Source organism: Gorilla gorilla, chromosome 3 (assembly GCF_029281585.2).
Source record: "Gorilla gorilla gorilla isolate KB3781 chromosome 3, NHGRI_mGorGor1-v2.1_pri, whole genome shotgun sequence".
NCBI lineage: Eukaryota > Metazoa > Chordata > Mammalia > Primates > Hominidae > Gorilla > Gorilla gorilla.
In genome coordinates this window covers 144,338,784-144,482,962 of record NC_073227.2, presented here as the reverse complement: position 1 = coordinate 144,482,962, position 144,179 = coordinate 144,338,784, and positions in this window count along the sequence as shown.

Here is a 144,179-nt window from a genome sequence, read left to right as displayed (position 1 = left end):
TCCCAAGTACAGCTACTTTCTAGTTATTTAGAATTGTTCTAACATTTTGTACATATCTCTATTAATTATTTTCAGAATGCACAAGCCACGAACCCCATTGCCAGACTGCTTGTTACATGGCAGGTACACAATTATATTTATAATATAAAAAATGGATGATTGAGCAAATAAAAATAAAAACAACTAAGAGTGGAGAATGATTAAGTCGCAATTTAGAGTTTTATTACAAATGAGTTGCAAAGTAAGTCTATGTATTATTTGGTGTCTAAGCTGAAAATTGAAGAGTTAGTAGGAGTTGTCCAGAAAAAAGAAGAGAGGGGAAGAGGGAAAAATTTGGGCAGAAGCCTGGGGTAAAATTGCCATGATCGAAGAATGTAAACTGGTTCAATGTGGCTGAAGATAGAGTAATTGGTGGTGATAGTGGTAAGGAATACAGGTATACAGCCCTTTGCAAGAAGCTGGCAAATGAACACATAGTGACAGCAGAGTACAGAGATAAACGGAATCTGAATGTGGAAAAAAACACCCGAGATCTAGAAGGTCCAGAGAGACAAATTTCAAACAGATAAATAAGTATTTCAACATGGAGAAATTATTTAATTAGAAATATGGTGAAATGAGTGAAAATCCCATATATGCCTGTCCTGCTTGAATATATTTTATTGAGATTTTCCAGATATAATGCTCATAAATTCTTAGAATATCAGGATTTGATGGGACTAGAATGAGCATTTAATACAACTGCAGCCTTAGTCTAGGATATGATGGTACATTTTCAAGCAAATTATGTGTCCTTCAGGTGAATTACTTATGTAAAAAAGTGGAAGTATTTTTTGTCCTTAGTCATTTATTTGAACTACTTAAAACATTAGTAATATTTTTTCAAAATTACGTGTAAATTTATGAATTTCTAGTCCTTCATAATACGTTTACTGAGAAGAGAAATACACATGTATCAATGCATTGACTCAAATAAACCTTCTAATCCTTCAAAGAAGTAGAATATAAATAAATTTCTCAGTGCAACTAGTAACATAATTTATTTTCTTATAAAAAAACAAAGAAAAATGTTGGAAGTTTTCATGAACATGCATAACTTTTGTTAACATCTTATGAAGCAGTAATTCAAAATATACAATGTCATCCACAGAACTTCAACTGTTTATTGAATATATACATTACTATATATTCCAACCAGGTTAGTGGATTATGTAGAAAACAAAAAAAATCAAACACCAAACATTTGACAAGAAAAATGCATATTGTTAAATGTATGCAAACAAAGATCTCATAAATTCCCAAAAGCTAATAATTGCTTCAGTTACATAGAAACAAATAAACATTATCACATAATGAGCAACAGTCCATTATTTTAAAACTTGAGCCAAAGTCAATTGAAGTTATAATCTATCTTACATTGATATAGGCCACTGATAGTTTGAATTGAACATGAAAATTTTGATGGTGTGATTTTAATTTGATATAAATTTAAAAGCTCTGGAATCTTGGCCAGGCACGGCGGCTCATGCCTGTAATCCCAGCACTTTGGGAGGCCGAGGTGGGTGGGTCACAAGGTTAGGAGATTGAGACTTATCCTGGCTAACACGGTGAAACTCCGTCTCTACTAAAAATACAAAAAATTAGCGGGGCGTGGTGGTGGGCGCCTGTAGTCCCAGCTACTCGGGAGGCTGAGGCAGGAGAATGGTGTGAACCCAGGAGGCAGAGCTTGCACTGAAGGCCACGATTGCGCCACTGCACTCCAGCCTGGGTGACAGAGCAAGACTCTGTCTCAAAAAAACAAAAACTGAAGTAATTGATGGTAGAATTTAACATCTAAGTACTTGCTTTCTCATTTTACCCCAACTCTGAGAATAATGATTAGTTGTTTGGGTTAAAGAAACCAAAAGAAGGAAGTGTGAGCAAACTTAGAGTTTGGAGTAAAACTACATTGGGATAATTTTGAATATATTTTTTTCATTTCATTTAGTTTGTTGTCTGAAATGAATGCTAGTATAGCATTTGGCTGTTTAATTTCTTCTTCACAAAGACATACCTTCGGAGATCAATTGGGTTACTAAATCAGGCATGCATTTATTTAATTTGTCTATTCACTTACTTAATAATTGAAAGGAGTACCTACTATGTGCCAAGCAGCAAGAAAACAGCAAGAGTCATAGACAAATAATAAAAATAGAAAGTAATGTGTCCGGAATTGGTGGGTTCTTGGTCTCACTGACTTCAAGAATGAAGCTGCGGAACCTCGCGGTGAGTGTTACAGTTCTTAAAGGCGGCATGTCTGGAGTTTGTTCCTTCTGATGTTCGGATGTGTTTGGAGTTTCTTCCTTCTGGTGGGTTCGTGGTCTCACTGGCTCATGAGTGAAGCTGCAGACCTTTGCGGTGAGTGTTACAGTTCATAAAGGCAGCGTGGACCCAAAGAGCGAGCAGCAGCAAGATTTATTGCAAAGAGCGAAAGAACAAAGCTTCCACAGTGTGGAAGGGGACCCTAGCGGGTTGCCACTGCTGGTTCAGGCAGCCTGCTTTTATTCTCTTATCTGGCCCCACCCACATCCTGCTGATTGGTAGAGCCCAGTGGTCTGTTTTGACAGGGCGCTGATTGGTGCATTTACAATCCCTGAGCTAGACACAAAGGTTCTCCACCTCCCCACCAGATTAGCTACATACAGAGTGTCAACACAAAGGTTCTCCAAGTCTCCACCAGATTAGCTAGATACAGAGTGTCAACACAAAGGTTCTCCAAGTCTCCACCAGATTAGCTAGATACAGAGTGTCCATTGGTGCATTCACAAACCCTGAGCTAGACACAGGGTGCTGATTGGTGTGTTTACAAACCTTGAGCTAGATACAGAGTGCCGATTGGTGTATTTACAATCCCTTAGCTAGACATAAAGGTTCTCCAAGTCCCCACCAGACTCAGGAGCCCAGGTGGCTTCACCCAGTGGATCCCGCACCAGGGCTGCAGGTAGAGCTGCCTGCCAGTCCCGTGCCGTGTGCCCGCACTCCTCAGCCCTTGGGTGGTCAATGGGACTGGGTGCCGTGGAGCAGGGGGCGGTGCTCCTTGGGGAGGCTCCGGCCGCATAGGAGCCCACCAAGGGGGTGGGGAGGCTCAGGCATGGCGGGCTGCAGGTCCCGAGCCCTGCCCCGCCGGAGGGCAGCTAAGGCCCGGCGACAAATTGAGCACAGCAGCTGCTGGCCCAGGTGCTAAGCCCCTCACTGCCCGGGCCACTGGGGCCGGCCGGCCGCTCCGAGTGCGGGGTCCACCGAGCCCATGCCCACCCAGAACTCGCGCTGGCTCGCAATCACCTTGCGCAGCCCCAGTTCCCGCCCGTGCCTCTCCCTCCACACCTACCCGGAAGCTGAGGGAGCCGGCTCCGGCCTTGGCCAGCCCAGCAAGGCGCTCCCACAGTGCAACGGCGGGCTGAAGGGCTCCTCAAGTGCCGCCAAAGCGGGAGCCCAGGCAGAGGAGACGCCCAGAGCGAGCGAGGGCTGTGAGGACTGCCAGCACACTGTCACCTCTCAGTAACATGGTAAGTTAACGCTGTCTTGTAGATAGGAGAATGAAGTGCCTATAGTCCCAGCTACTCAGGAGGCTGAGGCGGGAGAATGGCGTTGAACCCGGGAGGCGGAGCTTGCAGTGAGCCGAGATCGCGCCAAAACACTCCAGCCTGGGCGACAGGGTGAGACATAGTCAAAAAAAAAAAAAAAAACCAGAAGAATGAAGCAAGTAGGAAGCAATTCTAGAACTTCTTACTTCAAGTTAATATGAAATGACAAAACATGCTTAATTATAGGCTTTTTACATTGCCTTGCTCTGTGACACACAGAATCAAATTTTTCCGGTGCCCTATATAAACCTTTATAAATCCCTTTCCCTTCTCCTTAGCTTGAAGTTATACCATCCTACTTTACAGTTAATAACACAAGGAAAAGGCCTACAGGGTGAAGAGAGGGAGAAGACTGATTTTCATTAGTTTGTAAAATGATGTAACTAAATGGTTACGGAACCAGGGAGTTCTGCCTAATACTGTCTGGATCTCCTGATGGAGTAAATACTGGTGGAAAAAGGAACACAGTCACAGACTGTTTCAGCACTTATGAATGATTGGACCTTTTCATTATTCTCCACTCCCCACAACACACACTCTCCACTCCCCACAACACACACACACACACACACACTGTTTATCATGCTATTAACACTATTTTTTCATTTAAAATATAGAAATAGTGTTAACATACAAATTCTTTATATATTTTGAACTCTTGTCTATGTCTATTAAAGGGCTTTACTGATGTACTAATTATGCATTGGGTTTTATGGTTAAACATCAAAGCTTGATCCAAGTCTAGCATATATATTCTAATAATTCAGTCTAATATTAGAAAAATGATTAAGAATGGTTTTGTCTGGAAGCGATTTCACCAGAAAAAAATTATTCATGAGAGTAAAATACACGTGCCTGCATACTCTAAAGGCCTAGAGGAATAGCACCTAATATTGCCTCAGAGCATAGGGGAGGCTTTTTTTATAGGAATCACTGCCTGAAATTAACCTTACAAGATCCTAGTAAGCAGCTCGTCATTGTGGTGTTTGGGTGACCATAGTTGGGGTGTGAGGGAGAGGCAAAGGCCTTCCAGGTTGCAGAAAAGGCACATGCGCGAGAAAAGCCAGAGTGTGGGTAACTTTCATTTCCTGTAGATGTAAGAGCAGCACATGTGAGGTTAGAAAAGGAGGCCGGATGCTACAGTAGATATGAAACTTTATCCTATAGCGGCAATGCAGAGCCACTGTCAGGCTTTTGTTTTGGAGGCTTCTTCTAGCAGCTGGAAGGCAGATGGCTGCAAGGTCAGGGCAGCTGGCAGAGAGCCCAGTGAGGTGGCTGGGAGCATTGGCTATCTAAGCAAAGACAAGGAAGTCTACAAGGATAGCGATAATATTAAAAAGAGGGTTCAAAGAAGTAAAATGGGGTAATTGTATACAGGGGAGGGGTGGTGAGGAAGAAGGAAGGCGTAAGGAAAACATCTGGATCTTCAGCATGAAGAACTAGGTGAATAATGATTCCACCTACAAAAGAATACAAGCAAAACAAGTTTTAGAAAGAACAAAGCCCATTTACAGACTTGGACTCTTAATTTCTCACAATTTGATAGAGCTAATGAATTCCACCCAGGAGAAATCTGTTTTCCAAAGGAGTAACAGTTATGCATAAACTTTCTCACCTAACATTAAAAGGTGATACTTTTGTTGAGACTTCAATTCAGGGTCATTATCATACCTAAGTATTCAAAAAAAGAATGGAAGTCTAGGGAGAAAAATAGAGGGAGAATATTTAAAATTAAATATGCAAGTGGCCAAATAGGTATTGCTTGTCATCATTAATTTCCCAAAAGCTTAACCTGTAGAAGATGCTTCACATATAATGGGTGAGCACTTTTTTTTTTACTACTAATAACAAACCTTCCACAGTATTTGCAACGGGTTGAGTTCAAAGTACCCACTCATTTTATCCTCACACAAATCTACATTGTAGGCACTGTTGGCACTGTTGTAATTAATATTTTACAAAGGAGGAAACTGAGGCCAGAAGTCACATACAGAAGTGGGCAGTTCTGGAATTCAATCCTTGACAATCTGACTCTACAGTCTGTGTTATTCACTATACACTAGAATGCCTTTCTCACATTAATATGGAATAGTCTTCATTTGGATGTTCATCTTGTGCTCTGACATCATCTTAAAATGGAATTCAATTGCAGTGGCAAAATTGATGTGGTAATATTAGGTTATTTTATATTTTAAAAATAGTAGGACTTGCAGTATTGATGGCCTGCAGACTTCAGGTCTGGCTGAAGTCCAGCTCTGCCCCCAGACTAGGTGAGGTGGGAGTTCCACCCACAGCTCCTTGTTGAGTCTGCAGTACCAGACACACACTTGCATTCAAAATTAGCTTTGGGTGACCATATGTATTGGGTCTCAGCTACCAACAGGGGCTTTCCATTTGTTCCTGGGCCACAGCTACTTTTTATTTGCTTTGAACATTTTATTTATTTATATAAGTACAGTGTTATTATTCAAATACATATTTTGTCTATTAATCTAATAGGTTTGAAACTGAAAGGAATTATTATGCATGGTTTCACTGTCACTGAAAAAATTGTGTCTGATGAAATAAAGCCTAGTTGGTCATTTAAGCAAATCCTAAACTACATAGAGTTAAATATATTTCATTGAACATGCATAGCGTTCATTTTTCAGGGGATTTGCAAAGCGCAGTACTAAACAAACTTATTACAATAGGTCAGGAAGCACATTTGGATTTCAGAAACTATCAAATAAATCGCAGAAGTTGTTTGACAATCTAAGAAACAGTTCTAGTCATTGGAAACCTAAGGATGTACAAAAGTTTTACTATTTTAAGGGGAGTAGAGGGATGGTCTTCACAGGAATCCACAGATATGAAAACAAGACAAGGTTTCTGAACAAATTTCTGTCTACGTATTTTTGTTCTTCCTAATATAGACTTATCTACCACTATCTTCTATATTTGGAAGGCTTTAGAAATAGTAAAATAATAAAAGTTAATATTTATTGAGTACTTAAGTACTTTTCTAAGTACTTTATAAGTTTTAATTTTCTTATTCTCAAAAAAGGGTATACAGAAGTGTTAGTCCTAATTTACAAATACAGAAATAGACAATTAGGCAGTTTATATGAAATCATACATCTGGTAAGGAAATATTTTCAAAACGTTTAACTGACACCTTCTTCCTGTGGTGTAATTTCATTAAATTAAAAACATGGGCTATGTTTTCCAAAAAGATAATATAGTACAACTTAAACTATGGCCAACTTAATTTATTTGAATAAAGACCAAAACATATAAAAGTATAGCAAGCAGTCTTATTACTGGAAAAGTAATATGCTTGAGAAGTTTTATGAGAAATTGTTCTGCTGGAAATAGTGAGTGCATTTTTTAATGTAAAATAAGAACACATGGCCTGAATTTAGGGTAGAACATTGAAGCAGATACTATTCTAAATTTTGAGCTGTGCATCTATCATAACCTAGAGCAACAAAATTATAAGGTTTACAATTCTAAGTTGTTTCATCCTGTTTGTATGTTGATGAACTAAAAATCTTATTTGTTTCTTTTTCTCATTAACTTACCCAATGATGTTTTAAGTTATTTAATGTATGCAAGTAGTTTAAAGGTAGTGACTATGGTTTTATCTCTGTTCCTCCAGAGCACATAGGAGACAAATTTGACACTGTGGTCCAGGGTAGTGTATTCTTAAGTAGAAGAAAGTCAAAGTTTGTTTTGTTTTATTTTTTCCTAATTTAAGCAACTCAATGATATTCATTACTTTCATTAATATCCATAAAACAGAGATATGTACTTTATTACATACAAAGGAAGAAGTGGTATAACCAATTTTGAAAACAGCATGCTAGTTTCCTAAAAAGTTAAACAGACACTTGTCATATGACAATTCTCCTTTACCAGCCCTTACCCTCTTAGCTTATACGCAAGATAAAAGGGAATACACATCTCTACAGAGATTAGTACACAAATGTTCATAGAGTCTTTATTTGTAATAATCCCAAGCTGGAAAAAAAACCATAAATCCCCATCAATAGAAAAATAGATAAACTATGGCATATCCAAACCTTGGAATATCACTCAGCAATCAAAAGGAATGAACTCATACATAGAACAATGTAGATGAATCTCAAAATGATTATTGAAAGGGAGAAGCGCTAGATGCACCCTCACCAAAAACAGTGTTCATATTGTATGAATCCAGATAGAAAATATGAACTAACTTACAGTGACAGAAAACAGATTAGCGGTCACTTCAGGGAGAGAGAAAGCAGAGAATAATGGGGAGGGGAGGTATTACAAAGGAGCACAAGAAAAGTTTTAAGGGAGCACAAATTTTGTTGCAGTTATACTTATGTGTGTGAAACTTATCAAATTATATGACTTAAATAAGTAGTTTATTAATGTTAATGATACCTAAAAGCTTTACATTTAAAAAAACTAAATTTAATGCAGAAGAAGGACTGTGAAATCAGTAATTTAATATTATTTTTAATAGGCTGAACTGTGTATCATCTGTAAGCAAAGCTATTTCTTTGCCCCCTTAGAATGGCTACTAGAGTACAATTGTCCTATATTCACATTTTTTTCCGGAATGTACTTAACAGATTGTAACTGCCTGATGAATGCGATCTAAATAATTTTTAAAATGGGTTTCTTTTATTTGCCATGTGCTTGACTTACAAATATATCTTAAAATGTATTTTTGTTCTAATTTTCTTTTAAACTTCTCTTAAAGTGGATATTTAATATCCACTAATAAGAGAAAACTGCATTTCAACAGTTCTGCCAAAGAGCTAGCTTTCTTTGCCATAGTATTATTAAATTATTGATTGTTCTTTTTCAGAAAGTCAGTTTAAATTACTGTTAGTTTCCAGAAATGGGCTGATTGTACTTGCATTCTTTTATAAACTTGTACAGAAGGAAAAATGATTACCCCATTCTCGAATTTCCCCATTTCCTAATCGTAACCAAAGGATCGTCCTATATATCAAGCTAATGTCTCTCCCTAACAGTTAACAACACTGTGACTCAACAGCTAGAAAATACTTACCCCAGGACTACTTGAGGAGACTATCAAAAATCTTAGAAACCATGGGCTCCACCTAGTGGCATTTTCCCAGTTGATATTATGGTTTTAAATCTAGCATTTAGCTTTCTGCACAAACCATTGTTTTTATTTAAATTCATTTAATAAAATTATAAAATAACACTATTCTACTTAAGTATTATTATTCAGTAGATTTGTGGTTTTAGTCATTTTTCTTTTTATGCAACCTTACTACTACAGTGCTTAGTATCATGCTTTTGATTTGTTTGATTATTCTAAATGGAAATAAATGGGGATTATGTTTTAATAATAAGGAAGTAGAGAGATGTATTAATATATGATAGCATTTTCTAAAAAGGGAATCCATTAGCAAGTCTATATAATTTCTAGGATTATGTCTGAAGTAACTTATAAAGGAAATGAATCTAATGATTGTATCATATAAATTATACAAAGCAGTGATCTCATGATCATAGTTTTAAGTTCTCTGCAGCTTTTTATTTGGAAACTATTGCTCTTTGAGACATTAAATTTCTTTACCAGAATACCATATTTTTACTTGAAGAGTTGTAATTACACAAGACTAACATTTAGGCTGAAAAGTCATTCGTTAAATGCCAATTAAGATTTCTGAAGTCATACATTTTGCTTACCAGACAAATCAGAAGATACTCAGAGATTTAGATTGAGCAGCATATCGAAAAAGCACATTCCATTTCCACTAGCTCAGACCATTAGGAAAATGTGGGTTACCTGACAAGTCAGGAAGGGCTTTTAAATACTCTACAAACTTCTGAGAAGCATATCTTGAGCCAGGAACCGTGCACTCATCCTCAGTTCCTTTCATCTGTACTTGAAATTGCTTTACTTCCCTCCCTGATATTCCCTCAGGTCATTTGCCAACCCACATACAAGTACGTGGGAGTGTTCATGGACACACACACACAGTTTTCCTAGTGCCTCTGATTATAGCTGAAATACATTCAGCCTTTTACCTCATACTAAGCAGAAGGATTGATGGAAGAAAATTCCAGGGCAACCAAGGGTGGAGGCTAGGGATTGGTAAAGACAACGCTCCTGATGGATGCATTTTTTTTTTTTTTTTTTTGAGATGGAGTCTTGCTCTGTTGCCCAGGCTGGAGTGCAGTGGTGCTATCTCGGCTCACTGCAACCTCTGCCTCCCGGGTTTCAAGTGATTCTCCTGCCTCAGCCTCCCAAGTAGCTGGGAATACAGGCACACGCCACCATGCACAGCTAATTGTTGTATTTTTAGTAGAGATGGGGTTTCACCATGTTGGCCAGGATAGTCTCCATCTCTTGATCTCGGCCTTGATCCACCCACCTTGGCCTCCCAAAGTGCTGGGATTACAGGTGTCAGCCACCGCGCCCGGCCCAATGGGTGCATTCTTTACCGCTTTTCAAAACTGGATTGAGCCCCACAGTCTGCTAAGGTTTTCTGGGGCTAGCAGCCATCCAGCCCTTGCTGCATGGCTCTGGTTGAGTAGAGGATGCAGGCAAATCTACCCTCCCAGGGCCCTGGTGATTGCTGCTGCTCTGAGTTATGTAACTCCTGCTCACAGGCCCAACCAAGCAGAGTGATGATGCTACAATCACATCAGAGATTGTAAATGATGGGGTGATGATGAACAGGGGTTGCATTTTTTTTTTCTGTGTGCCCTGTATAGTTGTAGTCGCTGGCATGTCAGGTGATCAGTAAAGACTGCAATAGAAAAAGAAAAGAAAAGGAACAATTCTTGTCCCCTAGTCCCTGCTCTACTACTGAGTTACTATGTAACATTGTGCCATTTGCGGTTTGAATTAAAACATAAAATTAACGTGTGTAAGTATTTTCCCCCAAAACTAGCGTGTGCATGTAAAAAACAATACCCATAAATGTTAATCATTAATAGCTTAGAAGGTGCTTTTCTGAGAGTTGATTCAGGAGCATGCTGACTGCCTTTATGGATTTGAGGGCCTCCCCCACACTTTTTAGGAAGACCTCCAAGGTTTCACCCTGTGGCCAACCATGAAACTTTTGAATACATTCAAGACCTAGAAAGAGGAGGACAGTGCACGCTTTCTTCCCTTCCTTACTTGTTTGTTCAGGCTGATAACTAGGAAATCAAATGTAAACGATTCATGTATGAACTAAAACCAGTGCTCACAATATTCAACATTTATTTGAGGAAGATGTTAAGAGTCATATATAAAATCTAATCATATGTATATGTTTTGTGGGACACACAGGAGCCATGTGGTTCTTATGGTTAGTAGGGATTTCACATGAGAGTCTAGAAGCTGAAGGCTTTGAATATGGTTGCCATAGAGACAAACAGGCAGTTTATAGAATCCCAAACCAAGAGGATTAATTTTAATAACTTCCATCAAGAAGCAATATAGCTTTATAGTTGATAGCACAGGCTCTGGTGCCAGGCTGCTGTGGTCCAAATCCTTACTGTCTAACAGATTATGTGTGTATACTCAGGACAGTTAATTAATTTTCCTTTACCTTAATGCTATTATCTATAATCTATAAAGCAAGTATAGCGTTAATCCAAACTTGCATGGATTATTATGTGACTTAAGTGAATTGAGGTATTTTACATATAAACTGTACATTTATGTATATACATACAAACACATGTGCACACACATAAAAGAGCAACCTGAACCCAGGGAGTGCATAATACATATTATTTTTTATTAGTCTACATAGTTATTAAGATTTGTAATGTTTTTTCACTTGTTGTGCAGAAGACAAAATGACTGCTTTTGTTCATCTGAGCCCTCTGGACACTGTATCATTATTTTCTCAGTATACAGATGAACACTGCTTCTTTGCTCCTTCTCCATCTTCTTGGCTCAAACAATTACTAACACTTGTTTCTAAGTAGATTCTAAATTGCAGAGAACAAGAAGCTTTAACTATTTTGGTTGTGAGATACCCCATGAAATGGAAGCTTGACATAAGAATATGGAAGTAGTAATGTGGAAGAAACACAATCTCACTCTTTCATCAACAGGAATATTAGGGGCCTGTTATTGGCATGACTCTACTGTACCTTTGTTTTCTACTTCAATCTAAATGTCTTTGTCTTTCTGCCAATGGCTGGTTGATTTCTTCTAGTTTTCTCAACCCAAATTGGGAAGCTGAGAATAGCTTTGCTAAGTAATGATGCATCTGCAGGACAAGTTGGGCAATATACCCTCCTGTGGCCCATCTCCAGACTGGCTAAGCCTTGTCAAAGGCCAGCTGCCAGTGCAGGAGTTGTTAAAATTGATAGTGCATCAGAATCACCTGGAGGGATTGTTAAAAGACAGATTGCTGGCCCCCACCCCTCACAGTTTTCAATTAGGAGGTCTATGAGTGGGGTTTGGGTATTTGCATTTCTCAGAGGCCTCCAGCTGATGCTTATGTCATTATTCCAGTGACTACACTTTAAACCACCAGGCCAAAAGCAGTGACCCACTCTTTCTTAAGAAATGATTTAGGCTGCTTCCCTCTGCAGTGGAGGGGAGAATGTAAAAGAAACACTGTCCTTGGAAGTGGAAGTCAGTATGACAAAGTATCGAGTAAACTATACCTCAATAAAACTGATTAAAAATTAAAAGCTCGGTAAAACAGGCATTCTCTTTCTACCCGTAATCCACTGATAGTTGCCCTCAATCAGAATCATGATCTCCTTCACTGCATTCCCTTGTCTCTGAACCAAGGTTATTTAACTTACATTTTTCTGATCTTTTTTTAGAAAATGACTCCATTCATCTACTCTCCTATTACACTTTATCTATTAGATCTCTCTCAAGCATATCTAGAAAGCACTTCAATATTGCAGAGTTTGGTGTAGTCACCTTAAAAACATAGATAGAAAAGTAACACTCTGTTAGTCATTTGTCAGTAGACACTAAAAAAGATGTATAAGTTGAAACATAATCGTTGTTAAAGTTTATAGGAGGCCATTGGTTTAAACTAGCTAGCGTCCTGCACTCAGCCCCAGTAGACCAGAATGGACCAAGCCAGAATGGAGTCACTTATGCTTAGTTCCACTTAATCAAACTGAACTTTGAAACAGGCCAGTTTTCCAAAAAACAGGAGATCCCAGTGCTACTACCCTTTACGTAGCAAGGTGACTCTTGGCAAATGTCTCTTCTGAGATTCAGTTTCCTTATCTAAAAATGAGATTAGAAATGTCCTGCTCAATGTAGTGCTGTAATAAACTCAAGTAAACAAACGTCCCTGGGATATAGTCAGTTTCATAGTATTAGTTCCCTTCTCTCTTTATTCCCCCTCTGAATTTGAATTGGAAACATTGTAACGTGCAGAAGCATCAAAGTTCACACTTCATTTTTCACAGCTATACAAAGGCCAAGATAAAGCAACGTAAACATGACACCTACAACTAGACTTCTCAGATTTATGTGTTAGTTCAGTAGGCTTTTTTTTTTAACCTCTTATGTATTGAAATATGAAAACTCTTAAGATAATCTGAACATATGTCTTCCAGGGCACTTGAATTACTAAATTAATAAAATGGTTAATATTTGTGGATATCCATTATAGACTTAAAGTGATTTAAATGTTTAACATTTAAATTAAGAAATAGAAAAGAAAAACTCAAAATCGAACAACCTTACTGAATCATATTGATAATGCACAGGTTTTCGGGAAATTCTCCTTTCTGAGCTACCCCCACTCTTCCTCAAGCCAGTGTTTCTCTGAGCATGAATACACCTCCTCAACAAGATTATAAAACAGGTCAAAAATACAGGAAGACATCTGGAAATGGGCAAGTGTTTCAGTAAATTAAAAAATGTATCAATTTTATATTGGCACTTCTGTGTGGTTATTTGCACAGCTAAATGGCTATATTAAAACACATAGATAATAGAGATGAATACCACCACTGTGTAAACATCGAAAGCACACTTCCATGCTTGTAAAGAGCAAGGTCATTTATCTTTCCTGTCAGTTCAAGAGGAACACTCTTGGGTAAAACTTCTCTGCTCATGATGTCTGAAGTTTCTGAATTATGTTTTGAGGCACAGCCTGGGGCAAAGTGAATTTGTAAAGTAAGTGACCTTTGTATTTGGTATGTATCAGTTACTACTGCATTTCTGCTCTTTTGCATTTGGAAGCCATTTTTAAACTGAGAAAGCATGTGTCCAGGTTCAATGTTCTGCTCTCTAGATGGAAAATGGAGACAAACAACATGCTTTTGCCCTTGGGGAAACAGACCAAGTTCATAATGAATCCTCCAGTTACATAACTTCAACTTCCTACTGTCATCTCCCATTCAGAAGCCCCTCAGGCTCCTAATATTCAACCTGCACTCAATTTATCCTGTTCCCAATGAGCCATCCCCTCTCCACCTTCAGCCTCACCTATATAATTGCCCTTCAGGAAATTGTGTTGCTGCGCTTTTAGCAGCTAAGCCTGGGAGCATCCCTGGGAACTCTCTCTTCCTCAGACTCTCTCAACAAACCTACTGCCACTTCCATCTCCTATATACCTCCTAAGAGTCTATTTTTCATTGTCAGTGCCACCACCTTTGAACAGCTTCCTAACTGTTCCCCTGCATTCACTCTGCAACCAGAGAGATCATTTATAACGCACATTGCTAACAGTTTCCAATGTCTTTCTATTGTCCTGAGGTTAGTCCAGTTTCTTTAGATCTGCAATAGGACTATGCCTGTCTCTTGCCTTATGCTTTTTCACTCCTTTCCTATCTTTCTCTTTCTCTCAATATGGAAATCTTCTGTTTATTTGAAAGCATGCTTTTCTCTCTCTTCTCTGGGCTCTTGTACTGGCTGAAACGTTTAACTAGAGGAATCTATATCAATTCATCTGAGTAGCCCCAGAAAAGCTTCCATTTTCAGCAAGATATTATTTCCCTAGGGATGCCTGACCCCTACTTCCTCCACTCAACCATCCCTATTGCCACCCCACTCCTATCCTTACCCACTCACATCTCCCCATATGGTTAGATAATTTGGTTTCATGGCCTCATACTTAGAAACAAACCATATTTGGGGGTATTCATAATTTAAAGCACACTCCTGAAATAATATTGGCTCATTGTGAAATGTGTTCTGATCCTCTAGTCTCATCTCACATCCAGTCACTTTCCTACACTCTCACCACTTCCCATTTTTATATCGTTTGCCTGCCTCTTTTTACTAGCGTTTTAAATACTTTCATTCCCTTTGCAACAGACACTGATGAAGGAGTGATGTTTGTAAAGTATTTCAAAACATCTTAAGATTAAACACAGCATACACAATACTATAGCAGAGACTAAACTTACTGCGCACAACCACTAACACCTATAGGAAGGTCATAGCAGTGATAAGGGTTAGATTCCTTTCTGTCTATTGAGGACCTTTCTATCTAAATAGAAGACCTTCTGTATTAAAATCTTTTGTGCACCTCCACCCAACTACCAACAGTCTACAAATTATTTTCGAGGTTGGTATTCACTGACTATGTTGACAGAATTCAAGATTACCTATAGGGTGTGTGGGGCCCCAGACAAATATATTTGTGTGGTCTCTGTCTATATAAATAATTTATTAAGAACAAAATTCATGGACCCATGTGCAATTTAGTAATTTACTGATTAAGGTTAACAATAGTGGGCAGAGAGACAATGTATTTACATATTTGTTTGTTGTCCAATCAGTGCTCATGAAGATTCTTCATTGTACCCATTTATTTCATTATCTCCTCCTCTTCCACCTCTCCCTTCTCCTTCTCCCTTCTTCTCTTTTAAACAATGCACCATTTCTGGCTAATTTCTTATTTCCTACTGCAAGAAAAAGTATCATGCCATTATTCCAATCCCATGGCTCTTTGGAAGTTGTCTGCATTGGGAACAATATAGCTCCTCATGCCACTACAGTTCCCTAATTCCATTTGGTTATTATTGGTTACATCATTAATCGTGATGATGCACCATCCATAGTGCTATCCATGGATACTGGCTCCTACTGACTAAAAATTTGTTAGTCCACTTTGTTGTCTGTGCCCTCAAATGTAAGTGAATGTTAATTCATTTCTGGTCACATTAAATCTATTTTATAAAGTTTATAGCATAACTTAGAATAATATAATTATATCCATATTTTCTCTTGAATATTTTTGGCTATGATCACTACATTCTTTTAAAAAAATTATTTATGTATTTATTTATTTAATTTTTATTTTACTTTAAGTTTCAGGAGACGTGTAGAATGTGCAGGTTTGTTACAAAGTCATATGTGTGCTGTGGTGGTTTGCTGCACCTATCAACCCATGATCTAGGTGGGGTTTTTTTTTGTTTTATTTGTTTGTTTGTTTGTTTTATTCATTTTTTGAAATGGAAGTTCACCTTGTTGCCCAGGCTGGAGTGCAGTGGTGTGATCTCGGCTCACTGCAACCTCCATCTCCCAGGTTCAAGCAATTCTCGTGCCTCAGCCTCCTGAGTAGGTGGGATTACAGTTACAGACCACCACACCCAGCTAATTTTTGTATTTTTAGTAGAGATGGTTGAGTAGAGTAGAGAGAGTAGAGCCATGTTGGTCAGGCTGGTCACAAACTCCTGACCTCCGGTGATCCACCCACGTCAGCCTCCCAAAGTGCTGGGATTACAGGTGTGAGCCACAGAAGCCGGCCCAGTCATCTAGGTTTTAAGCCCTATTTAAGCCCTATTTAAGCTAATGCCTATTAAGGCATTAGCTATTTGTCCTGATGCTGTCGCTCCCCTTGCCCCCCCATGCTCTGAGAGGTCCCAGTGTGTGTTGTTCCCCTCCCTGTGTCCATGTGTTCTCATTGTTCAACTCCCATTTATGGGTAATCACTATTCTTAGAATGCGATCTGGTTCAATGTTGATTGTACCCCTGCCTCCTGTATCCCACCTTGTCTTTATTTGTGTTGCTATAACAAAACACCTAAGACTGGGAAATTTATAAACAACATATATTTATTTTCTCACAGTTGTAGAGGCTGGGAAGTCCATGGTCATGGTGCCAACAGACTTGGTGTCTGGAGAGGGCTGCTCTCTGCTTCCAACATGGTGTCTTCTTGCAGTGTCACGTCCTCCTGACGGAAGGAATGCTGTGTCTCACATGGTGACAGGAATTGAGGGACAAAAATGGCTGAACACTTTGTGAAGCCTCATTTATAAATGTCTTAATCTCATTCGTGAGGACTCTACCCTCATGAAAACTTAATCACCTCCTAAAGGACTTGCCTCTTAATACTATCACATTATCAATTAAGTTTCAACACATGACTTGAGGGACATTCAGACCATAGTACTTCCCTAGTTAGGAGACTAAACAAAGACAGGAGCAAGAAGAGGAGTCTCATTTGCAGAAGAAATGTCTGTTTCTCACTTGGCATTGCATAAGACTTATCTGAGAGTGCCCAATGTCACACATCTATGGTAAGAAGAGAAGATACTGATCAGAAGGGCCTGGAGGCTTTATGAAGCAACAGTCTGAAAAGTCCTTGCAGGAAATAGGCAAGGCTATCCTGGAAGGACTCCTAGATACATGGCCTGGATACAGCAAGAGGTGAATGTCCTGGGTGTCTACAGCAGAGGCACACTTGGTAGTGTAGGCCTGCTATCAACCCTACACCCTTGAATCCTACAGACCATTGGCATGACAGCAGACAGATCACTGGCAGGCAAGATTTGATGGAAGAACCATGTATCCGCCGCAAACGCAAGACTCATCCGAGGAGCACTGGTAGCCCAGAGCCCTGAATTCATCCTGTGCCTGATGTGAAAGTCACCCAAAATCAACATTTCTATACCATTCTGGTGGCCCAATCTCGTATAATCACTTGAAAGGAATAGCACACTGACTAATCAAAGCCATCAGCTCATCAGCCACTGTTCCAGAATCGAGGTCCACCCATGGACTCCCAGAAGAACCCCTTAAGTATTAGTACTGGAACTCCTCTATGCACTTGATCCACATACAGTATGTGTGTGTGGGCAGGGAGGGCTTGTAGAGGATCAGAAAGTGCCTTACAGGAGAGAAACAGAGACCAAGACTAGGGAACCCTTTCTGCTGGAGGGGCATCGAGACATTTTGAAGAAACACACGAAAGAATAGAGCCCCTGAGGTCACATCCAGATTTCAGTTTCTCTTCTGGAGTCTAAGAGACTGTTGTGAGCCTAGATTTTCACGTTTTCTTCCTCTGGCTGAAATGGTTGGATTTAGACAGTGTGGAGGCAAACTTACTGTATGGATTAATAACTTTTGTGCAAGTAACAGATATTTGTCTAGCCTTCCTTAAGTCAAATAAGAATGTATCATAAGAGTGTAGAGATATCTAATAAAAATCCAAGGGCAGAAATATGGGTGGAGCACAGAAAAGAACTGGAACTAATGATTTACAACTGTTCAGATATAGCTTTCGGTATTTCTCATCTCTACTCCTCTTTTGCATTTGTTTTCCTTTGTCCCTCTGCAGACTCTTTCTCTGCTCCTTTGTCCACATGGAAAAACATGGATCAAGCACAGTTTTCCAGTTTGTATATTGGAGGTCCAGACTTTTGTAGCATGAGGTCCAAGTTGGAAGTGGTTCTAACTCTAAATTTCTGAAAAAGAGAGTCCAATTGGCTAAACATTGGTTAGTTGTCCACCTCTGGTTCAGTCAGCTGTTTTTAAGGGCAAGAGATGGCATGGCAGGTTTATAACACCCAGGGCCACATTATTGTAAGACAATGGGAGGTTGTCACGAGAAGTTTCTGGAGTCCCTCTTCTCACAAACTTTAGGCTTGCTCTACAAGGCCACCTACCTTCCCGGTTCTCAGGTGGCTGGAAGTCTCTAGCCATGCCCAATGTATCTAGGTCATCACAACCATCTAAAGAACCCACTGTACTGTTGCAAGACCACAATTCCTCCAGCTTGTCTGTTCCATGAAATACCTTCTCTTTTCTTCCTTTCAAAAGGCTATAAATAGGAGAAAGTGGGGGGCTGTCTGTTAGCTCTCAAAAAATATTATCTCCATTTCATAAATCAATGTGAATAGTTCCACTTTTATTTTATTTTTTATTCCTATTTATTATCAACCTCCCCTTTTTCCCCTCTAAGACTCTAGCACTAATCACTAATGAGCTGGATCAGAATTCAATCTGCCCTTACCTCTGGCTAGCCCAAGAATATTGTTCCCAAACTAAGGGTCCTTACCTTTTAGATCTCCCTCTTCCTGTAGGGGAACTATTTTCCTATCTGATATTCTGCAAAGTGTCCTAAACATGCTGGGAATGAATAGCACAATGGACTTGGCTATCAAAAGTTTTAAAATATCAAACTGCTATTCTTCCTGTTAATCTCTTCATTCCTTCTGATAGGATAGCTCTAGCAGGCCCATCAAAAACTGCCCAAGAGACAGGCCAGCGGCTCAACTGGCAGAGGTTACTAAGTTTGAACATTCACAGAATAACTCTTTGTATGCTGTAATGAGGGGTGATGTGGCAGTCTTCTTTTCCATGCACTATTTTTTTCTTTTGTAATAGAATCTTTCTCTGCTTCTTTAAATTTGTATATCCACATATAACACTTCGGTAGGTAGGCAAAGTAAAGTTCCCTACTGTGGTCTCATGGTAATAATATTGTAAAACAATACAAACAAGAAATGGTTCTACCGTTTCTTCAGGTGGAGGTCTGAAATTTGCAGTGCTTTACTCCAGAACCATAACTTGATAAAATGCAGAGCTACTAGAGGAGCAGATCATCTTCCTAAAGTGCCTTGAAATTCAAGTCCTTTTTAATTGCCGAGAATTCATGTCACTTGTGTGACAAAGCTATAAACATACATAATCATAAAAACACATTTTGACATCCTGAATAAAATCAATGCCATGTTATTGTTAATTTTTTAACAAACAGATGAGTTTTGTTAATAATTTTAACAGTTCAGGCTATGTCTTAATCAATGTTTTCCTCCTAAAAAATTATTTTGCAAAACACATTGGAACATTTTCAACGGGCGCTAGTAGAAATATGTCTCACATCATTCTGAAAGCTCAAATAGTATTTGTAAATTTCTTTTGTTTATCATCTACATCTTTTATACAATATCACACAAACATTTTAAAGTCAAGGCCTATGGCACGTACATCTTATGCATATACTCAAGCAGAAACACGAGAGACATCAAACTGGCCGGAGATTCACTTTGCTTGGTATTACATTAGTCTTTTGATGGTATTTCATTTTAACAAGGTAATGCAAACTTTTTGCATCCAGTTTATTGAAAGTTTTTCTTTAAACATGCTTTCTTTCCCACCAAAACCCAACAGCTCTGAGGTGAAGTTAAGGAAAACTGCCACTGCCAGACACTGCTCTCAGCAGCTGCAGAGCTGCTGAATTTTTCATAAATGCTGTGCTTTCTTTCATCACATGTTCTTCATCTTCCATTTTCTTTCTCTTTCCAGACACTGAAATTTCCTCCAAAAGATATTTTCCGTCTTTGCCAAGCTTTCCATGTGTTAGAGAATAATTCCTTGAACCCTGGGGACTGGTTTTAAGCTTTAAAAATTTGCTAAGTAGTTTCTTTTTTATTTGTTCCCTCTTTTAAACAACTCGATACAGGCATCAATTTCTCTCCTTCCTCTCTCACTCTAGCTTTGTGATATTCCATATGTGAAAACATTCATTAAGCACTGTAATTTTTTAGCTTCTGTTCTGCAATCCTCAAGTCCCACTTTTTCCAAGATTTCTGAAAATTATCTTATTTCATTCATGCATAAATCTTCACAGAATATGCTGAAAGCAATACAGAGAGCAGATGCTATTTGCTCAAGAAAAATGCAACATTTTGGTGAAATGTAATGCAACTTCCTTTGAAACCTTAAGAACAAATTTTTTATTTCCTAATATATCCACTAGATGGCAGGGTAGACCTCCATTTTTGTGTCTACGAAAATGTGCTCTTTATGGCAAAGGATTACTTTTGTGTAGAGCATATTGTATTGCTCCGTTTGTTTTCATATTCTAGTCTTCTGATGCTCTCTAAAGTTATTACAAACAAGGACAACAAATGTGATCGCCTATTGAGTATATGCTGTAACCAGACACCTTGCTAAGAATTGCCTTCTGGTTATAGGCACATATACATTATTAAATAAATTATATTAGGACAAGTAATATATTTATTATATAAGAATGATGATAAGGCCAAGGAGAAATAAAATAATATTTCATAAAATGTTTCCATTTTATGGAATTGACAAAGCAATTTTAACTTTGACAGAAGATTCAGAAATGGCTACAAGCACTGATTGCTGTTTCTACTTAAAGGTAAAAGAATGTGCCAAACCAATATGTGGAGAGGGTAATGCTATTTCTGGGTCACATTAGCATTCAGCAGAACTTTGTATTCTCTTCATATGCAAAATGGTTACTTGGATTTTTAGAAATATGGCTTTTTAACAAGTTGGGTACTGCAAAATGTAATGCCTTGATTATATCTGTAAGTGATGGGAAGATGAGCAATAGTCTGACTTTTCTGATAAATGGTGCTTAAATATTTTTTGAAGTTTCCAAAGCTGAAAACAGTTCATTATTTTTTAAAATAAAGTCCTGCCAGTGTTTCTTAGCATGTAATTCTAGACACTAAACCATACAAATACATGCCACTCCCCAATAGAGAGTAATTTACTAATTTCATTTAAATCTTAGCTCTAGTAGATTTAAAAGTGTGCCCTACGGAGTTCTGGGGATTCCACAGGCGGCCATGTGGGGTCTCTGCATAGGCAGTGGGAAGAAGGTCCAGGCTAAGCACTCTCTCCTTTCAGCAGGAGCATGAAGATATTCATCTCTTTCATATACTGCGTAACCCCTGTCATTTAAATAAAGAGTTCAGCTGGAGAAAGCACTTCTGCTGTGATTACACATAAGTCAAATGAAAGTTATTCAGTAAAGATTGAGTAAAGATTACTCACTCTAGAGTAAGGATTCTATTTTTGCCAGTGGGAAAGAAAAAAGACAGATTAATTTGGTAAAAATAAAATCAAATTTTTCTGCCAAAAAATTAAAACTCAATAGCAGTCATCATATAAAAAAGCAAACCTTTAACTGGATTTGTTATGTTAACCAGTTGTTTTGTTGTCACAGCATGTGGCTATCAAATATCCTCATGACAACGAAAACTAAGGAAAGCAAGAGATATAAGAAGCAGTCAAAAAATATACACATATGATTGATAATGGGCCTGGTTCTGTAATAGGAGATTCAGAAGATGACTAACTTATACAAATACACCTGCTCATAGAGATGTATCGATATCCACCTATTCCATGTAATGAAAAAGACAACAGGTAAGTACTGGGGGCTGCAGGACATTGTCTTGAAGTTGACAGCTCCTTAATCCACATCTTTTAGGTTTTAAGTGTTTCTACTGTGCTTCTCTTACATAGTTCAACTCAAGGGATGAGACAAATCAAGTCACTGCCATTATATTAAACAGAATGAGGTGGCAAGAAATGTACAAACAACATGCAGTAGAGTATGAATTGGCGTAATTTTTTCAAAAAGGAAGAGATAGTAAATACCTTAACTTTGGGCCACTAATCAACATTGCTGTAATCGTATGAAAACATAATATGTAAACAAATGGGCTTGGCTATGTTCTCATAAAACTTTATTTACAAAAATAGGCAGACACAGAAGTTGGTCCTCAGGCTATAGTTTGCTGACATAGCTCTGGAGAATCAATTAACGAAAACGTCAAGCCTGCTTGCCAGAACAATAATCAGAAAAAAGAAAGAAAACACATCCAAATTGGAAAAGAAGTAGAATTGTCTCTGCCTGCAAGATGACATTATATTACATATAGAAAATCCTAAAATCCTAAATAATCCATCAAAAAATGTTAGAACTCATAAACATTTCAGTAAAGTTGGAGAATATAAAATAAACATAAAACATTTACATTTCTGTATATTAACAGTGACTGATGTGAAAAACAATTTAAGACTGGCAAAAATATAATCTTTATATTTAAGATTAGGATTGTATTTAAGAAAATAATCTCATTTATAGCATCAAGAAAATGAACTACTTGGGAATAAACTTAACTGAGGAGATAAAAGATCTATGCACTGAAAACAATGAAACATTGATGAAAGAGATTGAAGAAGACATAAATAAATGGAAAGATGTCCCATCTTTGTGGATTGGAAGAATTAATATTGTTAAAAAGCCCATAATACCCAAAGCAATCCACAGATTTAATGTAATTCTTATCAAAATTTCGAAAATATTTTTTATAGTTATAGAAAAAACATCTTAAAATTCTTATGGAGCCGTAAACTATCTAGGATAGTCGAAGCAAGCTTGACCAAGAACAAGGGTAGAGGCATCACACTTCCTGATTTGAAAATGTATTAGAAAGCTACAGTAATCAAAACAGTATAGTACTGGCATAAAAACTGACATACAAGTGGATAGAACAGAATAGAAAGCCTACAAATGAATCTACACATTTACAGTCAACTGATCTTTGACAAAGTTGCCAAAAATCTAGCTAATTAAAATAGCCATCACTACACAAAGTTATCTTTTGTGTGTGGTAAGAACACTTAACCTTAGCAAATTTCAAGCATACAATACACTATCAACTATAATCACAGTACTGCACATTAGATCTCCAGAATTTATTCATCCTGCATAACTGAAATTTTCTGCCCTTTGATAAATATGTCTCCATTTTCCCCAACCTCTAACCCTTGACAATTATTATTCTACTTTCTGCTTCTAAATTTGACTGTTTTAGATTACACATATGAAATTAGGTAATGTTTGTCTTTCTGTGTGTGACTTATTTCACTTAATGCCCTGTAGTTTCATCCTTGTTGTCACGAATGACAAGATCACCTTCTTTTTATGGCTCGATAATACATCGTGTGTATATCATATTTTTTTATCTATTTATCTGTTGAGGGAGACAGGTTGTTTTCATATCCTGAGTAATGTAACTAATGTTGTAATGAACATAGAAGTATAAATATCTTTTTGACATACTAATTTCATTTTCTTTTTTATATACCTAGAAATTGCATCGCAGGATCGTATGGTAGCACTATTTTTATTTTTATTTTTTCAACTTTTTCAGGAAGCTTCATTCTGTTTTCCATAATGGCTATAACAATGTACATTTCTACAAACAGTGTCCAAGGATTCTCTTTTCACCACATCCTCACCAACAGTTGTTATTTTTTATATTTCTGGTATTAGCCATTCTAACAGCTGTGAGGTGCTATCTCATTTTGGTTTTGATTGTGTTTTTCTGATAATTAATGAAGCTGAGCATCCTTTCATATACCCATTGGCTATTTGTATGTCTTTGGAGAAATGTCAGTTCGGGTTCTTTACTCATTTTTTAATCAGGCTATTTTCTTGCTTTGGATTGTTTGAGTTTTTTATATATGTTGGATATTAATCACTTATCAGATGTACAGTCTGCAAATACTTCCTCTCATTTTGTAAGTTTTCTTTTCACTCTGTTGATGGTTTCCTTTGCTGCACAGAGCATTAAAGTTTGATGCAATCTCACTTGTCTATTTTTCCTTTGCTTGACTATGCTTTTGTTGTCATATCCAAAAATCATTGCCAAGACCAATGTCAATAAACTGTCCCCCTGTTTTATTCCAGTAGTTTTACATTTTCAGGTCTTACATTTAAGTCTTAAATTCATTTTGAGTTGACTTCTGTATATGCAGTGAGAAAAGGGTCCAATTTCATTCTTCTGTGTGTGGATATCCATTATTTTCCACACCATTTATTGAAGAGATTATCTTTTACCCATTACACAATGAGTAAACACATTATACAATTACACCTTTGTCAAAGATCAGTTGACCGCAAACATGTGGATTTATTTCTAGGCTTTCTTTTCTGTTCCATCTGCCTGTATGTCTGTTTTTAATGCCAGAACCATACGTTTTAATTACTGTAGGTTTGTAATACATTTTGAAATTGGAAAGTGTGATGCTTCCAGCTTTGTCCTGCTTGCTCAACATTGCTTAGGCTATGCAAGTTCTTTGTGGTTCCATACAAATTTTAAGAATTTTTTTTTTTTTTTTTTGCCTATAACTGTGAAAAATGTCACCAGAATTTTGATAGGGATTACATTACATCTGTGGATCACTTTGGGTGGTATGGGCACTTTAACAATATTAGTTCTTCCAATCCATAAACTTGAGATATCTTCCCACTTATTTGTTTCTTCTTCAATTTCTTTCATCAATGTTTCATAGTTTTCAGTGTACAGATCTTTTACTTCACTGGTTAAATATATGCCTAAGTATTTTTTCATGCTATTGTAAGGGGAATCTTTTGTTTAATCATTGTTATTATATAAAAACGTGACTTTTTTTGAGACAGGGTCTCACTATGTTGCCCAGGCTGGAGTGGCATGGTCACGGCCCATTGCAACCTCCACCTCCTGGGTTCAAGCAATTCTCTTGCCTTAGCCAGCTGAGTAGCTGGGATTACAGGTGTGTGCCACAATGCCTGGCTAATCTTTGTATTTTTAGTAGAGATAGGGTTTAGCCATGTTGGCCAGGCTGGTCTCAAACTCCTGAATTCAAGTGGTCTGCCCACCTTGGCCTCCCAAAGTGCTGGAATTACAGGCATAAGCCACCACACTTGGCCTAAAAGGTGACTTTTTTATGTTAATTTTGTATCCTGCAACTTTATTGAATTCACTTATTACTTCTAACATTCTTGGTGGATTATTTAAGATTTTCTTTACATAACATCATGTCATCTGCAAACAGAGATCAATTTACTTCTTCTATTCCAATATGGATGAGTTTTATGTCTTTTTCCTGACTATTTGCTCTAGCTAGGACTTGCAATACTGTGTTGAAAAAAAGTGGTAAGAGTGGGCATTCTGGGGCTGGGCATTGTGATTCATACCTTTAATCCCAGCATTCAGGGAGGCAAAGGCAGGAGGATAGCCTGAATCCAAATGCTTAAGATCAGGCTGGGCAACATAGTGAAAGCCCATTCTCCACAAAAAGAAGATTAAAAAAAGAGTGGGTATCCTGGTGGTGTTCCTGATCTTAGAGGAAAGGTTTTTATCTTTTCACCATTGACTGTAATGTTACCTGTGGGTTTGTTATATATGGCATTTATTATGTTGAGGTACACACCATCTATACCTAATTTGTTGAAAGTTTTTATCATGAAACAGTGTTGAATTTTTTCAAATGTTTTTTCTGTGTCTCCTGAAATGATCAAATAATTTTTTTTGGTTGTTTTGAGATGGAGTTTCATTCTGTCTCCCAGGCTGCAGTGCAGTGGCACGATCTCAGCTTACTACAACCTCTGCTCCTGGGTTCAAGTAATTCTCGTGCCTCAGCCTCCCAAGTAGCTGGGATTACAAGCCCGCACCACCTCACCCAGCTAATGTTGTATTTTTAGTAGAGATGGAGTTTGACCATGTTGGCCACGCTGGTCTCGAACTCCTAACTTCAAGTGATCAGCCCACCTCAGCCTCCCAAAGTGCTGGAATTACAGGTATAAGCCAGCACGCCTGACCCTGATCAAATGATTTTTATATTTCATTCTATTAATATGGTGTATTGAATTTAGTGGGTTTTGTATGTTGAACCATTCACACATTCCAGGGATAAATCCCACTTGATCATCATGTATGATCCTTTTAACATGCTGTTTGATTCCGTTTGCTAATACATTAGTGATGATTTTGCACCTATGAGATATTCATCAGAGATATTGGCTGTAATTTTCTTTTTTTAATAGTGTCCTTCTCTGGCTTTGGGGTCAGGAAAATATTGGCCTCATAAAATGAATTTGGAAATATTCCTTCCTCTACAATTTTTTTAGAAGGATTTAAGAAGCATTAGCATTAACTCTTCTTTAATGTTTGGTAGGATTCAGTAATGATGCCATCTGGTCCTGGGCTTTTATTTGTTGCGAGATTTTTGATTACTGATTCAAACTCCATAGTCTTTTAGTCTTTTCAAACTAGTCTTTGCAAATTTTCTGTTTCTTTAGTCTTTTAGTCCTTTCAGATTTTCTATTTCTCTATGATTTAACCTTGGCCTTTCTATGTTTCTAGGCATTTATTTACTTATTGTAGGTTATCCATTTTGTTGGCTTATAATTGTTCACAGTTGTCTTTTATGATCCTTTGCATTATGTGGTGTCAGTTGTAATATTTCCTCTTTCATTTATAATTTTATTTATTTGAGTCTTCTTTTTTGCTTGGTTAGTCTAAGTAAATGTTTGTAAATTTTATTTATCTTTTTAAAAACTGAACTTTTAGTTTTCTTGATCTTTTCTATTTTTTTAATGTCTATTTCATTTACTTTTCCTCTAATCTTTATTATTTCTTTCTTTCTGCTCACTTTGGGGCTTCGTTTGTTCTTCTTTCTTTAGATTCTTAAGGTATACGCTTAGGTTGTTTACTTGAAGCCTTTCTTTTTCCTAAAATAGGCATTTATTGCTATAAACTTTTTTGTTTTTATTTTTTGTTGATCATTCTTGGGTGTTTCTCGCAGAGGGGGATTTGGCAGGGTTACAGGACAATAGTGGAGGGAAGGTCAGCAGATAAGCAAGTGAACAAAGTTCTCTGGTTTTCCTAGGCAGAGGACCCTGCGGCCTTCCGCAGTGTTTGTGTCCCTGGGTACTTGAGATTAGGGAGTGGTGATGGCTCTTAAGGAGCATGCTGCCTTCAAGCATCTGTTTAACAAAGCACATCTTGCACCGCCCTTAATCCATTCAACCCTGAGTGGATACAGCACATGTTTCAGAGAGCACAGGGTTGGGGGTAGGGTCACAGATCAACAGGATCCCAAGGCAGAAGAATTTTTTCTTAGTACAGAACAAAATGAAAAGTCTCCCATGTCTACCTCTTTCTACACAGACACGGCAACCATCCGATTTCTCAATCTTTTCCCCACCTTTCCCCCCTTTCCATTCCACAAAACCGCCATTGTCATCATGGCCCGTTCTCAATGAGCTGCTGGGTACACCTCCAAGACGGGGTGGTGGCCGGGCAGAGGGGCTCCTCACTTCCCAGTAGGGGCGGCCGGGCAGAGGTGCCCCTCACCTCCCGGACGGGGTGGCTGGCTGGGCAGGGGGCTGACCCCCCCCCACCTCCCTCCTGGACGGGGCGGCTGGCCGGGCAGAGGGGCTCCTCACTTCCCAGTAGGGGCGGCCGGGCAGAGGCGCCCCTCACCTCCCGGATGGGGCGGCTGGCCAGGCGGGGGGCCGAACCCCCACCTCCCTCCCGGACAGGGCGGCAGGCTGGGCGGTGGGCTGACCCCCCCACCTCCCTCCCGGACGGGGCGGCTGGCCGGGCTGAGGGGCTCCTCACTTCCCAGTAGGGGCGGCCGGGCAGAGACGCCCCTCACCTCCCGGACGGGGCGGCTGGCCGGGCGGGGGGCTGACCCCCCCACCTCCCTCCCGGACGGAGCGGCTGGCCGGGCAGAGGGGCTCCTCACTTCCCAGTAGGGGCGGCCGGGCAGAGGCACCCCTCACCTCCCGGACGGGGCAGCTGGCCAGGCGGGGGGCTAACCCCCCCACCTCCCTCCCGGATGGGGCGGCTGGCCGGGCGGGGGGCTGGTCCCCCCACCTCCCTCCCGGACGGAGTGGCTGGCCGGGCAGAGGGGCTCCTCACTTCCCAGTAGGGGCGGCCGGGCAGAGGCGCCCCTCACCTCTCGGACCGGGTGGCCGGCCAGGCGGGGGGCCGAACCCCCACCTCCCTCCCAGACGGGGCGGCTGGCCGGGCGGGGGGCTGAGCCCCCCCCCACCTCCCTTCCGGACGGGGCGGCTGCCGGGCGGAGATGCTCCTCACTTCCCAGATGGGGTGGCTGCTGGGCAGAGGGGCTCCTCACTTCTCAGACGGGGCGGTTGCCAGGCAGAGGGTCTCCTCACTTCTCAGACGGGGCGGCTGGGCAGAGACGCTCCTCACTTCCCAGATGTGATGGCGGCCGGGAAGAGGCGCTCCTTGTTTCCTAGATGGGATGGCGGCCGGGCAGAGACGCTCCTCACTTTCCAGACTGGGCAGCCAGGCAGAGGGGCTCCTCACCTCCCGGACGATGGGCGGCCAGGCGGAGACGCTCCTCACTTCCCAGATGGGGTGGCAGCCGGGCAGAGGCTGCAATCTCGGCACTTTGGGAGGCCAAGGCAGGCGGCTGGGAGGTGGTTGTAGCGGGCGGAGATCACGCCACTGCACTCCAGCCTGGGCACCACTGAGCACAGAGTGAACGAGACTCCGTCTGCAATCCCGGCACCTCGGGAGGCCGAGGCTGGCCGATCACTCGCGGTTAGGAGCTGGGGACCAGCCCAGCCAACACAGCGAAACCCGGTCTCCACCAAAAAAATACGAAAACCAGTCAGGCGGGGTGGCGCGCGCCTGCAATCGCAGGCACTCGGCAGGCTGAGGCAGGAGAATCAGGCAGGGAGGTTGCAGTGAGCTGAGATGGCAGCAGTACCGTCCAGCTTCCGCTCGGCATCAGAGGGAGACCGTGGAAAGAGAGGGAGAGGGAGAGGGAGTAAACTTTCTTTTTAAAACTGCTTTTGCTGCATGTCAGTAATTTTGGTATGTTGTTTTCTAGTTTCCTTTGTCTCAACATATTTTTAAATTTTTTAAAATTTTTTCTTTGACCCACTAATTGTTCATTAGTGAGTTGTTTGATTTCCACATATGTGTAAATTTTCTGAATTTTCTCTTTTTATTGATTCCTAGTTTTATACTATTGTGGTCAGAAAAGATAAATGATACGATTTCAGTCTCCTTGTATATGTTAAGAATTGTTTTGTGGTCCAACATATTATCTGTCCTGGAAGGTATGCCAAGTCTGCTGTGGAAGAATGTCTATTATTCTACTGTTAGATAGAATTTTCGGTATATGTCTTTTAGGTCCATTAAGTGTATAGTATTAATCAAATTTGCTGTTTGCTTATTGATTTTCTGTCTGGGTTACCTATTCATTGTTGAAAGTGGAGTGTTGAAGTCCCCCGCTGTTATTGTATTTTTTTCTCCCTTCAGTTCTGTTAATATTTAAAAAAAAAAAAAACATTTAGGTGCTAAAATGTTAGATGCATCTATATTTATAATTGTTATATCCTTTGGTAATTTGACCCCATTATCTTTATATAAGGACCTTCTTTGTCTTTTTTTACAGTTTTTTGCTTAAAGTCTATTTTGCCTGATATTAGTATAGCCAATCCTGGTCTGTTTTGGTTATCATTTGCATAAAACATATTTTTGTATTCCTTTGCTTTCAGCATATGTGCATTCTTCAAGTTAAAATGAGTTTTTTAATAAGCAACACACAGTTGAATTTTGGTCTTTTATCCATTCAGCCACTCTGTCTTTCGATTGGATAATCTAATCCATTTACATTTAAAGTAATTATTGATGAGTAATGACCTTCTATTGCCATTTTGATAATTGTTTTCTGACTCGCTTGTAGTTCCTTTGTTCCTTTCTTTCTCTCTTGCTATATTCCAGGCTCCTACAAAGGTACACTCATCATCATAAGTGACAAGACAGTGGTAAGAAAATAAGGAGAGTTTTAAGAGTTGCTTTTATTTTTTCTACTCAGCAACTATTAAGAAAGGTTTATAGAAGTATGTATTGATCTCAGCTCTATGGCTTGTCCTCTTATTTACAAGGAGTTTTTATTTAAAAGTGAAGTTGGTGCTAAGATGACAGAATAATTCAATTACATATTTAGCAGATTAGTAGTTTACGATAGCAAAACAATCCCTGGGGAGACTTTTTAAATTTATTTTAATGGCAGATTTAATGCAAGGTGGTTGCCTGAAGGAAGCAGCTGACTGCAAAGCATATAATTATAGATTTCCCATTTTACAGGCAACCTTAGAATCACACAAAAACCTCTCAGAATTTCTTCAAGACATGTGACGTGATGACAAGATTAATATTCTAGAGCTAGAAAAAGGTATTTTTATAAGAATTATTGATCAAGTTTTTAAGGTAAGAATTTAGGACATGGCTGACCTATGAGTTTGAGAACTACTTTGAATTGTCATTTGATCTGTACTGCTTTTGTAATACATCACTTACAAACTTTTGTAAGCTGTGTTTACTCAAGCTACCACAGTTTGGGGGTAAATTAGCTACTTGTAAACAGATAAAACAAACATAATTATTCCATGACCATTTGATTTAGGTGTTAAATGATCCACACACTGTGTGTGTGTGTGTGTGTGTGTGTTTATCCTCTGTATATATGCATTAATGAGTTGGATAACATTTTACCTCACTTTAGATTATGTAGTTTAATGATTTCCCAACTGTGTTACTAGTGTGGATTCCAAGAAGAGTCCTAAGGGCAATGATGCCTTGGAATCGGGTAACAGTGACTATGTAGGCAGGGTTGCCCAATGTTTTCTCAATACTTATTGCATTTCTGAATCAGCCTTCACTTATAAAGAGAAATCAGTTGCCAGAGAAGTTTGACATATCACTGCTTTAGTTACCCAGTGTTTCAATCTACAGATGAGGACCTAACTTCAGTTTGCTAAGGTATGCCTTGCCCAAGGGAAGAAAACTTTCCTTTTTAGGCATTCTCCAACTAGAAAGAATATTTTTAACCATCTTTAAAGAAAAACAAACACTTTAATAATAAGTGGACTCAGAGATTCAACTTTAATTTCATGACAAAGTAATTGAATGTATTAATCATAACGTCATTGGCTTCTAGATATTTATTTAACTTTTAAAATAGCTGTTCTTATATGAAAATTTTAAACATGCTTATCAAAGAAAGCTTTGAAACTTAGCAATTAGTTTTTAAAAATTCAGTGACTACATGTATTGTGCACATCATTTCATACGCAGAATGAATCGCATTCCTATCTCTGGTCTGTTTCCAAATCCATCCATTACACCACTCCCAGAATAGAACCTAAAGAAAAAGTCTGACAAAGTTGCTGTTTCCTGCAAATTATCCCGTAGCTTTTGGTGGCCTATAGGAAGCAGACCAAACTCTTTAACACTGCCCGCAGTACTGTCTTTAATGTGGCTGCTCCTACATAACTCTCCAACCTCATCTCCTGCCACTCCCTTCATTGTGTTTTCTACTTAGGCTACAAAGCACCATTTATAATTTATTGTACACACTTTGCTATAATGGTTAATTGCATAGATTCTGAATCTGGCATACTATGTTCAAATCCTTGCACAGTGACATCTGGCAAGATAGTTAACCACTCAGTTTGAAGAGTAAATATGTCGATTTATAAAGAATGAGGAATTTCCACTTCCGGCCATACAATTTTGAAATGAGTGTTAGCAAACTTGACATACTGCTGAAACAACTAGAAAAGTGGGGGAAATCAATTTTGAATATTGAAAAAATGAGCTGCACAGAATTGTGATATCTGTAAGAAGAAAAACAAAAAGGATGATACCCATAATCACCTCAGCTTTGTGCCTGAAGACACTAAATGGACCATGGCACAAAGAGATGAAACTTAAGTAGAGCAGTGTAACCTAAATCATCTTATTCTGTTGGGAAGACAAAGAATGTTGTATGAGAAGGTGAAAGTTATGAGAGAGAGTGTCAGGCAGGAGGGTAGAAAACCTGAATAGGGGTCTCCTCATGTCTGTTGCTGAACATATTAATGCAAATACACAGAATGTGATTCTACAATGCTGAACTGTGAAGCAGATGAACATAAACAATTCCTAGAATAAATGCATGGCTGGGAGATATTTGACTTCAGAGCAGACACAGTGGAAAGATTCCAATGCCTCAGAGACCCCAGAAAATTCAAATCTTGGTAGTAGTGTTAACTTAGACCTACTTCAAAGATTAATCTAGTTCTGCCCTTGGAAGGCCTAAAATTAAACCTTGATTAGATCAATAATATTTATAAGTTACTTAACTACCCCTGGAAATGGAATAAGGAAGAGAGTAAAATTCAGTCAATATGGTAAAATATCAGCCATTCAATCAATGATTACTATATGAAAGAAAAAATAGAAAATAGGTGGCCTGTAATCAAGATAAAAATCAATTAACAGAAAGAGATCAAGAAATGACAGAAATGATAAAATTAGCAGAAAGGGGGAATAAAACAACTATTATGAAAGTGCTTAAGAATTTAAACAAGAAAATTAGAAGAATAGAAAAGGAAGATAGGGAAAAAATCAATGGAACTTCCTAAACTAAAAAAATTACAATATCAAAATGAAAAACTAACTGGATGAAACTGACATCAAATTAAACAAGGCAGAATAAAAGAACAATGAACTTAAGTACATAGCAATATAAGCCAGAAGAGGACAAATATCAAGTTGTAATCTCAGCTGGTAGGAATAGAAAAATGTCTTTAAAACAACATGAATCATACAGAGGATGTTTGTGACCAAAAAGTAATAAATTAAATAAGCAAAAAATGAATAATTTTCAAGTTTTTAGAAATACTTCTAAATAATCTAAATACTTCTAAATAATCCATGGTCAAAGGACATATCACAAGACACTTAAAATATTTGAACTGCCCTCACTGACAGCACTCTTTCCATCTATTTCTACTAACGGTCTGTTTGAGGACATTTAAGTTTTCTCTATCATGTTCTTCAAAAATTTATTTCAGCCTGCATCCAGTGCCTGGTTCCAAAACAACTCCCAAAATTTTTCGGCGTTTGTTATAGCAGCATCAGACTTCCATGTACTAAAATTTGTATGAGTTATCTACTGCTGCATAACAATATTACCAAAAAATTAACAGCTTAAAACCATGTACATTTATTATCTCACAGTTTCTATGTGTCAGGAGACTGGATACACCTTAGTTTTATGCTGCAATCCAAATCATTGATTGCAATGTATTTATTGCAACCAACATGTCAGCTGGGTTGTGATCTCATCTGAGGTTTTACTGGGGAAGAATTTGTTTCACAATTCATGCAAGTTGATGGCAGAATTCATTTCCTTTTGGTTGTTAAACTGAGGATTTCAATTTCTTGCTGACTGTTGGAAACCACTCTTAGAGGCCACCCATAGTTCCTTGCTATGCAAAGTGTTTCTTCCTCAAAGTCAGTAAGGGAAAGAAAGACTCCAGCATGACAAGTGCTACAATCTTTTACAACAGTCATATAATCATGTGCATGTAATTGCATATATACTGCATTTTGTTGGACAGAAGTAAGTCACAGGTCACACCAATAATCAAGGGGAAGGGCTTACATAAGAGAATGAATATATATTAATATAAATATGAATTATACACAAGGAGATGGATATATCCATTTATTTATTTAGATTTATATGCCATATTTAGACAAGTATATGTGTATGAAAATGTATATATATTATTACTATTTATTTATTTACTTATTTTTTGAGATGGAGTTTTGCTCTTATTGCCCAGGTTGGAGTGCAATGGTGCAATGTTGGCTGACAGCAACCTCTGCCTCCTGAGTTCAAGCAATTCTCCTGCCTCAGCCTCCCAAGTAGCTGGGATTACAGGCATGTGTCACTACACACGGCTAATTTTGTATTTTTAGTAGAGATGGAGTTTCTCCATGATGGCCAGGCTGGTCTCGAACTCCTGACTTCAGGCGATCTGCCTGCCTCGGTCCCCCAAAATGCTGGGATTACAGGTATGAGCCACTGCAACTGGCCTATTTGTATATTTAGTAATGAAAATATCTTCATAGTTATATCTTGACAAAATGCTTTATGCTTGTAATTTCAATCTGCCAAGTGAAAGATTTGGGATTTTAATTGATTGGTTGATTGGTCTCACTGGTAAATACAAATGATTTAACATTATATATACATACATGTATACACACACACACACACACATATATATATAACTGCAAAGGAATGATGATGGACTCAGGATATGGCAGAATTCATTGTTAATTTATCATTTTGCTACTGGGAAATAATTGAAGGTAAGTGACTTCAATTTAGAAAAAAAACTTTATGTGTCTGTTAGATGATATTCAATATTCTAATTAGAGAGTTTAAAGTAAAGGAGAAGCATAATTGAAGTGCAGTTAAGACCAGGAAAATCAATCTCTTCATTGTAAGAGTATGAGAAGAGGTTGAGTCAGGAACCTACAAAGAGTGTTTACTAATTAGATAAGCAAATAATTGGCACATGTTTTTCCCTCTGAATTTGTCACTTCTCCATTGGTCAAAAGATTTCAAACATGGCATGTGTGACTGTTATGCTGCTAATAACTATTCTGGAATTACTGACCTTGCTGATGAACTGGCAACTCATTGAGTATGGTTTTGTATATCTACATATAGTATATGTTTGAGGCACCCATTACCACTTAGTCTATCAGTTCACTTTTGATATTGAATGGTGAATGAAGGTATGCAGGAAGACCTTGTCCTATGGTCTACCATTTATGATTGGACCAGAGGCAGAGTCTCACTCTGTTGCCCAGGCTGGAGTGCAGTGGCACAATCTCGGCTCATTGCAGCCTCCACCTCCCAGGTTCAAGCAATTTCCTGTCTCAGCCTCCACGTAGGTGGGATTATAGGCACCAGCCACCACGCCCGGTTAATTTTTGTATTTTCAGTAGAGATGGGGTTTCGCCATGTTGGCCAGGTTGGTCTCAAACACTTGACCTCAGGTGATCTGCCCACCTCGGCCTCCCAAAGTGCTGGGATTACAGGCCTGATCCACCGCACTCTGCCTGTATGAGAATATTTTAAGTTTAACTTTGTTAGATCATTAATATAGCCATATTTTCATTTCAATTCTCTCTCTCTCTCTCTTTTTATCCTCTCACACGCACGTGAACACACCCACCAACACACACAATTAGGAAGTGGCAAGATACACAAATTTGAGAAATATATTCATAAGTATGATTTCTATAGTGCCTTGTACAGTAACAATAAATATTTGTTAAATTGATTGTTTTAAAATTTGGAAACTAATTTATTTTTATTATTGCTAACATTAGTTGAAGCTATTACCAAGATTTCTGAAGAACACAGGCAATATTAAAAACAAATAAATGAACAAACAATAAACTTAAAGTTATGAATCACATTGACTTGGTGATTTCAATGGTCAAATATATAAACATCATAATTAGACTCCTTTTTCCTCATTAATTAGAAGGTATGTCAGCAATTAAACAATGTGATTATGCTGAATATTTTATAAAGTTTTCAGAGTTTTAAAACATTTTTAAAATATTTAAAATATTTTTAAAATTCTTAAGTTTTAAAATATTTTCAGTTTTGAGTATACAAGTTGTGGTTAATCATACATTTTCTATTGACCTTGCAATATATTTTTAAAGCTTTATTAAAGTATACTTTAGATACCATAAAGTTTGTTCACCGTAAGTGAAAGTCAATACATTTTTAGTAAATTTTTAGAGTTGTGTGACTATTACCAATTTCCAACGTTAGAACTTTTCCGTCACACTAAAAAATTTCCCTCAAGCCTCTTTTCAGTCAATCTCGGCTTCTACTTTCAGCCCTAAGCAACCATTGATCTGCTTTTTATCTCTATAAATTTACTTTTTCTGAATATTTTATATAAATAGGATCATACAATATGTAATCTTTTGCATCTGGCTTTTTTCACTTGTCCCAATGTTTTTGAAGTTTGTTTATGTTAAAACAGTGTTTTATGTTGTATCTAAGAACTCTTTGCCTAACCCAAGGTCTTGACACTTTTCTTTAATGTTTTCATCCAGAAGTGTTATAATTTTAGCTTTCACATTTAGGTCTATAAGATCCCTGTTGACTTAATCTTTCTGCATGATATAAAGAAAATTCTTAGATGAATATATCTATATTCAAAAAGATATAAATTTGTATTGACTTACCTTGAAATGTATTTTTATTTTTTCATTTGTATATATTCAAGGCCAGTACACCAGAAATTCACTTAAACTAAGATAATTATAATTACAAAAACAGTCTCGGGATAAACTGAGAAGTAGTTCTGTTGGCTTTGTACCACTCCTTATCTTTCTTATTACTTACTTTCTCCTTATTAACCTATAGGAGAAAAAGAGATCTTCAGGCAGCTTGTTGTTAGTCAAAACCAATACAGAATTTTCTTCTTCCACACTCTCTCAATAGAACATAAAGGTATGTTCTATTTTGTTTCAGTGGAATTTCCTGCTAAAGACAAAATAAAAATTTTCTGAGTTCTTAGGGATATTTAGAGTACTTGCTGTCAAAATAGCTATAGGAAGGAATACAACAGTGAAAGGACCTGGAGTAATAAATATAATTGCTAATTAAAATATGTCAAAAATGTATCCAATACTAATAATCCAAGGACAATGAGAAAATTGTCCTAGAAATTATGTGACACTTATGAGATATTTTTCTCCTTGCTGCTAAGTGGAAACATTGGAAATTTTGAGGTTATTTTTCTTTCAACTAAGACCTAATATTAGTGCTTCTTTACATAAGCAGCTCTCCCTTCTTAGTTTATGTCTCTTTTTATACAGGAACCTATGTTGTTAGAATTAATCTGAAGAGTCAATCATCCCACCCACTATAGCAGGAAAGAATGATTAGTAGATGGATTAATAATGGCTGTATTTACCTTTATGAGAGCTAATCATTATCATGCTGATAGGAATAAAGTCATTATTGTTCATGGATAAAAGTAAGCTATTTCAATGCCAATGACAATTTAGATTTACAGTAGCAGTAATGTAATAATAAAGTACAATCAACATTTTATTGCTACCACTCACAAAATACATTAACTGTTAACCTAAGGAAGTTTCAAGTATGTAATTGTAATCATAATTTTAACTCATGAATTTATGCATTTTTATTCCTAGATATCAGCTGGAGTTATTTTATTTAATTGAAGAAGGACACTCAGCATTTTATTACCTCTTGAAAGTCTGAATAGTAAAGTTGTATTTTCTACAGACGATGAATTCTTATTCAGTATAGCTTGTGGCTTACAAACGATCCATTCATACCATCCACAGCTATTTAAAAACAATATGTGCCTTTGAGTTCTCTGCTACTAAATCTAGGAGACATCAGGAAGAGCAAGATTTTCGATGCAGCTATACAGTCTTCTTTTAGAGTGATGGTTCTCAAAGTGTGGTACCTAGACAAGCGGTGTCAGCCCCATCACTGAAAGAGACCAGAAACAATGGGGGTAGGTGCCCAGCAAGCTGTGTTTTAACAAGTCCTCTGGGTGATTCTGATGCTTAATAAAGTCTTAATAACTATTAATTCTAAGTTAATAATTACTGAGAAATTCTTAGTAGGCAGGCTCCTCTTCTATAATTTGTTCCATATTCTCTCAGTCCTAAATGAACCAGCTCAGCTTCCCTTGGAAGTGATTGCATCTGAGTCTGCATCCTCCATGGGGATTGAGATGGAAAAGCTCAGAGTCAGGAAGGAGTACCAAGATGCAGCTGAGGTAAAATGCTGTAATGCAGGAAGGATGATCAGGTTCTAAAATGATGGCCCCTGTGGAAATCCTTGTATTGAAACAGCCATGAATTTCACAACAGTGCATTTCAGAAACAGAGACCAGACAGGAAGGAAACTGGTGCTCGCAGAGGAGTAGTAGCTAAGTATTAATTAATTAGGTCAAGGTGTACTGTTCCCAAGGCCAGCTAGGATGCTTTCCAAAATGGTGGTCTAGTTGTCAGTCTCCAGAGTTTAACCCACGCTTACGAAGGGAACTGTGAGACTTTAACTTTCAGTGCCTGTCTTCTAGATTATTTTCAAACCCTCCCTTCCCACTCTGCCAGGCATACTTTGCCTTTGTTTACTTTCTAAACACTTCTACAGAAGAGTTTGAGTTATGTAATTTCTCTGTCTGAAAGCTTGCAGTGCTCTTGTTTTCTCACCAGCTATTAATATGTACATTCTTGCTAACTTGACATCTGAGGCCTTCTAAAATGAATGTCAATTACCCTTCCAATGTAACCTATAACTGCTTCCCAACATGCATCCTGTATTCACTAAGTTGGATAGTTTACCCTTCCTTGAATACTCTCAATAACCTCTCCGTTGTTATTCTGCCTGATTCTGTTCCCTCCAATTATCTTCTAGATGCCTGCCACATAATACTTTTTGTGGGATGTGGTCTCACTCTCTCACTTGGACCTGTCTAATTCTCTTTGTATTTACTCTACAACTCCTTGTTACAAATTCTACTTATTTGTTCATAACGTGGTAACTACAGCATGATGGGAATTGCACATCAAGTTATTCAACACATAAAAATTGGGATTATAGTATCTACTTCAAAGACCTTTTCAAATATGCTAATGAATGAATGCAATTTTATTGTTTATTAACTTTAATAGTATTATTCACATAAATATAAGGACAATAATGTAGAAAGTATTCAAAACATAAATTCCAAAAATAATTATTGACAACTAAGTCTCTGTCAAGACATCTAAGATGTCTCTGTCATCACTGAATTCAGATTCTAGTTAGGAGAAATAGAGTAGATTTACGATGTTCCTAACACAAAGAAATGATAATGCTTGAGGTGTTGGACACCCCAGTTACCCTAATTTGATCATTACGCATTGTGTGCTTGTATAAAAATATCACACGTACTTTGTAAATATGCACAATGATTATGTATCCATAACTAAACATTAAAAAATTAAAAAGAATAATTTTACAGAATGAGAATATAATTAAGAAAATAGAACAAAATGATGAAAATCAGTGTGATTTTACAGGAGAGATACTTAAAGCTAGTTTTTCAAGCAAGGTCTCTCTTCAGTGATTTACTCATTCATTTGTTTGTTCATTTATTCAGTGATATATTCATTCATTTATTATGTTTATAGTAGTAAATATTATATAAAAATAAATCATGGAAATGTATAAAGAATGACTGGTAAAGGTGGGCATTTTTATTTTAGATGAAGTGGTTGGGGATATCCTTCAGAGAGGCAATTATTGTAGCAGGCACCTGCATAATAAGCAGGAGTCAGCACAGATAATTTGGTAAAAGATGTTACAGTGAGCGGACATCTAAAAATAAAGAAAATTCCCACAAAGATCAGGAAGTCTAAGGAAATCTGCTTAAGAAATGTTCCTACCCAGCTGGGCAGGCTTTTAGACATTTTGGCTCAGTATCCATGTCCAAAGTTGTGCAGGCTTAAGCAAACCAACCCTCTCAGATTCGGGGGGGTTTGCTTGCCACATGTTGATGGTCAGAGGATGTGAGCGTGGGAAAGTTTCCTGAGTAAGAACACTGTGTGGTAACTGATGAATTCTGCTTCTGATGTGAGTGGATGCTTCCTTGACTTTGTGAGCTTTAAACTGATGCCAAAATCATCAAACTGCATGTATTTTCTATTTTCTCTCCATTTTCCTTGTCTGCCAATGTTGAGAACATTCACATACATCATTTAACTAGACAAACAGGCCCAACAGTAGCCTGTTCTCTGTTACTCCTGTGACCAGATAATTTTCTTATTTGAGTTTCCTAAGTTATTCCCCAGTAAGAAGACACTATGTACTCTAGGCGAGAAGTGTTGGCTCACGCCTGTAATCCCTGCACTTTGGGAGGCCGAGGCGGGCGGATCGCCTGAGGTCAGGAGATCAAGACCAGCCTGACCAACATGGTGAAACCCCGTCTCCACTAAAAATACAAAAATTAGCTGGGCGTGGTGGCGGGCGCCTGTAATCCCAGCTACTCGGGAGGCTGAGGCAGGAGAATCACTTGAACCCCGGAGGCAGAGGTTGCAGTGAGCCGAGATAGCGACACTGCACTCCAGCCTGGGCGACAGAGTGAGACTCTGTCTAAAAAAAAAAAAAAAAGAAGACACTATGTACTCTAGAAAATGATCCTTTACAAAGGAATTTTAGTTTTTAGTTCTAATAAATTTAATTGAGATGAAAATAATCCTTCACTATGTTTTACACAGTGAGATCAAGAAATTGACATTTTACAGCAAAGTAAATGTCAATTAAAATGCTATGGTATCAAATAATTCTTTTCCCATTTTAAAGTGAAAACATATAGGACAGATGTCCATTCTTGTTATTTTGAAAGAAAAAAATCAGAAAAGAAAAGTAAAAAAACACTTTTAATTCTACTTAACATTCATTCATTGTGTAAGCAAATAGTATTTCAAAATATCTATATATAAATGTAAGTTTGTGCCCCCAAATGTTGATCCATCTCTCCTTCACTCTCAATTTATTTGTAAAGCAATAAAATTGCTAAAAAACTGCTGCTGCCAATACCAGTTCTCTGTTGGCAAATTTGATGTTATACTTTAAAAATAAGTGAAGAAGCAGCCAACTGAACTGGCAATAAAGCACTCAATAAATAGTTGCTCAAAGAATGACTGACTGACCAAAGCATTAACCACTGGACATTGGACCTTTTTTTCTGTCCCTCCAACACTTTGACCACACACAAATCTCTGGATAAAAGTCTTCTGGCACAAATTTTTGGGTAAACCTCATCACATTAAAAGGCAGGAAAGGGGGTTTTTAGACCTACCTCTGCTACTGCAACTTGCACAGTCTTAGATAAGCTCAACCATTTTTGAACTCTATTTTAATGATTTTTAACAAAACGGCGTGGTCTAAATGACATCCTGGTTCTCTGTGGTTTTAACATTCTGAGCTCGTTTTCCCTGGCCTGTTTGCATGCAGCTCTCCCTCATTGTGGCTGATTTATGAGGCACATTTACCTTTTCTTCATTTCCCTTCATTTCCAGGGTATTTGTAAATATAGAGGAATGAGCCCAAGGGAAGGAACTGGAGAGGAGAGGAGGGAGAAGAGATGACTCTGAAAACAAAGTTACACACCTTTCACCACAACACTTAGGAGAAAAAAAATTGCTCTATAGTTTCCATTAAGTTTGAACGTGCAGGCAAGAAAGTATCTTCAGGTGAGAGTATTTAAAGAGGAACTGCTGCGTTCCTCCTACACTTTTAGAAGATTTCTTCAGGCTAACCGTGCAAAGCTCAAAACGTGTTGAAAGCTACAACTAACAAAGGTTAAGGCTTTTTTTTTTTTTTTTTTTTGAGAGCAATATAAAATCTGGAGAGGTTCAGTTTAGGCATCTATCCCAGAACGTAAATGTCTTTCTTTGGTGTACAGAAACAAATACAGCCCAGCGTTTTGAAGATTTTACGTTCATAGTTGGAATATTTAAGGTAAGCCTATAGGTCCATTATATGTAAATATTAATCTTAATTATTTATTTATTTAGAGACGGAATTTCACTCTTCTTGCCCAGGCTGGAGTGCAATGGCGCGATCTCGGCTCACCGCAACCTCTTCCTCCTAGGTTCAAGCAATTCTCCTGCCTCAGCCTCCCAAGTAGCTGGGATTACAGGCATGCGTTACCACACCCGGCTAATTTTGTGTTTTAGTAGGGATGGGGTTTCTCCATGTTGGTCAGCTAGTCTCAAACTCCCGACCTCAGGTGATCCGCCCGCCTCAGCCGGACTTCCCAAGTGCTGGGATAACAGGTGTGAGCCACCGCACCCGCCATGATTATCAACCTTTAGCTGTAGGACTGATTAATGTGTAGTATCTTTTTCAATGAGTGAAAATAGATGCCCTCCTACCATCAGGAGTCTGGTGGGAATTAACTCTACTTAAGACCAGAATGGATCATTTACAATTTTGCGTTAATTTACTGCATTTAATAAAGTCAATTATAATGAATTGAGACAGAGGGTTTGGGGATTCTTAAAGGTTTTGGCCTGTATTCTTTGCACATATCAAATGTGTTCTCTATTTGAAAAAAAAAAAAAAGTTTGCACATGGGTTTTTTTTTAAAGAACATTTCATACCTGTAATAAAATGAAAAACCTATTGGATATTTGATGAGCTCCATAGCCTATATAATTATAGGAACTCTACACAGATCCATTTTAATTTATACCTCAGAATAGTGAAGAATTGCTAAGAGAAGACATCCACAGCATTAGGACTAGTTTTTCTTAGAGATGAATGGGCATTGCTCTAGGGATAAGATGGTATGCTGGGTTATAACATTTTGGGAAAATGGAAGAAGGTTTGGGGGACAGACTTCCATTATTAGCTTATTGCTCCTAAATTCTTCCTTAGCACAATGAGAATATATAGAGCCTTCTTTGGAAAGGTAGCAGAGTATACCTCCGAAATTCACTGACTTGTGAATCCACACAGGATCAACATGGGAAATCAGACATGGCATTATGTGTCACCCTGAATCACTTCTAAACATTATTAGTGAAGTGAAATGCCTACTTACTCGTTACATTTCACCGCCTTAACGTTTTCCTGAGAATCCGCGAGTCCCACAGTCTATATTCTTTGCTCTGACTCTACATGACAATAATTAACCCAGTCATAGTGGAGCATTCAGTTTTTCCTCCCTGCCCAACAAGTGAAACAGAATATCAATAGTAGAGTTATTAAATACAGCCCAAGGCAGGACATTTTGGCTGGCAATGTCAGATACCAAACATCCACTTCATAATTTTACTGGTACCAATCGCCTGTAGGTATTGTTGAGGTAGCCATGGTGAAGTAACCATAGTAAAGTAACCGATACTCATTCATTTGTTAATTAAGATTAAAAGTATAGCTCTTTATGCTTCATGAAAAGATAGTTTCACAACTCTGAGTTTATAAGAAACTCAATTCCTTTGGGGTAGAAATGTATTAGAACATAAGTAAATTTTTGTAGAAATCTTTTCAGGAGATCTAATTCAATCTATTCTGAACCTCAATATGGTATCTTCTTATTAGCCATAGAATTTATAAAAATAAATTGGAAGCTTTTGTCTTTAGTTATGGTTATGTTTAATAACATCTTGTAACAATAGACATCTTTTGCTTCCAGAAAAAACTTCAGTAACTTTTGAGCTTTTACTTTTTCTATTTCAGTTTTATAATAGAATTTGTATGTAAAAAACATAAAACCTAACATAAATCAGGAAAAGGAAGACAATAAAATCCTCCCTTTATGTTTCATTAGAGGGAAAACTAGATCACAGATATAGAGTCATACATACTAAAAAAAGTTACTGAAAATATATAATATTGACAGCAAGATGCAGAAGGGCCTCAATATTTAAGGCATGACTATTTATTAAAGTCTCCTTATATGAGTGACTCCAGTGAGTATGAGGCCTGCAATTGTAACACACATCCCATTTTATTGTAATGTTTTTGTTATGTGAAGTTTCATGCTGACAACTTACTTGCAACCTTAAACTGAAGAATCCACACCAGAGCCCCAGCTCCCATAATAGAAATGTATTGGCAAAGGAGAATTTGAAATACTATTGTCTGATCTCTTCATTTTACAGATATGGAGGTGAATACTCAGAGAAGTGAAATGAATTTCTATTACTCAAGTAATTCACTGATTTAACAAATATTTATTGAGTAAATTGTGTATGTAAGTCTTTGTGCCAGGAAATTAAGTTAGAAAAATGAATAAGATAATATTTAAAGTAGAGACCCCTATACTGAACACTAAACTAATTGGGGTAAGAGTGAGGACAATAATAATTTCTAGGATAGAGGTAGGATACCTAGCCAGCTTGACATAATCAAGAAAAGCTGAGCAATCTGAGATGGGACAGGGAGCATAAGCAGGGATTAGCCTGGTGAATACAAGAGAAAAAGCATTCGGAGAGAGAGAGCACTATGAGCAATGGCATGATGTTAGAAACAGCATGCTTCCATGATTTTGATGCTTTGACTGAGTGGGTTTGCTTTAAGAAGGAAAAATGGCCAATTTTATAAAAATTCTGCAGGTAGCTGCGAAAGAAGAGGCTGCTAAAAGAAGCATCATGTGATAATGAGAAATATTCTCAGCTATCATGAACAGAAGCTGTACATTTTCTGATTTGGTAGATAATATTTTTCTTTCTTTTTTTTTTTTTTTTTTTTTTTTTTTTTTTTTTAGATAAAGTCTTGCTCTGTCACCCAGGCTGGAGTGCAGTGGCACGATCTCGGCTCACTGCAACCTCCGCCTCCCATATTCAAGCGATTCTCCTGCCTCAGCCTCCTGAGCCGCTGGGACTGCAGGCACACACCACCACACCCATCTAATTTTTGTATTTTTAGTAGAGATGGGGTTTCAGCATATTGGCCAGGCTGGTCTCCAACTCCTGACCTTGTGATCTGCCCACCTCAACCCCCCAAAGTGCTGCGATTACAGGCATGAACCACCGCACCTGGCCTATATTTTTCTTTTTCAAATAACTTGTAAAATGTTTTCAGTGATCCACTTACCCTCACTATTGGTATTAGTTTTTCCACTCCCCATTCTTCTGGTGGAAGAAAGTCACTTGTAATCACTTTTAACTTTCTCTCCTCTTCTCTACTTCCCCAATCCGCAGAGACTTGAAGCAGTTTTTAAAGAAAACACTTCAAATCCATTATTTCTCTTTAAAAGTTCGGAACTAGTTTGGAAATTCTTCTATCAGCCCAAATAATCAAATCTGAACAATGTCAGCACTCCAGAATTTGGAACATGTAAGAACAGAGCTTAGCATTACTTTACCTCATTCCAGTCAGGCTAGAGTAGCTACTTACTTCCCTAAGGAGACTATTGTTGAGTGATGGGTACATATGAATGGGATCTGGACATAGGTAGAAAGAACAGTTTTCATCATAAAGGATTCTGGCTTTTAATGTGCCTGATATAAGATTTTTGGAGCAAAGGCCCGTGGAAGTAATTTTCTTCTTATGACCCTCCCCTAGAGTTTAAGATTTCCCAGGTTTATGGCTATTAAGACATGGATTTTAGTGTTGAAAGAAAGTACTTATGGCCTAGTTAGTAGGAAACATTGAAGCTGCCACTTAGGAGCAAACCCACTTAGTCATTCCTGCTTTTTGGTAGTGAACAATGAGGAATTAAGCACATGTAGTTTCTAGTATAAGGGCCTTTGCTGTATTTTTCATTATATTTTACAGCTCACTTTGAAGAACCATCACATTTAGTGCAGCTGGAGATCCATTGGCCTTCTATTATAATAATAATATCTATTATTTCTATTAAATTGGATTTTAAGTCACATTTAAAAGCAGGGCGTCTATTTATTTACCCGTGGATCACATTAAAGTCTACGAGAGACATTACAGCAAAGATGTTAATAATGTTGGAATCGGAAAAACTTGAGAATGTTTTTTCTCTTAGTCACTTACTAACTCTATAACAATGTTTAAATTAATTAGACTATGTCAAGTTTGGTATGTAGGTTATACTAAATATACATAATTCTCTAGACAACTTTTCTCATTCTAGATATGTTATATTTGCTTTATATTTTGAAACCACATAATTAAGTACAAACAAAATTAGAATAGCAGCCAGACCATGTGGCTCATGCTTGTAATCTTAGCACTTTGCAGGGCCAAGGCCAGAGGATCACTTAAGGCCGGGAATTCAAGACCAGGTTGGGCAACATAGGGAAACCCTGTCTCTATGAAAAATAAAAAATATTAGCCAAATGCAATGGTGCTAACAGGTAGTCCTAGCTATTCGGGAGGCTGAGGTGGGAGCGTCAGTTACGTCCAGGAGTTTGGGGCAACAGTAAGCGGTGATCACGCAACTGCACTCCAGCCTGGGTGACAGAGCCAGACTCTGTCTCAAAAATAAAAACAAAAACAAAATTGGAATAGTTATATCTACTTGATAAATTAATTAGCATAATACAGTGATGTATTTTTCATGTGATAATGCCTTATGCCTTAAAGTATGCTTTCTCTGATGTTAATATACTATTTTTTTAATTATACTTTTAAGTTTTAGGGTACATGTGCACAACGTGCAGATTAGTTACATATGTATACCTGTGCCATGTTGCTGTGCTGCACCCATTAACTTGTCATTGAACATTAGGTATATCTCCTAATGCTATCCCTCCCCACTCCCCCCACCCCACAACAGGCCCCGGTGTGTGATGTTCCCCTTCCTGTGTCCATGTGTTCTCATTGTTCAGTTCCCACCTATGAGTGAGAACATGCAGTGTTTGGTTTTTTGTCCTTGCAATAGTTTGCTCAGAATGATGGTTTCCAGCTTCATCTATGTCCCTACAAAGGACATGAACTCATCATTTTTTATGGCTGCATAGTATTCCATGGTGTATATGTGCCACATTTTCTTAATCCAGTCTATTATTGATGGACATTTGGGTTGGTTCCAAGTCTTTGCTATTGTGAATAGTGCTGCAATAAACATACGTGTGCATGTGTCTTTATAGCAGCATGATTTATAGTCCTTTGGGTATATACCCAGTAATGGGATGGCTGGGTCAAATGGTATTTCCAGTTCTAGATCCCTGAGGAATTGCCACACCTACTTCCACAATGGTTGAACTAGTTTACAATCCCACCAACAGTGTAAAAGTGTTCCTATTTCTCCACATCCTCTCCAGCACTTGTTGTTTTCTGACTTTTTAATGATCACCATTCTAACTGGTGTGAGATGGTATCTCATCGTGGTTTTGATTTGCATTTCTCTGATGGCCAGTGTTGATGAGCATTTTTTCATGTGTCTTTTGGCTGCATAAATGTCTTCTTTTGAGATGTGTCTGTTCATATCCTTCACCCACTCTTTGATGGGGTTGTTTGTTTTTTTCTTGTAAATTTGTTTGAGTTCATTGTAGATTCTGGATATTAGCCCTTTGTCAGATGAGTAGCTTGCAATACTATTATGATTTTCTTTTTTAGTGTTTGCATAATAACTGTTTTGATCTTTTTATTTTCAAACTTTATGTCCTTACTTTGGAACACTAACTCCAAACTTAAACACTATTATGTATTTTTATTACACATGAAATGTGTTTCTTCATCTTCTAAGATATTATTTTCATTGTTCTGTATATCAAAAATGTATTTATATTTACCCACATAATTAATATTTTGGTTCACTTTTATCTTTCCTGCATCTTCATCTATTTGTTTTGAATAATATTTCATTCATTTGAAGAATATCTGCTGCTTAAAACTTATTCAACATTTAAAATGTGTTTCACTCTCATTCTAGATGGATATTTTTGTTGAGTGTACATCCTACATTTTGTTCTTTTTTAAAGATATTTTTCTTTTTTTTTCTTTCATAGCTGCACTGTGTGTGCCTGGGTGGATTAATTTTTTGAAAAGAAATTTTCTGCTTGGGATTATCAGGCTTATTGAATCTGTCACTTAATAAATATATTTCATAATTTCTCAAAATTGCCCATACATAATATCTTACAAGATTACTTTTGTTCCATCTTTCCCTCTCCTCCTTTCAAAAAGATGTGTATTTTAAGTTTTTCACTGTATTTATCTATATTTCACCCTCTTTTTGGTCTTTTTCATCTTTTGTATTTCCACGCTTAATTGTAGATATTTTCTTCTGATTTACTTTTCATATCATTAATTTTCTCTTCACCTGAAGAGAAGCATCTGACCTGTTATTAAACCTCCCTATTTTATTTTATAGTAAGACTATTATAATTTTTAGTTCGAGAACATATATTTGGTTCAATTTCCAATCTGCTATATCACCCTTTTATAATTTCCGGATATCTGCTGATAATTTCAAGCTTTGGTTCTATTTCTTTGGACACAGAAAGTATAATTCTTATAGCATGTATCTAATAATGCCATTATCTGTAGTCTCTAGAAGTTTCTATTGGAAAATATAATGCCTGTCTTCCCAAATAGTTCTCTTACAAAATTCTATAGTGCTGCTCATTCTTCTGGCTTTTGCTTCGTTTGATTCCTTTCCCTTCATGTGCCTGGTTATCTTGGATTTTGTGCTGCATATTATGTTTAAATTTTATTTGTAGAATCTCTTTTCTAAAAACTATAAAAATTTGTGAAAGAAAATAAAGAAGTCTAAATAAATGGAGAGATATGCCATGTTTGTAGACTTGAACATGAAATAACAGTTACAAAGACAATTCTCTGAAAGTTAATCTATAGATTTAATGTAATCCCAATAAAAATCCTAGAAGTCTTTATATTTTGGTCAACATTGCTAGTAAATTATAAAATTTATGTAGAAATGCAAAGAACTGGAAAGCAAAAGCAATATTTTCAAAGAACAAAGTCGAAGGAGTTTCTCTACCTTACTTCAAGACTTACTATAAAGCTATACTAATTAAGACAGTTGGGATTGTTGAAATTATAGACATATGGATTGATGGAATAGAACAGAAAGTCTATAAATAGACCTAAACTTTTACTTCATATCGCGTACCAAAATTAACTCAAAATGTATCATAGATCTAAATAGAACAACTGAAACTGTAAAACTTTGAGAAGAAAATATGAGAGGAACTCTTTGGGACTTTGGTGTAAAGTCTCTTAGATAGAACTAAAAAAAGGATACACCATCCAAAAATGAAAAGTTGGAATTCAAAATTCAAATAACAGAAACACAAACTTTTGCTCTTTCAAAGACACCATTAAGAAAATGAAAAGGCAAGCCATAAGTGGGATGATCATGTTCACAGCATGCATATCTAATAAAGAAATATGTAAAGAATTCTTGCCACACAATAGGAAGAATACAAACAACCCAATCTTAAAATGGCTAAAATTTCAAAACAGATTATAGGGAATGGGAGTGAAGACAAATTTAAAAACCACCGAAGTATAATGATGTCTTAGTCAGTTTGGGGTGTTATAACAAAATACCATAGACTGGTGGCTTATAAACAAAAAACAAAGCAAAACTTTTTTCTCACAATTCTATAGGCTGGAAGTCCCACAACCAGGGTGCCAGCATGGTTGGGTTTCGGTCCTCTTATGGTTTGCAGACTACTATCTTCTTTTCATGTCCTCACATGGCACAAGAGCAAGAGAGCTCTCTAGAGCTCCTCTTATAAGGCACTAATCCCATTCACAAAGGCTCCACTCTCATGACCTAATTACCTTCCAAAGACCACCACCTCTTAGTTCCATCCTATTGGGGGTTAGGATTTCAACACATAAATTTTGAGGGGACACAAACATTCAGTCCATTTCATTACTCCTCTGCTCCCCCAAAAATTTGTGTCTTTCTCACATGCAAAATGCATTCATTTCGACCCAACAGCCCCAAAAGCATTAACTCATTCCAGTATCAACTCCAAAAACTAAGGTCCAAAGTCTTATCTAAATATCATCTACATCAAATATGAGGGAGGCACAAGTTATGATTTATCATGAGGCAAATTTCTCTTTAACTATGAACATGTGAAACAAAACAGTTACGTGCTTCCAAAATGCATTGGTCAGACAAGCATAAGATAAACATTCCCACTCCAAATACAGAAATAGGAAAGAAGGAAGAGGTGAAGGGTATCAAGTAAGTTCAAAACCCATCGGGGCTCAAGAATTAAACCTTAAGGTTCAAAATAATCCTCTGGCTAACTTCTCTGCCCTCCAGACCCCCTAGAGCAGTGGCCCCATTTCCACAGCTCTGCTGAGCAAGACTCATGTGTTCATGGCTCTTCTGGGCTAGAATCACATGCTGGTGACTCTGCTGGTCTCGGGTCATAGCACCATGACTCTGGGTGGTGACCTTGGCCCCTGGCTCTATTGGGCACAGCCCATGCAACAGCTGTGGCATGGAAGCCCATACCTAAGGCATTGAGTGTGAGCATTCTGGCCCACCTGAATCAAAGAGGATGCCCAAGCCTTTGAAATTGCTCTGTGCCTCTGGCCCTTGCACTCTGGGCCTGTGGTGAAGGAGGCAACCCTGATTATCTCTGAATCACCTTGTGGGGTAAGTGGTATCATCCTTCTTTATTTTCAAGAACAATGCTTGGCTCCTGTTGAGAGGGCTATTTAGGTTTGTGGTTGAAATGGTCACTTGGCCATACTCTTAATCGTCTCTTCTCAACACACTTTCTCAGTGCTTTCAAAGTGGATAGGCTGAGAATTTTCCAAATCTTTAAATTCTACTTCCTTCTCAACATTTCTGTCTTAAAAGCATTTCTTTCTTCTCACACTTAACTATAATCAGGCAAGAGTAACCAAACTGCTCCTTCAATGCTTTGCTTAGACATTTCCTTGGTTAAATATCCAATTTGGTTGCAAGTTCTACCTTCCACAAAACAGTAGAACACAAACACAGGTCAGTTAATTTTTTTTGCTGCTTATTAATAACAAGGATCTCCTTTTCTCTATTGTCCCATGACATGCTCCTCATTTCCATCTGAAGTCTCAGCAGAATGGCCTTACCATCCATATTTTAGCCAACATTCTATTCATGTTACTTAGGTGTTCTCTAAGAAGATAAGCTTTCTCTATAGTTCTACCCTTTTCTTTCTGACAAGATTCACCTTTAAAATTTTGTTCATGGCTATATAGGATTTGTCTAGCATACACCTGAAAACTCTTACAGCCTCTACCCATTACCCATTACCACAGCTGCTTCCATATTTTTAGCAATTTATTATAGCAGGACTCCCACTTTTTGATATTAATATCTGTCTTTATTAAATTACAATTTCAATAGTTCAGTAATAAGTAACAAGTTTTTGAATTGGACAGTTAAGAAATACTAGAAATAAAAAAGCATGTTGAAGTATTTGCTGTGGTAAAGAATCAGGTTTGGCTTCCTGTATCATGACTTTAAGACTGGACATAGAACCAATGAGTAGAAAAGCCATATACTGGGATAGAATGAAGGAAAGGAAAATAAGTTGAATTTTGAATATATAGGCTTTAGGTACCTAATGCAACATTTACTGATTCTTCCTAGGGAGACTGGTTGGTGATTACTAAAAGGGATTTTTCAGAAAAACTAGAGAAAAACATGAATAGATGGTGTAAGGAAGTCAAGGAAGGAAGAAATGATCAGTAATGTAAAAAATGTTAAACACAATGTTAATTCTATTTCTGCAATAAAGAATAATTATAGAAATGTATTAATAATTTTAAGTATTTCAAATCCCATTGACATTTAGCTAGAATGCATTTAGTTAGAAATGAAATGGTTCATGTTTTGAGTAGCAAGTTTCCATTTTTAAGTTATTTATAAGTGATATGGAAACTAATCACTATATTTGACAGTCTATGGTTACTTGTATGGGATGAATTTCAATCGAGTGGAAGAACCAGAAATAAAACTGTGGCAGGTTTTGTGAATAAGATATGAAGAGACAGAAACAAGAAATATACATATACACTATTCTTTCAATGACATTGATTATAAGTGAGTTACAAAATGAATAAATTCAGTTTCTCTAGTAAGAGGTTATGAAGAAGATATTACAAGGAAAGACATCAGTATAAAACAGTGCTACAGAGATTGATAGGTCGCATAAAGAGAAGGGAGCTGATTATATTATGCTTGTGAATGTAAATCTGAAGATCCTCTTAGTGAGATTTGTCTCAGCAGCATACATTAACAATGAAAGTAGAAACAGAAGTTTAAAATCCACCAGAAATTCTCAGGCTGAGGCTTCAGACTCCGCTTTCTTTGATTTCCAGTGAACTCGAGATGAAAAGTAGAACAGATCTAAGCAGCTTTAAAGTGATGACTGGGGATTTATTTTTAAAAGAGTTGGGTATTAAATTTAAATAGCTCATTTAGGTGTTGATGCCTCCTGGAAATTTTCAAGATAACTATCCAACTTGTAACTTAATTACATAAATAATGATAATTATTTGACTTCCTTCATTATATTCTTAATTATAGAAATACAATTGACACTTTTATATATTTCAAATACCTTTGACATTTAGTTAGAATGCATTTAGTTAGAAATGGAATGGTTAATGTTTTGAGTAGCAAGTCTCCAATTTTTAGGTTATTTATAGGTAATATGGAAAATTTGTAATTATACACTAAGCTTTAAATTTTGCTTAGATATTCTTATTAACTGTGTAAAAGCAAATAATGACCTAGTCCATTTTATTTAAATACTATATTTCTTGTGATTAAATAGTTTAAAAAGAAAAGAACACAAAGAAAATTTTGCAAGATAAGTAACAATTTCAGAGATTTGAAACAGACCTCTAATCTACTTCTTTATTTTGTATGTAATGAACCTAAGATCAAAAAATGTAAGATAAACCTTCAAAGTCTCCATAACCAATTATAGAAGGGAATGTCACATGAGAAATTCAAACACAGATCCTCAAAACCATGCTCTTTTTCTCAAATGTTAGATACTACTGATAGTTTATTTTTATTTTTGAGATGGAGTCTCAATGGTTTTTTTTTTAATTACATGTGTTACCAAGAACAGAATTATGATTTAGCCCCTGTATTAGTCCATTTTGCATTGTTATAAAGGAATACCTGAGACTGGGTAATTTATAAAGAAAAGAGATATAATTGGCTCCTGGTTCTGCAGGCTGTACAAGCATGTACAGCCTCTTCTGGTGAGGCCTCTGGAAGCTTTTACTCATGGTAGAAGGCAAAGGGAGAGCAAGCATGTCACATGGCAAGAGAGGGAGCAGGGAAACAGGAGGAGGTCCCAGGCTTTAAACAACCAGCTCTCACGTGAACTAACAGAGTGAGAACTCGCTTATCACCAAGATGATGGCACCAAGCCATTCATGAGAGATCTGCCCCATGACCCAAATGCCTTCCACTAGGCTCCACCTCCAACAGTGGGGATCACATTTCAATATGAGATCTGGAGGGTACAAATATCCAAACCACATCAGCCCCCATCCATTAAATAACATGAAACTCTCTAGACCTCACTCCATTAATTTGGAGAGCTATAAACAAATATATTGGAAGGATAAATTAATATAAAAGCATATTTCTCTATGAATCACCTGAAGAGAAGAGAAATATATAAATTGCTTTGAGATTATTCAGCTAGTTTCTCAACTTTATCATGAAGTAGAAATATGCCATCAGCAACATCCTTAAGTGTTTGTCTGAAGCAAATCACAAATAGTTCCACTAAGGTGACCATCAGTATTAACTCTCCACATCCATCACACACTACCTGATTCTTCTGTTAGGCACAGTAGTTTTTTTGTTTTTGTTTTGTTTTGTTTTTGAGACGGAGCCTTCCTCTGTCGCCCAGGCTGGAGCGCAGTGGCGCGATCTCGGCTCACTGCAAGCTCCGCCACCCGGGTTCACGCCATTCTCCTGCCTCAGCCTCCCGAGTAGCTGGGACTACAGGCGCCCGCCAGGACGCCCGGCTAATTTTTTGTATTTTTTTAGTAGGGACGGGGTTTCACTGTGTTAGCCAGGATGGTCTTGATCTCCTGACCTCGTGATCCGCCCGCCTCGGCCTCCCAAAGTGCTGGGATTACAGGCATGAGCCACCGCGCCCGGCCGTTTTTTGTTTAACTTAAAATTAGCTCAACAATAAGAATGGAAAGTCTAGACCAAAGTGAATTAAAAAGAAAAAAAAGGAGAGACATGATTTTTTTTTCTTAAGATTGAACCACAGGAGGAGACTTGCAACCTCACATAGAATTGCTCTTTGACACAATCTTACAACTATGAGGTAGACCAATATTGCTACCTATAAATGTCTGGATGGCAGAGAAGAGGAGGAGATAGAGCCTGGGTACTGGCTGACATTGTTGAGCAAATAAATGAATCACCCAACCCTGAAACCTGCCCTGCCCTAGTTGTCAAGCTGGATGAGCTAATGTATCCTGCTGCATAGGTTGGTTTGATACAGATTTTTACTTACCAAAGCTGAAAATATCAAAGTAATCTGATTCCTTTTTCTCTTAACATCTTTATCTTACTGAATTGTTAATTTTAAAAAATATATCATGGGGAGTTATAATGGGGAGTGGAAAATGAATGAATGCCACAGAATGTCAGATAAAAGATGTAAGTATAAGGGATAGGATGGGCAGTTGTAGAAGGAAAATGAAAAAAAAGGGAAGAAGAGTTGTGATCACACAACTGGCTCTAGTGTATCAGTCTAATACTAGGGAGATGATTAAATTGAGATGAACTTCCTGGATCATTTTTAGCATTGTGACAGCAATAATGTCTCTGGAAACAAGGAAGATTGGCATCAAATGCAAAATAGATTCCTGGACCAGACAGGGTCCTGGCAGGAAAGAGATGGCGTACTCCAAGGCTTTGGCAAAATAATTTAATCAAGGAATGATTTACCAAAGTGTGGGCAGCATTGATGCAACCTGCAAAGAATGGTTACCTAGAGATGAGTAACAGAGAGAGAACCATCTCTAGATCTGCCAGGCAAGGAAATGGAATGGTGAAACTGGGGTTTTATAGAAGCTGAGTGGTGGAAGAGGGCTTTCCAACAAGATCTGTAGCTATGCACAGCCACTGCCAGAATTATGGCAAGGGAGGGAAAGAGTGGGCAAATAAATGCGGTGAACTTCCACTCCTCTGACATCATTGTTTCTGCCAATGCCACACATAGACCAAAATCACTCAAAGCCCAAAGACTCCAGAGGTAGACAGTGCTTAGGGATCAATCCCCCAGGACACAGAGCAGTGAATTGATCTGGGATAGGGCAAACAGAGAATCGTCAAATATATGATTTAATATATGACCAAGCATGGCCACTCTGACTTTCTATCAGTTAAAAAAGGTTCTTTAGGGTCTAGTTGTGTTCAGCATTCTGGCTAACTCGGAGTTGGCTTTAAAATAAATGGAGAAGATTTGGGGGAAAAAAATCAAGAAGCTTTATCTAGTCCTCTGTGTTACCCTGCACCCCTTATAGGGTGATTATGGAGCCATTCTGTGGAGTCATTTGATGCTCTATTCCTGTAATTTGTCATTAAAATTTATGGGAATATGGTAGTAACTAAAACTTCAGGATTTTCTTTTTTTCTTTATCAGTACCCTTTCTAATCATTGAAGCAATAATCTAGTTTAATAGTTTAATTATTTAGGGGGAGGTCCTTAAAAACAACCCCTCAAACTCTCAAAAATCTCTTTAGAGGGCAAAAAATAAAAAATAACGGAATAAATAAACCTCTGTCATGAATACATTGTAGTCTGCATATAAAGATGTGAAAAATGTAGATTTCTTTGTTTTTTCATTACTCAAGTAAATTTATTTAAGTCCACATTTAGTTTGTTAACTGAAAAATTATACAATTTATAATTTTGGAAAGGAGACTTTATTTCTTATAAAGGGTTACAGCCTACAGGGTGCCCACTGTGACTGGCTGAGAAGTGCAGCCTCTGGTGGAAGCTCAGAAGCATGGACTTGGAAGGAGGGAGGGGTAAGACAGAAATTTAAGCTGAGCAGGAGCAGGTTGGCTAAACATGTATATATTCAACAGGTTACAGTAGGAGCCATGAATATTTACAAAGAGGGTCCTGATGCGTGTGTATTGAACAAATATGCATGTTACATATGACCCATGTTCACTTCAGGGTGGAGATTTAACATTTAAATGTCTTACAATTGGCCTTGTATGTCAAAGATCTTTTCAGAACATGAAGGCATTCAAGTGCACAGCCTCTGTAAACTGGCCAGAACCAGTCCACAGTTGGTGATTTTTGAATCAGGAGAAAGTTACTAAAATCAGTCTCTTGTCCAATCAAAGCTGTAGTGATAGCTTGTGAAACAGGGGCTCAGCCAGCATCTGGCAGTGAGCTACAATTGCTTTAATATTGCTTATCTTGAGGCCAGTGCTTGTTTAGTTGCTAGAGTAAAAAAATACCTTGTGGAAGTTACAACATAGTTTATTCTTTAAGTGTAGGAGTATATAACTTAATCATTGCCTGGCATAGCCTTAGGTCTTATTTATAATTTGGCGTCTTACTGCCACAGTGTCTGTTCTGTCCATCCTATGATCTCTGTTTCAACGTTAATGCCGATCAGTTGTTGTGTCTAAACTGAAAAAGGGAGGGACTATAATGAGGCATTTCTGACCTCCCATCCTGTCATGGCCAAGAATCCAGTGTTCAAGGTTTTTCAGGGTCCCCTTGGCCAAGAGGGAGTTCAGTCAGTTGAGGGGCTTGGGATTTTATTTTTTGTTTATGAGCCTTATTGTACAAGTAAGTATCACTTAATCCTCTGAGATGTCAGAAAGGTAATTCCTTTCAATGTAGAGTCTCTCCCAATCTCTGTAAATTCTGGAGCCATTTTGGAGAGACAAGCACCAGGCTCTGTATGGCAGGACCTGACCCACACTGTATTTATCTGTGTTAAAGTCAGCCTTAGCTAAGATGCACACTTTCTGCTAGCCCTCAGTCCTTGTTGTACTCAGTCTGTTGTTGCATTCTCCATACCGGGCGATATGGTGTCTCTTCAGGTCCTTGAGTGCTCAGTGCCGTATTCATACTACTTTCAGACGTGGGGAAATATGCTCATACCATGCTGAAGAACAGGAACCCTCTCTGAGGACCACCTACCTGACAAACCCCGAACTGTGGCTACACTACATACTTATATCACACAACAAGATTAGGTGCAGGGGAAACCTAGGAGAATTGCAGTCTTCCAAATGACATGGACCACAATGGGTATCCCTGTTCCTGGGCACCTAAATCAGTCTGGAGAGTCTACCTTCTGTACTTCTAAGATTCAGTCTTATTTACTATTGAAACTAGGTCACTTCAGAGAGTGAAAAGAAGCACTCTTAATAATGTACCAGCACAACAATTAAAAGCCAGGTCGTAAGGGACAAATGAGGACCTATGGTTGGTCATCTTATTATGCAGGGACACATTTGTATTTTCTCTTTTGGTTTATTTTATGTTATTTTATTTTATTTTTATTTATTTATTTTTATTATACTTTAAGTTTTAGGGTACATGTGCACAATGTGCAGGTTAGTTACATATGTATACATGTGCCATGCTGGTGCGCTGCACCCACTAACTCATCATCTAGCATTAGGTATATCTCCCAATGCTATCCCTCCCCCCTTCCCCCAACCCACAACAGTCCCCAGAGTGTGATGTTCCCCTTCCTGTGTCCATGTGTTCTCATTGTTCAATTCCCACCTATGAGTGAGAATATGCAGTGTTTGGATTTTTGTTCTTGCAATAGTTTACTGAGGCAGGAGAAGGAAATAAAGGGTATTCAATTAGGAAAAGAGGAAGTCAAATTGTCCCTGTTTGCAGATGACAAACCCCATTGTCTCAGCCCAAAATCTCCTTAAGCTGATAAGCAACTTCAGCAAAGTCTCAGGATACAAAATCAATGTACAAAAATCACAAGCATTCTTATACACCAACAACAGACAAACAGAGAGCCAAATCATGAGTGAACTCCCATTCACAATTGCTTCAAAGAGAATAAAATACCTAGGAATCCAACTTACAAGGGATGGGAAGGACCTCTTCAAGGAGAACTACAAACCACTGCTCAAGGAAATAAAAGAAGATACAAACAAATGGAAGAACATTTCATGCTCATGGGTAGGAAGAATCAATATCGTGAAAATGGCCATACTGCCCAAGGTAATTTACAGATTCAATGCCATCCCCATCAAGCTACCAATGACTTTCTTCACAGAATTGGAAAAAACTGCTTTAAAGTTCATATGGAACCAAAAAACAGCCCACATCACCATGTCAATCCTAAGCCAAAAGAACAAAGCTGGAGGCATCATACTACCTGACTTCAAACTATACTACAAGGCTACAGTAACCAAAACAGCATGGTACTGGTACCAAAACAGAGATATAGATCAATGGAACAGAACAGAGCCTTCAGAAATAACGCTGCATATCTACAACTATCTGATCTTTGACAAACCTGATAAAAACAAGCAATGGGGAAAGGATTCCCTATTTAATAAATGGTGTTGGGAAAACTGGCTAGCCATATGTAGAAAGCTGAAACTGGATCCCTTCCTTACACCTTATACAAAAATCAATTCAAGATGGTTTAAAGACTTAAATGTTAGACCTAAAACCATAAAAACCCTAGAAGAAAACCTAGGCATTACCATTCAGGACATAGGCATGGGCAAGGACTTCATGTCTAAAACACCAAAAGCAATGGCAACAAAGCCAAAATTGACAAATGGGATCTAATTAAACTAAAGAGCTTCTGCACAGCAAAAGAAACTACCATCAGAGTGAACAGGCAACCTACAAAATGGGAGAAAATTTTTGCAACCTACTCATCTGACAAAGGGCTAATATCCAGAATCTACAATGAACTCAAACAAATTTACAAGATAAAAACAAACAACCCCATCAAACAGTGGGTGAAGGACATGAACAGACACTTCTCAAAAGAAGACATTTATGCAGCCAAAAAACACATGAACAAATGCTCACCATCACTGGCCATCAGAGAAATGCAAATCAAAACCACAATGAGATACCATCTCACACCAGTTAGAATGGTGATCATTAAAAAGTCAGGAAACAACAGGTGCTGGAGAGGATGTGGAGAAATAGGAACACTTTTACACTGTTGGTGGGACTGTAAACTAGTTCAACCATTGTGGAAGTCAGTGTGGTGATTCCTCAGGGATCTAGAACTAGAAATACCATTTGACCCAGCCATCCAATTACTGGGTATATACCCAAAGGACTATGAATCATGCTGCTATAAAGACACATGCACACGTATGTTTACTGCAGCATTGTTCACAATAGCAAAGACTTGGAACCAACCCAAATGTCCAACAATGATAGACTGGATTAAGAAAATGTGGCACATATACACCATGGAATACTATGCAGCCATAAAAAATAATGAGTTCATGTCCTTTTGGTTTATTTTGTAAGGAAAGAAGGAAAAACTAGCATGGGGTAATTGACTAAATGTGTAATTTACTAAATCTATTCTATATCCTACAATTTCAGATATTAACAAATAAAAAAATACTTTGCTTTCGATTGTATCAGCCCTCCTCAGAGACATAAATCAGAATGCCCACCCAATGGATTTTGTAGAATAGAGAAGATCCATTAATATAAGTTACCACAATAAAAGTGAAATGAGCTTATATGTAAAAATTTTACTACAGATTTCCCAAATTTGCCATTAACCATTTTTATCCTTTCAAAGGGTCTGAATCAACTTCTCCCATTTTCTCTGTATCCCAGATAAGATTCATACACTGGATACTGGGATAGCTATGAATGAGAAAGGGAAGAGTAAATAGTAGAGAACCTTTTGTCACATTTGACTTTCTCTTCTACCTTAAAAAAAAAAAAAAAGCTGCAGATATTCATTATGTGTCTCTTTCTTGATTTTTATTTTAAACTTATATTCTAAAGTTCAGGATTGGAGGTTGCTTCAATGTCCTTGTGTTTAGTAGTATTCATACTACTATTATACTAATATTGCCTTATAATGTATTTTCTACTTGTTTTTAGTTCATTTTTATGAAAAAAAGAAATATGAAACATATAGTTACATGTAATATATGTAACATGCTATTTATAATATAAAAAGTATAAATGTGTTATGTAAAACATTAATATTAATATTTATATTATATAAAATATTAATATACATTTATAGACATAAATATACATATAAAAATGATTTTTTATTTTAAATTTTTAGACTAAAATGTACCAAATCTTTTGGCTTAATTATATCAATAAGCAGGAGTCATTCTTCACCAAACACTAACATCTAATTAGCATGAATTTTGAAAACCTTAATTTGTTTCGGCTCATTTTCAAATCTAAGGTTCCTCTTTCTACTTTATGACTCATTTCTATGACATGAAATTTATGTTAAAATCAGCACGGCCTGCGCAGTGGCTCACGCCTGTAATCCCAGCACTTTGGGAGGCCGAGTCAGACGGATCACGAGGTCAGGAGATCAAGACCATCCTGGCGAACAAGGTGAAACCCCGTTTCTACTAAAAATACAAAAAAATTAGCCGGGCATGGTGGCGGGCGCCTGTAGTCCCAGCTACTCGGGAGGTTGAGGCAGGAGAATGGCGTGAACCCGGGAGGCAGAGCTTGCAGTGAGCCGAGATCGCGCCACTACACTCTAGACTGGGAGACAGAGCAAGACTCCATCTGAAAAAAAATAAAATAAAATAAAATAAAATTGGCACGTGGTTTTGATTGGATTTCCTTCATTATGGCAGCAAAGAATAATTTAAATTCCAATAGGAGAAGAGATTCTATATGCAATCTAAGAAAAAAAAATCCGCATTTCAGAAATCTGGAGTAAGTTTACATTTCAATTATACCAAAGCAAGTATCTTTAGACTTTGGACTGATTAATTAAATTTGCCCTCTTCTTATTCCTTCAGAAGGGGACAAAATTAGATTTCAGTTATTTTGTAAAAGTGAAATAACATCTTAGAACAAATGAACAACAAACAAAACCCCGTCAAAGTCTGTGAATCATAAATTAATATAAAAAAATTAGCCTCAGGTCGGAACGCGGGCATACCCACACCTTCCTTCACATTTGTGACACAGAAACTCTACTCACCAACAGGGAAGACAACACGCAGCAACACAAGATAGTGGCCGAGCCCTTCTGCGTTTCTTTCAGAGTTTCTGAAATACTTGGCTCATGGTGCTATTACTAGTGCTACCGCAATATATAATTATCATAGATGGAAAATTGTAAGGTGAAATTCCCTTCTAATGAAGAGTTATGTAATTAGGGGAATAAATAGAAATGCTACAAGGTAAAATATCTTTGATTAGTTAGAGGTTACTGCTTTATGCCTAGTCTGAAATTTTTTTTCTTTTTTCTCTGTTTCACTCCCTCATTACTTGTGGTTTCTCCTTTTACCTATATATAGATACCACTTTTAAAATTTATATACAAAAATAATCTGCCAGGCAGGAAAGAAAAGTATAAAGTTTGAAATTAATTGCTAGTGACAAATCTATAGATTTCATTTAAGCATCACTTTTCTTTTAATTTTACCGTAGATAAAAATTAAAATATAAGGGAATTACCAAAATAAAATTACCATTGAGAACATTACAAGATAAAAATATAGGTTATGTTAATGGTAATAATCAATCCAAAATATATTTTTATCCTCTAGTATGTGCAAGGTGCCTTGCACATATAATTTAGCCAATAAAACAACATACAAAATGTTTACAGTCTGAATTCATTTATCTCAAATATTAAATGACCATGAAACACTTGAGTATTTAATTAACTGTTTAAAAAAGGTATATGTGAAGGTGCATTTTCTCAAAATAGAACTATATTTTGTTTATGATTTTACTTTCAATTACTGTTCTGAGGCATTTTCAAATTGTTTAAAACATTTAGTTTAGTATGTAACCTGACATGTTAAACAAGCAAACAAAAAGCCAAAAAGCTATCATCTCTCACTTTATAAAAAAAAATTGTATAAAATCGTGTTTTAACTACTAGGAACTGTATAAGGAGCCAAAATAAAAGTTAAGTTTTCTGAGGTATGCAAGACGGATATATTTTTCCTTAGGCAATTCCTTTATATTTTATCCCAGAATGGTGGTTAAAATACTGACTTTCTTTGTATATTTTTTCTGAATGTCTTTGTAATATTTGGTACAGGGATTTATTAAGCAATGGGTATTTTTAAAACTACATATAACTTAGTGGACAAAATCTCTGGATTCTCTTATCTGAAGTCTCAGTAAACTAAGATTGAATTTTCTGCTGATTATGTGGTAATATGAAATAGAGGTGCTGCTTTTGAATCTAGGAATGTTAAAGTAAAATTGGTTATTAGCTACATGACATTGTTGGAGAAGCAGAAACAAATCAAGCTTCTTGTAACACTCTTTATTCCAAGCATTGTGCAACAGAATGAAGGGGAGCAAATACAGCTTACTTGGCTCAACATGCCTGAACAGAGTGGAGCAACAGCACAATGTGGTTTTATTTATTTTCAAGGGAAGGTGGGGAGAAGCACACACAGTAAATGTTCTCATCCTTCATGGGTTCCCCAAGGGAAAGAGAAGCTCCCTTCATCCCTAGCCCAAGTACAAAATCACCTTCATTCAACCAAGTTTAAAGTAAATTACAAGAGTTGCTTTCTTAGGCCAAGTTCAAATACCAGCATTTAAGAGAAGCTGCCTGCCAATCTGCCCGCCCTTAACAAGTTTATTCAATGAAGATGTAAGTGTAGCTTCCTGAAGCCTCAGGGAAGAAATAGAAAAGGCGTTTCTCAGCAAGTGTGTAGATATTACTTTGATGATCACCACTTTAAGTGTGTATGCAACACAATTTTTCTGTGGAGAAGATACTAATTCACCCAGGGTTGGGTGGTTCACAAGACTTTATGGGTTGAATAATATAGATATTAAGACACAATATTGCCACTAATGTCATTGACTTATTCTGATATTTTACGTGATCAGAAGCCCCTAATTTTAACAAAGCATGTAGTAACCAATGATGCTTAATTCATGATGCCCATTAGAAGCCTCTTCAAAATATATATATTAGGATCCATCTTCAAAGTCTGAATTATTTGGTCTGAGATATAATTCTGACATCATGATTTTTTAAAAGCTCCCATATGATTCTAATTTCACAGCCAGGGTTGAGAATTACTGAATTAAATAAACTTACACGGTTCCCTATGCCAAATTTTATGCAAGATTCCAGAAGTGAAAAGAATAAGGAAAAAGCAATATTATGAGAATAGAAGATAAAGAGAAGTAGAAAATTTGAAAAAAATACTGAATATGTAGAATGTCCCCTGAAAAGACTGACTGAACAAGATTTAGTTACATGTTGAATGGTTTAGCTCAGGTTTTAGACCAAGCATTTTTGCTAGCAATTTTTTCTTGGTTGCCATAAGCAGTTCAGAGAAAAAAAGTGAGACTGTGGAATAAGCAAGGATCAAGTAACTTGCCAAGGTTATAAGCTTAACAGAAAAGAAATATGTGTCCAAATATTTGTTTTTTTTACCAGAATACTGAAGGTCTTTGTGAATTTTTTTTAAGCTTTTAAAAAAAATTTAGTGTTGGTAAGCAGGGAAAATGATAAAACAGGCTTAACACCAGGAGAAATGTCAGCATCATAAGTGGAGAAATAAATGACATATATAAAACAAGAATAAAGGGCAGGAAGGCATCATATATCAGGAAGAAATATGAGAATATTTAAATTTAATAATTAATTCATTTACAATTTCTGAATAGGAAATTTTATTAAATAGCCATGGGTACAAGTTAGTAAATTGGAAGATACATGCTACTTATTAGAGTTCATGAAGTCCAGAAATATGAAAACAAATAGTGTATGAAAAATCTACAAGTATTTCTCAAGAATAAAAACAGAAAAATAAGTATTTTAGCCAGGGCACAAATTCTCAATTAACATGGCAAAGTGATCTGGAAGTCCGGAAACGTCCATAATGGGAGGTGCTGAGGATAGAAAGGGTTGGTGAATGCCAAAGGATTTCTGATTGTAAACAATTCACACGGAAAATGTTTTTTAAGTTTCCATCACCTCCCTCCATCCCTAAGTTTATTCTTGAGTGGAAGAGAGACAATGTAAAGAGAAGGGTCTAGAGAAGCAAGTAAGGGACAGAACACAAATGGCAAAAAATTTTGTCGTCTATCTTAGTGCAAAGAGATGCCAATGAAAAACTTAGAATAAGAGAGAAAACTGATCCAAAAATTTCATAAAGATTCTCTGACAGCTGTGTATAAATCAGATTGAGAATGGCAAGAATGAAAGTGGAGAGAATTAGGAAGCTATTCCAGTCATTCTGAAAACAGGAAACCTTAAAATAAAATGTTAGTGATGAACCTGGAGAAAAGTGGAGAGGTGTGAAATATGCTTTGTAGGTAGAATAGACAGACTTTTGCGATGGAATGGATGTGGATAGGAGAGAGGTCGGTGTCCAGGATTATTTGCAGACTTTGGCTGATGTACCTAGGCAAGCAGTGGGATCATTTACTGAGAAGATAAAACACTGGATTGGCTGTGAGAAGATCAAAAGTTCAGTCCTGAAAGTGCTAAGTGAGAGAGACAAGTGGAGATGTCAAGTAAGCAATTGCATGTATCAGTGTGAAACTCAGAAGGAAGGTCTTCCAGCATCTTTCCAGCTTAAGAAGGAATATCTTTTTTTGAAAGAAAACTTTGAAGTTGAAACATGTTTACATTTTCTTTGGTATTTTAGCAACAAACCTACCTATTTTTACAGTAGTTATCAGAAACTGAAATTTAATTATCATGTTAATGTTCCAAATTGAACCTTTGAAGACAATCACAGCTTCACCCAACGCAACTGTAGTTAATACAGTGCATTAAGCAGACATCATCTTCTGGCTAATCAGAAGCCAATAACCAGTTTGGCACCTCTTCCAAATCCCTCAGTCTGCCAGATGGAAAGACACATATTTACTTTGTGTGCTTTCTTTTGAAAGCTATCCCAGGATCTGGCCACCTGGTCTGTCATGTTGGAAGCTAATTGGCTATAGCCTGCCAATTGATGAGATTTGTAGGTTTGAAGCAGAAGTCATTCTGACTTCCTAAATGAATCTTCTCCTTCCTAATTAGGGAAAACAAAACCACTCATGGTATAAAACAGATTTTTTTTTTTAACGTATGCATTATTTGCCACACAATCCTGCAAGTAGTAACATGGCCAGAATAACTAGAATAAACTCAAAGAGAAACTTCTTAGGAGGGGGGGAAAAAAAGATGCTTTTTTCTTTCTTTCTATGCAACTTAACATGAAAGAAGGAGGTTTAGGGACTGGTAGAAATTGTTTATGTCTTGTAGTCCTTCCTTTATCACCACATTGGCATGGCATTATATAGCGAAAAAGAGAGTTCTAATACTTCTAGTAACTACACATCTTAAGACAGAAATCTGAAACTCATGCTATACCAAATTCTTCACTTTGAAAAGGAGGACTTCTCAGTGTTTACTTAGATTTATGGACTAGATAAATCTCTGGACACATAGAATTACTCTGAATTTTTCTTACCTGAAAAATTCTTCCCTATGCTGTGGCCCTCTGGCCTTTCCTATTCCAAGCGATAAAATCTTACTTTCAAGACCAAGTTAAAAAGTTACACTCACTCTGGAGCCTTCCCTGATTTTCTGAGATAAATTATTCCCCTTTCCTTGATCTGGTGGCATTATTTTAAGTATGTAAACTACAATATTTGTTTGTTTGTTTGTTTATTCTCTGAATTAGACCAAGAGATCTCAAAGTTGCAGTGATACTTCTTTAATCAGAGAATAGTTACTGATAAGAAAAAAATAGAATTGTTCAAGGAAAAATCATATGTTTATTAAATAATACAGAGGAATCTCATGAAAACATAGCCCAGAATATTCAATCAGGACTCATGAAAATTGAAGATTGGTCAACACTCTCTTTATCCTCTCTTCATGGTATAAATGGTCTCTTGTCTTTGACTCTTTCATCATTTAAGTTCTTACAGTTCTGTCAGCAGAAATGATTTTCCTGAATTCTTATACTCTTGCATATTCTCTATTTTTCGTGATGAGAAAAATAATTTATTTGGTTCACCTTGTTTTAATTTTGCATTCCTGAAAAAGGTAATTTGGTTTCCCTAAAGAAACTAAAAATAACATTTTAACATATGTTCCTGAGTTCTTTTTCAGAAATCCAGACCCCCACCAGATGGCTCCTCTGGTATGTAGATCTCAGATAAGGAAAAACTGTGGACTGAATTCTGACAGTTGTTCTTTGTTCTAAAATTCTTTCTTAGGTGCCTGGAGGAAGTCACACCCATGGGCCAAGGCTTACATTCTTTTCTACTGACCACAAAATTTTAGACAAACCGTCACCTCTTTAACCAATTGCAAATCAGAATATCTTTTTTATTTTGTTTTGTTTTGAGACAGAGTCTTAGTCTGTCGCCCAGGCTGGAGTGTAGTGGCGCAATCTCAGCTCACTGCAACCTCTGTCTCCCAGTTTCAAGGGATTATCCTGCCTCACCCTCCTGAGTAGCTGGGATTACAGGCATGCACCACCACGCCCAACTAATTTTTGTATTTTTAATTGAGACGGGGTTTCACCGTGTTGGTCAGGCTGGTCTCGAACTCCTGACCTTGTGATCCGCCCACCTCTGCCTCCCAATGTGCTGGGATTACAGGCGTGAGCCACCGAGTCCATCAGAAAATCTTTGAGCCCACCTATTCCCTGTGAATCCTGCTTTGAGATGTCCCACCTTTTGGGGTCAAACCAATATATAGCCTCTATGTATTACTTTATGACTTTTATTAATTTATGACCTTTGCCTCCCTGACTATAAAAACCCTTATGTGCAAGCCATCAGGGATGTCAGGTTTTAAGCATGAACTAACTGATTCTCGTTGCTTGATGTCCTGCAATAAATGCCTCATTGCAGTCCTATTGTCAGTGTTTGGCTTTACTGCACTGGGCAGCAGACCCAAGTTCATTTCAGTAACAACAGGTATATACACCTTGGTATTAGGCTGTTCACCAGGATAAAGGAGTATCCTGTGAAAGCCACACTGTAAACATCCATGACCACCTACCCTGGAATGCTTCAGGGCAAGGCTGGAGTTTATAACCAATCTCAAGAGAAAGACTTCAAGCCCAAATTAAATAAAAATGCTACAATACTACAGAACAAAAGAGTTATGCACCATGTTTGAATCTTGCCCTTGAAATAACTGAGTGTGGACCAGGCATGGTGGCTCACACCTGTAATCCCAGCACTTTGGGAGGCCAAGGTGGGTGGATCACTTGAGCCCAGGAGTTCAAGACCAACCAGCCTGGGCAACATGGTGAAACCCCATGTCTACTAAAAATATAAAAATTAGCCAGGTGTGGTGGCATGTACCTGTAGTCCCAGCTACTCAAAAGGCTGATTTGGGAGGATCATTTGAGCCTGGAAGGGTGAAGCTTGCAGTGAGTCATGATTGTGCCACTGCACTATAGCCTGGCCAACACAGGAAGATGCTGTCTAAAAAAAAAAACGAAAAACAAAACTGAGTTTTGTTTGGTGTTGCCTTTTCCCTTTCAAGTGGCTGGGAGCTAGTGAGAGCCAGAAAAACTTTCTTAAATCCATAACTAGAAGCCATTTGTTCAATGTGGCAGAGATGCCTATCCATCTTGGATCAACTGCCTGTATCTGGACTATTATATGAGACAGAAATAAATGTTTATTTTTTTAAAAACAAAGTAATTGTATTTGATATCTACTTAAAATAAATATTTGTACAAGGAGGATGCTAGAGTACCTATAGAAGATTTATGCAATTTGGCTTAGCAGGAAAGCAGCAGATGTTGAGAATACAGAAATTACTGATTAGAAATCCAGTGATACTTATTATACTATGACCATTAACTGAATGTGGTGAAACTGTTACCTGTGATCATTTAAAAAGCAAATCAAATGTCCGGAGAGCCCATAACTTTAGTGGAACTCATCAGAAAAAAATCAGAATATTTGTGTGTGCTGGCTAACAGTTTGCATCTTTTAAACAAATCACTGGAGAGAAATAGAGAAATTCTGATGAGGGGTTCTCAAGCAGATGTGGAAAGTAATATGTTCTGATAAGGTAAACTCTTTGCCTGCATCCTGCAATCTAAATAAACTGTGGTGTGAGTCAAGTAATTTTGAGCCTTAAACAATGTTGGAGAGCCAAGGTTGCTAACCCCTAAACATAATGGGATAAGATTGAGACCTGAACTTATTAGAGGGCCTTCTGTCTGACTTAAGAGATCTTGACCAGACAATGGAACTCAGCCGAGATCACAGATTAGATTAAATGAGTTGTTTTTCAATCCCTATTGCTTCAGATAGCCTCAAGGTAGTTGCTATTAAATTGAGGAAAAGACATGAGCCAGCTTAACAGGCCAGTAACTAAAAAGGATTTGGGTGGGTTTAAAAGTTATGAGGAGGCAAGATCCTTGGCTGTATTTAATGTCACATGAAACTGACTACAAACATATAGACTGAAAGCCTACTAGATTTTAGGTACTTGTATTAAAAAAGACATTGCCACTCTAAATTACAAATGTTTATGATTAACCTACTCCTAAGTAAACCCCTGAATCTCCAACCTGCAAAATAAGATTGTGCAACCCCCAAGCATGTATACTCTCCAATGTGCATGCATGTGTATGCATGCAATGTGTATGCATGTGTGTGTGTATGCATGGCCACGTCAAATGTGGCCAAAGACAACAATAGACAAGAAAGAGTCCCTCAGATCTCATGGAGGACAACAGATAAGGAAGTTCTTCCCAGAAAGTAGATACAGATGCTAACCAAAATAAGTACTCTATTGCCTTGACAGGGAATCTTCATAATTTCTGCTTCTTAGGACCCCTTTATTATTATGAATGTCATTTTTCTACTTGTCCTTTTTCAAAATGGAAAGTTGATAGCTATCTTATTTCTGGTCCACTACTAAATACGGAAGGCAAAGATTCATGGTAATTGTCTATTATTTTATACATTGCTTGATCCATTGTCCATACCTGGTGGAAAATTCTGCATATCACTCAAATAACATGGCTGGATAATAATTGACTAGGAATTATTTGAGTCTTCCTTGGGAAATGGTGAGTGAGTGGGAAGAATGATAACTATGAATATTTCCATAATCAGAGAGGTTTAGTGAAAGATCACTACTAGTCACCCAGAATCCTTTTTTCTCCTATTATGATACACTTTTAATCAGGCACAAATCTACACAACCTAATACTAAAATTTTGACCTATATATGTCCAAATAACAAACTTCTGGCCTATGGAATTTCAGCAGAAATGTTCTGTGCCATCCAGTTTTTGTCTTTATTACTATTACCATTGACTCCCCAAAATATCACTTAAAATATTTGTTAATCAAATAAGGCTATGTTTATGAAACTTACTTCATCAAGAGACAATGTAATCTGGACAGTAGTTTCTTGGAAAGGAGAATTCAGTGAAGAATATTTTTAGACCTTTAGGGCTTGGGATGAGTGATTTTAAGGTGAGTCTTGCAAGGCAGAGCATAGTTGAAATCAGACAATATTGATGACATGATAATTTTGGATTGAGTGCACCGAAGGTAAAAATATTAAAGCAAGTCTTGGCTAAAAGGTTTTTTCTTCATAAGTAAGAAATTTTAGGCTGGGCGCAGTGGCTCATGCCTGTAATTCCAGCACTTTGGGAGGCCGAGTTGGGCGGATCATGAGGTCAGGAGATCAAGACCATCCTGGCTAACACAGTGAAACCCCATCTCTACTAAAAATACAAAAAATTAGCCAGGTGTGGTGGCAGGCACCTATAGTCCCAGCTACTTGAGAGGCTGAGGCAGGAGAATGGCATGAACCCAGGAGGTGGAGCTTGCAGTGAGCCGAGATCGTGCCATGGCACTCCAGCCTGGGCAACAGAATGAGACTCCATTCAGCATAGCTGAACAAAAGGCACCAGAAACTTCTGCAGACTTAAACGTCCCTGTCTGACAGCTCTGAAGAGAGCAGTGGTTCTCCCAGCATGGCATTTGATCTCTGAGAATGGACAGACTGCCTCCTCAAGTGGATCCCTTACCCTCATGTAGCCTAACTGGGAGACACCTCCCAGTAGGGGCCGAATGACACTTCATACAGCTGAGTGCCCCTCTGAGACAAAGCTTCCAGAGGAAGGATCAGGCAGCAATATTTGCTGTTCTGCAATATTTGCTGCTCTGCAGCCTCCACTGGTGATACCCAAGTAAACAGAGTCTGGAATGTACCTCCAACAAACTCCAACAGACCTGCAGCTGAGGGACCTGTTAGAAGGAAAACTAACAAACAGAAAGGAATAGCATCAACATCAACAAAAAGGACATCCACACCAAAACCCCATCTGTAGGTCACCATCATCAAAGACCAAACGTAGATAAAACCACAAAGATGGGGATACACCAGAGCAGAAAACTGAAAATTCTAAAAAACAGAGTGCCCTTTCTCTTCCAAAGGATCGATGCTCCTCGCCAGCAGCAGAACAAAACAGGACGGAGAATGACTTTCAAGAGTTGACAGAAGTAGGCTTCAGAAGGTCGGTAATAACAAACTTATCCGAGCTAAAGGAGGGTGTTTGAACCCACAGCAAGGAAGCTAAAAAGCTTGAAAAAAGATTAGACGAATGGCTAACTAGAATAAACGGTATAGAGAAGACCTTAAATGACCTGATGGAGCTGAAAACCATGGCATAAGAACTACATGATGCATGCACAAGCTTCAGTAGCCAATTTGATCAAGTGGAAGAAAGAGTATCAGTGATTGGAGATCAAATTAATAAATGAAGCGAGAAGAGAAGTTTAGAGGAAAAAGAGTAAAAAAAAAATGAACAAAGCCTCCAAGAAATATGGGACTATGTGAAAAGGCCAAATCTACATTTGACTGCTGTACCAGAAAGTGATGGGGAGAATGGAACCAAGTTGGAAAACACTCTTCAGGATATTACCCAGGAGAACTTCCTCAACCTAGCAAAACAGGCCAACATTCAAATTCAGGAAATACAGAGAACACCACAAAGATACTCCTTGAGAAGAGCATTCCCAAGACACATACTTGTCAGATTCACCAAGGTTGAAATGAAGGAAAAAATGCTAAGGGCAGCCAGAGAGAAAGGTCAGGTTACCCACAAAGGGAAGCCCATCAGACTAACAGCAGATCTCTTGGCAGAAACTCTACAAGCAGGGAAGATTGGGGGCCAATGTTCAACATGGTTAAAGAAAACAATTTTCAACCCAGAATTTCATATCCAGCCAAACTAAGCTTCATAAGTGAAGGAGAAATAAAATCCTTTACAGACAAGCAAATGCTGACAGATTTTGTCACCACCAGGCCTGCCTTACAAGAGCTCCTAAAGGAAGCACTAAACATGGAAATGAATAACCGGTACCAGCCACTGCAAAAACATGCCAAATTGTAAAGACCTTCGATGCTAGGAAGAAACTGCATCAACTAATGGGCAAAATAACCAGCTAACATCATAATGACAGGATCAAATTCACACATAACAATATTAACCTTAAATGTAAATGGGCTAAATGTTCCAATTAAAAGACACAGACTGGCAAACTGGACAGAGTCAAGACCCATCAGTGTGCTACATTCAGGAGACCCATCTCACGTGCAGAGACACACATAGGCTCAAAATAAAGGGATGGAGGAAGATCTACCAAGCAAATGGAAAGCAAAGAAAAGCAGGGGTTGCAATCCTAGTCTCTAATAAAACAGACTTTAAACCAAAAAAGATCAAAAGAAACAAGGCCATTACATAATGGTAAAGAGATCAATTCAACAAGAACAGCTAACTATCCTAAATATATATGCACCCAATACAGGAGCACCAGATTCATAAAACAAGTCCTTAGAGACCTACAAAGAGACTTAGACTTCCACACAATAATAATGGGAGAATTTAACACCCCACTGTCAATATAAGACAGATCAATGAGACAGAAGGTTAACAAGGATATCCAGGACTTGAACTCAGCTCTGCACCAAGCAGACCTGATAGACATCTACAGAACTCTCCACCCCAAATCAACAGAATATACATTCTTCTCAGCACCACATCACACTTGTTCGAAAATTGACCACATAGTTGGGAGTAAAGCACTCCTCAGCAAATGAAAAAGAAGAAAAATCACAACAAACTGTCTCTCAGACCACAGTGCAATCAAATTAGGATTAAGAAACTCACTCAAAACCAGACAACTACATGGAAACTGAACAACCTGCTCCTGAATGACTACTGGGTAAATAACTAAATGAAGGCAGAAATAAAGATGTTCTTTGAAACTAATGAGAACAATGATACCACATACCAGCATCTCTGGGACACATTTAAAACAGCATGTAGAGGGAAATTTATAGCACTAAATGCCCACAAGAGAAATCAGGAAAGATCTAAAATCGACACCCTAACATCACAATTAAAAGAACTAGAGAAGCAAGCAAGAGCAAACAAATTCAAAAGCTAGCAGAACGCAAGAAATAGCTAAGATCAGAGCAGAACCGAAGGAGATAGAGACACAAAAAACCCTTCAAAAAATCAATGAATCCAGGAGCTGTTTTGTTTTTAAGAGATCAACAAAATTGATAGACCACTAGCAAGACTAAAAAAGAAGAAAAGAGAGAAGAATCAAATAGATGCAATAAAAAATGATAAAGCAGATATCACCACTGATCCCACAGAAATACAAACTACCATCAGACAATACTATAAACACCTCTACGCAAATAAGCTAGAAAATCTAGAAGAAATAGATAAATTCCTGGACACATACACCCTCCCAAGACTAAACCAGGAAGAAGTTGAATCGCTGAATAGACCAATAACAGGCTCTGAAATTGAGGCAATAATTAATGGCCTGCCAAACAAAAAAAGTCCAGGACCAGATGGATTCACAGACGAATTCTACCAGAGTTACAAAGAGGAGCTGGTACCATTCCTTCTGAAACTATTCCAATCAATAGAAAAAGAGGGAATCCTCCCTAACTCATTTTATGAGGCCAGCATCATCCTGATACAAAGTCTGGCAGAGACACAACAGAAAAAGAGAATTTTAGACCAATATCCCTGATGAACATTGAAGTGAAAATCCTCAATAAAATACTGGCAAACCAAATCCAGCAGCACATCAAAAAGCTTATCCACCAAGATCAAGTTGGCTTCATCTCTGGGATGCAAGGCTGGTTCAACATATGCAAATCAATAAACGTAATACATCACATAAACAGAAACAAAGACAAAAACCACATGATTATCTCAATAGATGTAGAAAAGGCCTTTGACAAAATTCAACAGACCTTCATGCTAAAAACTCTCAATAAATTAGGTATTGATGGGATGTATCTCAAAATAATAAGAGCTATTTATGACTAACCCACAGCCAGTATCATACTGAATGGGCAAAAACTGGAAGCATTCTCTTTGAAAACTGGCACAAGACAGGGATGCCCTCTCTCACCACTCCTATTCAACATGGTGTTGGAAGTTCTGGTCAGGGCAATCAGGCAAGAGTAAGAAATAAAGGGCATTCAATTAGGAAAAGAGGAAGTCAAATTGTCCCTGTTTGCAGATGACATGATTGTTTATTTAGAAAACCCCATCGTCTCAGCCCCAAATCTCCTTAAACTGATAAGCAACTTCAGCAAAGTCTCAGAATACAAAATCAATGTGCAAAAATCACAAGCATTCCTATACACCAATAACAGACAAACAGCCCAATCATGAGTGAACTCCCGCTCACAATTGCTGCAAAGAGAATAAAATTCCTAGGAATCCAACTTGCAAGTGATGTGAAGGGCCTCTTCAAGGAAAACTACAAACCACTGTTCAAGGAAATAAAAGAGGACACAAACAAATGGAAGAACATTCCATCCTCATGAATAGGAAGAATCAATATTGTGAAAATGGCTATACTGCCCAAGGTAATTTATAGATTCAATGCTATCCGCATCAGGCTACCAATGACTTTCTTCATAAAATTGGAAAAAAACTACTTTAAAGTTCATACGGAACCAAAAAAGAGCCCACATTGCCAAGATAATCCTAAGCAAAAAGAACCATGCTGAAGGCATCACGCTACCTGACTTCAAACTATACCACAAGGCTACAGTAACTAAAACAGCATGGTACTGGTACCAAAACAGAGATATAGACAAATGGAACAGAAGAGAGTCCTCAGAAATAACACCACACATCTGCAACCATCTGATCTTTGACAAACCTGACAAAAACATGAAATGGGGAAAGGAGTCCCTATTTAATAAATGGTGCTGGGAAAACTGGCTAGCCATATGTAGAAAGCTGAAACTGGATCCCTTCCTTACACCTTATACAAAAATTAATTCACAATGGATTAAAGACTTAAATTTTAGACCTAAAACCATAAAAACTCTAGAAGAAAACCTAGGTAATACCATTCAGGACATAGGCATGGGCAAGGACTTCATGACTAAAACACTAAAAGCAATGGCAACAAAAGCCAAAATTGACAAATGGGATCTAATTATACTAAAGAGCTTCTGCACAGCAAAAGAAACTACCATCAGAGTGAACAGGCAACCTATAGAATGGGAGAAAAATTTTGCAATCTACCCATCTGACAAAGGGCTAAGATCCAGAATCTACAAAGAACTTAAACAAATTTACAAGAAAAAAATCAAACAACCCCATCAAAAAGTGGCAAAGGCTATGATCAGACACTTCTCAAAATAAAACATTTATGCAGCCAACAGACATATGAAAAAATGCTCATTGTCACTGGTCATCAGAGAAATGCAAATCAAAACCACAATGAGATACCATCTCACACCAGTTAGAATGGTGATCATTAAAAAGTCAGGAAACAACAGGTGCCGGAGAGAATGTGGAGAAATAGGAACGTTTTTACACTATTGTTGGGAGGGTAAATTAGTTCAACCATTGTGGAAGACGGTGCAGTAATTCCTCAGGGATCTAGAACTAGAAATACCATTTGACCCAGTGATCCCGTTACTGGGTATATGCCCAAAGGATTATAAATCATGCTTATATAAAGACACATGCACACATATGTTTATTGTGGCACTATTCACAATAGCAAAGACTTGGAACCAACCCAAATATCCATCAATGATAGACTGGATTAAGAAAATGTGGCACATATACACCATGGAATACTATGCAGCCATAAAAAAGGATGAGTTCATGTCCTTTGTGAGGACATGGATGAAGCTGGAAACCATCATTCTGAGCAAACTATTGCAAGGACAAAAAAACAAACACTGCATGTTCTCACTCATAGGTGGGAATTGAACAATGAGAACACTTGGACACAGGGCAGGGAACATCACACACCAGGGCCTGTCGTAGGGTGGAAGTCTAGGGGAGGGATAGCATTAGGAGAAATACCTTATGTAAACGAGTTAGTGGGTGCAGCAAACCAACATGGCACATGTATACATATGTAACTAACCTGCACGTTGTGCACATGTATCCTGGAACTTAAAGTATAATTAAAAAAAAAGAAATTTTAATTGGTTCACCACCTTAACCTTGAGAAGCAATTACTTTCTGAAGTGATGTCTTAATTTATTTGTTTCTGGTCCCAATATTGTTTAGTGTAGAACCAGGAATATATGTTGACTTAGTTCATTTTGTGCTGCTGTAACAGAATACCACAAATTGAGTTATTTATAATGAACAGAAATGTATTAGCTCATGACTCTGAAGGTTGGGAAGTCCGTGATCAAGAGGCTAGCATCTGGTGAAGGCTTTTTTGATGCTTCATCCCATGGCAAAAGAACAAAGAGAGGGTGAGAGAGAGTGACAGATGCAAAAGAGGCCAAACTCATGTTTTATAAGGAACTCAGTAACACAATAATCACTCTACCTTCACAGGCTGATCACCTCTCATTAGGCCCCTCCCAACACAGTTTCACTGGGAACTAAGTTTCCAACACATGCTTTACGGGGAACATATTCAAACCATAGCATAGCATAGCATATATTTAGCCTTAGAATTGTTTGCCACAGAGATAAGAAAGCATGTCATTTCAATTCTCAGTAAAATTGGAAGAACGTGTCTCTAGTCTTCTTCCCACTTTGTGGTGATTAGGAAATTATGCACCACTGCAGTGACATCTTGAATCCATGAGTAAAAGCCAAATGTTGAGAATGGTAGCGCCACCTACTCATTTTGATTCTCTAGCCACCCTCAAGAGTATGACATAGAAGAAAATTAAACGATGTCCTATGTAAACTACACTATTTTTAATATACTTCAACAGCACATCCTCTACTCTAATTAAGTTGTTAATATTTTGAGAAATGTTTATTTAAGGAAAAATTGAAGCAAGCAAACATTAGAGGAAAGGAAAATGATTTGAAGTTTGGAAATTGACCCAAAGGCAGAATGGCAAAATCAGGCTCAAACTCAGTTCAAGGTATTATGGCAACTAACAGATTAGAATAATATGTATCAGCACGTACTCTTCATTATCTATATAAAATACATAAAGAGAAAATAAAAGTACATATACTATTAAAAAACATAATAAATAGTTCTTTGCACTAGAAATAGAACTAACCTGCAAAATGCAGTGTGGTACTAAACTACAAGCCAAGAGAGGCAACGCAGCTCTTAGAGGCAATGAGAACTAAAAGTGTTCCACATGACAAAGTTACGGGATCCAAATTCACAAAAAGTATTCAGGAGATGTGAAAGTAATTTCATTAATCTCTCATAAAATCAGGTCAAAGAAACCACTGCTAACTGCCACCTAAAGCCACTGTTCTTGGTAAGTTGCAAGCCTGAAGGGGCAAGAGGAAGCAGACATAGCCTTATAACAAAGAACTGAACTAAACCACCCATTGACTTGAAGTCATCTTCAGCATAGCCAGTATAATCACCAACAGGAACATTGCAATGCCACTAATTGCAAGTTGTGGTTCTCATTTGAGGGTCTAGTTCCTATGCAGGGAGTGAAAAAAGAGAGAATATGAACAAATAAAAATACTTCTCTGTCAAAATGAGCCCCCAAACCAAAATTCTAAAATGTAAAAAGAAATAGAATGTTAATACATACAGCAAAAATTTTCTAAAATCAGAATATTAATAAAATATGTTTCACATAAAAAAGTTTTATGTTTCACATTAAAATATTGTATGAAATAGACTGATTTTTCTTTTTTTCTTGAGACAGGGTTTCACTCTGTCACGCAGGCTGGAGCGCAGAGCCATGATCACAGCCCACTGCAGCCTCAACCTCCCGGGCTCAAGTGATCCTCCCACCTCAGCCTCCTGAGTAGATGGGACTACAGGGGCATGCCACCATGCCCAGCTAATTTTTGTACTTTTTGTAGACAGAGTTTTGCCATGTTGCCCAGGCCAGTCTCAAACTCCTGGGTGATTCACCCACCTCAGCCTCCCAAAATGCTGGGATTACAGGCATGAAATTCTTTAATAAGTGTGTTTATGTTCTCAAAATGATAAATGAAGGAATTCATTCTACATGTAACGTCTTGTTCAAGAGTAAGACATAAGAAATTAAGGCAAAAACAAAAAAAGAAAAGATGCCAATTTAAGATCGTGAATGTAAGCCTTGAAATAAACACATATACACACTTAATGGGGAGTACACTCTAGAGAGCTCACAGCAGATGAGAAAATCAGTGAATGTATGATAGTAGTGAAGAAGCCACCTAGAACAAAACATAAAGAGATATAAAGATATAAAAGTAATCAATCAAGACATATTAAAGGTAGATTAAAAATCATGAATTAACTGGTATTTCAGAAGAAATGGATATTTCAGAAGAAAAGAGACAATGACAAAGAAGGAATGACATTTATCTAGAATTAAAGAAAACTAATAATTCTAAAACTAAAAGCGTATTTCAATTACTAAGCAAAAGGAAAATATAGACACATCACAATACATCTGAAAAGCATTGAAAACAAGAGGAAATACTTTACAAGCTAACAGAGAGAAAAGACAGACTACCCATAAAATAATTGGAGTTAAACTAACAGCAGTCTTATAAACAGAAATAATAGATGCCAGCAGAAATGAAAAAATATATCCCACATGCTGAAGGAATATATTGTTGTTTTAGAGGTATAGAACAGGCCAAATTACCATTAAAGATATTTGGGGGGGGCCGGGTGCGGTGGCTCACGCCTGTAATCCCAGCAGTTGGGGAGGCTGAGGTGAGCAGGTCACCTGAGATCAGGAGTTCGAGACCAGCCTTTGCTACTCTGTCAATGATGAGTTGACTGTATTTGTGTGTGCCTATTTCATGCTCTGTTCTGTTCCATTTATATATGTGTCTGTTATTTTGTCAATATCAGGAACTGCCTTGATTACTATAGCAATATAGGAAGTCTTCAAATCAGATAGCACGAGTCCTCCAAATTCGTTGTTCTTTGTCTACAACATCGTGTTGGCTCTTCTAGATTTTTTACCTTTCCATATCAAAAATAGCTTTCTGGGGTTTTGATTGGGATTGTGTTGAATCTACAAATCAATTTGGGAAGAACTGACATTTTAACAGTAAGTCTTCTAATTATGGACATGGAATATTTCCTCATTTATTTAGATATCCTTTGGGTTTTTTTCATCAGAGCTTTTGTAGTTACTGTTTACTGTTTTTGAGCATTTGTGTTATTTCCAATTTGAGGCTGTTATATTATGAAAATTATAATGTCTTTGGACAAACACATATGCTCACTTGCCCTATGTCCAGAAGTGAGAATGCTGTGTCATAAGATAGGAATATATGTAGCTTCAGTAGGTATTGCCAGTTTTCCTAAGTAATTGTAACAATTTGCTCTTTTCACCAGCAATGTGTGAATAGGATACAAACAAAAAAGACCTTACACCTTATACAAAAATTAGATCAAAATAAATCATAGACATAATTGTAAAGTGCAAAAATTTTAAACTTCTAGAAGAAAACACAGGAGAATATCTACCCAGCATATGAGTCTTTGGTTTGGCTCAAACCATATGACTCATTGGTTTGGCAGTGAGTCTTTAGATACAACAGCAAAGCCATGATCCACAAAAGAAAAATTAAGTTGGACTTTACTAAAATTTAAAATGTCTGCTTTGCAAAAGACAGAATAGACAGTTAAAGAGTCAGGTAAGAGAATGAAAAGAAGTCACAGACTGGGAAGAAATATTTGCAAACTGTATCTGATAAAGGTGTATCAAAATATACAAAGAACACTTAAAATTCAATAGTAAATAACCCAATTAAAATATGAGTGATGGATCCAACAGACATCTCACTAAAGACATTACGTATGGCATATAAGCATAGGAAAAAAATGTTCAACATCATCAGTCACTCAGGAATTGCAAATTAAAACCTCACTGAAATACCACTACATAACTATTAGAATGGCTAATATCTAAAAAACTGATAATACCAAATACTGACTAGGATGTGGGGCAAACAGAAATCTCACTCATTGCTGATGAAAGTTTATAGCAGCTTTCTTAATAATCACTGAAGAGTGTCAGCAACCAAGATGTTATTCAATAGGTGAGTGGATAAATAAACTGTGATACCCCCATAGAATAAAATGTTATTCGGGGATTTTAAAATGAGCTATCAAAATACAAAACAAAATGAAGGAAACTTAAATTCACATTGCTAAGTGAAAGAAGCATGTCTGAAAATATTATATACTGTTTGTCCTATAGTTGACATTCTGGAAAAGGCAAAATAATAGAGACATAAGAAAGATTAGAGGTTGCCAAGGATTCTAGAGGAAGGTTGAAGAGGTGAAACAGGAGATTTTTAGGGTGGTGTAACTATTCTGTATAATACTGCGATGTTGGATACATGATTTTATGCATTTATCAAAACCCAAAGAGCTTTACAGTACAAAGATTGAACATTAATGTATGCAAAGTAAAAAAAAACAAATCATTTAGGGGTTTGGGGAGCCCAGATGGCATCCAGACTGTGATAAGAGAATATATTATAAATGTATGAAACAATCTGACTGAAGGGAATAGGAGCAAGAGATGTGGACCTAAGTATCTTTGGAAATGAAAGGTGTCTGTAAGATTTAAGGCAGAAGGAAATGGGCATAAGCACTCCATTCTAGCTGACAACCTTTTTTCTATGGAGATATAGGTTAACAGCTCTAATACTGGTACATATGCTCCTGGAATTGAACAGTTAACCAAAGGGATAGCAGGTCATGAGAGCCAGATTTTTCACTGTTGAAGTGGGAGTTTACAGATAAGCAAGGGTAGGAGGCTAGGATAATCCACATGGTTATAAATTAGTTTGAGACATCAGTGTATACTCATATTTAGCTTAATATAGATACCGACGGACATTGCCTTAGTCCATGTGAGTTGCCTATAACAAAATACAATAAACTGGGTGGCTTATAGGTAACGGAAATTTCTCTCACAGTTTGGGAGGCTGGAAAATCTAAGATTAAGGCACCAGTATGGCCAGGTTATGGATGAGAGCCCTTTTCCCAGATGCAGACATCTCACTATGTCCTCACGTGGTGAAAGGGGCAAGGCAGCTCTCCCGGGGCCCTCTTTTACAAGGTCATTAATTTCATTCATGAGGGCTCCTCACAATCTAATCAGCTCCCAAAGGCCCCACCCTCTAATGCCATCACTGTGGTGATTAGTATTTAACATATGAATATGCGGAGGGAAACATTCAGACCATAGCAGCTACATATAAATATAACACATTTGTATACACACATGATCTTTCTTGCTTTGTTGGCTGAAAGGCTTAGAAGCAATGACGCCCAGTGGCAAAGACCACACCTAATAGCCCAAGGTCTGAGCTGAGCTGCTTGCCCATCACTCCAACAGCGCCATTGCCCCCTTTCCTGCCTTGCTTTCCTTAAGCTACCTGGTTCATGTTTACAATACAACAATAAAAATAAAATGGCTTTGTGTTCCTCCTCCCTAACAAAACTTGATATTAAAGTGAAATTTTCAGTATTTCATCCAAAGATATTCTGGGACTTTTATCCACTAAGATATCAATGATGGAAGCACTAGTTTTGAGCTGGATAAAAGAATGAAGTTCTAAATATCTTTAAATCATACTACTTCCAAATTTTATAGATCTTACTTTGGCTTCAGGATAAATTTGATAAAATACACTACATATCAAATGTTGGGCCAGACATAAATATTGAATAATAAGTATAATATTTTAAAATGAAATTGCAACATAGTAGGAGGAATAATAGCACTACTACCTATATTTTATTAAACTCGCTATGTTTATTAGTATATACTTATATATTTACACATGACTTTTCAAAAAATAAGCAAGTAAAGAAATCTATGCAGTAATAATTATCCAGAAGCAATTTTTGCAGTGCTAGTACTAGCATTCCATTTTCATTGTTAGAGTGAACTTATTACATACACAATCACTCTAAATTCTTGCACAAATTCTATTCTTATAATTATTCATACTATTTATTTTTTAAATAATTAAAACCAAGCACTTATGGCCTTAATACTCACAAGCCCTGTATAATATAGTGCCATTATTTCCATCTCCAATTTACTGATTAAGGCACTAATGTGATTACATGATGATCACATGGTTTATCAATGGTAGAAATGGCATTAAAACACGCATCTAATGTCAAAGCTCAGGAATTTTACCTTTCCTCCATGCTGTCACCGTAACTTATAACCAGTGTCTTTAGTAATTTGTGTTCTGATATACAGAGGAAGAAAGGAAGAAAGGAAAGAAGAAAGAAAGAAGAAAGAGAAAGGAAGAAAGAAAGAAAGAAAGAAAGAAAGAAAGAAAGAAAGAAGGAAGAAAGAAAAAGAAAGGGAAAGAAAGAATAAAGGGAAGGAAAAGAGAAAGGAGGGAAGGAAGGAAGGAAAGGGAAAAGAAAGAGAGAAAGAGGGAGGAAAGGGGAAGCAGGGCAGAAAGAAGGAGGAAGAAAGGAATAAGAGAAGGAAAGAAACTTATTTGTATGTGTTGTTTTTCATATTACTCCCTGCTATCTGGTTTTTTACAAATGTGAATTGTTTGTAATTATGCGTTCAGCAGAGGTGAACTTTCGCCTAGTTCCATTTGAATAAACACAAATGCTATATTTTATTCCTGGATTCACCACTGACTCATTGCATTTAATTGGATAAAGGCCTTTCAATTTTGGGAGCCTCAAATTTGACTTCAATAAAATAAGGTTGTACTGTATCTAATGTCTGAGGTCACCTCACATTTTAAAAAGCTGCAATTCATTCTAACTCTATATAGATTTAGGTTTCTCCTTTAGTGGATATGATACATCATTGAATTGAGATCATCTGATGGGGAAAATTTTGAGGTTATTACTCTTCTAGCATTAAGTCTCCGTGTACTTTTGCAAGGAGTCTCGCAGTGCCTCCAGATTCCATCTGCGTCCCTATTGATGCAAGATGCAGGGACCAGCAGAGGGCAGTAGAACTCTACCAATGAAAACGAAATGCTTGCGCTAGCACTGCACAAGTGGCTTCTGGATAATTATTATTGCACAAATTTCTTTACTTGCTTATTTTTTTAAAAAGTCATGTGTAAGCATATAGATATATGTGTCCTCAGTGAATAGAAGTTAGTTATGATGATTATTATAAATGTTTGCTACATCAAATATTTATAATATAATCATAGCTAATTTCTAATTACTAAAATAGTAATTAGAAAAATAGAAATTAATAGTAAAATAGAAATTAAAATACTAATAACTAAAAACAAAAATTAAAAATATTTATCCAACTTGCTGTTGTAGAACTCTATAAAAATGAGTTCCTTTTTAAAGAAATCAAATTATTTCAGTTACAACGAGATAATAAAATTGATTGTTTTCATCAAATAAGGAAATAAGAATGTTCATAATTGTAAAAGAAATAAAATTCAAAACTACATTACCTCTTGCTAGGAATTTTTTAAAGTTTTTCTATTATTTTATATCATCTATGAAGAACAAAAATTAATGAGGGAGCAAAAATAAACCATCTTAGGGCTATATCTCAGAGAACTAGTTAACTCTGTAATGGTGTTGCGTGTAAATTTGGGGAAATAATTTTTTTATTTAATTTTATTTTTTATTTTACAGCCTTATTGAGATATAATTTACATACAATAAAATCTAAACATTTTCAATAATTGTATTCACCCAAGTAAAAAGTTATGGGCTGTTTCTGTCACCCCAGAATGTTCCTACCTGCTCCTTTACAAAATAGATTTATAGTTCTGAAATTTTATATAGATGGAATTATACGATGCATACTCTTTTGTGACTGGTTTCTTTTGCTATTTATATATGTCGTATCGTGTTAAGAGTTAGTACCTACGTATGACTGAAGAAAATTTCTTTATATAAATATACCACAATTTGTTTATCCATTCACCTGTTGTTTAATATTTGGACTGTTTCAGTTTGAGGTATTATGAATCAAGGTGCTAGGAGTATTTATGCCAGGATCATTTATTTTGGTTGGACATAGATTTTCATATCTTTTGGATAAATACCTAGAAGTGGAATCACTGGGTCTTGTTGAAAGAGCTCATCAAATGTGTTAGAAACTGCCTGGTTGTGTTATGTAAGTACTTGTACCACTTTTCATCCCCACCAGCAGTGCATTAGAATTCCAGTTGCCCCACATTCTCACAGACACTTGGTATTGACAGTTATTTTATTTTTAGCCATTCTAGAATGTGTTAGTGGCATTTCATCATGTAACGAAATTACACTGATTTCATTGTAGTTCTTTGACTAATGATGTTATATAACTTTTCATTTTGGCTATTTGTTTACCTTCTTTTGTGAAGTGTCTCTTCAAGTCATTTGCATAGTTTTTTTTTTATTTGGGCTACTTGTGTTTTTATTGAACTGTAGGAGTTCATTATGTATTGTGTATACATGCTCACATGTAAGTATTGTGAATTTTAAAATATATATTTCAGATACAAGTTCTTTGTAATGAATACTTTCTCCCTATCTGATATCATAACTTTCCATTTTCTTAAAACCATCTTTATAAGAACATGAATTAATATATTTGATACAGTACACATCATAAAATTTTTCTTTTTTGGTTCTTGATCTTTGGTGGTCTGATCTAAAAAATCTGCTTACTCTATTGTCATAAATATTTCTTCCTATGTTTTCTTTTTGAAGATTTAGACTTTGGGGTATTAACATTTAGTACCGTGAACTATTTTGAATTAATTTTTGTGTAGGCTGTGAAGTAACAGCTGAAGTGTATTTTTCTCCATATGGATAGCCCGTCGTTCTAAAACCGTCTGTTGAAAAGATTGTTCTTTCTCCTTCAATTATTGTGGCACCTTGTCAAAAAAATCAATAGATTCCGTGTTGGTCTATTTCGGCCCTATCTATTTTGTTCCAGTGATCTTTATTTTTATCCTTATACCAACATGAAGCTGTCTTAATTATGTAGCTTTATAGCAGAGGTTCTTACCGGGGGGAGATTTAGACTCCAGGGAATATTTGGCAATGCCTGGAAACATTTTTAGTTATCACAATTAGAGGGTGTGGCAGATACTACTGGCATCTAGTGGATAGAGGCCAATGATGCTGCCCACCATCCTGCAATGCACAGGGTAGTTCCCACAAGAAAGAATGATCTAGCCCTAACATCAATAGTGTCTAGGTTGAGAAACCCTGATTCATAGGAACTTTTAAAATCAGTTAGTGCAAAGTCTCCGACATTTTTCATTTTCAAAATTCTTTTGGCTGTTTTAGGCTTATTGCATTTTCATATAAATTTAAATCAACTTGTGCATTTCCAAAAAAGAAGAAGAAAACAACGTGAAATTTAAATAGAGATTTTGTTAAATCTGTAGATCAGTTTAGGCAGAACTGACATATTAATCGGATGGAATCTTCAATCAAAGAACATGATGTCTGTGTGTGTGGGTTTGTGTGTAAAGAATACATATATATGTATATATACATATGGAGAGATACATCATTCTTTGGTTGAGATAAATTAAAGAGGTATATATACACTTTAATTTATCTCAACCAAATAAATTTAGCTTGTAATGTACAAGCTTTACAGATATTTTATTAAATGATACTAAATATTTCAACTATTTCATGCTACTTAGGGCATATTTTCTTTTACATTATTTCATTCATAAATAGTTACAATATTCCTAAAGAGTAAAATACAATTACCTTTTTGGATTGACCTTGTATCATTTGACTATACTAAATTCACTTTTTGTTTCTGAAAAATTTTAAGTATAGCTCTCAGGTTTTAAAATGTTTTCTGAATATCAAGATTGGATATTTTTTCAATCTCTTCGTTTATTGTTTCTTTCCCTTGCTGTATACTACATTAGCTAAAGCCCCTCATTCCTATTGATCATGAATAGAACTGATTATCTTATTCTTGAGCTTAGGAGAAAACACTTGATATTTCACCATGAAATATGACATTAGCTGTAATTTTTCCATAAATATGATAAATTATAATGATTTATTTCAGAATGTTAGACCAAATATGCATCTCTGGGTCACAATGTGTTATCATTTTTACATAGTATTAAATTTAGTTTTCTAAAATATTGTTAAGGGCTTTGTGTCTATGTTTATGAGATCTGCAGTTTTCCTGTAATGTTTTGGTCTGCCCTGGCATCATGATAATGCTAGCTTCAAAAAAAATAGTTACAAGTATTTTATTTTCCTTTGTTTTTGCATGGGTTTGTGTAAGATTGGTAGTATTTCTTCCTGAAATGTCTATTAGAATTCAACAGTGAAGTCATCCTGGTCTGGAGTTTTCCTTGTAGGAGGGTGTTACTTGTGAATTTGATCGCATACATATACTATTTAGATTTTCTACTGCTTATTTATATGTTTGATTATTTTAATCTTTTATTTGTCCATTTCAAGTTATAAAATTGATTGGGATAAATGTTTTCATAATTTTCTGTGACAAAGAGTTTGACTTTATGTTTTTTAATTTGAGTGCTGACAACTTTTAAACCTCACCTCTCTATCTTTCCTTTCTGTCTCCCATCTGGGAAAAAAACCAATATGAAGGCCTTTATGCCCTCTCTTTAATACCAAAGAGAGTTTCAAATCATGCAAACCCCTGCCTGCACAAGGGAATCCCAGCCCCGTCCACAACCACAATAAAAACTCCAAGTCAACCTCCTTTTCCTGATCAATGAAACCATTTTCAGATAACTTGGATGCCTGCTGTGATCTCCCCCAAAAGCCTTGTTATATATAAGCAATAAGCATTTTCATAACTTCTTGGTGTATATGTTGGAAAAATCAGTCTTGATATCCAAAAAACATTTTGTGGAATGATGTGTCCTGATTCTGAAGAGTGGTTATAATACATTTACTGACTATTTTTAATGCCTATTGAATTTCTAATGATGTCCAGTTTTTCTTTTTTTACTCCTGGGCTCAAGTGATCCTCCCACCTCAGCCTCCCGAGTAGCTGAGACAAAGGTGTGGACCACTGCAGCTGGCAGATGTCATTTTAAAAATCCTCACACTGATAATTCTTCTTAATTGGTCTACCCAGAGATTTATCAATTTTATTGCTCCTTGTAAAAGACAACTTTTGGGATTTATTTTCTGTATTAATTGCCTTTTTATGAGTTAACTGCCCACCTTTTTCTTTTATTATTTCCTGCATTTTTTTTTTACTTTGGGTTTACATTGTACTTCCTTTTTTTTCACTATTTAAGAAGTAATCTTAATCTTTAATTTTAGGTTTTTCTCTTTTCTGACAAAAGCAATTATAGTATTATAGTTCCTCTATGTTCTGCGTTAGCATTATTTCACAGATTTGATTATATTGCATATTAAATTCATTCCATTCAAAATATTTTCCAATTAACTGTAAAATTTTAGAGCCATGCGTAGGTAGGTCAGAAGTTAAACAGGAACAGCTGTTTAATTTTAAAATATTTGAATATTTCCAATATAGGTTTCAAAATATTTTGTTACAAAAATATGTTTAATACTATTTAAATTTATTGAGAACTTTTTATGCCCCTTCATATGGCCTGTCTAGGTAAATGTTCCAGATGCACTTGAAAAGCATGTGTACTCATCTCTTGTTAATTAAGTATTTTATATATCTCAACTAGTTCCAGGTGGTTGATAGTACTGTTCAAATCTCCTGTATCTTCACTGATTTTTTTGTCTACATGCTCATCAACTGCTGAGAGGAGAGTGTTGAAATCTCCAACCACAATTGTGGATCCTTCTATATGCCCTTTCATTTATGTCTAAATACATTTTTTCTTTCATGTATTTTGAAGCTCTGCTATTGGGTTCATGTCTTTTTAAGACTGTTGGGTTGTCTTGATGAACTGAACTTTTTATCATCATGAAATATATCTCTTTGTGTCAGGTACTTCTTATCCTGAAACCCACAGTGTTGGATATAATATAACTACTTCACCTTTGTATGTCTAGTGTATGTATGTCTCTATTTTTTTTTAACCAGGCTTTTACTTTTAACCTATCTGAGTCTTTAAACAATATTTAAAATATGTTTCTTATAGATGGTGTATAGTTATATCTTGTATTTTTATAACCGGCTAAAAATTTCTGCCTTATAATTTCAGAATTGAGACCATTTATGCTTAATATAATTACTGATATGATTGGGATTAACCATACTATTTTGCTGCTGCTTTTTCACTTATCATATACATTATTTTTTTCTTTTTCTTTTTCTATTTTTCTGAGTACTTTCGGATTGAGTGTTTTTAGTTTTCTCTTTTATCTTCCCTATTGAGTCATTAGCTACGATGTTTTATTATCTTAGTGATTACTCTAGAATTTACAATATTAATCTTTAACTTGGTAGTCCATCTTCAAATTATGTTTTATTCTTTCATCTATAATGTGGAAACTTCCAACAGTATTCATAAATCATTTCTTTCCTTTATGCTAATGTTGTCATAAACCTTTATAGCTATATAATTTATAAAATCCACAATACATTACATTCATTTTTGCTTTATGGAGTCAATTGTTTTTTAACAATTTTAAAATAAAACCCTTGCTGTATTTATCATTTGGATATTTTTATTTCCTTTTGTAGATCAGAGTTTTTGTATGATATGCTTCTCCTTCAACCTTATATTACAGGCAGTTTTGTTACTTGTGGATCTACTTGAGCCTAAGATTCAATGTTAGGCTTTATTGGGGCATATCTGGAACAGCCTTTACTCCAGAACTAATTTAGCATCAAATTGTAACCACTAGGGGCTGTCTGCTGAACACCCTGTGTATTTAACTAGCTTTTTCTACTCAACTCAATAATCACTCAGTCCTTTGAAAGCCATTGTAATTATTGCACTTAGAGTTTTCTGGTAGTTGTTCTTTCCCTGCTAGTTGTTTTTTTGCCTGGCTTCATGGTGTCTCATATGACAAAATGCTGCTTAGAATTTAGCCAAGGCTTCAAGGAGAAACTTACAGATTTTTTGAACTCTCTTTTCCATAATCACCTACTCTGTGTTACTCTCTCCTAGCAACACCCACCAATGCAACCTCCCTGAATGCCAGTCACTGTCTCCTCAACTCACTGAGAGTGACGTGCTCTGCTTGGTTTGCCCTCCACTACAATATGGTTATAGGTGCCCCCAGGGGGAAATATAAGGAAAACATGGCTCTCTTTTTTTCTTCCCCTTTTCTCAAGGATAACAGTCCTGCTCTTCATATTGTCCATTATCAAAATACGGTTGTTTCATATATTTTGTCCACCCGTATTTCAACATAGGCGTTAGGAGGTGGGACCTTTGAGGGGTCATGAGTGTAGAACCTTCATGAATGGGATTAATGCCCTTATAAGAGAGACCCCAATGAGCCTCTCACCCTTTTTCTACGATATGAGGACACTACAAGAAGTGGGTACTCTGCAGCCCAGAAGATCACCCTCACCAGAACTTGACCATGCTGGCACCTGATCATGGCACTTCCACCCTCCAGAACTCTGAGAAATAAATTTCATTGTTTATGAGCCATCCAGTCTATGGTAATTTGTTATAGCAGCTGGAACTGATGAAGACAGGATTATCCAAAATATCTGTTCTATACATGGACATTTAAACTTGATAAACACAATAGTGAGCTTCTTTTTCATTGATTAAAATAATAAAGTTTTTTTATTTAAAAAGTTACATTGATGCTAAGATGAATGGAAAGTTATAAGCTTTCATAATCAATAATGAACTAATCTGGTGCTTTCATCTAGCAATTGAGATTGTACTACATGTAGAACCTTCATATTTAAAAGTAGTTTTAACTGCTTCAATTAGTTCAGGCTACAGATATTCTGAGGCAAATAAAAAACCTTGGATATTGCATCAAGATATAGGATATCATCAGTATATGCCTTTGATTTTTGCATGTATATAATATCTTAGGCTATGTTGTAGGAATATCAGGTAAAAAAACTTGGGAAAAATTAAAGCTTATAATCTGAAAAGACTCATCTGGATTCTTATAAACTGTTTCCCACTTTTTCTGTCTTTTGTCTGTGGAGCCTCTGAGATCAGAGCCCCTTCTTTGGTTGCTTCTTGAATTATACATAGTGTAGGTATACTGATGTCCATATCAGCTATAATATGAAACTTCTAAAAATAACTCCTGTGCAGTAAATTTTATCTGGTAATTCTATTTGAAAAGTAGACTCCTACCTATTTATTACATTTGCAGGGTTTGTGTAAGGGAAAAAAATTGTGTTGTTCTCATAATAGCAATCTCAAAGTAATAATTGTATGTTGGCAGAAAAGGATTTAGAATTGTAAAAATTTTCAGTATTTGAATGGTTTATGTAAACCAAGTCAAAGAATGTTTACTTCTCCTGAAGGGTTTTACCTGTTACTCTACACATTCAAAGCTTTCTTTTACTATCTTCTGGCCCAAGCATACATTTTTACTTTAAGCAAAACTATATTTTGTTCCATTTTATTATTACTACACCATTACTATTACTGTTGTTTATGAGCCATCCAAAGTCAATTTGCTTAATTTCATGAGTTTTAGATAATTTGAAAGTTTAGTTTCGAGGAATCTAATGTTCTGTGGCAGTTGGATTAATAAAATATTTAACACCCATATTAATGAGAAAGATGTATTAATGTCCATCTCTATTTACAGATATTTCCCCTTGGGAGTTTAGAAGAAAACAGAATTGTGGAACACTAGTCTCTCCCTTGGAGTGAAATCATAGGGCAGCGTTTGGATAGTCACCCACCACTTCTTAGCAAGTGTGGAACGTTCTTTCTTCTAACAGTACTTCTTTTGTCATTTCTACTTGTGTCTCTTCCTAGGCTCTCAATTCTAAGGATCAGAGAATCTTTTGGTTTTATTTTTGTTTTGGGAGCTGGTGGTTCTATCTAGCTGGTAGCCATAATTGATTTTAATTTTTAGCTTGTTTACTTTCTATGGCTCATTGAAAATGTCAGCAAATGCTGGAGTGCATCTAGCAGTTTCCTACTATAATTTCAGATGTAAACCTTGTTATTAAAAAAAAAGAAAACAGAAAAAAACCCTCCATTTACTTTGTCTCTTCCATCTACTTCAGAATATTATCTGAAAATGTATCATCTAATTGTAAATCTCCTCTGATTCAGCTCTATTTTGTTTATAATTTTGGATCTTTGTCCAATTTACTTTAAGGGAGAGAATTCTGAAATGGCCTTATATATTAAATATATTTTAAATATTTTTTTCTTGCTCTTTCAAGAATATTTTTAAAATCATGCACAGCTGTGTTACTGAAATTTCTTCCTAGTGTTTTTCATCTTATTAATTCTTATTATATTTCCTTATCTGAGAGGATGACTGTTAACTTGCTGATACACAGCTGGTGGCACCTAAAGCAATTCTGATTTTTTTTTCAGAAAATTTCTGCCTAAATTCCTGAGGTTCAAAAGGAAAACTTAATTTATGAACTCCAAATTGGTTCTAGATCAAAGTTTATATTCAGCTTCTATAGATGAGCCTTCTGGTCTTATAATTTCAAGGGCATATTGTGCAATGCAATTGTTCTTTTTCTGAGAAAAAAATGCTGAGGAAAAGATAGCACATGTGAACAGTTAGAATAAGAAGCAAAAGGATGTAAGTATAGAGAAGAAATTCAAGGAAAGTATATTTCAGAAGATTTGAGCAGGAATGATTCCACTAGAGAGTTTTTTAAACAAGCTATTCTGGAGTCAATGTTTGGTTTTGTGGCTTTGGATATTAATGAAAATACTGATAATTGCATATTTAATATTATTAATTTTTTCTTTTTCTGAATTTCTTAAAAATGTAATTATGAAATATTAAAATTATTCAAAATGATAAATTAAAAATTTTTTAAACCATTCACCAAAGAAGGCACAACAGCTGTGAATATAATACAAATTTATGAAAGATTCACAGATTTTGCCAGGAAGATGTTGCAGTTTTGATTTGGACAAACCCATAATAAACAAAAAAGAACCTCTAAAATCTGTTACATCTGTGTTTTTATAAATGATGTTCTGCATTACCCAACCCAAGCCAAGGCCAGGAAGAGGTGGTGCAACAATGACCCAATAATCACTGGCCTGGAAATGTGAAGTAGAGTGACCTTGTACACAAATTGACATGACAGCAAGTCTCTTCATGATTTTGGAGGTGAGCCAAGACACAATTTGATCAAACATCTCAGTATAAATTACCTGCAGCATAATGGGGCTGCAACAGTGATACTTTTAGGCTGGTTTGGACTACATTGGAGGTTTATCCAACTGATACCTCCATCCATTTTCTAGGGACCACTCCCTGACTCAAGTCACCAGAAACAAGACAATCCATATAAAGCCACGACACAAATCTTTTTCACTAAGAGAAAGACAAAAATAAAAAGCAAGCCAAGTCGCTGAAGTCAGCATGTTAGTGGCAAAAATATTTAACAAATAGTGCACCACCACTATTTGGTCACCAACATGAGATCATGTTGAACCAGTTGCACCTGGCAGGAAATCTGAAGGACAAAGGAAACTGGTGTACAAAAGGGCTGGGTAGATTTATTGGTCAAAGATACTATATTACCCTGTTGGAGAAAACTACTTTGTTAAAAAAAAAAAAAAGAGAGAGACCTCTATTCAAAACTCAAATCAATAAGCTTGATTTATTGCTGATGGAAGTAAAAAAAAAAAAAAAAAAAGAGCTACGTTGATCAGATGAAGCCTCACTGAGCATTGCAAACTACTAATTTTACATAGGGTGCTGGGGAAGAGCTTGAGATTGATTCAGGTTGTGTTTACATGGGAGCAAGAATGGATTGATAACAGCTGTAGAATCATATTTTGTGTTAGTTGTAGAGGCAGGGGTGGGTTGTCAATCTTAGAAGCCTAGTTTATTATTTTTCAAAATAGTGGTTCCATGTCAGCCTTAGAAACATGTTCACTGGAGTGAGTTGACTGTCAGTGGGGTGACTTTCAAGGCATGAGTTAGTACTAACTGACTGGCCTTCAGGGACATGTTCACTGAAGCAAATTGTCATTGCTCAATTGGACAGATTTAAATCTAGTTCTGAGTTTTACTTGTTACCTTGGCTATGGAACATTGGTTGATTAGACAGGTATAAAACCAGTCCTGGTAGTTATTTTCCCCATAACAATAACATAATTTGTCTTTTCTTAACATTTTTTGAAAATGTCAACATTATACATAAAAACCCATCCAATTTTTGTATTTCTACAGGTCCCAGATAATAATTAGGAAAACAAATCAGGACCGAAACTCCAGAGAGGTAAGAATAAGAATCCGTAATAGAATTGAATACTTATATATCAGTCAGTGTTCTAAACACTGTACATGTATTACCTAATGCAATTCTTATAGAAACCCTAAGAGATAGCTATTAGCAACATTTTTCTACATGTGATATGACTGGACCACAGAAAAGCTAAACAATTTGAACAGGTTCTCATAGCCATAAATGGTAGAAGTCAGGATTCAAACTTGGAAGGTTTAAAACCAGAGCCTCTTTTCTTATCCACTTGATACAATGAATATGAGAATAGGGACTATTTTAGTTTGTGACGCAAAATAAAGAGGTAGTCTCTCCTCTTTTTCCCAATCTCTCTCTCTCTCTCTCTCACACACACACACCCATGCATGCACAAAGGCCCCTTAATTGTTATGGTAATTAAAATATCAAAGTCACTCAATATTATGGCTAAAATCTATACATTCACTACTCATATGAGACAAGTATTTAATCATAGTAATATCAACTTTTAATAAAATATTTACTTAATGAATATTGTGTTTCAGATGTTCCATTAGGTACTTTATGTATACTACTCCAATTCTCTGTACCTTTAGGAGTTAAATATTATAATAACCATGTTTGTTCATGAAATGAACTATAGATAACTTGGCCAAAGCCATCCATAGCTTGAAAAAGGAAAACCCAGATTTACTATGTTTTGTCATTCATCACTTGGCTGTATGCTCAGCGGGAACCAGGGTGGTTTCTATCTTGTTTAATGCTTTATCCCCAGAGTCCAGCATATATGTTCTTCCACAGTAGTACCCCATACTATAAAAATAGTATGTTCTCAATTAACAAAGATTAAATGAATAAAAGTGTCCCAAACTCTTGTTTTTCACTAATTACTAATGTTGTTTTCACTAATTTCACTAATTACTGATTCTATGAATAGGATAATGATTATGAAGAAAAATGCAAAAGTACAATCTCTTGAGCTGAAGAAAAAAATACAGAGTAAACATGCTCCTCATAAGAATTCTGCCTAAATGGAATGACCAACAAGGCTGATTTGATATTTGGTTGCAGAGATACTAGTCAAGTTTATTTTAATTCTTCCATTGTATTTTATTTATGTAAAAATATAATAATTCAATGGCTCTTCCTTGCCTATAGAATCCAGTTTCCCCTGCAGCATGGCTTCTAGCCTGGCCTTTCTAACTTTGTACCTCTAGCACTACAGCAGTCCTCTAATTCCTAGAATGCACTGATATATTTGTGCATGTGATTTTTCCTTCTGAGATACTCTTCTCCACATTCCTCTCAGATATCTCCTTCCCATCCTGCAGATTACATGCTAAATATTCTCCCATTTGTCATTTATTTTTAAAATAGACTGTATTTTTTAGAGCAGTTTTAAGTTCATAGCCAAACTGAGATTTCCCATATACTCCCTGCCCCCACACATGCCTAGCCTCCCTCATTACCAACATCCTTCACCAGAGTGGAACAATTATTATGGATGATGAACCTACACTGACACATCCTTGTCACCCAAGGACCATTGTTTACATTAGGGTTCATCCTGGTGTACATCCCATGAGTAAGTCATTTTTCCCGCTTCATTTTACACCTTGTTATTTCTTCTAATTATTTCTCCTCCTCCCTCTCCTTCTTTCAGTTTTCACTTCTGAGATGTTTGCTGCACTTAATACTGGGTTGAGTACATTTATTATATACATTATTGAGTTGAATAAATGAAGAAGACTAGAGCTATATACTATAAATCTGAGAGATGTCAGTACCTATAAGTAAGACTAAATGGCCCTAATTGAGTTGATTGGAAGAATTCAGGAGACAGGGAGGCAAGAATTCAGTCTCATCTTTGTATAGGATTAGTAAGAAATAAAAAAAATGGTAAAAATATTGCTGTATTGGTATTGTCTACCTTCAATTGGATTTCAATATTATGAATTAGTTTTTTAAGATGCAAATTTACTGATTTATCTTTGCTGGTCAAAATCTATTAGCCACCCTTAGCTCTAAGATAGAGGTTTTTGGTGTTTATTTGTTTGTTTTTGAGCTTAAACAACAGGAATTTATTCTCTCACTGTTCTGAGGACTGGAAGCTAAAATAAAGTTTTAATTTCTTAACTCATGTAGAAGCTTTTCCTATTTGATCTTTATCCTCTCCCTCAACATGCATATTGTCATTCATTTTTTGTATTTAAACAATATCAGGCAGCACAGAGTTATTTGGGCTAAATAAACATGCTCACTTTTCAGTAGAGTTAATTTTGCATGGAAGCTTCTTCAATGAATGCTCAGTTACTAAATGATTCATTTGTTAAATCACTCCTAATATTATTCCCCTGCTGATAAACCCACTCCTACATTAATAATCTTTTAAGCAGATCTTCATTGTACTATTATTGTTGATTTCCATGCCTCTTTCTGCTGCAAACTCCCTGAGTGGATTGGTGTGTGTGTGTGTGTGTGTGTGTGTGTGTGTGTGTGTGTGTGTGTGTATGCATTCTCAGCTCTTGCTATGATAATCTTGACAGTCTCTAGGCATACAATAAATACATTTTTATACATGGGTGAATTTAGATATTTCATAATGACATATCTGTTTTGTTCTGATGAACTTATTTTTCTTAGCGTATTGATCTTAAGCTTCCACAGATTAATAACTGACAAATAACCTTGATTTAAAATAACTCATACCTTTTGAAAATTAGTCGATTGGGATTTTTCATTGTATGTACTATATACCTATCTATTTGTCTATAAATTGAATGGTTTTAATCTTTCAGTAAATATTTACCTATAATTATATCTCATGCACAACCATCTGTAACAGTATTTGCATATTATTTAACTACATTTAAATATAGAACTAGCACACACCTATGGTCCCTGCTACCTGGGAGGCTGAAGTGTGAGGATCGCTTAAACCCAGATGGTCAAGGCTTCAGTGACCCATGATTGCACCACAGCACTCTATCCTGGGTGACAGGGTGAGACCTTGTCTCAAAAATTAAACTGGATAAAGAAAATGTGGTACATATACACAGTGGAATAATTTGCAGTCATCAAAAATAATGAGATCATGACCTTTACAGAAACATGGGTGGACCTGGAGTCCATTATCCTTAGCAAACTGATGCAGGAACAGAAAACCAAATACTGCATGTTCTCATCTATAAGTGGGAGCTAAATGATGAGAACACATGGACACACAGAGGGGAACAACACACAGTGGGGCTTATCAGAGGGTGAAGTGAGGGAGGGGGAAGAGGGAGAGGATAAGAAAAATTAACTAACGGGTACTAGGCTTAATACCTGGGTGCCGAAAACATCTGTATAAGAAACCCTCATGACACAAGTTTACCTATAAAACAAACCTGCACATGTTCCCCTGAACTTAAAATAGAAGTTAAAAATATATACCTTTATATACACATATATTCACACATACATATGCACGAATACACATATATACATATACAACTTAATATTTCAAAGTATTAAATTCTACATATACATTCAGCCATAAGCTGTGGCCCTTCTCATCAGGCATTTGCACCTGCTCTTTCCACGTTTTAAAAAGCGTCTTCATGTCTAAGATTGGTAATAAAAACTTTCTTATACTTCAGATAAAAGCTTAAGTTTTTTCTTAACTTGCCTGACTAGTCAAATCCTTAAGGCACTTTATGCCACCTTTGCATATTCTTGTACCAGTTACACTTTTACATGCTCACTTGATTAATATCTCCTCAAAACTGTGTAATCTTTGTGGTGGTGATGTACAGTGAGACATTAAGCTGGAACCACATTTCCCAGAATCCCTTTTGCTGAATGTGACCAGAATATGACTGACTATTAGAAAAAAATTTGTGTGAGATTTGGAATACCCAAGTAAAGCAGAAATCATTTTCTCTGAAGATTGATATAGGACCAGGCACCTTTGTAGCACAGACGCATTACTGCTAATCTGCTAGCTTATCCTGTTGACATGGGGAGCAGCCAGCGTTTCAACTCTCCAAACCCGGGGCCAGGTGTATCTCCATGGTCAGTGGTACCAGAAGCTCTTTCAGGTTCACGATGTAGCCCAATTTGGAAGCAATGAGAAATAGATAAGTGTGAGAGTTTGGTAAGAAGTCTATACGAGATCTGATCCCTAGAATAGTTCTTTATAGTTCTTCATTGTATATCATTAATAGTCTTTTTTTTTTTTTTTTTACATGGAGCCTTGCTCTGTCACCAGGCTGGAGTGCAGTGGCACAATCTCGGCTCACTCCAACTTCCAACTCCCTGGTTCAAGCGATTCTCCTGCCTCAGCCTCTCAAGTAGCTGGGATTACAGGCACGTGCCACCACACCCGGCTAATTTTTGTATTTTTACTAGAGATATGGTTTCACCATGTTGGCCAGGATTGTCTCAATCTCCTGACCTCCTGATCTGCCCACCTCAGCCTCCCAAAACTTTTTTTTTTTTAATTGAAACCTAATGCACCTATTCAATTTGAGGAGCCTGACCCATTTTGATCACTGGTGAACTCACAGGACTTTGCACAGTTTCCTGCATACAGTACCTGTTCAATAAATATTTTTGCTGCAATAAACAAATTCATACTTTCTCCTCTCTAGTATTTGTAATGGGCACTGAGTAAATACTGTCAATCCAATTTAATTAGCTCTATTTCAGTCAAGATCATCTCATGCTTCTGGAACCTGATTATTGAAAGTCAATGGAACAAGAGTAGAAGGGATATTGGAGATGAGGGATGGTGCGACCACAAGATCAATGTCTCCTTTCTCCTTGATTGAATTGCCTCAATTTCCATCTGACTCTAATGACATTGACATTTCAGTTACCCTTTTGAAGTTGATTTATCTTTAAATGTAAATTGACTATACTATACAATGACTGTGTAGGATAGAATTGGGCATGCTGTTAAACAAGTTAAATTTGTTCATGAAATGCAACTTTGAAAGTGAGATGTGTATTTTAATGAATGACAGAGCTTAGGATGAACTTTATGCTGAATATGTAATGTGAATCTATGGCATTTTTCTTTTTGAAAAACACAGAAAGAACTTGAGTAGTCATTTTCTTTGAAATTAATGCCGTGGTGAACATTATCATTTTCATCACCACAAACACTTAAATCAAATTAGAAATGAGAAATAAACTTTACCCATTGTATTTCTAATTGAATTTAAAACATTGAAACTGGAAGCATAGTTTGAAGCACATAAATACAGGTATCAAGTGGAATGTCTAAGCATTTTCTGTCTTTGGCTGATGTAAGTATGCATTTTGGTATCTAAAAGAAAAAAATAGCAGATATTTGCTGGGTTCAACAATCTTCTTTTCCAGGAATACATGAAATGAGTTTCTCCAGGGCCTCCTTTTCATGGACGTATTTCCATCTCAATAAATATACTTAATAAATTACTTGGAAAATGAAAAACTAACTCAATTAACCAGTTATCCAGATTATTTATGTCTCATCATCTCCACAGTTATGTTGAGGAGAATCTGCCAGAAAACCAAGTCTGGTAGCATTCTGAAATATTTTCCTATGTTAAAAATTCCTTAATAAAAAGGAGGGGCTCATTTTAAGCCTTCTAGGACAGATGGATATATGGAGAGAATAAATGATTTCTATTATCCATTGTTTGTAGTATATTAAATGTTATCTATTTTGAGGACATTGTAGGTTAACATAACAATAAAGAATTGTTATAGTAGGCCGGGCGTGGTGGCTCACGCCTGTAATCCCAGCACTTTGGGGTGCTGAGGCGGGCAGATCACGAGATCAGGAGATCGAGACCATCCTGGCTAACACGGTGAAACCCCGTCTCTACTAAAAATACAAAAAATTAGCCGGGCGTGGTGGCAGGCACCTGTAGTCCCAGCTACTCAGGAGGCTGAGGCAGGAGAATGGCGTGAACCCGAGAAGCGGAGCTTGCAGTGAGCTGCTGAGATAGCACCACTGCAGTCAGGACTGGGCGAAAGAGCGAGACTCTGTCTCAAAAAAAAAAAAAAAAAAAAAAAAAAAGAATTGTTATAGTAGTGATTTAAATTTTCTGTGAAATATGCCTCAAACTCAATCTTAAGTAAACACCTCAAAAATACAGTTCAAATCAATTGATTTATTAACAAATAATTCAAAAGTTGTCAAGATTTGATGTGATGCTAAAACTAGCATGTAAATTTCTCCTGACCTACTCAACATAAAAATGTATTTAATAGGGGCCAGGAACACAGGAGTCATTCTAAACTTCTTTCCTTCACTAACATCTCTCCCACCCATCTGATCATTCATTACATGATGCTTGTTTTGTATACTAAATATTTCTCAATCCTGTCATTTCATTTCCAGGAAAACTATCCCAACTGTTATGGCACTAATTAAGGTCATGAATATATCTTTGTGCTACAAAGTATCCTGACTAGAATGTGGTATTTATGTTCTCCTTACATCAATAATCTCATAGCTGGAGAGACTAGCTAACATATAAATCTGACTATATACTCTCTGTTTAATGGTTCTGTATTAAGAATAAAGTTCAGATGGCTTTACATATTATAGGAGGCCTTCTGTCACCTGGTTCCTACCTAGTTGTCCAGTTTCACCCTGTCATACACTTTACTATGAAAAACACTGCACTGTTTCTTGTTTTTCTTACACACCATTGTATTTCAACTTTCTCTGCTCTAAATGGATGCCCTTCTTCTCCTGCAATAAGATAGATTATGTGGGTGAGGGTGTGAGGCTCACCATTTCTTCACTGTATACACTGGCTTTTGGAATTTGACTGTTGCAGAGCCAAGTGGTGCACTTCTATTCATAGATTTACATCTGCTTGTTTACATAGGTTTGAAGAGCTCTAAGATGAACCTTACCTCAAGGAAAGGAGTCTACATCAGAAAGTCCCTGTCTTTACCACAGTTTTATGGGCAAAGCCAGTTCTCATCAAAAAGTGGGATGGAGGGTGCATGCCTATCTAAACACAGCTTCCTGCCAAATTGACATGAATGTAGCCTAGGGAAAATGGTTGGGTACTAATCCAATGTCTTAGTTCTTTTGTGCTGCTATCCCAAAATACTTCAGACTAGGTAATTTACAAAATTTATTTCTCACAGTTCTGAAGGCTGAGAAGCCCAAGATCAAGGCACCAGGAAATTCAGTGTCTGGTAAGGGCCTCTTCTTCCAAGAAGGCACCTTGTTGTTTCTTCTAGAGGTGATGGACACTGTGTCCTCACATGGTGGAAACAAGAGAGGAACGGGGCCTAGCTAGTTTCCTCCAGCCCTTTCATAAGTCTCTAATTTTATTTATGAGGGCTCTGCACTCATGACTCAATCATGTCCTAACAGCCCAATCTCTTAATACTATCACATTGGCCACTAATTTTCAACATGTGAATTTTAGGGGACACATTCAGACAACAGCACTTCACCTCTGATCCCCAAAGTTTATGTACTTCTCATATGTAAAATATAATTATTCCACCATAATAACTTCAAAAGCCTTAATTCACCCCATCACCAACTCAAAAGTCTGAAGTCCAGGGTCTTATCTAAATATCACCTAAATCAGATAGGGGTGAGACTCAAGGTATGATTCATTCAGGCAAATTTTCCCTTCAGCTATGAGCCTGTGAAATCAAACAAGGTATGTGCTTCCAAAATACAATGGTGGGATAGGCATAGTATAGACATTCCCATTCCAACAGACAGAAATAGGCAAGAAGAAAAGAGCAACAGCTCCCAGAAAGTCCAAAACCCCACAAGGCAAACAACATCAAACTTTGAAGCTTGAGAATAACCTTCTTTGTCTACATGTCCCACTTGCCGAACACACTGAGGCAGAGTTGGGCCCCCCAAGGCAACCAGCAGTCCTGGTCTTATAGCTCTGCTGAGTATAGCTGATGTGGCACCTCTCATTTGAGTTGGAGTCCCATGCCTGTGGCTCTCCCAGGCTAATGTTGCACACTGGTGGAGGTCTGTGATTGAAGGGGTGGTCCTGTATCCATGGCTTCACTAAGCATTATCATAATTGCGGTTCTCTGTGGCTGCCACCACCCCATGGTTTTGTTGAACATTGCCCTATCAGATGTTCTCTGCAATGGCCTCACCCCTGTGGCTTTTCTGTACCTGGGCTCTGAGGCTCTCTGAGGCATCTCTTGAAATCTAGGTGAAGTTAACATGCCTTCATAGCCTATGCACTCTGTGCACCTATAGAGTTGGCACCACTGGGACACTGTCAAGATTTACCACTTCCTCCAGCGTGGTGGCCTCAGCCATACCTGGATTTATTTGAGCAATAGTTGGGGTGGCTAAGGAGTGCTGCAACAGAATGCATGGAACAGAAACTTGAGGCAGACCTGGGAAGTGAGTCCAAGATCCCACAGGAGCCTTGGGCCCATCCCTTGGAACCATTTTTCTCTCAAGGCCCTGGCACTCTGGGCCTGTGATGGGAGTGACAATTTTGGAGATCTCTGAAATGTCTTTGGGATCATTCCTCCACTGTCTTGATAAATAGCATGTAGATTAGTTCTATCCATACTAATCTCCTTATCAAATGTTTGTATGGCCACTCCTTTGGTGTTCTCTCCAAAACACACTTGCTCATTTTTCACAGGCTGAAAATTCTCCAACTTTTTACTTGCTTCTCTTTTATTTATAAATTCCATATTTAATTCACTTTTTCCTTCTCACATTCTACTATAAGCAGTCAAGAGAAGCCATGCAACATCCTGAACGCTTTGCTTAGAAATTTCTTTTGCCAAATATCCTAGTTCACTTCTGTCAAGTTCTGCTTTCCACAAAACAATAAGACATAAAGAACAGCCAGGTTTTTTGCTACTTTATAACAAAGATAATCTTCTCTCAAATTTCTAACACTTTTTTTCTGATTTCTAGCTAAGACTTCATCATAATTGCCTTTACTATCCATATTTCTGTGATCATTCTGTATGTAATCTCTAAGAAGATTCAGACTCTCTCTACAGCCCCCCTCTTCTTCCAAGCGCTCATCAGAATAACCCTTACCCATTACCCAGCTCCAAAACTGCTTCCACATTTTTAGGTATTTGTTAGAGTGACACTCCACTTCTCAGTACAAACTTCTTAGCTCATCCATGCTTCTATAACAATATATCTGAGACTAGGTAATTTATAAGCAACAGAAATTTATTTCTCACAGTTCTGGAGGCCGGGAATTCCAAGATCAAGGCAGGTTCAGTGTTTGGTGAGAGCCTGGTCTCTGCTTCCAAGATGGCACCTTGAACACTGTCTTCACATGGCAGAAGGGATAGAAAGGCAAAAAAAGGACCTAGCCAGTCCCTTAAGTCCTTTTATAAGGACATTAATGTCATTCATGAGGGCTGTGCCCTCATGACTTAATCACCTCCTAAAGGCCCCACCTATTAATATTATTAAATTGGCAATTAAGTTCCAACCTGTGAATTTTAGAGAACACATTCAGACCATAGAAGCCAGTAAAGCTAAAACCATGGTACTGTGGAAGTGAGAAGGGATAAGAAGGAAGCTTTTTCTCTTCCTCCCTATTTCAGAACCATTTTGCTTCACGAAAACAAAGGTGATCTGTACTGAACCAGAGGAAAGAGGAAACACAAAGCAGCCAAGGAACATTGTGGGCTACCTGGTCATCAGGGAATCCTTGGGCTTGACATTACAGACATATACAAGCAGGGTTCCCAGAAGCACTAAGGGTTGCATAATTTGGCTTTAGAGATGTCTTGAGCTCTGTCTTCCTTCTAGGATTTTTAAGGTTTTAGGTCTTACGTTTAAGTCTTTAATCCATCTTGAGTTAATTTTTGTATAAGGTGTAAAGAAGGGGTCCAGTTTCAGTTTTCTGCATATGGCTAGCCAGTTTTCCCAACACCATTTATTAAATAGGGAATCCTTTCTCCATTGCTTGTTTGTGTCAGGTTTGTCAAAGATCAGATGGTTGCAGATGTGTGGTGTTATTTCTGAGGCCTCTGTTCTGTTCCATTGGTCTATATATATGTTTTGGTACCAGTACCATGCTGTTTGGTTACTGTAGCCTTGTAATATAGTTTTAAATTGGGTAGCATGACACCTCCAGCTTTGTTCTTTTTGCTTAGGATTGTCTTGGCTATGCGGGCTCTTTTTTTGGTTCCATATGAAGTTTAAAGTAGTTTTTTCCAATTCTGTGAAGAAAGTCAATGGTAACTTGATGGGGATAGCATTGAATCTATAAATTACTTTGGGCAGTATGGCCATTTTCACGATATTGATTCTTTCTATCCATGAGCATGGAACATTTTTCGATTTGTTTGTGTCCTCTCTTATTTCCTTGAACAGTGGTTTGTAGTTCTCCTTGAAGAGGTCCTTCACATCCTTTATAAGTTGTATTCCTAGGTATTTTATTCTCTTTGTAGCAATTGTGAATGGGAGTTCACTCATGATTTGGCTTTCTATTTGTCTGTTATTGGTGTATAGAAATGCTTGTGATTTTTGCACATTGATTTTGTATCCTGAGACTTTGCTGAAGTTGCTTATCAGTTTAAGGAGATTTTGGGCTGAGACGATGGGGTTTTCTAAATATACGATCATGTCATCTGCAAACAGAGACAATTTGACTTCCTCTTTTCCTATTTGAATACCCTTTATTTCTTTCTCTCACCTAATTGCCCAGGCCAGAACTTCCAATACTATGTTGAGTAGGAGTGGTGAGGCAGGGCATCCTTGTCTTGTGCCTGTTTTCAAAGGGAGTACTTCCAGTTTTTGCCCATTCAGTATGATATTGGCTGTGGATTTGTCATGAATAGCTCTTATTATTTTGAGATACATTTCACTGATACCTAGTTTATTGAGAGTTTTTAGCATGAAGGGCTGTTGAATTTTGTTGAAGGCCTTTTCTGCATCTATTTAGATAATCATGTGTTTTTTGTCACTGGTTCTGTTTATGTGATGGATTACATTTATTGATTTGGGTATGTTGAACCAGCCTTGCATCCTAGGGATGAAGCCGACTTGATCGTGGTGGATAAGCTTTTTAACATGCTGCTGGAATCAGTTTGCCAGTATTTTATTGAGGATTTTCGCATTGATGTTCATCAGGGATATTGGCCTGAAGTTTTTTTTGTTGTTTTTGTGTCTCTGCTAGGTTTTGGTATCAGGCTGATGCTGGCCTCATTAAATGAGCTAGGGAGGATTCCCTCTTTTTCTATTGTTTGAAATAGTTTCAGAAGGAATGGTACCAGCTCCTCTTCGTAACTCTGGTAGAATTCGGCTGTGAATCCGTCTGGTCCTGGAATTTTTTTGGTTGGCAGGCTATTAATTACTGCCTCAATTTCAGAACCTGTTATTGGTCTATTCAGGGATTTGACTTCTTCCTGGTTTAGAATTGGAAGGGTGTATGTGTCCAGGAATTCATCCATTTCTTCTAGATTTTCTAATTTATTTGCGTAGAGGTGTTTATAGTATTCCCTGACGGTAGTTTGTATTTCCGTGGGATCGGTGGTGATATCCCCTTTATCATTTTTTATTGCGTCTATTTGATTCTTCTCTCTTTTCTTCTTTATTAGTCTTGCTAGTGAGTCTATCTATTTTGTTGATCTTTCCAAAAGACCCGCTCCTAGATTCATTGATGTTTTGAAGGGTTTTTCCTGTCTCTATCTCCTTCAGTTCTGCTCTGATCTTAGTTATTTCTTGTCTTCTGCTAGCTTTTGAATTTGTTTGCTCTTGCTTCTCTAGTTCTTTTAATTTTGATGTTAGAGTGTCGATTTTAGATCTTTCCTGCTTTCTCTTGTGGGCATCTAGTGCTACAAATTTCCCTCTACATACTGCTTTAAATGTTTCCCAGACATTCTGGTACGTTGTGTCTTTGTTCTCATTGGTTTCAAAGAACATTTTTCTGAATTTTAGGCATATAAGAAACTCAAAACAAAAACCAATAAATAAATATTTCAGAGTAGATATTCCCTCTTGAGAATCAGAAGTGTTTAAAGAGAAGAAAAAATTGAATTTCTGAGGCTGGGCACGGTGGCTCACGCCTGTAATCCCAGCACTTTCAGAGGCTGAGGCGGGCGGATCACGAGGTCAGGAGATCGACACCATCCTGGCTAACACGGTGAAACCCTGTCTCTACTAAAAGTATAAAAAATTAGCCGGGCACGGTGGCAGGTGCCTGTAGTCCCAGCTAATCAGGAGGCTGAGGCAGGAGAATGGCGTGAATCCAGGAGGCGGAGGTTGCAGTGAACCGACATCATGCCACTGCACTCCAGCCTGGGCGACAGAGTGAGAGTCCATCTCAAAAAAAAAAAAAAAAAAATTGAATTTCTGATTCCAAGATAGGAATCGTAAACTGAAACAATAATGAAAAATACCTCATTGCTAATTGAGGTCAATTACACCAAAACACCTCCACTTTCCTGGAATGTTTTGCCTGCCTGATCTGCCTTGCCTAAATATTACTGATTTTGAGGCATTATGTCTACAATAAATTCTGCAAATTAGCTAAATGCTTTACCTATGGTGTCCCACAAAGATAATAAAGAAATACTGAAGAAAATACGGAAATAAGGAATTAATTCATTCCCTCCTCTTGTGCCCTAAGAATACCATTGATCCACTCTTGGGAACATCTTTTTATGAGATTCCCTTGTTCTCTGGGGCACATGTGGCAGGCTTCCTTCTCCATCATTGCGGGAATTCTACTGCCTAACTCTTAGGTTGATGATCTTTGGTTACAACCGGCACTCTTCAGATTTCAGCAACAATCTTTAAAATTTATTTTTTCTTTCTATTATATTTTTTGGTTATATGTACTCTGAACTTCAGCTACTTTAAAGCTTGTTATCATCTCTTAATAACAGTTGCCTGGAATTTGCACAAAAGATAATCTCTGTCAGAAAACAATAGAATCCATGAGATTTCAAACTACAGCAATGACTAAAAAGTATTATCTTTAATGGAAAAACTGAAGCTGGGCAAGGATAGGAGGCTAAGGATCATTTGAAAGTGGTCAAAGTCCTCCTGCCGCACTAACCACTCCCCCACTCCCTGTCCCCGCAACACACACGGACAAATAGGAAGCAAATCATCTTAACTCTTACTTCAACAAAATCTCTGACAGACATTTTGAAAATGTAATCTTTTTATTTATTGACATGAACCGGAGGGTAATTGTGATGAAGTCAAAGACTTTCAGAACTTTTAGAAGATATATTAATTGGTAGAATTGATTTCAAGTTGTTTTCCAAGTATGCTGAGTTCGTAGAATATATAAATGGCAGTGATTCAAGGATTGTAGCAGTGAAGGTTGTCCCATCAGCACCATGTGGCCATTATTAACAGTTTGTAAAGGATATGGTAGAAATATATTTTATATTCTCAGAAGGGATCTGTTATGCAATGAAAAATATATACATCAGCTTTCATGGTTACAATTTTCCAACTTTTAAAATTAAGAACCCCCAATTTTACATTATAATGGCCTTTTTGAAGAATAACTTTTAGTATAGGAGCATACAGTTTTTCAAGAAACTATTTTACCTCCTCCTCCCCCCAACACCAAAAGCTCCTGAAAATAAAGTAAATTTTAGCTGATTTATCTTTTTTCTGATAAGCATATAGGCCATGTAATCATGTCCTATCTCAGTACCTATGCTATAATACCTCTAAGTACAAGTGAGTTTTGTTTTGTTTAATGCATGCTTAGCACTAAGCACAAAGATCTTACAACTTGTGGATGCTTAGCAAATATATACTAATCATGATGATACCTGTCTGAGGCAATAAATCCTGTCCTTTAACAGTCTCATATTACTGACAAAGAGACTGAGACACCAGGATGTTATACAACTTACACACATTTCAGGGCCAATTTCAACCATAATGCTAATACATATTTGTTTATAGATTGCTAATGTTCATATACATTACAAACCTAAAGAAGATTATTTCATAAGATATTTTATTTCAATAGTTTTAGTCAAAGAATTTGCAGCCAAATTTTCTTCTGGAGTGTTAATGTCTGTTTCTAAAGTGTATCTGTCAGGGTCCCAACAGGAAACAGATTGTACATTCAAATTAGAGTAATTTGAGGAATGCTTATTTACAAATAAACTATTTACAAAGGTGTGGTATAGGTATAAGGAAACACTTGAGAAACTTGGAGTTAGTTGCAGTGAAGCAGAAACAGTTGATACCCAAGCCTTAATAAGAAGAGGAAACTCAGAAGAGAATATTAGAGAGAAGGTCACCTGGAGAAGCACAGCAGCATTGCTAGGTGCAGGAACACAGCAGCCCTCAAAGTGCAGTAAAGGAGATTAAGTGAACACCCTGACCTCACTCGCCCTTCTCTTCCAATCTAGGGCCAGGATATCCCAATACATCAATCCAACAGGAAGCCTTTGTTCCTTGGGGTGCACAAGGTCAGTCTCCCAAGGCAGAAACTAGGATGAATAACTGGGCAGAATGTGGGCATGGGAGGCAAACAGAAGATACCTGGGGCACAAGGGAAGAGTTGAGTGCTGGGGTGAGATTTTAAATTATACTGTTTCAAATGAAGAATTTGGGTTAGCACATTTGACTCTAACTACATTTCAGTTACTCATTTTTTACAATGGAAAAAAATTGAAATTAAGTTGAAAGATACCATAATTTGCAGTACACATTTAATTCAGATTTAAAATAGAAAAAATAAATGTTCATCTATACAGCCAAAAATATGAAAATAACAAATTTCTATGGGTTTGGGGTTATAAATTTAATGTAACGTAGATTTGGGGAAAGTGGTTCAAGGAAGAGAAAGATCCATAATTTATAACTAGGAGACTACCAACCAAAACCACAAAACTATGGCCCTAGTATACAGCTTGAAAGTTGTTCTCTGGGGAAATGAAGCAAAATGACTAAAAGATGCCAGGGTAATTTTATACATTTTTCCTTTTCAGATTAAAGCCATACTTATTTCAGCATTAGTAATGAGGGATAATCCAGGCTGCCTGCGCCTTGTGAACACACACCCAAGTGATGATTAGCAGTCTCAGTAGCCTATAAACATGGCCAAGTTATACAGTGAGACTTCAAGTCAGAGAAAAGCCTTTGGAGTAAAAGAATCTGTAAATTAACCATCCTAGCCATTTGTTCATAGATACGAATGAACCCATAAGGATCACTCAATGTTTGAGAAAACCAACAACAAAAAAGAAAGAATAGGCAATTGGAAAAAACAAAACAAAACAAAACTGATACTAAGGAAAACAGATATTTTAGAGAACACAAAAAATAATTCTGTTTGATATAGTATGATGTTAAATACATAAAAGAGAATAGAATCCTTTGATAAAAGCCCATTTAGAGAGTTAAACAGATGTCAGTAAAAATATAAAAGCTGAAATAAAAAATGTAGTGGAAGATTTGTCAAGAAAAGTCAAAGAAATTTTCCAAAATATAAAAGAAAGTAAGAAACCTTCAAGAGAAAGGTTGAAACTGAAGGAAGAACAATGCAGGATTTCGACATTCATACTAGGAAAACAGAAAGAAAGAGCAAATGACTAGGGAAGTAAACAATCAAAGAAATAATTTTTAAAAACCATCTTCTGGAACTGAGGAAAATCATGCAAATGCGGAACCAACCTCATAAACTTTTCTCATGTCAAGGATCCTAGCATCTCATGACCTGAATGTTTCAATTGCTGTTTAATACTTTACATCTTTTATAGTTGTTTTCAGTGGGAGGTAGCTTGATGGGTACTATCCTATCATGTCCTGAACCACAAGTCCATTAGTCATTATCTTCTTTTACCTCCAATACTTAGTTAAATTTACAGAACATTTTACCATATGATTAGTTGCCTCCGTTTCTTCTTATATTCATTACTTCTTTCCCAGTCCCAGTCCTTCTTGTTGAAATACACTCTTCAGTAGTTTTTCATCATGTGCCATGAGTTAAAAAAATACTAATGTTTGGAATGCCTGAAAATAATTTTATTTTACTGTCATTATAAAGTATCTAAGTGTAGTAATTTTACTTTTTTAATCTTGCTTGGACCTCAGGTTTTTTCTTTTTAATCTAACAACGCATATCTTCCTTTAGAACTATATCATTCATCATTTCCCTGAATATTTCCTTTTTCCTCTTTCCCTTTCCTTTTGTAACTCTGATTAAATGTGTGTTGGTCAATCCATGTTTACCTCTTTTTCTTAATTTCCATCTCTATACAATGTGGTTTCAGTCATTCCTTCAGACCTATCTTCCACTTCTCTCTTCTGCTCTGTCTACTTTAATATTTAATGTATTTTAATGACTATATTTCCATTTCTGTAATTTTTAAAATTATTTTGCAAACTCACCTGTTTTATTTCCATAATGTCTACCTTTTGCCTTATGGATTCTATGCTTTTATTTATTGTTATTAAAAAATTGTAGATGATTAAAGTCTCTTTTTCAGAGAGTCTCTAATATGTGTAATTCTTCATATGTAAATTATTCCATTTTTGTGTCTATTGTCTCTCTCATGGCAGTTTGTAAAATTTTACTGAGCTTACCTTTGGAGAGTTTTAGTGATATTTACAGGTTCTCTAGAATATGGAGTCATTCCTATTATGTGGTTTTACAATTGTCTTTTTAAGGACCTAACATATTTCACTTTAAGACAAGTAAGGTTTTTATGGTTATTGACATTAATTACACAGTTTGAGATTACTGCATTGCATGAAGAATTTTGGCTTTGAGTCCATTTTCTCTCTGAATGAGTGATTCTTTCTCCAGCTATTACTCTAAATAAAAGGTAAGCTGTCTTCCTTGTTCCTTGCAGCATCTTGGCACTACTGGGTGAAATTTTTCTGACTCCTGTTTCATGGAAAATAAGTGACTATCTTTATGTAGAGTACTATTGTTTAGCTCCTGGTCATAGACAGGGCAAAAACATTATCTCTGAATTACATGAGTTTAATAATCCTGACTTAGGAATATTTCACAACTCCAAAGCCAGAACTTTTATTTGTGAACATTTGTGCATTACTCAAGCACTTTTCAAGGCTGCACTTTGTATACCTGATTTCAAGGTACTATGAGATACTAGGCTTTAGGTATTTCTCATTATTCAGATTTTACTTTCTTTTTTGTGGCTGCAATCCAGGAATTTCATGTTCTTAATTTATACATCAAGTACTTATTTTTAAAACTTTTGGTACATTTTATCTTCCATTTCTACATGTTTAGTAGAGGAGTTATCCTCAATCATGTCTCAGACTGCTGGATTATGTTGCATGACACGTTGTAAAGGTAGAACAAAATAACTTCTCATTCTTTAATTTTTTGTGATTTTTTATCTCTGGCGTACAAAAATAAATTGTAAGGTTTCTTTTATAAATATTAAATAGTTTGTCTCTGTTTTTTGTTATTCTTGTAAATATAATTCAGGGGAATTTTACTTTGAGGTTTAAAAGGGCTGCGCATGCTGTATTACACTCACTTGGCAAAGCGATATTTTCTATTAGCTAATAGATTGGCTAAAAAATGTTCAGTCTTCTCATTGATTAATTTTTTAAAAATTTTCTCCATATCTGACCTGTGTAGAATGTATAGAAATTTATAACCCTGAAGCAACCCAAAAGTACATCTCTGTTTCAACTTTAAAGATATTAGCATTAGGTAGAACATCATATAAATAAAAAGTAAAAATAAATATCAATAGTCTTCATTATGTAATCTTAGTCTATAAAATTGTTTTCTTCTGAAATAAATTCTAACTCAATCAAAAATATATTCAACCCAAGAAATTTTTTTTGGATTGCTTTAATTCCAATTTTGATTGTATTTGATTACTTATTTATGCACATAAAATGTAAGCATTTATTTATTTATTTATTTATTTTATATTATTATTATACTTTAAGTTTTAGGGTACATGTGCACAGTGTGCAGGTTAGTTACATATCTATACATGTGCCATGCTGGTGTGCTGCACCCATAAACTCGTCATTTAGCATTAGGTATATCTCCTAATGCTATCCCTCCCCACTCCCCCCACCCCACAACAGTCCCCAGAGTGTAATGTTCCCCTTCCTGTGTCCATGTGTTCTTATTGTTCAGTTCCCATCTATGAGTGAGAACATGCGGTGTTTGGTTTTTTGTCCTTGTGATAGTTTACTGAGAATGATGATTTCCAATTTCATCCATGTCCCTGCAAAGGACATGAGCTCATCATTTTTTATGGCTGCATAGTATTCCATGGTGTATATATGCCACATTTTCTTAATCCAGTCTATCATTGTTGGACATTTGGGTTGGTTCCAAGTCTTTGCTATTGTGAATAGTGCCACAATAAACATACATGTGCATGTGTCTTTATAGCAGCATGATTTGTAGTCCTTTGGGTGTATACCCAGTAATGGGATGGCTGACTCAAATGGTATTTCTAGTTCTAGATCCCTAGGAATTGCCACACTGACTTCCACAATGGTTGAACTAGTTTACAGTCCCACCAACAGTGTCAAAGTGTTCCTATTTCTCCACATCCTCCCCAGCACTTGTTGTTTCCGGACTTTTTAATGATTGCCATTCTAAATGGCGTGAGATGGTATCTCATTGTGGTTTTGATTTGCATTTCTCTGATGGCCAGTGATGATGCAAGGCTGGTTCAATATACTCAAATCAATAAATGTAATCCAGCATATAAACAGAACCAAGGACAAAAACCACATGATTATCTCAATAGATGCAGAAAAGGCCTTTGACAAAATTCAACAACCCTTCATGCTAAAAACTCTCAATAAATTAGGTATTGATGGGATGTATCTCAAAATAATAAGAGCTATCTATGACAAACCCACAGCCAATATCATACTGAATGGGCAAAAACTGGAAGCATTCCCTTTGAAAACTGGCACAAGACAGGGATGCCCTCTCTCACCACTCCTATTCAACATAGTTTTGGAAGTTCTGGCCAGGGCAATTAGGCAGGAGAAGGAAATAAAGGCTATTCAATTAGGAAAAGAGGAAGTCAAACTGTCCCTGTTTGTAGACGACATGATTGTATATCTAGAAAACCCCATTGTCTCAGCCCAAAATCTCCTTGAGCTGATAAGCAACTTCAGCAAAGTCTCAGGATACAAAATCAATGTACAAAAATCACAAGCATTCTTATACACCAATAACAGACAGAGAGCCAAATCATGAGTGAACTCCCATTGACAATTACTTCAAAGAGAATAAAATACTTAGGAATCCAACTTACAAGGGACATGAAAGACCTCTTCAAGGAGAACTACAAATGACTGCTCAGTGAAATAAAAGAGGATACAAACAACTGGAAGAACATTCCATGCTCATGGGTAGGAAGAATCAATATCGTGAAAATGGCCATACTGCCCAAGGTAATTTATAGATTCAGTGCCATCCCCATCAAGCTACCAATGACTTTCTTCACAGAATTGGAAAAAACTACTTTAAAGTTCATATGGAACCGAAAAAGAGCCCACATCGCCAAGTCAATCCTAAGCCAAAAGAACAAAGCTGGAGGCATCACACTACCTGACTTCAAACTATACTACAAGGCTACAATAACCAAAACAGCATGGTACTGGTACCAAAACAGAGATATAGATCAATGGAACAGAACAGAGCCCTCAGAAATGATGCCACATATCTACAATTATCTGATCTTTGGCAAACCTGATAAAAACAAGCAATGGGGAAAGGATTCCCTATTTAATAAATGGTGCTGGGAAAACTGGCTAGCCATGTGTAGAAAGCTGAAACTGGATCCCTTCCTTACACCTTATACAAAAATTAATTCAAGATGGATTAAAGACTTAAACGTAAGACCTAAAACCATAAAAACCCTAGAAGGAAACCTAGGCATTACCATTCAGGACATAGGCATGGGCAAGGACTTCATGTCTAAAACACCAAAAGCAATGGCAACAAAGCCAAAATTGACAAATGGGATCTAATTAAACTAAAGAGCTTCTGCACAGCAAAAGAAACTACCAACAGAGTGAACAGGCAACCTACAAAATGGGAGAAAATTTTTGCAACCTACTCATCTGACAAAGGGCTAATATCCAGAATCTACAATGAACTCAAACAAATTTACAAGAAAAAAACAAACAACCCCATCAAAAAGTGGGCGAAGGATATGAACAGACACTTCTCAAAAGAAGACATTCATGCAGCCAAAAGACACATGAAAAAATGCATTTATTATTATAATTTATATTTTAAAAGACTTCCATCACTTCTGGAAATCAATATGTATTTTCTCCTGAATGAAATACATGCTCGTATTTATTAATCTATGAAAAGTATAATACAATGTCTACTTTTCATTTTGTGTTACTAGCACATTCATATTTCTATAAAATTTTTTCTCTCTCAGGATAGTGGTACTAAGTTTATTGCTCCCTATCGTATTCCTAATAGTAGTAAATAATTTTATGATTATACTGCAGATGGGAACATTTATTTACTGTTTTCCAGGTACTTTGACCTACTTTTGTAGTTGCCACAAAACCTTGAAATGTGTTTATCTCCCAATTTTGCTCATGAGGGCAGAGAGCTTGGAAAGGTAGTTTCTTGCAGAAGATCACAAAGCTAGCAGATTGCCAAGTGAAGTCCCTAATATAGGCCTTCTATCTCCAAAGATCACACTCTTTTCTTTATAGTGGGATGCCTCTCATGTTTACCAATTAAAAATGCTACACTTTGGTGAAATCACGTCTTATTTATCTTGCCTAAGTTAAACTCTAAATCACAATTGTGATTCAAATAATCAAGTTATGCCATGGTCACAACCCAAATTATTTTGAGTGGGTGGGTAGATGGTGTTAAAAGTGGGAATTTTGATTTTGTTTTTATTGTCATAATGTGTTTTCTGGCTATTGTTACAAGCTTATGAATTATCATAATTACATCTTGTTTTTGGCAAAAATAAAAATAAAAATCCAGTGACAAATTGGAAACTTGAAGGATGAGCTTACAGCTGTGCCCCATGCATATCTGACCGAAGATGTCAGCTAAAGACCACTGGAAAATCTGCCTCATTTCTTTTAAAAGACAAAAACTTTCATTTAGAGGGCATGTACAATGATCTAGTAATAACAGGATGTTTCTTGGTGGACCAGATTTTTTTATTAATGTGATGTGTTGCTAAAGATTATTCTTCACATATATGTTTCGTTTTATTGGGAACTATAATGACACTATGGAATGCTCCAAGAATGGCAAAACAAAGTTTATAATTTCAGATCTTTCAGTATTTCTTTGTTGATTTAAGTGAATCACAAGACCTGGTAGTTTACTTAGTCCTGCAGTACCAGATTCAAATAGTTGTAGGAATTGTAAATACCAAGTGCTTACCTTTCTGAGCTTTTGGATTCCTCATGCATTTTCTTTCTTATGTTCTAGAACTCGAGACTAAGGGGGCATGAAATCCAGATTAAAATTAAACCAATATATGCCTGCCACCCAAGACTACAGCTTCCATTCTAGAATTTCATTCTAGAAGCATTTCAGGAAAGAGCAATTATATTCTATGCCACTATATACCAAGCACTGTCCAAGGCTCTTTATTTATGATGACTTAATTTAATTCCCCAATAAACCAATGAGAGAGGTAGACTACAGCAAAAGATACTAAGGCTCAGAAAGTTAATAGCCCATGCAAGATCACAAAGTTAGTAACTGGAGGAACTGAAATTCAAACACTGTGCAGAAATAACTTGTATGTCTGTGTACTGCTAAGCTTCTATCATTTGTTTTCCAAATACCAAACAGAGTTCATTACTACAATGTCTTGGGCATCATTCAAAATAAAACTTGTTAATGTACTTTGATACTTTGCAATAGTTATTCTTCAAACCTTAGCTTTTGTTTGAGCAATGGACTTTTCTCTCTCTTTGGAAATAAGAAGATAGATGCTCATAGGAGGAAGGGTTCCATTTCTCCCACAACAAAAAGAATACACAACAGGAAAAAGATAGTCTCTTCAATAACTGATGTTGGGAAAACTGGATACCCATATGCAGAAGAATGAAATTGGGTCTTTATTTTACACCATACACAAAAATACATTTATTTTCCTGTGTACAAGCGCGTTAGTTTGAAGTAATCCTGTTTGTTGATTTTTGTTGCCTGTGCTTTTGGGGTCAAATAAAAAAAAATTATTGTCCAGACCAATGTTGTGTAGTTTTTCTCCTGGGGTTTTCTTATAGCAGTTTTACAGTTTCTAGTCTTATGTTTCAGTGTTTAACACATTGTGAGTTTATTATTGTGCACTGTGTGATGTAAGGATCCAATTTTATTGTTCTACATGTGGATATCCAGTTTTTCCAACACATTTATTGACAAGACTATCTTTTCTCATTATGTATTCTTGGCACCTATGTTGAAAATCGATTGTACATATGTTGGTTCTTTTCTGGGCTTTCTACTATGTTACATTTGTTGATGTGTCTATTTTAATGCCAGTAACATGCTAGTATAATTATTGTAGCTTTGTAGTACAGTTTGAAATCGGCTAGTGAGATACCTCCAGCTTTGTTCTTTTTGCTCATGATTGCCTTAACTATTCAGGGATTTTGTTTGTTTGTTTCATATAAGTTTCAGAACTTTTTTTTCTATTTCTGTGAAAACTGACATTGGAATATTGATAGGGTTTACATTGAATTTGTAGAATGCTTTGTGTAATCTAGTCATTTTAACAATATTAATTCTTCCAATCTATGAACAAAATCCGTTAATTTTTGGCTTTTTCCATTCCTTTCATCAATGTTTTATAGTTTTCAGTATACATGTCTTTTACCTCCTTGGTTAAATGTATTCCTATTTATTGTAACAATTGTAAATGGAATTTTTCTCTTCATTTCTTTTTCAGATAGTTCATAGTGTATACAAATACTACTAATTTTTGTATGTTTATTTTGTGTCATGCAACTTTATGGAATTCATTTACTAGTTCTAACAGCATTTTGGTAGAGTCTTTAAGGTTTTCTATATATGAGATCATGTCATTAGCAAACAAGGACAATTTTACTTTTGCTTCTCTATTTGGATGTTTTTTATTTCTTTCTCTTGCCTAATTACTCTGACAAGGACATCCAATACTATGTTACGCAGAAACCGTAAGAGTGGGTATCTTTGTTTCAAATCTTAGAAGAAAGGCTTTCAATTTTTCACTGTTGAGTATGTTACTTGTGGCCTTCTCACATAGGTCCTTTATTGTGTTGAAGCATTTTCCTTCAACACCTAATTTGGTGTGTTTATTTTAAAAGGATATTGAATTTTGTCAAATACTTTGTCTGCATTTAATGAGATGATTGTGTGGTTTGTCCTTCATTCTGTTAATGTGTTATAGCACATTTATTGATTTATGTGTGTTGAAAACCCATTCAATATCACAGATAAATCCCATCTTTTTAATACACTCTTGAATTTGATTTGCCAGTATTTTTTTGAGAATTTTTGCACCTATGTTCATTAAGGATATTGACCAGCAATTTTCTTTTCTTGTGGTATCCCTATCTGGCTTTAATATCCAGAAAATGCTGGCCTTGCAAAAAGGAGTTTGAAAGTATTTCTTGCTCTCAATTTTTTGGAAGAGTTTAAGGATTGATGTTATATTAATCTTCTTTAAAAGTTTGGTAGAATTTAGCAATAAAACCATCAGGTCTTGGGCTTTTCTTTGATGGGAAACTTTTCATTACTGATTCAATCTTCTTACTCATTATTGGTGGTATGTTCCAATGTTCACTTCTTCACAATTCAGCCCTGGTATTTTGTTTCTAGGAATTTGTCCATTTCTTCTAGATTATCCACTTTGTTGGTATATGATTGTTCATTGTGGTCTCATGATTTTTTTTGGTATCATTTATAAAGTCTCCTCTTTCATTTTTGATTTTATTTATTTTAATCTTTTCTCTTTTTTCTTATTTTAGCTAATGGTTTGCTGATTTTATATTTTCAAAAAAAGAACTCTTAGTTTATTGATCTTTTGGATTGTTTTTCTAGTCTATGTTTAATTAATTCTGCTTGGATCTTTATTATCTCCTTCCCTCTGTTAACTTTGGGCTTAGTTTCTCCTTTTTTCCTACTTCTTTGAGGAATAACATTAAGTTGATTGTTTGAAATCTTTCTTCTTTTTTAATGTAAGTTTTTATTGCTATAAACTTTCCTCTTAGGACTGTTTTTGCCAGAGTTGTTATTCCATAAATTTTAGCATGTTGTGTTTTTATTCTTTTGTCTCAAGAAAAAATTTAACATTCCTTTTTTTATTGAACCATTGGTTATTCAGCAATATGTTTAATTTTCATGTATATGTGAATTTTTTTGAAATTCCTCCTGTTACTGATTTCTAGTTTCAGACCATTGTAATTGGAAAAGCACTTGACATTCAATCTTATTTAATTTATTAAGACTTGTCGTGTGACATGCCATATGAACTACCTGGGAAAATGTTCCATGTATGCTTGAGAAGAGTGTATATTCTGTTTCTGTTGGATAGAATGTTCTGTATGTGTCTGTTAGGTCTATTTAGTCTAAAGTGTTGTTCAAGTCAGTCCAGTGTTTCCTTATTAATTTTCTGTCTTGATGGTCTGTTCACTGTGGAAAGTGGAGTATTGAAATGCCCTACTAGTATTATATATCTCTCTCTCCCTTCATGTTCTTTAACATTTGTTTAATATATTTAGGTGCTCTGATGTTGGGTGCATATATATTTACTATTGTTGTATCTTCTTGGTGAATTGACCCCTTTATTATTATATAATGTTCTTTTTTTGTCTCTATTTACAGTTTTCTCAACTTAAAGTCTATTTTGCCTGATAAAAGTATAGCTATGCCTGCTTTCTTTTGGTTTCCATTTATATGGAATATCTTTTTCTTTCCCTTCACTTTCAGACTATGTATGTCTCTAAAAGTGAGGTGAGTCTCTTACAGGCAGCAAATAGTTGGATCATGTTTTTTGATTCATTTAGTCAGTCTATGTCTTTTTATTAGAAAATTTAATCCATTTACATTCAAGGTAATTATTGATAGGTAACTACTTAATACTGCCATTCTGTTCATTATTTTCTGGTTATTGTATAGATATTTTGTTTCTTTCTCTCTTGCTATCTTCCTTTGTGGCTTGATGGTTTTTTTGTAGTGGTATGCTTTGAATTTTTTCTGTTTTTGTTTTGTTCTTATACTAAACATTTTGGCTTTGTGGTCACCATGAGGCTTACCCAGAACTTATAACAGCCTGTGTAAAACAGATAGTAACTTAATTTTGATTGCATGCAACAAACTCTACATTTTTACTATCCCTCCCTTTTATGTTTTTGATGTCATAATTTACATCATTTTGTAATGTGCATCTCTTGAAAATTTATTTTAGCTATAGTTGATACTCATAGTTTTATATTTTAATCCTTGTGCTAGAAATAAAATTGCTTTACATGCCATCATTACAATCCTAAAGTATTATGAATGTGGCTCTATATGACTTACATCTTTGAGTTTCATGCTTTTGTATGTCTTATGTTATTAATTAGCAGCCTTTTTTCAGCTTAAAGAATTTTCTTTAGTTATTTCTGTAAGGTAGGTCTGGTGGTGACGATCTTCCTTAGCTTTTATTTGTCTGGTAACATTTTTATTTCTTCCTTATTTCTGAAATACAGATTTGCTGCATAAAGTATTATTGTTTTTCAGGGTTTTTTCCCCCTTGAGCTCTTTTAATATATGATTCCATTGTCAACTGGCCTGCAGAGTTTCTGCTGATAGTCATATTGACATTCTTTTGTATGTGATGTGTATTTCATTTCCTGCTGTCCTCAGATTTTTTCTTTTTTTTTTTTTTTTGATTATTATGTGTCTTGGTGAACACCTCTTTGGGTTGAGTTTCATTGGAGACTTCTATGCTTCTTGTACTGGGGGCAGGGGAAGATGTTATGGGGTAATTTATGAATTAAAAGAGATTAAGACACATACAAATTAGCAATAAGGTATGGAACTTACTTGATCCTGTATCAAACTAATCAACTTTTGAAAATAAATTTTGAGACAATCAGGGTAATTTGAACACTGACAAGATACTTTATGATATTAAAGAAATACAATTTATTTAGGTTCATATTGATATTGTTGCTATGTTTTTAAGTCTTTATATTATAGAAATACAACTTTATAAATACAACTATAGAAATATTTATAGATGAAATGTCATATTGAGTGAAATTTGTTTTCAAATAATATGAAACAGTAAGGGAAGATTGACCATGAATCGGAAGGTGTGCACAAGGGAATTCCTTATGTAATTGTTTACTTTTGGATATGGTTGAAATTTTTCATAAGAAGAAATTACAAAGAAAACAGAAGAGTAAAATTGTTTGATGTGCCTATTTGTAAGCCTATTTTTGCTTCAATGTAATGAATGAATGTTAATATCCTGCATGAATGAAAAGAGTAGCAGAGGAGATTTGGGAGACTTGGTTGGTAGGCTATTGATTAACACACATCATCCCCTGGTCACATTACATATTAGGAAACATCTTTCACTTTTTCTTATGAATTTGGATTGTGTCATTACACAGAAAGACTCTGGAGTTAAGGAGTTAAATAAGACTTGGGTTCACATTCTAGCTCTTATACTTAGTAGCTATTTGGCAGCTTCCTGATGGCAATGTATGGCAATGTAGGGCAATGTAGTTATGAAGTTAAACTCGTAAGAATCTTTTACTCTGAGCCTAGTCACAGTATATAACAGAAAAACAAAGTTTCCTTTTTATAGATTATCAGGTTAATCTCATTAAGATGAAGAATAATGTGGTGATGTTGTACCCTGAATCACACACACACAGGTTGCTCAAACTTACACCCTGGAAAATATAAATTTGACACATTTAAGTTGTCAAATAGTACAGGGGATTGTAGCTATTGTTAAAAATCCTTCCCTTAGTTTCTTCTGTTATTTCAGAGTTAACTCAGTACCCTAGGTAATGGTTGTGGCCAAGACTATAAGTTAGCCCTTAATTTTCATTATTACAGCAGCTCATTTTGCAACCCTGCCTTTTGCCATTGATCCCATATTTCCTCATTCTTTAAATAAAGTAAATATCTGGAAAGTACAGGAAAGAATTTTTTTTTCTTTTTGAATTTGGCAAGTGGAATAAAATGAAAGCCAAAGAAAAAGTCTGTCAAAAATATTTTCTTCTCAGTTTCATTGATGACATTCCTGTCAGGTTTTTGGAAAGGCCATAACATACAGATGTTAAATGCTTACTTGGAATTGAAAATACACGTCCATTCCTTGTGGTAAGGAATGAATCAAGCAGTCTGTCTACAGTCTTGCCCTGATTTTTATGAAACTGACCATACTGAGTTTTACATTAAGTTTTACATTGAGCAATAAATAAGGTCAACATCACCAAAGCTTTGCTGCGAAATAACTCTCAATGTTGCTTTGTGTGACTCAACAAGAATTCACTTTTAATGTCTAGTTCAGTTAGAGACTGATGTGGAAAAGTAATCAATGGCTCTATAATGGAAAATAAAAATTACTACTAATTGTGTGGGACAGAGTGCTGAAACCATACAAGGACGCTGTTTTAATAAATTTTGAAAAGTGGCAAGTATACTGATTGCACATGGGAAAACTCCTGAAGAAAATATCTAAGAAAGAAATAAATCATGAGATTCAAAGCCACACTCTAAGCACTGCCATTTTTAATATCTACATAGTGACTTCAACCAAGATAGAGAACCAAAAATTGCGTGCCTCATGGTAACCATGTCTAGCCTGATCTAAAGGTTTCTAATATTCTGCATGTATGCAAACTTCTTTATGACTTTTATTCTCTTTGAAAAACACTGCATGAAGAAGTTGAGATTCCTTCTTCCCTGAGCTTATTTATACTGAACTTATTTATACTGAGTAAATCCATCAAGGGAGATTTTTAAATGAATATTCAATTATTGAGAGCTATCAGTTTTTTTTTATTGTGTAGATGAGTATGTGTACAAAGTTAATCTGTACTAGGTTTACAGAGAGATGGGTCATCTCAATATGTGTGCTAGACAACCTTGACAATTCAGCCTCCCAGTCAGGACAGCCTCACTGCCCAAGAATGTCTGCTTCCATTTTCCTTATTCCATCAGCACTTGGAAACCGTGCTTTGGTTGTATTTGCTTGATCAGGTACCAATGATTCTGTTAAAGGGAGTTTTTCAAGAATGTCAGTAGGTTTTAGAAACTACCATGTATTAAAACTTTTTCTTCAATTTTTCACACACAAGTAGAATTTATAAAAAGAGTGCTACTGTTACATTCAGTCATGAAACAAAAAGAGGGATGATTAATTTTCCTTGATCAGATCAATAAATTCTTCACTGTTTTGAATCTTGAGGATTAGAAGATAATTATGAGTCTTAAGTGAGGAGAAAAATGAAAGAGAAAGTGCAAAATTTGCTTGATTACTTATGCCCCAGGCCTTTCCACATAAACTAATAAGTGTCAATTAGTTGTCTTATCCCTATCATTCACCTGGACACAATTGTCTCAAGAATAGACAATTAAAAAGAAAGATATTCTTAGATCTATGGAAATGTAGAATGAAACAACATCTGTCAGTAATGTGATTGGTTGACATTTCATAATGGCAACAAGGTGAAATGCAGGATACAGAATTTATTTCAGTTAACAATATGCACAATCACCCAGTATCTCTGGAAGAAACCTGTTTGCAGGGATTAATTGAAAGAGAGAAATCAATGTAACAAATATTATTTGAGTGGGTAGCATGTAGATATAAGTAAGGAAGCAATAATTAAATTTTAGAGAGTCAGAATGTTTTACAGAGGTAGCAGGTACCCTGGGTACATTGCTGAGACAAGATTTCACTTTTTAATTTTTCAAATGAGCTCAGACAAGGTGTGTTTATGAATAATTAACATCAAAAAAATTAATTCTCGAGGGTCAAAATGATATGCATTGATGTCGTTACAGTTATTTTCAACAAAAATCTACATTGTAGTATAATAAATGAGAAATTAGAGTTGATACCTTGACTTTTAGGCATTGTAATGAACACCATAAAAGCCTTCAATAAAAATATTTTATGCAGCAGGTGGAGAAATATACATAAAATATATATTTCAATTCATTTTATATAAATGGATCATTTCTTATCTCTTGATGTGCAGGTGAGTGGAAGGCAGAGAACAAAAATATTTCAATTCATGAATATTGCTAGTAAATTCCTCTTCTCATTTTCTCCAAGAATGCAACTTGATATAAAATACTTAAGTCAAAAAAATTATATAAATTCACCAAACTCATAACACATCTGGCCCAGTTATCTTGTATATTAGTTAGAATTAAGTTTGGTTGCGGCAAAACTCTACCTTGTCTGTAACATAAGAAGAAAACAGTAGCATAACTCCTCTTATAGGAAAGTCTTTGTAGGCATTCAGGTGTTGTATAACACTTTTCTGTTACTGTTACTCTAGGCATTGCCTCTACTCTCAATCTACACTCATCTTGCACCAAATCAAATATACTTCCTATGTAAGTTGGTGTCTCCTGTTCATCCATCACACTGCTCCCTCCTCTTTAGGAATGTGTGTCCCTATAGTTGCCACTTTATATGTGCTTTTATCTTTTTGGCTCAAAATAGCCCCTGGGCTACATCCAGCTTCAAAGGAGACAGGGAAACAGTATTTTTTCTGGTCAGCCATGTGCCTAGATACTCTGCCTCATTCAAGCTAGCTGTGTAAAACATAACAATCAACAAAATCTTAGTGGTCCTTGCCTCAAGGAATTTGTTGTCTCATGGATTTGATGAACACATAGTCATATTATTGAGCTCATACTGTGTATTAGTTTTCTGTGGCTCCTGTAACAAGTCACCACAAAATGTATTGCTTAAAACAACAAAAATTTATTCTCACAAAGTTCTGGAGGCCGGAAGTCCAAAATCAAGGCGTCATTAGGACTCCACACCTTCTGGAAGCTGCAAGAGATAATCCCTTCTTTGCCTTTTTCACCTTCTGGTGGGAGTTGGCATTCCTTGGCTTATGGCCACACTGTTCTCCGTTCTGCTTCTATCTTCACATCTCTTTTCTGTGTCTTTTCCTGTTTTGTCTGTCTCAAGTTTCAGTCTGCTTTTTTCTTACAAGAACACTAGTCATTGGTTTTAGGGCCCACCTGGGTAATCCAGGATGATCTCCTCATTTCAAGATCCTTAGATTAATTACATCTGCAAAGATACTTTTTCCAAATAAAGTAACATTCACAGGTTCCAGGGATTATGACCTAGATATTTCTTCTTGGGTGCCACCATCAATCAACCCATATGTTTTTTCAACTACATATGAAAAAACAATTACATTTTTAAGCTCACTTATACTTCCAGCACAAATTTCAGATAAAATTGTTTTTCATCACTATATATATACACTTTCCTAGGTCTCATGAACTATAGGTAGTGAACAATTATACGACCTCTTCCCCTGAGACGTATTATAAATGTTCATAAGTGAAATAATCACGATGAAGTAAATTTAAAATGTTAAAATATTTTACCATTTCTTTTCTTTCAGCTTCCTAAAAAATAATTTCAAACAAAAAGGGAGTTCTGCATTTGGGAGCAGAATGCAATCTGTATATATTTCTTTTGTGTCAGGCAAATACATACTCTGATTTATTGGACCTTAATCTGGGATATTTTAGATTCCCAGCACATAACTTGCACTAGATGCAGAAAACATTTATTTATTATTACTTTTAGCTGAGAAAGAGAGATCTTGAATCTACTCAGTAAAGCAAAATAAATTAAGGTTGTTTGATGCGGGGCATAGGGAGAGAGAGAAGAGAAAAGAGTTTCATGAGGCAAAAATTCACAATTTTCTTTGCCAAATATTTGGTTAGGGTAAGATAAAATTCAGAAAATAATAAAAATTGGAACAAAACTTCCCATTCTACAAATAAAGTGGAGACAAATGATTCATAAAACAGAATATTGACATAGTATATTTTACCTTGAATTGTCCCTTGTACAGTACATACTATTATGTAATAGCATAGTAATCATGTTATATGAGAGCAAAATGAAAAAACAAGACAGCCATATCTCTAAATTTTTATTATATAAGCTTGTACAAATAACTTTTTTGATTTATCTAATACTAAAATTTTAGGTGATGTTACATGAAGTATAAAAAATACAGGTAATTATAATGTGGGAAATAAAAGCTATACCTAATTTAACTAACTATAAATATTTATTTTTAACTAAGATTGAACATTAATATTCTTTGGACCTGTATAACATATATTTAACCTATTGTGACAGCACGTTCTCCGGTAAAGGAATTCCTCATGGTAACAGTCAGGTTGGTGACTTGGTGAACTTCTCATCTCTGAAAAGAACAGAGATGACTGGGGTAATTGTAAGGAAGATTTGTGACAAATCTAAGATTTTACAATTCTCAGCAAATAGATGTGAATGTATAAACAGAATTTAGCTTGGATTGAAAATACTGTGCATTGGAAGTGAATATTTTGAAGCAAATGATAGTGAAGAAAATCTTTGAGGAATACTCAATTCTCAGTTGTCTGCAGAGGTAGCACATTGCAGGGTATGCTATCTATCCAATACAAGCCAAAGGCTTCTACCCTAGCTCCCTGCTGTTGTATCTGGGAAATATCAGCTACATTTAACTACCTAATTTAAACTTCACTTGAAAGGGACATCTTCTGTATGAAATCATAATAAGCTTATGAATGTCAAATATTTGGAACTATCTATTATTTCAGAATATCAGCCCCCTCATGTCTTTCATTGAGTAATTAAGGTTTGACTACAGTTTTATGTCTTTCTCTGTAAAAGGTATTGCTTTTTGACAGCTCCTTAAATTATCATGTGGAATGCAACTGTTGAATGCATAACTGAAACGGAGATATAGGATGTGAAAAATCACACACTATAATTTTCTAAAATGCAAATCACTTATATTCTGCAGCTATTATGGAATAAAAATCCTAGTAAGAAAGTTGCACAGGAAGTTTCAGACAGAATATGGAAAAAACAGATTTGCTCCCTTTCTGTCTGTCCCTGTTAGTGATTTTCCAGACACAGTATAGAGGTTCTGGTTTGAAACAGTTTTAGGCAGAGCTTCAGAGAGGTTTTATTCCATAAAAGCACATTATTTCCATTAAAGTCCACAATAAGAGCTGAAGGATATGCCATTCTTTCACGAGAAGCAACACTCATAAATCTTAGTAACATAAGCAATTCTGAAATAAAATCAAATTGGAGTGCAGAACCATTTGGGGGCTGCTTTTCACATTTTTTTTTTGAGGAGGCAAAGATTTTCAAAGAAATACGACTGCATTTTCAGCCTGCATACTATCTCACACCAGTAATATCTGTTGTCTTTAACCTTTACTTTGTCTAAGTGATGTGTGAACATAAAGTCACCTGAGTGACCCGTTAACACACCACAAAAAGTTTTGTGATAACATAAGCAGACTGGTTCTTGTGAACCAGTAATGAAAATTGCTTCATCAGACTTCTTGATCTCTATAATTTTTCAGGGTCCAAAAATGAAATGTGATTTGTAGTTCTATAAATTTCATTGCTTCAGAGTTTTTGTTCTCTAATCTCAGCTGTGAAAGGAGAGCTCAGAAGTTCCTTCACAGATTTTCTTTTAACCAAAGAAATGAATGCGTAAATAAACCCCAGCTAAAACTTTCATGTGTTTAATGTCCTAGAAGAGCAAAATGAATGGCTCAGAATTAAAGGGAAATGTAATGGTTTTTGATACGTTTTGCAAGATGAATAATGAAAAGATTGTGTAAAATAGTGTATGGTGTGATGAAAAAGAATCCCCAAAGTAGTATATCCAATGTCAATATTTTCCCATGGGCTTTGTATTAAGCCCAGAGAAATCCTTTGTGTATGCTTTGTAATTTTTAACTGGAAAGAAAAAGTGAAAGAGAAATATGTTACTTGGGCCACTAACTTGGTATGTCTATTGATTTCTTATAAGTAACCTGGAGCCTAGAGATTGCTGTAGTCAATATATATATATATAGAAAGAAATACTCAACGGGTGGGATTTCTTTATTAAGCAATTACCCTCTACCTTCTGCAGAGTAAACGCTAATGCTGCATGAAATTAACAGAATTCCACAGCTGGAATTGAACAGAATGATTTGATACTTGTGCTTGGTATTTCTGGAAGGGAAAGATTTTACGAATTTTCATTGCAAGACAGACCAAAATTTGAAACTTGAAGAAGGAATCTGAGTTACGTTGGTTGAAACATTACTGTCTGCAAGTGTAGCAGTAGGCTTTGTTTTTTTCTCAGCCTTTGGCAATGGGATGGGTTTTAATAGTAGGTAGCTAACCCCTTCAGTGGAAGTGGGAATTATTTTGTTATCAGTTAGCCATTTGGCAAATATTGTGAAATTAGCAGGGCCTTGAACATTAAAAAGACATTATCATATCTTAAAGTGAATAATGAATGTGATTTTGGCTACATAAAAATTTATTTAAATAAACAACTTCTAGGTTTTTTTTGTATGATATGACAGATGTGGTTTCTCTAACATTCTTTTTTTATTATACTTTAATTTTTAGGGTACATGTGCACAACGTGCAGGTGTGTTACATATGTATACATGTGCCATGTTGGTGTGCTGCACCCTTTAACTCATCATTTAACATTAGGTATATCTCCTAATGCTATCCCTCCCCCCTCCCCCCACCCCACAACAGTCCCCAGTGTGTGATGTTCCCCTTCCTGTGTCCATGTGTTCTCATCATTTGATTCCCACCTATGAGTGAGAACATGTGGTGTTTGGTTTTTTGTCCTTGCGATAGTTTGCTGAGAATGATGGTTTCCAGCTTCATCCATGTCCCTACAAAGGACATAAACTCATCCTTTTTTATGGCTGCATAGTATTCCGTGATGTATATGTGCCACATTTTCTTAATCCAGTCTATCACTGTTGGACATTTGGGTTGGTTCCAAGTTTTTGCTATTGTGAATAGTGCTACAATAAACACACATGTCCATGTGTCTTTATAGCAGCATGATTTATAATCCTTTGGGTATATACCCAGTAATGGGATGGCTGGGTCAAATGGTATTTCTAGTTCTAGATCCCTGAGGAATCGCCACACTGACTTCCACAGTGGTTGAACTAGTTTACAGTCCCACCAACAGTGTCAAAGTGTTCCTATTTCTCCACATCCTCTCCAGCACCTGTTGTTTCCTGACTTTTTAATGATTGCCATTCTAACTGGTGTGAGATGGTATCTCATTGTGGTTTTGATTTGCATTTCTCTGATGGCCAGTGATGATGCTTCTGCACAGCAAAAGAAACTTCCATCAGAGTGAACAGGCAACCTACAGAATGGGAGAAAATTTTTGCCTACTCATCTGACAAAGGGCTAATATCCAGAATCTAAAATGAACTCAAACAAATTTACGAGAAAAAAACAACCCCATCAACAAGTGGGCGAAGGATATGAACAGACACTTCTCAAAAGAAGACATTTATGCAGCCAACAGACACATGAAAAAATGTTCTCTAACATTCTTAATATGATATTCAACAAAAAATTCCAAAAGTTAACTCTGAAGTAGATTTTAGGAGGCAAATAACTGCAAGTATTTTAAATTAAATTTGTTTTCTTTTAAGGACTGTGTAACAAGTAAATATACATAAAAGATGCTCTAACAGAGTTTTAAGATTTAAAGCAATATGTTAGTGAGACCCAAAATTTGAGGGATATAGCACATTTCTAAAATTATAAGTCAAGGATAACAGAGTCTAGATATAGGAAAGTCAGATACTCTTGCTTTGACCTACCATCTATTAACTATTACTGAATAATTCTATTTTTCCAGCCCTTACCTGGTAAAAAATTGCAATGAGTGAATTATATTAAATGACCTTAAGTTTTCCTTCTATCACTAAAATGTTTTGATTATGTTGATTAAGAATAAAACATGATTTAACACACAATATTTACTTTTCTACATAACCCTTAAAATTTGGGCAATTTGTAAAGCAAAGTTAAATACATGAAAACTTTCATAGCATAAACCATAAAGTTTCTGAGACAAATCCCAATCAGTTTAGAACTTTATTTGGTCAAGGCTGAGGATGCATGGGAAACAGATCTGTGCCTTTCTCCAATGATGATTTTGAGGGCTTCAATATTTAAAAAGGAAAAGCAGGCTGGAGGGGAAATAGGGAGGGTCTGGTCACATTACTGAATCCACATGTTGCAAGATAAAAGAAGTAGTATGGAAATAGTCAATTATGTATTTGTCTCACCTTCAGTAAATTGGCATTTTACACAAGATAAGGTGAACATAGAGTGGAGATATTTGACCTTTCATCTGTAGCTATCTGCTTAGGAACAAAAGCAAAGTCAGTTTCTTGCATGACTCAGCTTTCAGCTTAATTTTTTCCTTTTGGCATAGTGAATTGGGGTCCCAGTTTTTATTTTCCTTTCACAATAGAGATTACAGAAATACCTCAATTCTACTTTGGATTATCATTAATCCAATTATTCATTTAATGTGTCAGACTTTTGGTATTATAGGCAGGATCTTGTAGTTGAGTCAGAAGACATTCTACAAATAAATAATTACATGCAACGTAGTAGATGATGCATTAAAGACAATTTAGTATATTGCGTAAGAGCACAGACTTCGGAGTCATTCAATCCCTATGTCTGCCATCTACTTGCTGTGTGAACCTGGTCAAGTTGGTATACTTCTCCAAATCTCAATTTCCTAAAAAGGGGATAATAATGATGATTAAATGAGATAATGCATTGTCTCATTCTTAAGAAATGTTTAATATATGTTAAGCATTAAGCTCAATTATGCTCTTAGATGTGCTATAGGAGCATTAAAGGGAAAAGCCAATTGCTATCTGCTTAATTCCAGGAAGAGGAGGTCCAAGGAAGCGTGATATTTGAGCTGGCTTTGAAATAAGAGAGTGAGTTAATTGTGTAGATTAGAGTCAAGGGAAGTGCAACCAAGATAAAATACACACACAGTTACTGAATTAAGAAGAACACATTCTAAGTTAAGGGAATATAAATGGTTTCTTGGCTGGAGAAGTATGTATGTGTGTATTGGTATAAAAAGAGGGGGGTTGGAAATTGAGGCTAACGCTTTAACGTAAATGTGAAATGCTATGAAATATCTTGTGTACAAAGAATTTAGAGTTTAATCCTTCTGGAAACATCAGTGAAACACTCAAGGTTTCCACATAGTAGTAGGATGACACTATCAACAGACTTACTGATGTAGGAAGGTCATGTTCAAGACAGTGTGGAAAACCGATGAATGCAATTGAGATTGGTAGCAGTGAGATGCCAGTTAGAATATTCCAGGCAAAAACTGATAGAGGCCAAACCCAAGGTTGAAATAGTAGAAATGGAAGGAAGAGAGAGTTCTGACGTAAATAGATGCATGTATTAGGGTTCTCCAGAGAAACAGAACCAATTGTATGTGTGTGGGAGGCAGGGAGAGAAAGAGACAGAGGGTAGAATTTATTTTAAGGAATTGGCTCACATGATTATGGAAGCTGTCAAATACAAAATCAGCAGGGTGAAATAGCAGGCTGGCAACTCAAGAAAGAGCCAGTGCTGCAGTTCAAGTCTGAAAGCTGTCTGCCAGCAGAATTTCATCTTGCCCAGGGTAGGTTGGACTTTTGTTCTATTCAGGCCTTCAACTGATCATATGAGGCTCACCTACATTATGCAGGGCAGTGTGCTTTACTCAACATCTACCGACTTAAATGTTAATTTCCTCCAAAAACACCCTCACAGAAACACCCAGAATAATATTTTACCACATATCTGGGCACTGTATCCCAGCCAAGTTGACACATAAAATTAACCATCATGGGCATGTGTTGATGATGAACTGGAAAAAACAAAAATGAGGAGAGCAAGAAGCTGAAAATGAACAAGGTGTCCCCCTTGGTATAGGAAGAAGCATTATCTGAAGTAAGAGAAAAGGAAGAGACAGACTGTGGATGGAAGAGTTAGAGTTGAATAATTTTGATTGATTATATTGAATTTGAAATGACCGTGGATAATCCAAGTGAAATGTTTCTTAGAAAATTTGAGGTATTGGTCTGAAGATTAGATAAGAAGCCAGGGTTAAGAATAAAGACTCAGACTAATATCCAGCATCTATAAGAAACTTAAACAAATTTACAAGAAACAAACAAACCCATTAAAAAGTGGACAAATACATGAACAGACATTTTTCAAAAGAAGACATACATGCTGCCAACAATGCTACAGAAAAAGCTCAACATCACTGATCATTAGAGAAATGCAAATTAAAACCATAGTAAGATACCATCTCACACCAGTCAGAATGGCTATTACTAAAAAGTCAAAAAATAACTGGTGCTGGCAAGGTTGTGGAGATAAAAAGGAATGCTTATACACTGTTGGTGGGAGTGTAAATTAATTCCACCATTGTGGAAAACAGTATGGTGATTTAATGAGCTAAAAACAGAACTACCATTTGATTTATTAGTGGATATATATGCAAATGAATATAAATCACTGTATCATAAAGACACATGCACACATATGTTCCTTGCAGTACTATTCACAATAGCAAAGACATGAAATCAACCTAAATGCTCATCAATGGTAGACTGGATAAGGAAAATGTGGTACATATACACCATGGAATGCTATTCAGCCATAAAAAGAATGAGATCATGTACTTTGCAGGAACATGGATGAAGATAGAAGCTATTATCCTTAGCAAAATAATGCAGGAGCAAAAAACCAAATACTGCATGTTCTCACTTACAAATAGGAACTAAATTATGAGAACACATAGATATATAAAGGGAAACACACCCTGGGGCCTATTGGAGGGTGAAGGCTGGGAGGAGAAAGAGGATTAGGAAAAATAACTAATGGGTACTAGGTTTAATAGTTGGGTGATGAAATAATCTGTACAGCAAACCCCCGTGACCCAAGTTTACCTATGTAACAAACCTGCACATGTATCCCTCAACTTAAAATGAAAGTTAATAAAAAGAGAGTAAAGACTCAGAAACCAATGGTCTTTCAGCTGAGAACATAGATAAAATTTATGAAAGTAGTGATTCTCAAACCTAAAGCTCATAAGAATCATCTGTGAAGTATTTTAAAGATACAGATTCTGGTCGCCACCCTTGGAAACATTAAGTCAGAATTTTCAGAGCTGTAGCTCAGGCATTCAATTCAGAAAGTCCCATAAATGCAGCCAAGTTTGAGAGACTCTAGCTTAAAGTTTGAAGACTGCTGGCTTAAAGAACAGATCATGAAGCAAAATAAGAGACCAAGGAAAAAGGATAAAATGTAGAGAGTAGCACATTTTAAAGGGAATAGATTAGGAGAACCCATAAAAGTAATCAGCAGGAAATCAAGGAGGAGGAACCTTATCTGGAAACCAAATTAAGGAGAGCTGGGCTAACAGCATCAAATGCAGAAATGATGTCAGTAAAGATAAGGAATGTGAAAGACATTCAACTCAGTTTTCCTCAATTAAAGCTCATTTTGATCTATTAATAGCAAAAGGAGCATTTGGGTCTTAGGAGTAGTGAACTCCATTTTCTATTTCCCAGTCCCATTTGCAGGTTCCCCAGAGCCAAAAGCAGCTGTTTTACCAGATGGCTGCTGGCCAGGACATTTTGTTTTGTTTCACTGAACTAGGAAGTAAGACAGGCACAAAATAAGATATAAAAATCAAAGAAAAAGACTAAATAAACCATGTCATAGACGTCAGCCTGATCATTATGTTTAGAAACCAGCAGGATGACATGAAAAAGTCACTGTATGTATCTTCCAGCTGGAAAATGTTTCTAACTAAAGAAAGGAGGCCAGAGAATTTTCAAAAGAATTGTTGAGACTATAAGCAGTAAAGGGAATGTCACAAGTCCTACCTCAATGTCACTACAACAAATATCAGCCTTATGTCAAAAGTATCCTGCATTCACTTTGCCTTACATTAAGACTTTGCCTCACAGCCAAGCCCTAAAGGGAAGATGCTATGGAACCACAGCTACAATATAGTCAAAACTTGACTCTGAAAGCTTAAGTCCATGCAATTAAACTTCTCAAAGCCAACCTAGGAAACAGGCCATTGTCTCCTCTGCAGGGGAACAACCACTGATAACATTTCGCCCTCACTCTGGTAGGCCAGTAGTGTCTGCATTACTTCAGTCAGGAAATTAATAGGAATTCACTGGAATTGAACACATAATTGCACTCTGATCCACTAGGTTCTACCCACCGAAGTAACTAGTACCTTTGAAACATTACTGGGACATTCAGAAAGCTGTCCCATACAGAAAGCTGGGTCCCCTGTACTTTGCTAAATCTTTAATTTGCTAATTTAGAGGCATATATATATATATATAAAATACATATTATATACAAATATATACAGTTGAGAAGTCTCTTGCTTGAAAAAATGAGTGAAGAGAACCAATCCCATCTTCCACCTTTTGTGATATATATATTTTTTTAACTGAGATGGAGTTTCGTTCCTGTCTCCCAGGCTGGAATGCAATGGCGCAATCTCGGCTCACTGCAACCTCCGCCTCCCGGGTTCAAGCGATTCTCCTGTCTCAGCCTCCCAAGTAGCTGGGATTACAGGCATAACCCACCACACCCAGCTAATTTTTGTATTTTTAGTAGAGACTGGCTTTCACCATGTTGGTCAGGCTGGTCTCGAACCCCTGACCTCAAGTGATCCACCCGCCTCGGCCTCCCAAAGTGCCAGGATTACAGGCATGAATCACCATGCCCGGCCTGTGATAATTAATTATATTGGAAATATTTCGTGCTTTGGAAGACCATCTAAAACAAAATTTCACCAATAGTAATAGATTAATGAGAAAACCTGGCTGGTTTTAATTCAGAAGACTCTCATTACTGCCAATATTTTTATTATATCAGTCAAATTAAATGGTCCTGGAAAGCATCATCAATCCACTCTTTCAATATTTCTCTAAGTCAGTCAAACATCTATTTCCTTCTAATTTAGTTCTTCTCCTATGTAGTAGAGGCATAATGCTGAAGCTAATGCTTTCTGTATACCAGAGTTTAATCAAATAAGCAACATTCAGGTACTGATTTGAAAATCGGGATCTTGCCTGATAAAATGAGCTCCTCCTCACAATTCAAGATTGCCCCATTCACATTCTATATTTCCCCAAATTACTAAGAATAAGACCCATACACATGGGGTAAACTCCTACACAAATGGTCTTTGTTTATTATCCATTAATGACTGTCTTAAATTTCAACCCACCAGGATGTCACTGCAGATTAAAATTGACAGCCAAAGGGGGCTTCGGTGGTTAATTCAAATTTTTGAATTCATAGATTTGAATGAGAGAATTGAAACAGAGAAGTACTTTGTCCAGCATCTCACATCCAGTAAGAGATAGAGTCAGGACTTGAATTCAGATCTTGAGTACACATAAGCTTTCTTTTTCCTACTATGTCAAGGTACTGCTATAATTCTCTAAGCAATTTATGACTTCATGCTTCTTCCCTGTCTGACAAGTTCACACTGCCCCAATTAGGATACATTTTTTCTTTTTGTGCAGTTCCTTAGCATCTGCCTTTTCATTTTGCCTCTCCAGCAACTCCTTTCTCCATCTCTTCAATGTGATTTATTTCTCAGTATGTCCGAACACATTTACATTTCTATCCTGAACTTCAACCCTGTCATTAAAAAAGAATATTTTGGCTAGTTCTTTTCTCAGAGGCAGATCAGTTTTGCAGGGATCTGAGGTAATCTGCACTTAAAGTTTTACTCTGGGGTGACCCTAGTCTCTGCAAATACATATTTTCTATCTTGGTCTTTGGGTTATGAAATTCTTAGTGGTATCATGGGAAGATTCAGGAGAGCTGAGAATTTATCATGGATTTTATATATTTTGGCATGCCCCAAAATGCAGAGCCATGTTATATTTAGACTATTGCCATATAAAATAATTGTTTATTGCTTCATATAATGTATATGTTATATGCCAACTCCTATTTGAATGGAAGTGTATTTGCTCCATGATAGATGTTCTCCTGATTCCAGAACTCTAAGAAAGAGAATATGACATGAGCAGTTACTTACCTCTTAACTTCCAGAAACTTGTTCATGTATATTACAGGGTTCTGTTGAGCTGCAAGTGACAGTAGAAACAGACATACATATAGGTTCACCTAGGTATAAAACATAAGCAAACAGTAATATACATTTATACTATTTAATTATAAAAGCAGGTTTTTTGTTAATTTTACATTAACTATCCAGAAATATCCAAAGTATTGTTACTGAAATCTCACTTTTAATTATTAAATAGTTAAAGAGTATAAGGTTTATGTATTTACATAATTTCATTCCTGTAATCTAGTCAGAAAAGGATAAGGGACCGATGGCTGAAAGCTTGGGAACCCTTGCATCATCCACAACCGGCTTACGACAAGAAATCAAACAAGGTAGCTTATAAAAATCAAGAGTGGAATTTTAAAAGTAAAAAATAAATAAGTTAAAAATATATTCCTTTAAAAAAAGGATAGACCTTCACGTTCAATAAAATCCGCTTACAACGTTTTTATTCAGTCACTTGAAATTCACTGTGGGAATGTTTCATGTGTAAATCCTCACACTTTCTCTCACTACATACCTCTTAAAAGAAGCAAAACAGCAACAGCAAACAGAGGCCACGTGTACATCCTGGAAAGCAGCCTTCTCCTTGGCCTTGATTGATGATGACAGTTGAAATCTACCTGAATCTCTCCCATCACATTCTTAATGCTGAAGAGCTGCTTGTATGTTCCCTTAACCCAGCCACAGGGGATTTATGGGTGTGCACACCCATAAAACAGAAGGTTGAGAAAAACAGGTTGGCAGTCCCGTGTAAAGGCAGCAGATGCAGTTGTAGACACCATGGTTAGCATAAACAAGCACAGAAAAAAAATTTCTATTTTCCTGCAAAGCTGAAGCGCAGACTGAACAAGATAGACATACAGATAAAGAAGACCAACCACAATAGGAATGTACCAGGAAATATATTAGGTGCCCATCCAATTGTCTTACGTGGTCAAATACAAAAGTAATCCACGTACAGGGTCAATGGTGGCCTTCATTCCTGACTTTTTCTGGTGAGGTTTTCATTGAAACCTGAATACTCTTCCCACATTAAAATGTCTGCTTTTGAAACTAAGTTACTACTTAAATGGAAACATTAAAGAGGCATTAGCATGAAAGAGGGAAAAGACCATTATGTCATCCAGCTCACTTCCTTGCCAAGTGATGAATATTGCCCTCATTTCTCTTCCCAAAGTGTTGGTCAAATCCTGTTTTTAAAGCCTCAGAGATGGGCATCCATCCTCTCCCTCAGAGGATATTTATTCCACATTTTAATAGTTTTCACAATTAGGAAACTTTTCCTGAAAGTCTGTCCAATTTTCCTTTGCTTAATTTCTTTCCATGGCCATTTAGTAATGGCTCAGAGTTCTGAAAATCTTTCACAGGCAGTTGATCTGGAAAAGGGTGGCTTCAAGTGTGCATGATGAGACTGGGGGAAGCATGCCTATGAGGAGCATCTGAAATCACTTCGATTTCCTCTATGACTTCTGTGTTTACCTTATCTCATATCATATCTATATGTAAAACCATGAACCTGAGTTTGTAGAAATTATCTGAAATCTTCCATAGAACACTGTTTTTTGGTTTGAAAACAAATTAACACAGGTCATAGAATAGTACTAAGGAAAAATCAGTTATTTGTAGCCAACTTCACCAAGTTTGTGGTCCTATTTTTTTTTTCCACTACAGTGGGTGAAGGTTGGTGAGGGCATTAAAGGAATGAGTAAACCAGAGAAATAATTTATTCCTCAAAACAGTCTTAAATATCAATTCAAGGAAATCAAAATTTGTGCAGTTGCTATGGAAATCAGTGAATAGTAAAGGTAATTACTTTAATAAATTCTTTCATAGCACATTCACTGCAAAATACTTCTGTCTCTAAATAGTCTGAGGTATTTGGTTTCTCTTGGAACGTTCTCTAAAATGTTCTAAGTATTTAAATTCCTTATCTCTTGCCCCTAACCCTCACACTGGACATGATATTTATTAATAAAAACAATAAATTAGATACTCTCAGAGATTCACAGGTAAGACTAAATGAACCCTGTCCTTTTATATGTATGTTTAACTCTGAACGAACTGTCTAATACTTTGACTCTGCTTCTTACATATTCTGCAGCACAGTTTAATATGTCTTCCCAGTCAATTCACAGATATTGCTGAGTGGATGGGGTTGAGGTAGGTACACATAGTAGATATTTATTGTCTGCAGGAAATTAGCCTAGCCAAATAATTAGTACTAGATAGTTATTTAGTGTCTTCTTTTTATAATTTGGTTTTATTGTTACCTTTCTAATAAAATACTTGTTCTTTCACATTGATTTTATATTATAAACATATAAAGGTTGAAGAGTGTTTTATGGACTTCATGACAAATAAGCTATATTAAATTTATACAATATCTTTTAAAGTCGTATCTGTTTAAATGTTTCATATATTTTTTTCCTGCTAAATAGAAAGGTTAATTGGTTAAAAAAGTTCTGATAGATGAGAACCCTACTGGGAGGCTGGCCTTAGAGGTAGAATAATAATAGCAGTAGTCTGAGAAAGCTATAAAGAAAGCGAGGTATTTTCTTACCTATACTTCTTGGTCCACAACAATCAGTCCTGCCGTGTACATGTAGAAACCAATATGTTATGAGAATTATCAATGATCATGTGAAAAGTAAGCATTCATGATGATTCACATTTTTTTTAAGCATGTTCTAACATTTTACTTTACAAATTTAAAGAAGGAAGATCTGGATGTTTCTGTTGTTCTCTAAGATATTTTTTAATTGTGCTAATATAACTAGAATATGGAGTTTTAATAGATAATTACAATACATATTTAATACTCCTGTCAAAGATTCATTATCCTCAGGATTCTAAAAGGAATTTTATAGTTCATATGTAAAAAAAGAATTACAAAACAAGTTGTGTTCATTCACTCAAAAAGTATTTATAGAGCCTTTATAATGCAGTATGACATTAGTGTGAGGACGTATGTTGAGTAAAGTTATCACGCTGACTTCCACCTTCATGGGGCTTTCAATTAGGGAAGATCCTCATTAATTACATGATCACATAAAAATGTACAATTGCAATTCTGTGAAATACTCTGAGTATGTGTCATGCAGTTCAAAGTCCCTGGGGAAGGAAGAAGTATAAGGAACTAAAGTAAATCAGTGAGGCTGAATCCCAGAGGGCAGAGTTTTGGAGAACAGGTTATAGCTTTGTATAAATGTCCTGTAAGAGATAAAAAGCACTGGAATTATTAAGCAGAAGAAACACTGGATTTTTCTTTTGAAAAAGTAATTCTGGCTGCAGAATGGAGAATGCCTTGGAGAGAGAAAGACCGAAGGCTAATGCGGTAGTTCAGATAAGAGACAACCAGGTTTTAATCTACACATCTCCATTAGAACTCTTTTTTTTTTGTGCACATAACTCCATGGCCTTGCTGCCCTAGGCAACAGTCAGCAGACCGCCAAACATGTGAGTGAGCCACAAGAACAACTTGGCCCAACCCCACATAAATTGTTGACCTATAAACGTAAACTAAATACATACATTAGTTTAACGATAAAAAAATTAAAAAAAAGTAACTCCTCTTTTTAAGGTCACTAATGACTAACACATTGATTAATCACATGGTCAAGCATTCGTCATATTACCCAACCGCTCAGGGGCAGTTGATGTAGTTGATCACTCCTTCCTTCTTATATATATATTTTTTTTGGTTGGTTTTTTTTTTTGAGAGAGAGTCTCACTCTTTCACCTGGGCGGGAGTGCAGTGGCTGCAATCTCGGCTCACTGCAACCTCTGCCTCCCTGGTTCAAGCGATTCTCCTGCCTCAGCCTCCTAAGTAGCTGGGATTACAGGCACCCGCCACTACTCCTAGCTATTTTTTTTTATTTTTAGTAGAGACGGGGTTTCACCTTGTTGGCCAGGCTGGTCTCAAACTCCTGACATCGTGATCTGCCCGCCTGGGCCTCTCAAAGTGCTGGGATTACAGGCGTAAGCCACCACGCCTGGCCCACACCTTCCTTGTTGACATTGCTTCCCCTGTCCTGCTCTGATCTTCATTTTTGTTCCTCTCAATCTTGGCTGGTTCTTCCTGTTGTCCTTGGTAAACTGCAGTACTTTAGGGCTTTTTATTTTTTCTCATATATTTATCTTCTCTCTTTATACTTTTCTTGGTAATCACATCCAATCCCATGATTTTTAATACATCGACACACTGACAACTTAAATTTTAACTTCATTTCTAATCTTATCTAAACTAAAGTTGTATCATATGCCAGCCATGCCAAAATATATCTTGAATCTGATCCCCACTGCTGACATTTTATTTCAATCATTCAATTGAGATAACTTCCTACACTGTCTTCCTTTTCACCCTTGCTTATATTCTATCTTCAATACAGCATCCAGAATGAGCCTTTTAAAATATAAATCATCAGGCAGGGTCTTCCCCACCCTCCCCACCTCCTGACCCTCTGGCTGAAACCCACAGCGCAGCCTTCTCTCCTGTGTCAGTTGTGCTGATTGGTTGCAGCTCTGCATCTCTCTGGGGTGGAGCCCCAAGAGAAAAGTAAAAGACCCTTGGCCACAACCACTGCTAAGGTCCCTTCCTCTGTTGTCTCCAAGTTGGGGAGGGAACATAAACCCTGAGATTGCCCCAGAGTTGTGGTGGGCAGCCCAGGAGTGCCAAGCCATGAACTCAGCCAGCTCTCAAGTCGGGGAGGAACCCACATTTTCAGAACATTGATAGGGAGCATGGCTGCAATTGTGAGGAAATGTAAGGGAGCCACAAGACTGAGCAAGAGCCTGCTGACTGACCATTATGCCTAAGCACCACCTAGTGAATGACACCCCAAAGCTTCAACACCAAAAGTACTTCGTTAGCATACCCACCTGTGTACCAAAGACAAGAAGTCAGCTACAAATAAAGACCCTGCACAAAGCTTTGGCCCTCTGGAAACATCCAGAAAATATAAATCAAATCATATTACTCTTTTGCTCAAAACTTGCTAAAGTCTTTTAGTCTCCTTTTTTGTTTGTTTGTTTGTTTGTTTGTTTTCTTTTGAGACAGACTTTCCCTCTTGTTGCCCAGTCTGGAGTGCGGTGGCTAAGATCTCTACTCACTGCAACCTCCGCCTCCCAGATTCAAGTGATACTCCTGCCTCAGCTTCCCAAGTAGCTGGGATTACAGGCATGTGCCACCAAGCCTGGCTAATTTTTGTGTTTTTAGTAGAGACAGGGTTTCACCATGTTGGTCAAGCTGGTCTCGAAAACTCCTGACCTCAGGTGATACACCATCCTGGGCCTCCCAAAGTGCTGGGATTACAGGCATGAGCCACCGCGCCCAGCCTTCTTTTACTTAGAGTCTTACAAGTAAAATCCAAAATTCCTACCACAACCCACAAAGTCTTAAATGCTGTGTAATCTGATATCCCTGTATCCTTTGTAATCTCTTCCTTGCTAACTCCATTCCTTGTTAATTCTGAAAAAGCTAAGCAAGCCCGGGGATTTTGCATTTGCTCTTCCCTTTACCTAAAATGTCCCTTTCCTCCAATGTCACAAAACCATTTCCTGCAATTCTCTCATGTCTTTCCTCAAATATATTTACACGTAAACTTTATCTACCACTCTTGATAAAATCATACCCCATCCAAATCACTTCCTGATGCTCTTACTTGTTTTTCTCATGAAATTTATGCCACTTTTATCTTACATGGAATTTATACCTCACTTTATGTATTTATTTGTTTATTTTATGCCCCCTTTCTTAAAGATTGTGAGCTCTATAAAACCAAGGAGTTCATTTTAGGTGTTACTCTGTGAGACAATATACATTGCAGGCATCTAATGTAATGTCTGTTGAATAAATAAATGAGTATACATATAAAATCAGGTTAAACATAAATTGCTGAGGATTTTTATACTTGCATAAAGTGTACACTCAAAAGATTAGAGTTATAAATAATTATCCATACATATTATTATATTTAACTCTCAAAAGTCCCCAGGAGGTAAAGAATATTAGTCTATTTTGCAGATAAGAAAATTGAGGCTCAAGAATAACTGGAAATTTGTCCAAGATTCCATAGAATGCATGTGTTTGAGTATAAGACCTATGTCTTATAGTTCCTTTTCGCACTGTCTCCCGTAAACAACCTGAGTATTGCAAGCAGTTTGACTGACTTTGTGTATTCAGATAATTACATTTAAAAATGCTGGCACAAAAGTAAGGTAATCGCTTGTGGAATATGATAGGGATAGAGTCAGAAAAACTTCCTGTAAAATTCTGGCTCAAGCAATAACCCAGTTTGTGACCTTGAATGCACCTTTCACCTCTCAACTTCAATATTTGCCTCTATAAAATGATACTCTTAAAATGTGCATATTACACAGTGGGATACCAATGATTAATGGTTACTGCCTGCAAAGAATTATCTAAGTGCTAAATAATATTATGATTACTAACAGGCTTGGAATTCTGGTTCAGAACTTTTGGCTGCTTATTCAAACCTTATCTAAACTATCTTAAAATCTTGAGTCTTTAAGACTGGCCTTACTAAAGCTTTCTCCTTGCTTATAGTCTAAAGTGATTTCTTAAGAAAAGAATTAATCTTATGAATCTTGTGAAATTTTCAAATTTCTGCTTTTAAAGTCATCCTTCAAAAGGAGGATAGGAGGCATTTATTAGGAAAGCAAAACAACCTACTGAATAAGGGATTGCTTTTGACCTTGACATTGGTCTCAGCATTCCATGGTAGATGCTGCTAATTTTTTGAATCAGCGGTTGAGCCAAATTTCACAGTGTCAGTAAAATTTCTGAACACTTTCTGCTTAAAGGAATACAAAATCCAGGTACAACAAGCAGGAGAAGAACCACTAGGAAATGGGAAATTTTAAAAAGCATTCAATGTAGCCATTCAGTAACTTTCCTTTATATGGATTTTAGATAATTCATTGTGGTGTCAGTCTAAGCACTATTTTTCTCAATGCAGAAATTATTTTGACAATCATATCATATCACATAATGTCACATATCATTTACTTAGATATTTACTGATTGCATAATGGATGGCAAGGACTTGTTAGACATTGGACATATAGAAATAAAGACATACCACTAACATTACACAAAAATGTCAATGGAAGTAAACACAGGAGCTGGAATGAAATTACCCAATTTAAACTGAGAATATAGCTCCTTTGGCTTTTGAGAAACACAACAGACTTAAGTAACAGAGTCAAGCCAAATTGCCTGGTTCAAGTTCCAGCACTGCCACATATTAGCTGGGTGTCTTTGGACAAGTTGTTTAATTTCTCTGTGCCTCATTTCTCTATTACAAAACAGAGATTTTAATAGAATTTACCTCATAGGGCTGTTGTGAAGATCAAATTAGTTAATATGTGTAAAACACTTGGAAAATCTTAGCAGAAAAAAGATTTTATATAGCTACTGGTTTTTATTATTATTTCAAATATAATGGTCTTTCCATGGTAGCAACATATAATCCAATGTCTTAGTTAAATATAAGTTGGGATAACTATATAATATCTCTAAGTAATTGATAGTGTTAATAAATTATTAACATGACTGAATATTTATGAGTTTTATTTGGGACTTAACCACTTATAAGTTGTATGAACTTGGACAAGTTACTCAACCTCTCCATACTTCCATTTTCTCAACTGCAAACAGGGGGTAATATTTGTACTTAGCTCCCAAAGTTCTGATGAAGGAGGATTAAATTAATTAATAAGGTAAAGCACTTTAAGAGAACCTGGCACATCGAGCCACTGTGTTAATTATTGTTATTATTGCTAATGTCAGAAAATATATTACAATCAAGAGACCAGAGTTGCATAAGTAATTAACAATAATCATCAAATATCAAAGTACGAAATGCTTCATCTGAGACAAACATAATTATTAGTAAGGAGTAATCAATGAAAAATAAATATTTGTTACACCTATAGCCAATGGAGTAATAAAAAAAACTTACCAGCTGACAGTTAATAGATAGTATGATCTTTTTGGAGTATCTTTTTGTACGTGTTTCTCTGGGTGGACATCAATCTTTTTACATTACCTAGCACCTACCAACTAGCCTGAAGCCCTTAACAAGCTGTTACGTGGGGTGGTTTAAAGCAGTAACAAGAAAAGGAAAAAATAAAAAATAAAAAGCCAGAAGGAAAAAGTGCATGCTGTTTTGCTGAGTTGCACAACCTGGCTGATGGCCTAGGAACTACACTGGAAGTTGCTGAGTCTTGTTTAAATGTTTAACTCTAAGTCCCAAGGAAGTTAGAGAATCCAATGTCTACCAATATTTTAACATAACTTACATAAATCTTTAGCAAACATCAAATATGTTTGGGAGAGATAAGTTTGATTACTTACTGGCAATGTGTAATAACAAAATTCTCCTTATATTTTCACAAATGGAGTTATTAGAATGATCACTTCCCACGTTGATGTGGGTAGAAATGATGACTCCACTTATAGCCCTATCCACTCACCTCTCCTGTTGTTTCTAAACTTACTATATCCTTGTTTACAGCCTCTCACCCTCCAACATATTACTGGCCTACTTTCAGCTCATTCCTAAAAGGAGATAGTATTCCAGATCTGTGTACACTGAAGATATTCCAAACATATTTTACCCTTGTTAAGTCCAGGATGATAGGAAATTTCCTAATATTGCAGTAAATGCACAGGCTTTTATTTACTCATCATGCTTGATGACAGCCATTTCATGCTGGAATGGACATTCTGGGGGTGGCCTGGCTCAGAATCTGAAGGCAGAATAGCTTTTGTGGGGCAGCACAAATCTTGCCAACTTATGTGTGCTTTCCCTTAAAAATTGTTTATTAAAAGTCTTACCAATAGCGAGGTGTAACCCAGAGACTTTGGCAATGAAATTCTACTCATACAAATCATAGAAATATGTGTCTTTAGGATTTTTAAAAATAAAAATCTCAAATCAGTTTATATTTTTGTTGCATTTACACTTGTTAAAAAAATTTAAAAAGGTAATCAAAGCCTCTTTATTGTTACACAGCCAATCACGGTTATGGTCAAACTAGTTTTGATTTAGATAAAAGGCAAATTGCGTCTCCATGTCTGGGATAAGCCTGTAAAATTCACTAGTGTAGCAGAAACTAATCCTTGATCTGCTTCTCTTCCTTCCTTGTACTGCTGGGATGAAAACATAGCAGCAGTTATGTTAAAGAAAGCTGTGAGGAGTTGACGGAAAAACTGCTAAAAACCTCATATATATATGTTTATAAAGGCATATAAAATTATAAACCTATATATGTATATATGTTTTTGGTTTTTTAAACTTTCTTGGTTCCTCAATTTCTACAAACTCTCAGTTTACTTTAAATTAAGAGTTATCAACAACAACAAAAAAATGGTAACCCTGTACTCCTAGCTAAGTAGGTTTTTCTACTCCCGAGATTATTTTGTCAGTGATAACTCACATATTGCTGTTTGATAAAGTAATCTATTCCAGACAGCCACTTGGTGACAATGAAACCATTTAGAAAGAACCAAATAGATATGTGGAAAAATATTCAAGAAAATGTTTAAAAGAAAATAATTAATGTTTCTTAGTAATAGAGAAGTTGGCTTTGAAAAAAAAGATGAACACATTATTTTGAAAATGTAACTTTAAAGTATCTAAGTGCAAGCTATCATTATGGAAGAGATCTAATTTAAAAGATTAATGTTTACAGTGATCCGTGCAATAGGTGCCTTGCTAAACAATTGCATGTAAATTGAACTTCTGAAAGTTGAGTGAACGTGTAATTTCTATTTACAGCAGGAACTTTTAATAAAAGAAGGATCTTTCTTTGTTGTTCTTGTTTTTGTTATTTTCTGTGATAATTTTCTATGAGAATATTTTAAAACTAGGCATTTCTATAATATAAAAATAATAAAAATTATGGGAAAAATCCATGTTATAATATCCATAACCTATCAATTAAGTGATTATGATAAAGGGTATCTAAAATTGGAAATGGCTGGAAAATTTTTCTTTGAGCTTTTAATCTCATAGAATTTTCCATCTTCGTTCACAAAGGCATTTTGAAGTTGATGTGGTTTTGCTACCTATGAGCAGCTGCAAATTCCACATGACAGTCCCCAAGCTGCTTTCTTGGAAGGGCCTTTAGAAATGGTTTCTGAATAAACAAATGTTGAATCTCCTGCAAATAATGGGCCAAACCATTATTCTCAGCTGCTTGCAAATAGAAGTTAATGTGTTTTCCATAAGGACCCAGTATAATGGCATTAAAAAAAAATAAGCTAGCATTATGGTATTAGGAAAA